Source organism: Molossus molossus, unplaced genomic scaffold (assembly GCF_014108415.1).
Source record: "Molossus molossus isolate mMolMol1 unplaced genomic scaffold, mMolMol1.p scaffold_m16_p_20, whole genome shotgun sequence".
Lineage (NCBI taxonomy): Eukaryota > Metazoa > Chordata > Mammalia > Chiroptera > Molossidae > Molossus > Molossus molossus.
In genome coordinates, this window is record NW_023425356.1 from 37,289,346 (window position 1) to 37,433,524 (window position 144,179).

Here is a 144,179-nt window from a genome sequence, read left to right on the forward strand (position 1 = left end):
CTGGGTGCCCAGAGATAACAGAAGAGAAAGATCAAGTTCAAAGGGGATATCAGGGATGGGGCAACTGAGTTGTCTTAGAGAACAAATAGAAATGGAAGGCGGAGAAGGTGGAAAAAGATATCCTAATAGAATTCGGCATGGACAAAGACTTTGAAAGAAGAATTCACATGGGGAATTACAAATATTGAGGTATGACAGAGAGTTTTGAGAAATGAATTTGAAGATACTAGGCAGGACCCAATTTGAATGTCAAACCAAGGGTTCAGTGGCAAGCATTCTTGGGATGAAATATTTTAAGTAGGGAAATAATAGTGTTAGAGTCCAACCCATCAATGGTCAGTAGTGATGGATCTAGGGTGAGAAGATAGAATAGCTGTATGGAAAATGACTACAACACCTCACCCGAATGCCCACCAGTTCTCCCAACACCCTGACTCCCCCAACATTTCTCTTTCCCCTTGTACAATTCAGTGCACACACCAGAATGTTGGGAAGGGCAACCTGATTCTACCTCCACTAAGAAACTCGAGCAGGCCTAGTTTAGAGCTCAAAAGCCTTAACATGAATTTCTAGAATTCATTCCAGGGTGGCCTAAAAAGTATCCAGGAGACTGAAAAGTGACTTGTTAAGAAGATGCCTTCCAAAGTCTTATAAAGATCTCTTTCCTGTCATCCCAGGAAAAGAGAATCAGCATATTTGTGACTTTTTTTATATTAGCCCAGAACAATCTGAGAGTAGGTAGGGTGGGTGGCTAGACAGGTAGGTAGGTAGGTAGACAGACAGACAGACAGATAGATAAATAGGCAGGCCAATACTAGATTTGGTCTCACAATCATAATCTGCTACCACTGTTGCTCTTTTCTACAGCTACCCTCTCTGTTGTGAGAACTTGAAGCTATTTATATCTGTTTATTTTCCCTCTAAAGTAGTTAAAATGCCCATTTGATTTCTAAGATGCAGTGGGTATTGGGGGCACAGACTAGCCTTTTAAATGGGGTTGTCTCTTTCAAAACAGGAAGCAGCACCGGCCAACTGCATTAAAAATCAGAATCAGAGAACACATACTTACTGAGTGCTTAATTATGTAATCAGATTTTGGCTTGGGGGCTGGGAATAAACGTAGAAAGAAAGAGAGACAAAGAGACTGGCTGTACCTGGGTGAATTAAAAAAGAGCATGAGCAGGGAATCAAGACAGCTCTGTCCCTCTCCATGTATGCTGGCCTCTGTTAGTTCTCTGTCCTTGAGTCTGGTGGCCAAGGTAACCAGACGAGATGTCTTACTTCCCCAAATCCAGTGATTAGTGACCTTTTCCCCTGAGGAGTGAGGGTCAATCCCCTTCCAGTCATAATTGTCATTGGTGCATCATGCCTAATGACAACAGTCTAACTTTAGAATACAAATTTGAGGCAGAAAGGCACCTCTGTATTTTGCAAATCCAAATGGGTTAGTACCCAAACTCACACTGAAGTTAGTTCTAAGGCCTGAATCATGCCTTTACTGACTCCCACCATGCTGCCTCCCTTTCTCCTTGCCAATTCACCATCACTTTGGAGGCACAAAAATGCAAAACAAACTTGAACCTTGTGTTGAGAGTTAAGGCCATGAGTCATGGTTGAACAACAGCTTCTTTCTTTCCATGTTAGCTGTGTTTTTCCTCCACTGTGGCCCAAACAGAAATCAACCAAGTGACATTAATCCATTCAGTGGTTATGGAGTGCCTGCTATGGAGCAGGCACTGTATTTGGATTCTCCAATGAACCAGGTAGGCAAGTGTCTTCTCCTGATAAGGAGATTTACAAGTGCAGAAGGCAGGCGAGGAGGGCACCTGTCCTCATTCACTCTCAGGTGGTCAGCCAAGACTAATGCAGAGTGAAGGATTTCCAAACACCTTAAATACCTGGCTGTGGGGAAGGCTCTGGGGCAAGAAGAAGGAAGCTCTGAGAATCAACTGTCTGAGCTTGACAAGAGAATTGATTGGGATACAACCTTGGGCCGCTTTCTAAAATTGGATGAGGCAGGAAATAGCTTTCAGAAGGATTATGGGGAGAAAGAGCTTTGCCTTGAGTTTTAGGACTATCCTACAAGGTGGGTGTCCACTTTTCTCCCTGACCTTTGCTCTGTCCTTAGCTACCACCTCTGCCCTTCTCACTCCACACTTCAGCTCTGTTCTACCCTTTCACACTTATCTCAAACTTCTGCTTAAAGCCTCAGCTCTTCCTTGGCATTCTTTGTTCTTTATAGAGGATACTTGGATATCTCAAGTATCCCCCCTAATTTTTCCAAATGATTCCACTTGTTGACTAAACATTTTTTGAGCAATTATGTACTGTGGGGAGTTCACAAATTATAAAACATTCATCCTAAGCTGACCAGGGATTCATAAACATGATTACTTTAAACAATAGAAGATAGTGTATGATTAAATGCTCAAAACACGAACGATGCTCAGAAATTTAGAGGAGAGAGAGATCATAGTGGGGCTGGAGTCCACATTGAGGACCTCATGGAAAAGTGGGCCTTCAGTCTAGATGGCAAGAGAGTAGAGCTGGGGAGACTCTAAGTAAGGTGAGTTTAGGAAACAAATACCTGTGGAGGAGTTTCACAGTAGAGAAGAACAAAAATAACATTTAACAACTAAAGGGCCCCTTATCATTTGCCACTTCTTTCACACACACTAGTGAATGTAAGATGGTGAGCTGAGCCAGATAACAGAGACTTATGAATACTAGCTGAGATCTAGGAGATTCATCAAGCATGTGGTGGGCAATTTTGCATATCTTATCTCATTTAATTCAAGAAGCAATCTTGTAAGGTAGATGCTGTTATCACAATTTTACAAATGAGTAAATACTGGTTAAGGAATTTCTCAAGGTCACTTAGTTAATAATAATGACACCAATAGCAATGCTATTACACATGGTAACTACTATGTACTAGGCACTATGTAAGTATTATCATCATAACCCTAAGAGTAAGAACTATTGTTATCCCCACTTTTAGATGGGAAAAACTAAATAATGGAGGTGGTAAACAACTTGCCCCATGTACACAACTACTAAGAGTCAGAGACTAGACCTGAATTCAGGCTATCTGATTTCAGAGCTCAGCCTCTGAAGCCTCTACCCTAGAGCAGAGCTGCTTATTAGAACATAATGATACAGTGTTGTTTATCAATTACAGCTCAATAAAACTGAAAAGAAAGAAATGTAGGCCACGTATGTAAGTTTAAGTGTTTAGTAGCCACATTAAAAAGAAAAAAAGAAAGGTAAAATTAATTTTAATATGTTTATTTAACCAAATAGCTCCAAAATATTATCAACTCAACATGTAATCAATATAAAGATTATTAATTATATATTTCACATGTATATGGAAAATCTTTTAAATCTAGTGTGTATTTTTAAACTTAGAGTAGTTTTCGATTCAAATGCTAAGTTGCATCAGAAATATTTGATCTGTATTTAGATATCATACTATTTGGGTTGAAAAAGTAGATTCACATGTCCAAGTTATTCCAAACATACTTAAAAGTTTTCCAATAACTGAGTCAAGTTTCAAAAAATTATTTAAAAAATATTTGCATCCAGCCCTGGCCAGTTAGGCTCAGAGGTTGGAGTGTCGGCCTGTGGACCAGAGAGTCCCAGATTCGGTTCCTGCTAGGGGCACGTACCAAAAAAATAAAATAAAATAATAAATAAAAATAAAAATATTTGCATCCATATTGTCAAACATGTTTCCTTTATTTTAAAAGAAATGATCTGACTTTGAAGCAAAGTCTATTAGTTTCCAAATTATCTGTTTAAGTTAAGTATTCATTAACTCTTGTGTTAAACTCAATATTAATACTTAATTAATACTTAATACTTAATTCAAATATTAATACTTAATACTTAAATGTTACATACATTTAAAAGTAATTACAATTTCATCAATATTGATAAATGATATTCATATTTTTCTTTTAGTTTTGCAACTAATTTACATAATGCTGTTGCTTACAATGAACAGCATCGGTATATTAACTCATGTTAAAAATGTGTTAAATTGTCATTGCTGATTATTATTATGAAGACTTTCCATTTCAACAGAAATTCTTAGATCTTCTAGCTAGATCACAAATATATTTTTCCTTCCTTGGAACTTGAGATTTAGCTCATTCTTATGCAGTGTGATATCAGTGAGAAAACATAAATCACACTGCTGTCTTTTTGTCTTTGTTGAATATTTGGCAGGTATTCCCTTCATTTCGAGAAAATTTTGAATTAGAATTAACAGCACCAGAAGCCTTTGTAAAGGTCCTCCACTGCTCAATCAACAAGCATTGGAAAAGAACAAGCTTTAGCACACTGGTTTTCTTGTATTTCTTTCTACAGTGCCACAGGCTGATGGTCCATGGCATCTGCACATATATGAAATAATTTTAACAGTTATATCCATGACACTTCAGAAAACTAAACACAAATGTCTCCAATATGTATCTTATAAGAGGAATGAAGAAATAGAAGGAGGATCAGTTTCTTGCTTTAAAATTTCAATAAATCCAGACTTTTGACTTAACCTAGTTGGAGAACCCTTCATTGGGATCAAAACTATGTTTTCATATCTAGCTGCAGTTTTTCTTTGACAGATGTAAAACCTCAACAATGTCTGTATGATTGACTTCAGTTTTTAGGCTGTGAAATAAGACTTTCTTTCAGACATTTGAAAGTCTTTTGAGACAAAACACACCCAAAGTATTAATTGGGAATTATTTCCTCTAAAGCTGAATTATTTCCTCTAAAGCTAAAGTATTAATTGGGAATTATTTCCCCTTGCAATTTTCCAAAAGTTGTATCAATTGAACTTTGATACAGTCAGAAAGATTTTGTATTCAACGGGCAATTATTTATTGGATTAATTGAAGAGCTTTTGTTTTTTGTAAAATATCTTTTTTAGTTTTTATACTTCACTTTTTAAACAAAATTATATAACTGGAATAATTATTTTATCATCTCTCCAACTACAAATAGTTTTCTTTTTTGTACAAGAATCTAAGTCATCTGGTAGCTACCAAAGTTATTATTTCAGATGCTGCTAAAAATTGTTTTTAAAATGTTTGTTGGGCATTTAGATCTAATTTTAGGGCAAGTTTAGACCTACTGTATAGCCACATCCTTCTGAATGCCACAAGGTTTCAACAAGTTCTCTCCATTCTACCTGGTAGAACTTGAATGTTTCCCAGCCCAGCTCAGGAACCTGTATAACTTATAGCAACCTAGGAATTCTTTTTTCTGAGACTCATGGAGTTGCATCCTATGCAGCTTTGTATTCAACCTAAGACTCAAAGAACTCAAGATTTCTGGAGCTCTTTCTATGCATACCTACCTCTACTCTGGTACTATGTCTCAAAGATTACAGTCACCTCAGCCTCCCCAAACTCTGATGTTTTGGTCTTCATTCCAGCAAGTTTGTCACATCTACTTGTGTCCTCTTTCCTTGTGGTCTGGAAAGTGGCTCCAAGCTGAAAGCCAGAAATATTGGAGGGAGCACTTCATTTGTTTCTGTTTCCCAGTGATCACAATTCTGCACTTGTGTTGTACAATGAAAACAAATATTTCATACATTTTGCCCAATTTTCTTATTTACTGGTAAAAGGGCAAGTCCAGTTTCAGTTAATTTTCATGTCTGGGAGAAGTTTCTTCGCAATTGCTTCTTGCACTGCTAAAATTGTTCTTACTAAAGTCAATAAAAATACTTTTCTGGATGAATCAAACTGTCTTCTCTAACATTCTTCCCTGCTGTCACTGACAGGCTATTACTTCCTTTCTCCCCAGGAATCTAAAGGACTGCATTTCTCTAGTTTTTGTTTTAGCAACCCATCTGTTCTTTGAGCTTTTCTCTGCTAGTGTTACTTCATTGTAGCTTTTCCTGTGCATGGGCCTCCTCGAGGGTGCTCCTTGAGGCTCTTTCTCCTCCATTATCCAGCTCCTTTTTGGGGATCCCTACTCTACTGAATGTGGGTTGGCAGTATGTCTGCTGGCTGGATGAGAAGGATTCTCTCCATATCTGGGTTTCCCCTTTTGTAAGAGCCTAAGTATCAGCTCATTCTCACCATTTGTATAACACAGAGACCCTACATTTTCCACTCCAAAATTTAAAAACACAGGTGCATTAAATATATTATGTAGTACATACAAACTGTGTAGAGAATAATATTACAATCGCCCACCAATCTAACATCCAACTAGAGTACATATACATAAAGCAATACAGATATAGTTAGAGCCCTCAGTGTATCCCTCTCAATTGTGTTCCCCTTTCTACCATCCTTCTAGAAAGTAAGGTGTGTGTATGTATATATAACTACATATATACTCTCTCTATATATCCCTAAGCAATAAATAGCATTTTATGTGTTTTTAAGCTCCATTAATTAAATAATTAATTAATTCATCCATTTCTTCACAGTTACAGCTTTTCTGAGCTGCTGTGTCTAGACACAGCAGACAAAACAAAGAGACGCTCAGTAGAACTCTACTTACCAGGGGCTAAGAATTCTCCCAGTAGAGTGATCATCTTAAGGGACAAAAGAGCCAGTACAACTGCTTGACCTGAAATACAGTCTTGGACATCTTGGGAGAAGAGCAATTCTGGTTGAAGCAAGGGTTTGCCATTTGTTTTTCATTTGTTTGTTTGTTTTTGTATGTGTGTGTGTGTGTGTGTTTTATATTTAGAGAGAGAGATGAAGGGAGAGGGAGAGAGAGATAGAAACATCAATGAGGGAGACACATGGATCGGCTGCCTCCTGCATGCCCCCACTGGGGATCGAGCCCACAACCTGGGCATGTGCCCTGACCGGGAATCAAATTGGCGACCTCTTAGTCCATGAGTCAGTGCTCAACACCAGCTGTGCTGCCATTTGGTTTTGTTTCCTGACTTCATGGCAGAATTCTGGGGAGAAAAGAAAAAGGTCACAAGGAATAACTGACTACAGCTACTACTAATGCCACCACCACAACTACCATTATCATATGTGTCCCACATGCCCATTATGAGTCAGGCACTATGACAAGTGTTTTTCAAAGCATTATCGTTTATTCCCAATACAATCCTCAAAGTAAGCATACTTGTCCCCATTTTATAGATGGAGAAACCAAGGCTACAAAGACCTTAGCCACACCTTTCTCCTGAACACAGACTCTCATTGAATGAGCATCCATTTGGAGAGTCCACAGATGTGTTAAACACAACAGTCCAAAATTTATCTCTGCTTATAGCCTCTCTCCCCTTTATTTCTTTAATGATTGTGTGTGGGGGGTCAAACATCTCACATCTAGGTCTGATCAATCACTGCCCTGCTCTACAGTCTTCAATAGCTTCTCAGTGCCTAAAGCGTTAAGTACAAACTCCTCACCCCAGCATTCAGAATTTCCTGTAGTAGGCCCCCAATCTGTGTTCCACATTTATCTCCTACACCCCAGCCTAACTAAACTATTTTCTGTTCTCCAAATATGCCATACATATTTCCATTTAAGCAACCTTGCTCATTCTGTTTCCCTACCAGAATGTTCTCCACTTTTCTTCTTCATACCTACCCTTTGAAATTCTATGCATTCCTCAAGGTTAATTGTGAATGTCCAGCTTGTTTCTGTCACCTGTTCTTCATTTCCCCATCAGAATAGTATTTTTCCTCTTTAATTCTAATTGCATCTTGTTTGTACATCTCTTATTTATTCTGTGATTCTCTGTGTGCTTGACTTTTCTTCTTCATGAAACCATAATCTAAACAAGCAAATGCTATGCCCCCCTTGCCTTTATTTTCTTAGCACCTCCTAGCACATAAAAGGAAACACCTTGTAAATCATTGAACTAATGTAGTATTTTTTCTCTTACAAAGAATACTCAAGTAATTCATTTTGAAATATGGAGTCCAACATGTACAAGGACTGGAATTGCATCTTACACAAGGTTAGGGTCATTCTCCAGTCCTGTCTCACACCCTGGACCCTAATTAGTCTGGGAAATACAATCACTATAATTCAGTGTGAGGGAGTGGGACTTAGCTACTGAGGGTAAGAAAAGGCCTCAGCTGATCAAGAAGCTGGGAAAGTTGGAAGCTTTACATAGGCCTTGCCTAAAACTAGGAGATTCTCAATTGGTAGATAGATATCTACTTTCTCATCATGAAAAGAGTGTATCATAGTTTTGTGTGAAAGATGGTTGGGATTAAGGACACAGATGAATGAATGTGTGTGTGTACATATAGTGTGTCCAGAGAGGTCACTAAGCCCTATTTGTGAATAGTGAGGCCTGCTTTGTTCCTGATCCTTGGCCCAGTGCCACAGCACATGCAAGAGGCCTTCCTGGGCCCTGGCTCTCTCCTGTGTGGTCTTACTGACCACTTGGCACTGGAGACCACTTAGGCATATAACAGGGTACATACCTTTGGCTCATTCGTTTCCGTCTTGAATTTCTTTCCTTAAAGAGGAAACGATGCTGTGTTACTTGTAATTCCTTTCTTTGCTCTGGCCTACTCCAGACTGTCAGCCCAGTCTAGTCTTCATCTCTCCCCATATTAATGTACAACATGTCATCAACTCTTTTTAAAAATAAAAATCCAGATCTCCAGCCTCAATGACCTTTAAAAAAAAAAAAATTAACACAACACGTCTAAACTCAGATTCATCTTCGCTTCCCCTTTTCCTTCCTTCCTCTGACGCTCTTTCCCACTGCCACACCAAAAATTGGCTCAGTTCTAGACTTTGTGGCAACGGCCGCAGTTCATTTGGTCACCCAATGAAAACCCTTACCATTATTTGTAATTCTTCCCTCTGACTTGCCACCTTCCTTTAATCAAATCTCTCTAGTGTTTCTTTTGCAATATTTCTCACATCTATTTCCAAGGCCATTTTTAGTTTTAGCCAATGATCATCAAGGATGGGGGATAGGGTGGGAGTGGGGGGGTTACATTGTCACTTGGGAATTTTTCAAAATTTGGTATAGCTTTACAAAGCTCCAGAGGTGGCCCTGGCTGGTGTTGCTCAGTGGTTAGAGCTTTGGCTCGTGGACCAAAAGATCACAAGTTTGATTCCTGGTCAAGGGCATGTACTTGGGTGATGGGTTCAATCAGCGGCCTGCCGCATGCAGGAGCCAACCAATCGATGTGTCTTTCTCACATCTCTGTTTCTCCTTCTCTGTTCCCCCCCAACACACATACACCCTCCCTCCCTTCCCCTCTCTCTAAAAATCAATGGGAAAAAAATATCCTCAAGTGAGGATTAAAAACAAAAACAAAAAAAAGCTCCAGAGGTGATGCTGACACACTGCTTAGCACCATTCGGTAATGTCTTTATCACCTGGACACCTGCTCTCACCCCTGATCAATCTCTCTGGCTTCCACTTCCTTCAGCCAGTGTTCTTAAAGCTTTCAAAATGACATCTTGCATTCTAATATTCTTCATTCTCCCCACCTACCTCAGGATAAAGTTCAACTTGTTGACATACCATAATCTCATACCGTCTTCTTTCTCTGTAGCTTTCTCAAACCTGGGTGTACCCAAGGGTTTTTCTTACCTTATTTCCTTCTCATTCTACACACTCTGCCCAGGAGAACAAGGGAGTCTTAGAATTCCATCTACTATCTGTACACTGATGACTTTCAAATTTCTATTTTCAGCCCAGATCTCTTTCCTTCCAGACTGCACAATCCAACTGTTTACTGCATGTCTCCAAAATTCAAGTGAGACACTTCGAGTTTAGGAAACATGCAGTAAGCAGTTGGATAGTGTTCTCCCTTATTTCTTGTTTTCATTTTTATTGAATTTATTAGGGTGACACTGGTTAACAAAATTATACAGGTTTCAGGTACACAGTTCTACAACACATCATCTGTACTCTGTATTGTGTGTTCACCACCTCAACTTGTTTTCTTTACTTATGTTATTATGCCCGATCCTCCAGGTCCAGCTGAAATCTCATGTCCTCCACCTCAGCACAAACATCACCTGTAGGATCCTCAGAATTTATTGTCTTGGATCTCATCAAATATTGTCCTGAATGAGAAGATACCTTTTCCTGAACACATACCTCATTGATTCCCCTAGAGTTCATGGCTTCCTTAGGGTTGAGACCATAACATTTAGATATTGTTGCTTGTTTTGTTCATAGGGTGTCCAACTGTCCAGGTTTGTCCAGGATGTAGGACATCCTAGGACAGGGGACTATCAGTGTTAGAATCAGGATGAGTTGGTCACCCTATTGGTTACATAAACATCTGTGGACATCTGTGTGCGCAATAGTGTTTCCTCTGGTACATATTCCCTGCTTTATTTCCACACTTGAACTTTACTTGTGAGCTTTACCCACTGATGGTGAGCTCCATGCAGGTAGACTTGGTTTCATTCATGGCTGTTTTCCAAACACCTGGAATGGACCAGCACATTATAGGAGGTTAATGAATATTTTCTGAATGAATGAATAAGAAATATTGAGCATCATTATATCTCATGATAATCACATTTTCCTTCTGGGTAACAGGACTTCATAGTTCCACATACACAATATTTGTGAAGTGCTAGGCAAGCTTATGGTAGTTGACAGTCCAATCCATTCTATTTCATTTGTGTGTGTGTGTGTGTGTGCGCGCGCGTGCGTGAATGCCTTTGTATAGAATGAATAAAGCTTGAGTATCCACTAATTTTTAAAAGAGAAGAATATTAGATCCCCGAGATGCTACAATATAAAAAATTGCTCCTGAACATGACAAGAGTCACTGGAACCAAACTTCCAGGGGAACAGAAAGGCGTGTCACACAGATGAGAGAAACAGTAAGAGAGGATCTTGTTTGATCTCTTTCTGCCAGATTCCTTTTAAAAGATATAATTTAATATTTTTATTTATTGATTTTTGAGAGAGAGAGAGAGAATTTATCTGTTGTTCCACTTAAATATGTATTCACTGGCTGATTCTTTTATGTGCCCTGACTGGGGATTGAACCTGCAACCTTGGCATATCTGGATAATGCTCTAACAAAGTGAGCTACCTGGCCAGGGATCTGCCAGATCCTTTATATGAATAATGCGTAGTACATAGTAGGTGTTAAATTTATGATGGTGGTTATATTTATACACACCCCCACACACATATTTTTTAAAAGCCATATCCTTTAGAATAGAAGCCAAAGACTAGGATTTGAAAACATTGGAGAAATTTCCAGTTCAGGAATTCCTGAAAATCCTATAATACTGATACTGCTTTTTTAAGCCATAGGCACTAACCGACATTGAAAATATAAGGTTGATTTATTGGATTTTCAAATTGATTATTTTCTGCAAGTTTGAGCTAAAATAGCAAGTCAATAAGAGAGAACAACTTGGCAGCATGCAGCAGCTAGGTGTTTTAATACAGAGACTACCTCAAAACCTACTAGATGCTTCCTCCAGAAGAATGAAAAAGACCACTTTTAGATTTATATAAAATTTGCATATGAGTGGCACATTAAGGAAGCATATAGTATTTTTGCAATCACTGCTCCTCAGAATATACCCAGAGGGCATCCATGTGTTTAATTTAATGTTGCTTTTTCTTTGCCCATTCACTTGCAGGTCAAATTCTGACATAAGGTGTAACATAATATAATTCCTCTGTTGCCATGGGATTTTTTTTTTTTTTGGTAACTTATTGTGTGAAATAAGTAAATTCATTGACTGAGATATGAAAATCTTTTCAGTGATGAAACAATATGGGTAAGCCCTGGCCAGTTTGGCTCAACGGTTAGAGCACTGATCCTTGGACCAAAGGGTCTCCGATTCTATTCTGGTCAAGGGCACATACCTGGGTTGCAGGTTTGATCCCCGGCCCTGGTCGGGGTCATGTGGGAGGCAGCCAATTGACCTCTCTCTCTCTCTCTCTCTCTTTCATTGATGTTTCTCTCCCTCTCTCCCTCCCTCTAAAAATATCAATGAAAAAATATCCTTGGGTAAGGATTAACAAAAAGAAAGAGAAATAACGCTTATAAAAAAAAAAAAAGAAATATGGGTAAGCTAATTTCTTGAATGGGAAGTGTGGTGTTTTTATTTTTGTTTTGTTCTTAATCCATATGAAAACTTAATTTTGTTTCAAGACTCACTTTAAGCATTACTTTTTCTGTTAAATTTTCTCTGATTCTTTCATCCAAACCGAATTTGATCATCTTTCTGCACACAACACCATGAGAAACACTTACGTTATAGTCTTTGATCATTTCTTTATGTTGCCCCTCCTCACGAAATTGTAAGGTCCATGCTTTATTTATCTTTTCATTCCTAGTGTCTGGCATATTGCCTGGCATAGAAGGCACTGGAGAAAATGCTCGCAAGGTTGAATTAAAGTGTGGAGAATTTGCCAATATCAGGCTTTTTAGTCCCACTCTGCAAGGACAAGAAGATATAGCATGAGCTGAGCCCCTTCAAACTATATCTTAGTTTCTCATCTCTACAGGTAAAGGATTGGGTGCACCAGGGGCTATCGGACATTTACAATTATAGCTCAGTTAGATGGGGCAAAAGACCTCACAGCTAAAGAAAAATGACTCAGTGATAATCATAAAGTATAAGTATACCACCATGTCTTGGGAAAAGTAATAATACCTTTGCTGTGCCAACAGCCCACATTTAATCCTTCTGAAAGTCCTAGGTACTCCTCTAAAATCAGTCTCTAACCTAAACATCTCTACTGCCACTGGCCTAGTCTAGGATTCCTGGCTGATCAACACAATAGCCTGTACAGTAGCCCACAACAAATTGATTTCATAATAATAAGCTTAACTAAAAGCAATTTATAATTAAAAAGCAAAAATGGTAACAATCGAAAACCATGAGTATTGATCCTACCCTGTTAACAAAGGGCCCTTCCTGGGAATTTCAGGAATTTTAATCATCTTGATGTGCACTTGTGCTTGCACGGTGGCCAGAAAGACAGCATAGAATTAAAGTCCTTGAAAAAAATCAAGAACAGTGCTGAGTTTAGTTTATGAAAACTAAATTTCAATAAGCTTTTATGACTCACATAACAAGTTATTAGTAAGAAGATCTCATTGCATGTAGAAACAAAAGTCTCCTGTAATATAGTTAAAAAGTAAGTAAATAAATAAATGATTTTCCAAATTGAATCATTTTGAGGCCCGAGAGAAGGACATACTGGAGTCAGGTATCAACTTGACTAAACCTGTACTGATCAGCCTTTAAAGTTCTTTCAACTTTCATATTTTGTTGATGTATAGCATGCATATATACATATCTATTACATGAGTGAATTAATAAATGAAATAATGAATGAGTGAATGAAAATGAATAAACTGGAAGAACTCTGGGAACTCTTACTCTACCTAGCCAGTTTGCTAAGTGGTTAGAGCATCAGCCCGCAGACCAAAGAGTCTCGGGTTCGATTCCAGTCAAGGGCATGTACCTTGATTGCGTTTTGGTCTCGGTCACATCAATGTTTCTCTCGCTCTCTCTCCCTCCCACTCTATCTGAAGATAAATGGGAAAATATCCTTGGGTGAGGATTTAAACAAAACAAAACAAAAAATGGAACTCTGGAAGATTCTTGAAGTCTAGAGGAGTGGTTTCCAAACTTGTTCAGGTGATGAAATATGTATAAATCATGTACCTTCTGGGTTGTTTTTTTTTAAATCCTCATCTGAGGACATTTTTCCATTTTTTGTTCAGATAGAGTGGGAGGGAGAGAGAGAGAGAAATATCAATGTGAAAGGGACACATCGAGTGGCTGCCTCCTACACAACCCAACCAGGGCCGGGGACAAACTGCAACCAATGTACGTGCCCTTAGCGGGAACCGAACCCGGGTCTCTCTGGACCACAGGTCAACGCTCTAACCGCTGAGCCAAACTGGCTAGGGCCTGGGGAGCTTCTTAAAATGTGAATTTATTAAATCTTAAGGAAGTAAATATGTATCTCTGGAAGCACATACAAGAATCTGCTGCCAATTGTTATCTTCAAGCAGGGGAACTAGATGTTGGGAGATGGAAGTGGGAGTGGGACTTCTCCTGTTACCCTCTTACTCCTTTTGAATTTTAAATAATTTGAATGTATTTAAATGAAAAGGAGTGCAATATTAAAAATTATCATTTTTAGGATAAATCAGATACTATTTTGATTTAGATTCTGGTACGGTAAAGTGGTAGCAAGAATCAGGGGAAATTTTAGTTTTGTAAATTTGGGAAATACTACTACTGCAGATGAAGCATGTTTGTCTGGTATTCTATTGGAGCACAGTTTGGGAATCATGCTTGAATGTGTTTTAGAGAATTTCACAGTGATGGGAAAAGAACACTGTCTCTGTTGTACTTTTTTTTTTTTTTTTTTATCCTCACCCGAGGATATTTTTCCATTTTTTGTACAGATAGAGTGGGAGGGAGAGAGAGGAAGGGAGAGAGAGAGAGAAACATCGACGTGAAGGGACACATCGAGTGGCTGCCACCCGCACGACCAACCAGGGCCTGGGACAAACTGCAACCGAAGTACGTGCCCTTAGCGGGAACCGAACCCGGGTCTCTCCAGACCGCAGGCCGACGCTCTAACCGCTGAGCCAAACTGGCCAGGGCCCTGTTGTACTTTTTAAAACCATTAAAAGGTCCAGCCAATGTGGCTCAGTGGTAGAGCATCAACCCATGCACCAAGAGGTCACAGGTTCAATTCCCGGTCAGGACACATGCCCAGGTTGTGGGTCAGATCCCCAGTGTGGGGCATGCAGGAGGCAGCCAGTTGATGTTCTCTCTCAGCAATGTTTCCATCTCTCACTTCCTCTCTCTATAAAAATCAATGAAGGAAACAAATAAATAAAACCATTAAAGGACCATGATTTTGCTGTCATGCAAACTAGGCGTTATTAATAAAATAATTAGATCAATAAGTGTTGTTATGTTTATAGATCAAGGAAATCAAGTCATGTGAGGACAAACCAATTCAAAGGATTCACCAGTGATGAAGCCTTGGCTTTGGCCTCTAAATCACTGTTTACTGAGGGTCTTCACAGATGGGAAGAGGCAGTAGTTCAGGAGTACATACAGGTTAGTACTGAGATCCAGTTCCTGTTAGATGATTCTTAGATACTAAATCTCTGTTTAGGACTCAGATACCTTATTTACTCAAGACAGTGCATGGGAAATAAATATTTGATAAATACATATGTGTATAAAATGATCATGTGTATAATTTTTACTTTCCCAAGTGGTTTCTTTCATGTGTCACATTTAAAACTCATGCCAACCTTATAAGGAAGGCTGTTTTTTTTTCTTTTTTATCCTCACCCGAGGACATTTTTGCATTTATTTTGAGAAAGAGCAGCAGGGAGAGGGGGAGGAAGAGGAAGAGAGAAAGAAACATCGATGTGATAGAGATACACCAAGTGGCTGCCACCCACACGACCCCAACCGGGGCCAGAGACAAACTGCAACCGAGGTACCTGCCCCTAGCAGGAACCCAACCTGGGCCTCTCTGGTCCGTGGGCTGATGCTCCAACCACTGAGCCAAACTGGCCAGGGCAAGAAGGCTGTTTGCTTAGTGTTTTCTCATATACAAATGTGGAAACTAAGGCTCTGGAGAGGGTGAGTGACTTGATAGGATCATAATTTGATAAGCAATCAAGTCAGGCCTTTTGATTCGTGGGCTATCATTCTTTCCATCTCCCCAAAAATGTTTGGCGATTTGAATCTGGAATGACATTCATTTCTCTTTTCAGGTCTTGACTCACTCTTCTTAAAACACTGTGTTTAAGCCCTGGCCAGTTTGGCTCAGCGGTTAGAGCGTTGGTCTGTGGTCCAGAGACACCTGGGTTTGGTTCCCGCTCAGGGCACCTACCTCGGTTGCTGTTTGTCCCCGGCCCCAGTAGGGGTTGTGTGGGTGGCAACCAGTCGATGGGTCTCTCTCACATCGCTGTTTCTCTTTCTCCCTCCCACTCTATCTGAACAAAAAATGGAAAAGTGTCCTCGGGTGAGGATTAACAAAAAGAAACAAAAACACTGTGCTTAAAATTCTTCCTCAAGAGGCCATTTCAGTAAGCCCAGATAATTTTGATGGTTCTAAGCCTACCAGCAACTTGTTTGTAGTATCTATTTTCTATCTATTCTATTATCTATTTTCCAATACCTATTATTTATCATATTTCAGTATGAATTTTAGTTTTAGTCCATTATTTTGCATTGTGCTATTTATTTTGCCTTCTTATCCTATATAAATTCTCTTTATTATAAAAAGTATTATCCCTGACTTACAGATGTCTATAATCTATATTGAATAATATCCAGATGACTAGAGAATGGTACTTATAAACTTTTATGTGCATAAAAATGATGTAGGACGCTTATTAAAAATAGATCTCTCAGGCTTGGCCAGTTTTGCCCAGTGGTTAGAGCGTTGACCTGCAGTCCAGAGAGTCTTGGGTTTGGTTCCCGCTAAGGGCATGTACCTCAGTTGCAGTTTGTCCCCGGCCCTGTTTAGGTCATGCAGGTGCCAACCATGCCATGTCAATGTTTTCTCTCTCTCCCTCCCCCTCTATCTGAACAAAAATGGGAAAAATGTCCTCAGGTGAGGATTAAAAATAAATAAATAAATAAAAATAGATCTCTCAGTACTTTTCACATAGGTTCTGATTCTGTTTGTCTGAGGTCAAGTCCAAGAATTTGCACTTTAAATACACCTCGGAGGATTCTGATGTAGACAATCCAATGACACTTTCAGAAACCCTGCCCTTGAGAACAAAAAATTAGATTATGTACTGCACATCTATCCTGTGCTCAGTAGGAGATACAAAGGTGTAAAATAACTGAGTTCTTTCTCCCTTGGTGTTTACAATTTTCAGGGGAAAAAGAGCATAGTGCCATCTCCAATAGTATGTAATGACAGGCCCAGTGAGTGATGTAGATAATAAATGCCATAGGAATCTAAAAAAGGGAGGCATCACTTCTGGCTAGATTATCATGAATGGCTTCATCAAAGACGGGTTGAGCTGGGGTTTGACGAAAAGATAAGTTTCAAAAAGATAGGAAAAAAGTAGATTATTTCAAGAAGTTGAACGCTAAAGACTGAGGGTCAAAGAAATGCAACAACTACTTTTAGGGGATCAGTATATGGAATGATGTTGGAACTGAAAAAAGAATTTGTGTAGGAGAACCTGGTAGGACTTATGCCTGGAAAGACAGCTGGTAGTTAGATTGAGGAGTCTCAAATTTGGACTCTATTTTTTAAGTGCTAGGTGGTTCTTCAAACGTACCAATAAGATAAACGTGGTGGTTTTTAAATTTAATTGAGGTAAGACTGGGTTACAACATTATAAAAGTTTCAGATGTGCAACATTATAATTCAACATCTGCATCCACTACATTGTACTCACCACCAACTGACTCCCTTTATCCACTTCACCCTCACTTTAAGCCCCCCTCCCCTCTGGAAACCATTAATCTGTTGTCTGCCTCTGAGTTTGTTTTTTTATTTTTGTTTTGTTTTTACATTCCACATATGAGCGAAATAATCTGTATTTGTCTTTTTCCGTCTGATTTATTTCACTTAGCATAATACTCTCAAGGTCCATCCACGTTGTTGCAAATGGGAAGATTTCACCTTTTTTAAGGCTGTGTAGTATTCCATCGCATATAATACCACATCTTTATCCATTCATCCCTCAATGGACACTTAGATTGTCTCCATACCTTGGCTATTGTAAATAATACTGCAATGAACATAAGTTTGCATGTTATCTTTTCAAATTATTGTTTTCATATTCTTCAGATGAATAACCAGAAATATAATACCTGGATCATATGGTAGTTCTATTCTTAATTTGTTTAGGAATTCCCATAATATTTTCCATTATGGCTGTAATAATTCACATTCCTATCAACAATGAAGATTTGGGTTTACCAGTTTAAACTGCCAAGTCCAAGAGAGACACACTACTCAGCTCACTTATTCATTTTTATTTTCTAGGCTTAAATTTGGGCTTAATAGTTTTTAAATACTCCTACTCCATAGGTGTTTAACCATTTTTTATGTAAATGACAAATAAATTTCTGAATTTTGTTTAGTACTTTCTGTACTTTGGGTAGTGAGGGTCTTATAATAGAGAGAGAACATTTGGTTCTCTTTGTGATACTTCTTATATAACACTCACTTATTTCTATTAAGCATCATTATATGGAAAACATGTATTAAAAACGTCACGACCCATCTTTGTCCTTAATAAATTTAATATTTAGACGAAATCAACAAGGAAGAGAGCCTAGTAAGAGTAAATGGCAAGACCCAAATCCACAAACCACTGATCAGCAAATTTGTACTCGTTCTGCTGGAGTAGTTGAAGGCCCTTTTGGCTGAAGGCGTGAAAATTAGTGGGATATTAAGTTGATATGAGAAATCTCTTCTTTAAGGGTGTAGATGTGAAGAAACCTTTGAAGTAGTAGACGCCTAAGCCTGGGAGAAAACAATTCTCGAGAACCGCGGTGCCAAAGCCACTACAGACCTACAAATTTACTCTGCAACTACCAATTACGCGGTTTAGGGCCAGCGAGGCTCCAAGGCCCGCCCAGGAGTCCAGTAACTCGCTCTGATTGGACGAGCCCACTTCCTGGCTTTCCCCGGGCTCTTTCGCTCGTCAATTATACTATGGGTTCCCCACCCTACTTTTGCCCCCGCCCCCTTCAGTGACGTAACACCGGACGCTGTTTCCCGCCCCTGTCTTCAAGCTCCCACCAGTCGCTTCAGTTCCTCATTGGCCAGCAGACAGGAGAGGGAAGGAAAGGGGTCTTCTATTTTGCTCTTTAAACTACCCCCTCTAGTTTCCTGCTTTTCTAATAAGCTGTCAGGAGAGCAGTTATCCCGTAAAGCTGTCGCGAAGCTGTACAAAGATGTTTACTGGTGGAGGGGCACTTCCCCTCCCAAGAAAATTCATTGCGCTGTTGTTGCGCAGGCGGTGTTCCGCTCGCCGTAGTCACTTACGATTGGCTGGGATAAAAGTCCCTCACACAGCCACGCCCCACTCCTCTCCCTAACCTCTCAGTTTGAGACACCTTCTAGGAGGCCACGCCTTACCGCGTTACTGCCGCTTAGCCCTGCGATTGGCTGAGAGAGCTGGCATGCTTTCCCACCCACTACTCCCTCCGGAGTATTCCGAGAGGCTGGCGGGACCCCGCGGAAGTTGTCAATCTCCTCCCTCCCCACCCCTCGCGAGGCCCCTCCCCCGGGCCTCACGCCCCGGCGCGCGCGCGCGCACACACTCCCCCCTCGCGCGTCCCCACCACCTTCTCAAGTTGTAGCGGACGCTCGCTGGGGGTTCTGCGTGGGCGGCGGAAGGGCGCGTGGGGGAGGGGGCTCGGAGAGCTCCGCACCGTGAGGAGCGCGAGTGTGCGCGCCCAGAGCCCGGGCGGCGGGTTACCGCCACGGGAGATGAGGGGACCGCGCTGACAGGAAAGAGCGGGCACCGCGGCGGAGGCTCGGAAGGGACCCGCGATGGCAGCGCCTTGAGAGGAGGCTCCAGGGACGGCGGGCTGCACTGGCAGCGGCCACTGAGGTGCGGGCCGGCCGGCCGGCGACCTGGACTGAAGGGGCGAGAGGCGCGCTCTGCGCCCGCACCCCTGCGCCCTCGCCTCAGTTGTCTAAACTTCGGGCTCCCTCCCACCCGCCCTCCGCACCCGGAGTCAACAACTTCTTCGCCCCCCTCCGCCCCCGCCCTCGCCCCCGCCAGCCCCCGGAGCCCGCCGCGCGCCGGGGACCGGGAACCTCCGGCCCTGAGATGCGGCCGTGAGGCGTTGGCGGGCAGCGAGGAGAAGCTCGGCGGCGCCCGGGAGCGGGGGGACGGTGTGGCCGGGGGGACGGGGCGGAGGGGCGCGACCGCTCCGCGCCTCACCCCCGCCTCCTCCTGCTGCCGCTGCCCGTGCCGAGCTAGCAGCCGCCGGAGCTGGCGAGCGCCAGGGCCGCGGAGATGTCGTCGCCGCCGCCGGCGGGGGCTGCCAGCGCCGCCATCTCGGCCTCGGAGAAAGTGGACGGCTTCACCCGGAAATCGGTGCGCAAGGCGCTGAGGCAGAAGCGCTCCCAGGGCTCGTCGCAGTTCCGCAGCCAGGGCAGCCAGGCGGAGCTGCACCCCTTGCCCCAGCTCAAAGGTAACCTCGCGGGGGGCGCCCGCGGAGCCCTTGCCTGCTGGGGCTCCTTCTGCCCGGCGGAGGCTGGGGTGCGGGTCGCGTTCCCCGCGGCGCCCCCGCCCCCCGCGTCCAACAGGTTTGCTGGGCAGAGTCGTGCTTTCCTCTCCCCGACTCCCTGAACTCCCGCCGAGCGGAGGCCGGCAGCCCCCGCCTGCGCGCTCGCTCACCTGCCGGCTACTGCAGGTCGAGTGTGCCCCGCGCGGGCGCCGCCGCCTCCCCGGGCCGCCTCGCCGGCTCGCCCGCTCGCCCGCAGCCTGCCCCACCTCCGACCTTCCTTTCCGAGACCCGGCTCTGCTGACGGCGCGGCGAGCCCCCTGCCTTCCCACGGAAAGCGTCCGTCCGCGCCCACCTGCCCTAGCTCCCTCCCACGATTGTTCCCGGAGCCCTGCAGCCCCGGAACCCCACTGCCGGCGACCTGGCCTTTGGGTACCTTGAAAAAGAAAAAAGCCTTTAAAAAAACCTGGCCGGTCTAGTGTCTTAGTAACGGGGTCGTTAGGGTTCAGGGTTCTCCTTTGGCCCAGAGACTGGAAGGACCTAAAATACTTCGAGAAGGTGTTCACGGTCGATTTGGAGGCGCTCGAAGCAGTGAGGGGAGTGTTGCCTCGCGGCGGCCTGGGACCTGGGTTCGCGGGGCAGTGACCCCGGCGCTTCGTCGGGTCCTGCAGCAGTTCCAGGTGGTATCCGAGCCTAATGCCTTGCAGGAGGACTTGGCTCGCTTACCGCTCCCGCTAAGTTTAGAGGGTTTTTAATAAATTGTTTCCTGGTGTACAGTTTAATCTTTGAGAACGACTGTATTTTAACGTTTCCGTTTTTTATGAGATCGAAATCATCGTGGAACAAGATGAATAATGCTCCTAGTTAAGATAATTTTCGACGAACGAAACCTAATGGAAATCTGGATCATCTGTTTTGCAAGGCCAGGAAATTAAAGGTTTATACTAAAATAGATACATGTTCAGCAGATTTTTCAGTCCATTTATGTTCTTCAAGGCCAATCTGGTTCTGATTTGTCTTTGGGCCTATGAATCCAGTCTTAGTTTGGCTAGGAGTCTAAAGAAAACCCCAGATCAAATCTCAGTTGACCTACATACAATAGCTCTGGAACCCCATTCAGACCCTACGTGGCCCTGCCTCTTGGGGTGCTTCTAAGTCAAGAGCATTCCAGAGCCAGAATCAGATTGGCTTTTTTTTTTTTTTATCCTCACCGGTGGATATTTTTTCCATGGATTTTTGGAGAGAGTGGAAGAGAGGAAGGGAGGGAGATTGAGATTGATTGGTTGTCTCCCGCTTTCGCCTTAAACAGGGCGGGGGACCTGCAATCCAGGTACGTGCCCTAGACCGGGAATCGAACCCGATACCCTTCCATCTTGGGCCCTCGGTGGACACTCTAACCATGGAGCAACACCAGCCAGGGCTTAAACTATCTTTTTAAATGTTTTATTTAAGATATGTATAGCCTGTTATTGCATTTATCACTTGCTTTTTAGCATACAAAATATTGTTAAAATTTATATATTATAGTCATTCGTAAACCACAAAGTAGGCATTACCAAGACTTTAATTTTTGAGTAATGTCATAGCTATAAAAGAATATCATTTTACCTTGACGTGCTATTCGTGGATTTAAAATCTTAAACTTAATTACAACATCATAGTTACTTTATTGATTTTTAATATGTTTTTATTGATTTTTTTTTTTTTTGTAAGAGTGAGAGGAAGGGAGAGAGAACCATGATTGGCTGCCTCCTGCACGCCCCCCACTGGGGATCAAGCCTCCAACCAGGGCTTGTGTCCTGACTGGGAATGGACCCGGGACCTCTCAGGACGTGGAAGGACACTCAATCCACTGAGCCACACTGGCCAGGCTATTACTGATTTTTTTCATTAAATTGTTGAATTGTTTTTACGGTTTGAAGGTTTAGTACTAGTGTTTTCCTTTCACATTCAGTAGTCATCTAAGTTATATGGTATATGGTTCAACAAGTTGAAGGTGCCATTGAATGTTTATTTATAGTATTTAGGTCATTAGTAAAGAAAAGAAAAGTGAATTGAGATTATTGCTATATATTTTGCACTAAAATAGAATTTAAAGCAAATTTGATTGAGGAAATTGAGACCCTTATTTGGATTACCCCAGTAGGAAAAATTACTTTTACTCCAGATGTCAAAATGCTTGAAAAGTGATTTTTTAAAAAAATTCAGTTGCTTCACTTCGTACTTTGGCAGTGTACTTGATACCACAGCGTTGTGTGCTTTTTCTGTCAGTAGTAGTTTTTTCCATTTGTGGCCTTAACAAAAACCAGTGGAAAGTCCTTTAGTATGTGTATGAAAGAGAATTTTTCTTCCTGCTCTGAAATATAATCTTACTGTGCAGCCATTCAGATATCTGTGGGCATCCAAGATCTTTCAAGTGTTTCCACCACCCTGCTTATGTTACACTTTGTCCACATGGATCTAAAGTGGAAAAGTGCCTGCTATTTTCCTCAAAGCATGCTATGGGTAGGAAGTAACAAAATAATACAACTTTTTCATCTATAAGAAGTTTATTTGTGCAGAGTCATTTAGTAAGTGGGTTGCAGGTTTTTAATGGTGAAAATGTTCAGAGTAAATTCTGTTTTGCTATAGAAAGTATTTAATAAGCCTTGTTAAAAGAATTTTTTTAAAATGAGAAACTGTTATTATGTGGGTCTTAAAAATTAAACTTTTATATTGTAGAGCTTAAATTTTTTTTTCCAAAACACTTAAGTTTCTTGTTAATGTAAATCTTGTAAGCACCTCTGAGAACAAGGTACTAGAAAACAAAAATGGGTGCATCTTATCAATCATTTATTTCTGTATTTAAATTTATGGTAGTATAGCACTTAATTTTTCTACCTTAAACTTCTGTTAACCAACAGTTAGGAAACTTCTAACTTATATCTGTTATTCACAATAGGAAATTTTTCAATCTGTTTAACCTATTTTAAGTCTGAAGGGTTGGTTTGATAAAGTAGTAGATGCCTTACATTTATAGACTATGTAGCATTTACAAATTATTTTACACTTTGACTTATTTTTATTTTTTATTATAACTCATCACAGGTTAAACAATCCAAAGGTGTGTAACTCCTCATTCCTGGTATTCCTTGCTTTTTCACACCTACTATTGTGTGACAGACAATCCACAGCTCATTGTATTTTTATAAACATTACATTTCATTGGGTTATCCCAGTAAATCTGTGCAAGACCAGTATTATTCCCATTTTATCTATGAGAGAAAATTGAGGCTTAAACAGCTTAGTTTCAGGCCTGTATTTATCTGGATGGTACCCAGGTCAAATGATTTCAATTTTTTTTTTTAATCCTCACTTGAGGATGGATATATATATATATATATATATATATATGTATATATATTTTTTTTTCCCATTTATCTTCAGATCGAGGGGGAGGGAGGGGAAGAGAGAGAGAGAGAGAGAGAGAGAAAGAAAGAAAGAAAGAAAGAAAGAAAGAAAGAAAGAAAGAAAGAAAGAAAGAAAACAAAACAAAACAGACATCAAGACATCGATGTGAGAGACACACATGGATTGGTTGCCTCCTGCATGACCTCCACTAGGCCTGGGATGAACCACAACCAAGATACGTGCCCTTGACCAGAATGAAACTCGCTACTCTAGTCCCCGGTTTGATGCTCTAACTGCTGAGCCAAACGAGCCAAGGCAGATTTCAGTATTTTTGCTGTTAGCCTATTTTATGAAAATTTGAAGCAGTATGATAGAAAGAGTTGGGTCATTGGGGTCAGTCCTGAGTCACAGGGAAATTTTTAATCTTTCTGAGTTGTTTTCCTTATCTGTAAAATGGGGATAATACATTCTATCTCACCAGGATTGTGGGGATGAAGTGAAATAATGTAATTAAAGTGCCTAAAAATAGGCAGTCAAAGAATGTTAGCTTTCATTCTCTATAATATTTGAAAATTCAGATTAAAAATATTTTTAAAAATGAAATGTTCATATAAATTCTATTCTTTCCTAATGTACTTACAGTATGATTTTATTTATAATCAGTTTTCATATATGATTTATGTGAAGTGAAGCTATAACATTTTTCAGCATAAGTGTGGAAGTGGAATTAAGGTAGAGTCAGCCTCTTTAAAATATTGAAAGCTATAGTTAGAAGTTTTTACCAAGCAAAGAAATTGAGTTAGTATATAGATGAAGAAGTATATAGACGTATGTTTCTCATAGGAGACAGCCAGTAAAGAACTGAATGAAGCTGGTTTTGAGATTGAAGTCTTCTTCAGATGAGGTGAAGAACTTCCAAGTATCACTCAGATTCTTCGTTGGTATATTCTTAGAAAGTGAGTCCCACTGGAATTCTGGAGGCCAGTAACAGTGGTACCGATTTGAAGTGCCTTGCTTACCTTTAGGAGGGAAAAATTTTTCCCCACCTTGAATTATGTGGTCTTTTGGGGTAACAGAAACAAGAACACTGACATGATCTGAAGTTTCATAACTATTTACCTTTTGTTGGGGGAAAATACTGCTAACTTAACATTTAAGGTTTGTAGATGTTCTCAAAGTTAATACCACTCCTTCTAAGCCCCAAATCCTACTTTGTAATCAACATGGCACTAAATGAGAGTTGAAATTCATCAGAATATGTTAAGAAAAAGGCTTGATTATAAAGGGATATAACATTTTAAGACTATTTTCTGGAAGTAATGTTATAGTTGTTCTGGAAGACTTATTTTATAATTTCTTAAAATTTTTTCTGGATATACAGTACTTCTTAGAGAAATTGAAATAGTGTCCATTGCTGGTTTTCACACGAAGGAAAGATTTGTTTGTCTAATTTAGTATCTTAAGAATTATTTTTAGGGTCAAACTTCTTTCCCCCAGTTTTATTACATTCTCCTATTCTTTTAAAAAGTTTATTTATAATCCTCAACGAGGATATTTTTCCATTTATCTTCAGATGGTGGTGGTGGGGGGGGGCATACACACCCATCAATGTGAGAGAGAGACATCAACTGGTTGCCTCCCATATGACCCTGACCAGGGCCAGGAACGAACCGTAACCAACGTGCCATTGACCAGAATTGAACCCAAGATTCTTTGGTCCTTGGGCTGATGCTCTAACTGTTGAGCCAAACTGGTCAGGGCCATTCTCTTATTCTTAATTGAATTTTGGATTGTTGGAAGTGTCTAATTGAATAAAGTGATAATACAGTAAAATGTATTTACTAAAATAGTGTGGTCATTGAGATAGAGCACCACCAGTCAATAAATAGTGGATTTGAGTTGTCTTCCTGAATTATTGATGACTCAGTTGCTTTGGGCTAGGTGTTTAATCCCTTTGAACTTTAGTTTAAATGTTTTTACTGGTAAGAATAACATTTTCCCTTGATAAAATTACTAAGATGAATTAGTCCTTAATGAGTTACTGTTCCTCTTTGGATGACAAAGCTTTATCAACAAAAATAATACATTTGGGAAATAGATTTTTGTTATTTATATTTTAAATATAATTTTTTAAATTTGTAAAAAGCTAGGGATAGAGACCAGCTTACTTTTATTTTTATGTGTTTAGCACTCTGATTCTCAACCCTGGCTGAGAGATTTAAAAAATAGTTCTCCACCCTGGAGAGAGACTAAATTAATTGGTCTAAGGTGAGATCCAGGCATTTGTATTTTTTATTTTTTTTCATCCTCACCCGAGGACATTTTCCCATTTTTTGTTCAGATAGAGTGGGAGGGAGGGAGAGGGAGAGAGAGAGAGAGAGAGAGAGAGAGAGAGAGAGAGAGAGAGAGAACATCCGACGTGAAAGGGACACATCAAGTGGCTGCCACCTGCACTGGGACAAACTGCAACCAAGGTACATGCCCTTAGTGGGAACCGAACCCGAGTCTCTCTGGACTGCAGGCCGATGCTCTAACTGCTGAGCCACACCGGCCAGGGCTAGGCATTTTTAAAAGCTCCTAGGTGATTCTACTGTGCAGCCAGGGTTGAGAATCACTAGTTTAGCATTATCTGTCTATTGATTTAATTCATTAATTAAGACTTGGACCTTTTCTCTCCGATATTCATGGCTCATTACCCGCCTTATTAACATTTCCTGCCCTTACTTCACCTCCTATTTACTTTTCACTCTCTTAACTTTGCTGCCCCCTGTGGCTGACCAGCTGCTTTCCTGAAGGGGTTAGTGCTGTCCAAGATTCTGGAGTTTTAGGTATGATGATATGATTCTACTGGATTTTGCTAGTTATCATAAAACTCGACTGTTATCATTTGATACTAGATGATCAGTTTTTCTTTCCTTTGTGATTTTTGGAGCTGTGCCTGAGCTGCCAAGTAAAAGTGAGAACATATGATAGAAGCTCTCCTCATTTTAATCCCATCATTTGGAGTAATATGATTCCAACCATTTTGGAGTGTAAAACTGATGATTGTTCTGTTTCTTGAAGATTTAGAATATTACTATTGTATGTGTTGAATATCAGGTATTAAGTGAACTATTCTTGAGTTTAACTGTGTTTTGGGGCATGCCTTGTATTTATTTAGCATTAAGAAATGTTTTTCTCACCCTGGCCGGTGTGTCATCCTGTGCATGGAGAGGTGTCCAGTTCCATTCGCGGTTAGAGCACTCCATTCCCCATGAGGGCACATGCATAGGTTTCGGGCTTAATCCCCAATAGGTGGCATGCAGGAGGTAGCTGGTCGATGTTTTTCTCTCTCCCTCTCTCTCTCTCAAATCAGTAAAAACATGTTTAAAAAAAATTTTTTTTAAAGAAATGTTTTTCTCCAGAGTATTTTCACTACTATCATCTTAATCTTGACCACAGCTTTTTATCAAAGGTTAGGGCAGCAAGGACCTGGAGCCACTTATATTCCATCCATATCTCTATTTTGTTTTTGGCCTTTCTGCTAACCAGTTTGAATACCTGTAATTTGTCCATTTGTTGTTTTGAGTCAGTGTTCTGTTGTTTTGAATCATTGTTTTGATGAAGGAATTACCTGTTGGTTGTCTTCTGGCCCTCCTCCCTTTACCACCACCTTCCCCTACCCAGTTATTGATTGTGCTTCTTTCAGTGATGTTTGATGCTATCTTCTAGCAGATTGGTTCTCTTCTGTTTTGTTTATTTTAATATATTTGTGCCTAAATCTGGTTCAAAGTTTTAAAGTAAATAAATTCTGGGTTTTTAATACTATGATAGAAAATAGTGATGTAGGTCTAAAACAAAGAATTGTTTGCTTTTGTGCTTTGCAAATAACATGTAACATTATTGATAGATTTCTTGCTAGGAAGAGTATTGTGTAACATTTGTGTGGAAAAGAAATAGCTGAATTGACTCCCAGATGTGGACATGTGTATATAAACATTGAATAAACTATCATAATTAGTTTGCAGTCATTTCTAAATTTGAGGTGCAATCTTTATTATTTATAAGGATGTCCTTGAAGAAAATAGAAGGAACAGATTTTAAATATATCATTTTAATGCATTATTATGTAACAAGGTACCTAAATGATTTGCTGAAAGAATTTTACATGACAGGCTTGGTTTATGCTAAATAAACTCTACTTGTCTGAGCAGGATATTGACCAATAAGCAGCTTCAAACCTACTTCTTATGTACATCTTTTTTAACTCTTCTGTAAAGGAATTTGTTTATGTAGGCTTTTGGAGTGAGTAATGATGAATTTTAGAAATCCTGCAATTTTGATCAGTCTTCCAAAAGAAACCTATTATGATGGAGGTGGGGGGTGTGGCTAGTTTGCTAATATGATAGGCTCATAGGATAAAAGTCAGAGAGCATATTTCTAACTTTAGTCCTGAAGGTAAGGGATTTCTTGGGAACACACTCCTCCTACTGGAGTGGTGATATTAATTGCACCTACTATAACCTTACTGTGATGTATCTAGTTGGTTCTTGGAACCACAGAAGTCATTCTAATTTAACCTCTATAGGGAATCAATATCACTCTTGTTCTAAATTAATAGCTATCTTGTCATTTCATTAGTGGAGATTTCTTTAAGGTAGAGAGGAAAGTATGGAGTTTTTAAGCTCTTAGATACTCTCTCAGATTTTGCTTAATGAACAAACTGTGTAGACAATAGCTACAAAGATACTAAATGTCTGAAACAAGAACATTTTAATAACTAGACTTAGAACTTGTAGTTCAGGAATACCAAATCTTTATTATTATTATTTTTTTTGGAAATTTTTTTTTTCTTTATTGATTTTAGAGAGAGAGGAAAGGGGAGGGGGACATCGATTGGCCACCTTCTGCATGCCCCCCACGGGGGAATCTGGCCCACAATCTAGACGTGTGCCCTGACCGGGAATCGAACCGGTGACCTCCTGGTGCATGGGTCGATGCTCAACCACTGAGCCACACTGACTGGGTAGGAATACCAAATCTTAAATATAGCTTCAAAGTTATACATTTCTCTGTTTAATTGGTTTTGCCTTTGGTTTCATGCTCATTGGTAAAGGTTATTCTAGAATAATAACTGTTATCAGAAGTTGATGATTATTTGAACTCATTGTTAATCTCATGCCTCTAAATTGATAAAGTGAAGAGATGAGACAGTTTGTGTTATAAACTCTGAAGTTTGATTTAGCAAAACTGCATGTATTTTTTAGCATAACTTTATCTCTAGAAATAGAGATAAACATCTATTGAAGTCATAAAATAAAATAATTTCTGTAAGATTATGTATCTTCTTTTTTAAAAAACATACATTGCCATTTCTTCTTTTAATTGGCCACAGGAAAAATATTTTGTTTGCCTGCTGTGCAACTAGATACATATTTGCTTTCAAAATCTAGTACAGAAATATTTTCTTCTCTTTGGTGTCCATAGTGCATAAAATTTAGATGAGCCATTGTAGAGATTCAAATTTAGTAAAAGGAGTAAAATGATGAACATATTTTCTTTTGAAATTAAATATTTTTAGTAGATTCTAGTTTGGTGGGGAGGGAATACAGACATGGGAGCAGGCAGTTTAAATTAATGTGGTAAGTGTTGTGATAAGAGTAAGCAATAAGAGCCTAGAGGAGCATGTGTGGGACCTAACCCACTTTTGATATGTGAGGAGAGAGATCAGGGAAAGTTTGCTGGAAAAAGTGAAAGGTAAACTAAACCTAAAAGATAGATTTTGTCTAAGAGGTCCACCTAAAGAACAGTATGTGCCACCTCAGAGGTAAGTGAGCATAGCATATTTTGGAAACTGCCAGCAGTCTCTGTGGCTGTGATAAAGGCTATTATAATAGGAAACTGTCTAGGGAAGAGATTGGATCAGCAATTAGGAGCTAGGTCATAGTCTTGATGCCACATACTGTGTTTATTCCTGACAGTAGTATGAAGAGTGCATTGAGAAATGGGAGTGTGGAACATTAGTTATGATGCTGGCACAGTAATCCAGACGAGAGTTGAAGCTGGCCTTGCCTAAGTGGGGATGGAGTGGTATCACAGGCAGGCCTTGGTGAGAGGGAAGAATCAATGATGACACATTTCCAACTTCTGCAGCTAGAGGTATAATAGCAATTTTATCTTATTTTATTTTATTTTTTTATCCTCACCCAAGGGCATTTTTCCATTTTTTATTCAGATAGAGTGGGAGGGGGAGAGAGAGAGAGAGAAACATCGACTTGAAAGGGACACATCGAGTGGCTGACACCCGCACAACCCAACCAGTGCTGGGGACAAACTACTGTCCTTAGTGGGAACCGAACCCGGGTCTCTCTGGACCGCAGGCCATTGCTCTAACCGCTGAGCCAAACAGGCCAGGGCTAATAGCAATTTTACTGAAAAAGAGAGGAAGATCAGACTTGGAAGAAAATAATGGTTCCTGGTTGGACAGATTGAAGTGCTTATGGGAAACAAGTGAAGCTGTCCAGTAGGAAGTTAAGATATTTGGGTCTGGAGCAAAGTAGAAAGACCTGTGCTAGAGATAATTTGGGAGTCTTTAGATTAAAGGTGGCATTTGAAGTAATGCAATTAGAAGCAACTGCCCACTGAAATTATATAGAATGAGAAGAGGCCAAGACATACCATCATTTAGATGACAGTCAAAGGAAAAGGAGTAGTCACCAGGTTAGAGAGACAGCTTGAGTGGAGGCAAAGGAGGACAGGAGAGAGTAGAGACAAGGCAGTCAAGGGGAGATAATCTTTTAAAAAATGGGTCCCGGGGCTAGTAACAGTTAAAAAAGCTGTTGACAAGTCAAATAAATAAGAACTGTAAAGTTTCCATGGGTTTGGTAATATGTAGGCAACATCGGTGACTTCTGAGGCATTTTAGGGAATTTATAGGCTTGAAATTTCCGTTAAGGTGATTGAAAATTGTGAAAGCCAAGTCAGTAAGTATAGACAACTCTCTCAGGAAACCTGAGTTTTAAAAAAAATCTATATCATCTCTATCTATCTCTGTTTCTATCTGTCTATATATCTATCACATTAGCTGCCACGTGGAGAATGGGTTGTAACAGAGCAAGATTTTTAGAAGGAGGACCAGTTAGGAGGTTATTTTAATAGGCTAGGTGAGACACGAGAGGCTTGGGCTAGGGTCATAGGAATAGAGATGGAAAGAGATGTATTTGAGATACATCTTGGATAGGACTTGTTAATCAATATTTTTGCGGGGTATGGGGCGTGGGGTGGGAGGAGATGGAGAAGGAAAGGTGGGAACCAAGGATAATTCCCAGGTGTTTTAGATAGGTCCACCAACAACCATTGAGAAGGAAAAAGTTAGAGAAGGAACCAGTTATAGAGGGGAAATCCAGAGTTGCATTTTGGAAATTTTACATTTGAGATGTCTTTTTGGAAACCTGGGAATAAATATCAAATAGACTTTTGGATGTGTGAATCACTGAGTGCCCATTTGGTATTTTTTGTGCTTCTTAATAATAATTATAGATTTTCAAGTATGTTTATTAGAAAATGTCCATAGTTTGGGATGCTGGCTACTTGGTCTTCTGGCCAAATTTGGATTATATATTCCCTTTTAGTGGAATGTCTGTGTACCCAAGATGGTATACGTGTGAGGGGGATCACAAAATATGTCGAGACAAGTCCAAATGTTTAGAGTTACTTAATTGTCTGTTTTCTGCCTTGAGACTATAAGTGCTCTAAGACCTGAGATCCCTATTTTCCTCCATAGCATTTAAGTCAGTGCTTGGTTTTAATGTTTATTAAATAAAGTAATAAAGTAAAAGCGATTAAGTTGATTTAAAGAAAAACACCATTTTTTTGTCTTGGCAATAATTCACAATTTTATAATGACTTATAACTGAGTAGTGTTTACTCAAACTTAGCATTTTGTTGATGAAGGAACCAAAACAGATTATATTTTTGTGCGTCATTTATAGTTAAGTATCTTCTCAATTGGTTGTTGATTCTTCCTCTATAATATTAAATTGCAGATGTGCATTGCCTGCACTATAGCAAAATTAGTACTGTGTTTTCTTTTGTTGTTTTTTTCTTTTTAATCCTCACCCGAGGACATTTTTTCACTTTTTGTTCAGATAGAGTGGGAGGGAGAGAGAGGTAGAGAGAGAGAGAAACATCAACGTGAAAGGGACACATTGAATGGCTGCCACCCACACGACCAACCAGGGCCGGGGACAAACTGCAACCGAGGTATGTGCCCTTAGCGGGAACCGAACCCTGGTCTCTCTGGACCGCAGGTCGATGCTCTAACCGCCGAGCCAAACCGGCCAGGGCTGTACCGTGTTTTCTAACAGTGCAAAGGAGAAGTATTTGTAATTGAAAACTTTACCAAGATACTGATTTCTTTTCAGTCCTGGGCAAGTATTGAACATAAGATTTTCTAAGAACCTTTAAAGCATGGAATCTTTATTTATTAAATTCTTCTGATATAAAAATGCTTCATTGAGCTCTGGCTGGTTTTCTCAGTGGTTAGAGCATTGGCCCACAGACCAGTGAGTCACAGGTTCTATTCCAGTCAAGGGCACATGTACCTCAGTTGAGGTTTATCACTGGCCCTGGTTGGGGTCATATGGGAGGCAACCAGTCAATGTCCCTCTCATGTTGATGTATCTCTCTCCCTCTCCCACTCTATCAGAAGATAAATAGAAAACTGTCCTCCGGTGAGTATTGGGGAAAAAAAATGCTTCATTGATTTTCTTTGGAGTCTCTTAGCACTGTGCCTCTTTAAGTAATGTAAATTTTATTGGAGATCATTTGTTTTATGAATGAGTACTAATAAGATGAAGTTAACTTAAAAATTTTTTATTTTTCTTTATTGATATTTAGAGAGAGGGGGGAGAGGGGGATGGGCACATAGATGAGAGAGAACATCGATTGGCCACCTCCTGCATGCCTCCCACTGGGGATTGGGCCCACAACCTGGGCATGTACCCTGACCAGGAATCTAGCCTGCAACCCCTTGGTGCCTGGGTCGATGCTCACTCCATCACTGAGCCACACCGGCCCGGCAGATGAAGTGAATTTTTAATTACTGAGAACATTGTGTCAGAGCTAGATTTATGATTTGGAGAGGCTACTCAGTTTAAATTATAATCTGTAGTTAGTGATTTTGAGGAATTATAGAATATGAAGAATTGACTAGACTACTTATTTTTGCCTCTCTGTTGGAAATGATGGGTATATTTCAGTCCTGTTTTATACATGCTATGTATAAACTTTTTTTTTTTTTAATTCTCACCTGAGGACATTTTTTTGTTCAGATAGAGTGGGGGGGAGGGAGAGAGAGAGAGAGAGAGAAACATCGACGTGAAAGGGACACATCGAGTGGTTGCCACCCATACGACCCAACCGGGTTGGGAACAAACTGCAACCGAGGTAGGTACCCTTAGTGGGAACCGAACCCAGTCTCTCTGGACCGCAGGCCGATGCTCTAACTGCTAGGCCAAACCGGCCAGGGCTGTATAAACTTTTTAAAACATATGTCTTTCTGATCATTATTTCCCAGTTTGAGGGAGGAGAATAAATTTAGGCAAGATGACCGAGACAAATATAAAAGTCAATTGGGCTAATTCATTTGTCACTGCTAAAACCTCCAGAAAAACTGAAATTAGACAACTTGTTATGTCCTTAAGTAGTTTTTAGTTTTCTATATACATTTGTGTTTCCAGTGAATGAACCAGAGTAAATTTGAATCCAAAGTGGAAACAAAGTAGCAAATGTAACAATGAAGTGCTTTTAAGCTAAGGTGCATTTGATTTTCAGTTATATTGTCTTCATAGGAAAGTTCAGTCATTCATGTAGGAAAGGTAAAAATAACTCAACTTTTACCTAGCTACCAAATACCCAGGCACTGGTTTTGGTATTTCATATATTTTGATATTCTCTTTTTAATTTGGATCACCTGGGTTGCCTTGCATACACATAACATATTTTGAGAACTACTATTTTTTTTTTTTATCCTCACCCAAGGACATTTTTGCATTTATCTGTAGATTGAGTAGGAGGGAGAGAGGGAGGGAGAGAGAGAGAAACATCGAGGTGAGAAGAGACAACATCGAGTGGTCGCCACCCACATGACCCCAACTGGGGCCTGGGACAAACCGCAACCGAGGTATGTGCCCTTAGCGGAACTGAACCTGGGACTCTCTGTCTGCAGGCTGACACTCTAACCACTGAGCAAAACCAGCCAGGGCCTTTTTTTTTTTTTTTTTTTAAGATTTAGAAAAATAACGTCTGTGGAATAGGAATTGCTATTTTAGGATACAATACTTGCTCTGAGTCATGAGTGAATCTCACTTTTCATGGTTTTCTAAAATAAACTCATTTAAAGACTATGCAATGAGAAATGTCATATTCTTAACTATTCTGTTTTTTATAATGGCTTTATTATTCTTGTAAAAACTTATAGATTCACTGTTAAAAACAAGTCAAAAAAGAATCCTACAAAGATAGAAAATAAAAAATCTCTAGCCAGAAGGAACTTCTCTTAAAATTTTGAGCATCTTCCTATGTATTTCCATCAGTGGGATCATATGATGTATGCTGTTTTATAAACTTAGCTTTTTTACTTTAATAGAATATTATAAATAGCAAATTTCTGAAAGAAAAAATTAAAATCAATATAGAATTATTTCTGAATAAAGTTTTTATTTCTGGAAATACTGAATCAAATTATTTTAAACCTTGATTATAAATATTTCTTATATTAAAAAGAGAGGAAACAATTTCTAGGAGTACTGGTATTTTATTTTAGGGAGGTTATACATGGATCTCTTAGAAAATTTGTTTAAAGGAATGCATCATCTCAGAAAATACCAATATTTTTTATATAATTTCAGAGTTTTTGGATTCCCCACCACTGTGCAACCACCACCTTGAATCCCATCTATGGTCTGTTGGTGGAGGGAAGTGTGTGGGGTGTTTGTAGACCTTTGGCCCTGTGTTAGGAAACCTTGAAAAACCTTGTTAAAGTATGTAATCCTTTTCCTTAACATGGTAGCAGGTGTTTCTTAGGAGTTATAAGTAGGAGTAGCTATAACATGGAACCTTACCCCAGCCATCAAAACTGAAAACAGCTGTAACCCTACATTCCATCGATCTCTTTAATACTTCTTGTTCACCAAACGTCCCAAATGAGAAAGATGGTTCTAAAAACCTGTTTTATTTAGTGAACAGGTTTTATATTCAAATTGAATTAAGCAGATGACACAAATGTTTCATTTATTTTACTAGGACACTTTGTTTTTTCATATTCTGCTTCCTAATGTAACATGCCCCATTTAGCTAATCTTCATTCTCTGTTTTACTTTTCTACCTTATTTGAAGTGGGTTTTTTTGTTTTTGTTTTTTATCCTCACCTGAGGACATTTTTTTGTTCAGATAGAGTGGGAGGGAGGGAGGGAGGGAGGAAAAGAGAGAGAGAGAGAGAGAGAACCATCGATGTGAAAGGGACACATCGAGTGGTTGCCACCCACACGGCTCAACCAGGGCCAGGGACAAACTGCAACTGAGGTACGTGCCTTTAGCGGGAACCTAACCTGGGTCTCTCTGGACCACAAGCCAATGCTCTAACCGCCGAGCCAAACCAGCCAGGGCTCAGAAGTGGTTTTTAAATACAAAAGATCCATCAGTAGACAAATGGATAAAAAAGCTGTGGTAGATATACACAATGGAGTACTATGCAGCTGTAAGAAAGAAAGAGCTCTTATCCTTTGAGACGACATGGAGGGACCTGGAAAGTATTATCCTAAGTGAAATAAGTCAAGCAGAAAAAGACAAATACCACATGATCTCACTTATATACGGAATATAATGAACATAACAGTCTGAGGAATATGGTAGACCCAGAAACATGGAAGTAGGGCACAGACTGACATCCCTCCGAAGGGGGGTTGTGGGGGGGGGGAAGAGATAAACCACAGAACTTATATGCGTGTATGCATAACCAATAACCAATGGACATGGACAACAAAACCGGGGACGGGGTGGGGAGGGGGGGATGGGGAGGAGGGTGTCAATGGGGTAAAAAAGGAGAAACATCTGTAACAAAAAATAAATAAATACAAAAGATAACACAGTTAATTCTTTTGAAATAAAAATTGAACATTGTGTTTTAATCCTATAACGCAATAGTTTTGGATGTATACACATGTGAATAGTAAAGCATGGAAGTATTTACACTCTTGTAAGTTTCAGATAGTATTCTGGGGTTTTCTTAAAACAATATGCATTCATATATTAGACATGTAGGGTGTATGTATTCAAATTTCCTAAAATGTGGTATCTATAATTTTCACTTGTAATGAAATCATGAATCCTTAACTAAGTCATATTTAGTTACAGTGCTGTGAGTCATTTGTTAATAAATGTTTCCACTGTTACTTTATAATAGCTTGATCCTTTAAAGTTTCAAATAAAAGCTGATTTTAGACTCTTAGTTATTAATCTTCTAGGGGTATTGCCAAAAAAAGCTACATGTCCTATATTCTGTGCCAGTTTCTTAAATTAGAATCTTGGATTGCATCCTCAGCGTGTCACTGTAATGGTATTGCTGGGTTGCTATGATACAGTGCTTGTTCTATAATTTGTAGCGTGAATCTTATATGAGATCCTACTTCAACTTTCAAACATGTGAGCAGCAGTAATTGGGAATATGGTGTCCTTTTCCTTTAAGCAAATTATACCCATAAAACTTAATTCTGTTATAAATTATGATACCTGGTACTTCAGACTGTTTATTCTTAGGTGTAAAAAGAGTATTAACAATGAACAACTTGAAATAATTTGATTACCTCTAAGTGTAGTTTATTACATTGACTTTTATGAAAGTAGACAAGAAGAGAAAGGCTTTATGATGACTGTATTAAATTTCAGGTACTTCTTTTTGGTATTTGAAGTCTTGAGATAAATGAACATAGACTAGATTTTCTGGTAAGATGCACTTGAGACAGTACCAGCAACACTACATTACAATGGAAAATTCCAAATTATCTTTACTGAATTTTTTTTAATTCAGTGTACTCTTAAAACTAACCCTACATAGCTGTATTGATAAAATATTATTACCTCTTCCTCATTTTGTGTGATGGTTTTGGGTTTTCATTTATATGTTTCATGAAAATTTCTATCAAAGTTAGTGCTATAAATTAGTATAGGCAGCATAAAGACCAAATAAGGGTATTCTTGGCATGTGTTGTGTACACATTTGTGGTGGAATGAAGTTTATATTATTTGTTAGTGGCATTTGATCTTTAAACCTCAATTGCTCTTTAAACTTTTACTGTTTTTCAGTATTGCCTTAGTATTTAGTATGAAACTATTTTAGAGACCAGGATGGGACTAAATTTTTTTGAGCTTTATTGAGCTACACTTCACATAACCTTACACAGTTCACCCATTTAAAGTATACAATTCAGTGGCTTTTAGTATATTCACAGATAATGTGCAACCATCACAACAATGTTTTTTTTAATCCTCACCCGAGGATATGTTTTTATTGGTTTTTAGAGAGAGGGGAAGGGGGGGGGGAGAAGAAAGAAAAGAAAAGAAAGTTGGATAGATGGATGGATGGATGGGTGGATGGATGGATGGGTGGGTGAATGGATGGGTGGGAGAAAGATCCATTGCCTCTCGCACACGCCCTGACTGGGAATTGAACCTGCAAACTTTTTTGGTGTATGGGAGGATGCTCCAGCAAATGGAACCACCCAGTCTGGGCTCACTATAGTCAATTTTAGAGCATTTTGATCACCTTAAAAAGAACCCCCATATTCCTTAACTCTTAATCCCCATTGACTGCCCTAAGCAACCACTAATCTACTTTCTGTCTCCAGAAAGTATCCTGTTCTGGAAATTTTTTATAGTCTTTGTAACTGACTTCTTTTTATTTAACGTAATGTTTTCAAGGTTCATTCATGTTGTAGCATGTGCCAGTACTTCATTCCTTTTATGGGTGTATAATATTCCATTGTATGGCTTTAGCAGCATATTTCATTTTGTCCATTTATTAGTTGATAGACATTTGTGTTTCTGCCTTTTGATTATTATGAATACTGTTGCTATAAACATATGTTAATAAGTTTTTGTGTGCGTATATGTTTTCATTTCTCTCAGGTATATACCTAGGAGTGGAATTACTAGGTCATATAATAATTCTGTTTAATAGCTTGAGGAACTGCCACACGTTTCTACTGTGGCCACATCATTTTACATTTCCGCCACCAGGTTTATGAGGGTTCTGAACTCTTCACATCCTCACCAATACTTGTTGTTCTGACTTTTTTTGTTGTTAATTCTCACCCAAGGATTTTTTTCCATTGATTTTTAAATAGAGTGGAAGGGAGGGAGGGAGAAAGAGAAACATCAATATCAGAGAGATACATCCCTTGGTTGCGTCCTGCATGACCCTGACTGGGGCCAGCAATTGAACCTGCAACCCAGGTATGTGCCCTTTGATTAGGAATTGAACCCAAGACCCTTTGGTCCACGGGCCAATGTTTCAACCACTGAGCCAAATTAGCCAGGGCTATTCTGACTTTTTGATTATAGCCATTGTAATGGATATGAAATGGTATCTTTTTATGGTTATATTTTGCATTTCCCTAATGAATAATGATGTCAAGTGTCTTTTAATGTGCTTTTTGGCCATTTGATATATCTTCCTTGGAGAAATGGCTCTTTAGATCCTTTGCCCATTTTTAATTGAGTTATTTTATCATTGAGTTGTAAAAATTCTTTTTATAGTTTTGATATAAGTCCCTTTGTCTTTTCACTTTCTTAATGGTGTCACTTGAGGCTAGAATATTTTTAATTTTGATAAAAAGTCCAAATTATCCCTTTTCCCTGTATCTCATGCTTTTGGTGTGATATCTAAGAATCCTTTCCCGAATCCATGGTCATGAAGATTTGCCTTTATGTTTTCTGCTAAGAATTTTAGTCTAACCCTCACATGTAAGTCTTAGACCCATTTTGAGTTAATATTGGTATGGGGTGGGATATAAGTGAGCAGATTCATTGTTTTGCATGTGGCTGTTCAGTTGTCCCAGCTCCATTTGTTGAAGAGACTATGCTATCCCCATTAAATGGTCTTGGTAGGCTGGTTTGAAAATCACTTGGCACATAATTATATTTCTGGACCCTCAATTCCATTTTATTAATTGTATATATTTATTCTTTTATCTGAATCACACTGTCTTCATTACTGATGCTTTGTAGTAAATGGAGAAGTATGAGTCTTTGTACTTTATTTCTTTTTCCAGATTGTTTTGGCTCTTCTGAGTCACATGCAATTGTAAGGGTTAGGTTATTGATTTGAGATCTTTATTCTTTCTTATATGGGCATTTACAGCTATACAGTTCCCTCTATATCTCATATGTTTTAGTATATTATGTCTTTTTATTTGTCTCAAAGTATTTTCTGATTTTTAAAAATTTCCTTGATCCATTAATTATTTAGGAGTATGTTTAATTTCCACATATTTGTGAGTTTCCCACATTTTTTGTTACTGATATATAATTTGATTCCCTTGTGGTCAGAGAACATATTTTGTATATTTCTGTGTTTTAGTTTTTTTTGAGGTGTCTTTTATGACCTGGTATATGGTCTGACCTAGAGAATTTACCATGTGCATTTGAGAATATATGTATATTGTGGCAACTCTGGGTATTAGTCCAACCCCTCAGAGCTTGTTATTTATTTGTTTGTTTCACCCAACACAGTGTTAATAAGCCTTTAATGTTCTCAGAGAAGAGCAGCTTTGGGTATGCTAGTAGTCACCCTGAGATGACTGTGATTTTGACAGGGCTTTCTTTGTCTTTTCTTAGCACCCTCCCCACCCCCCAACTTCAATCCCAGTGACTTTCAGCTAATTGCTTGATTATTTTCAACAATGCACTGGGCCATAAATTGTTCTACAGTACCAAATGCAGGCTCCTTTGAAAGACTGGTTCTTTTTCTTTTCTTTTCTGCTCCTTGACCAGGAATCAAACCAGTAGCCTTCGGTGCATGGGATGATGCTCCAACCAACTGAGCCACACTGGCCAGGGTGCCTGTTATCTTTTAATTATTAAAAAAAAAAATCCTTACCAGAGGAGCCCTGGCCAGTGTGGCTCAGCGGTTAGAGCATTGGTTCTCAGACCAAAGGGTCTCAGGTTCGATTTCAGTCAAAGGCATATACCTGGGTTGCAAGTTTATTTCTTAATTTTTTTTTTTTAATCTTCACCCAAGGTTATTTTTACATTTATCTTCAGACAGAGTGGGAGGGAGGGAGGGGGAGAGAGAGAGAGAAACATCTATGTGAGAGAGACACATCAATTGGTTGCCACCTGTACAACCCCAACCTGGGCTGGGTACAAACTGCAACTGAGGTACGTGCCCTTAGTTGGAATCAAACCCGGGACTCTTTGGTCCACAGGCCAGTGTCCTAACCGCTGAGCCAAACCAGCCAGGGCTTGGGTTGCAAGTTTAATCCCTAGACCCAGTCAGGGTCATGCAGGATGCAACCAATTGATGTATCTCTCACATCTTCATATCGATATTTCTCTCTCACTCTCTCTCCCTCCCTTCCTTCCACTCTCTCTAAAAATCAGTGGAAAAATATCCTCAGGTGAGTAATAACAACAACATCAAAAGAAAAATAGAAGAAAATAAACACTGTTATTCCTCACCAGAGGATATTTTTTTAAATTTATGTTTTTGAGAGAGAGAGGAACGGGGGTGGGGTGTGAGAGAAACATCAATCGGTTGCCTCCCATAAGTGCCCTGAATCAAACCCACAACCTTTTAGTGTACAGGATAATGTTCCAATCAACTGAGCCACCTGGTCAGGGCATTAGCCTATCTTTCTGGCTTGCCTTTTGCAGTGTGGAACCATACTGCCTTACAAGCCAAGATTAAGGTAATCACACCTCACTATTCTCATCCATGCTGCACCAAAGGTAGAGCCTCTGTTCCACCAGTAAAGGTTAGGCTGAAAGAAGGGGACCCCTCTTCTCAACTGCACTGGCTTGGAACTTAACCTCCAAAACAGGTAGCTTTGGGCAGGATGAGAAATGCCAACATCCTTCTCCTCACCTGAAGATATCTGTCTGACTGGGAGCTGGAGATAGAGGGGTCCTATGTTCTTAGATGCACCTCTCCGGAGTGGAGGTTCTGCCTAATTGAGCTGGGAGGAGGAAGGGGAGGTAGCTTCTTGGTTTAAATACCATAAACTCTTGCTTTTCTTACCAAATTTTCAGATACTCTTAGATGTTTTGCTGTCTTAGGATGATTTCCAGAGGCTTTTAAAAGATTGTTTCAGACATAAAACTGTTTTCATTTGTTTTGTCGGGAGAGCAGGTCTTTGGGACTCCTTACCTTTTCTTGCTAGAAATAGATCTCCCCATGGACTAAAATTTTAGCTTGTTTTGTAGTAATAATTAGTATTTTAATCTTATCTAGGAATGCATAACTTTTAGGTATAAAACCATGCCAAAAAATTGAAAACTTATAGGGGTCGAGAAAATCCTTGAAATAAACAAACAGCTTCTGAAAGTGATACAGGAAGATGATCAAATATCTGAGAAAATCTTATATCTATATAATTGAATCCTAATTCAAAACCCTGGCAAGGACATTGCAAGAAAATGAGAGACTAATATTCCTTATGAACATAGGTGTAAAAATCTTTTACAAAATATTAAATTGAATTTAGAAATTTATAAATAACATGATACATCATGATCATCTGGGATTTATGCTAGGAATCTAAGGCTGATTTTACATTTAAAAAAATGATTTGCCATGTAAATAGAATAAGAGAAAAGTTATACCATCACTTCATTATAAATAGAAAAACAGAAAATTCCTTCCTTCTCTGTACAGTATACCCTTCTCTCTAATACTTTCCCATGCAAATTTCAGCCACCTCAGTAGCCTTGATCTCTAGTTTTTAATAGTTTACAGTAGGAGGGCTAGTCTGCTAGAAGCAGAAGTCTTATCCACATTTTTTGTCATTTTTATCCAGTTGGTATGAAATGATGTATGGCATTTTATACATAAGTTTATATACATAGTTTGCACATACTTAAATTTTTCTGCTTTTCTTTTTCATATGTTTATTCATTTATGTTTTATGTGCATTTTTTTTATATAGATTTTTAAAAACCTATTTCTTACTGATTTGTAGGTGTTCTTCTAGCTAACAATTCAGAATTGGTTATAAAACTCTAATGTCTTATAGTTTTCCTATTCACACTTAGTTTTTCAGTAATTAACTTTTGTAAATAGTGTGAGGTAGTGATCTAAATTTTTAAATATGACTAGCCAGTTGTCCTAACATCATTTATCGAATTTTTAAAATTTCTTACTGACTTAAAAAACAAACACCAACTTATTTATTATATATTAACCATTTATATATGTATACTGGCATGTTTCTAGGGGCCTTATTGTTTTTTCCCGTGGTCTTTTTGTCTATGCCTGCACAATGTCATGTAGTTTTAATTACTCTGTATGGTAAGATGACCGTTTCCTTATCTTCTTAAAAATCATCTTGACTGTTCTTGACTTATTTTTCCAAATGAATTTCAAGAGCAACTCTTCAGTTTCCAATAAAACATCCTATTGATTAATTGCAACACCACATTGCAATCCAAGTTACATTCCCTGTATAGATTTATTGTGGAAGAAGACATTGAGTCTTTCTCATCCATGAATATGATATATGTCTCTTGTTATCTGTATCTTTCATATATTTCATAAAAGTCTTGCTTGTCTTTTGTTAGACTTCTTAAACTACTTGCCCCTAGGACCCAGTCACCATATCAGGAGGAAGTTTAGGCCTGGAGAGATTATTTGTAGGTGTTAATAACCCCAGCTAGTTCTTTAGCCAGAAGCCAGAATCAACTGTCAGACATACAAAGGATAGCCTTCACAGGATTTCAGCCCCTAGCTTTCTAGTTTTCTAGCTGAGGCCTTAGACATGGAGCAGAGATAAGTTGTCCCTGCTGTGTCCGGTCTGAATCTCTGACCCAAAGAAACTATGATAGATAATAATTATTGTTGTTTTAAGCCACTAAGTTTGGGATAATTTGTTACTAAGCAATCGAAAATTAATACACTATTACTGTGATTATGATTTGGCTCTTCCTATAGGTCTGCTTTCAGAACACATTGGCATTTATAACAACTGTGTTATGAGCTTGGTTAATTTGTATTTGTATTGTGTATGATAAAAAGAAACCATGTATTTGCGTGTATAAGACAGAAGACTAGATTCAGACTTTGAAAATTTATCATTAACATCATGCTTCTTGGCAAACTTAAAGATTTTTTTTTTCCAAATCCTCACCTCAGGACATTTTTGCATTCATCTTCAGAGAGAGCGGGAGGGAGAGAGGAAGAAAGAGAGAGAGAGAGAGAAACGTCAATGTGAGAGAGACACATCGTGTGGTTGCCACCCACATGACCCCAACCGGGGCCAGGGACAAACTGCAACTGAGGTACGTGCCCTTAGTGGGAACTGAACCCGGGAGTCTCTGGTCCGTGGGCCAATGCTCTAACTGCTGAGCCAAACCAGCCAGGGCTGTGGACAAGTTTTAAAACTACTATACTTGATAAGCATGGGTTGAGAACAAGGGAAGTCTTGTAAAAGTGTAATAGTTTTAGCCTAAAATATCCTGCCTTATTCTCTATCTCATAACAGGGGATATATTTGTGTTTCATGGTCCTGGTAGACTTGAATTCCTTTGGCTAAAAAATTTATTTTCTTATTGGTTAATGTTTGATGGGCACTGTCTTTATTTACTTCTAAAGAGAATGAAGAATAATGATGGGAGAGTGCATTCCAACCAGCACATGTGCAAACAGACCACACAGGGAACTTTAAGTATCAGTTATTATAGGATATAAAAGGGGGGATTAATTGGAAAGGTAGTGCCCCTTAGTTTATCCTCCTCTCCTTTCACCCTCAACTTTAGTCATCTTTGTTACATTTTTTAGATTGGTAACATTTTCTATAGCCATAATGAAGTTTTCTGTAAATTGTAAGTTAATTCTTAATTTGAAAGTCAGTGAACAAGATTCATGTTGTGTGATTATATAGCCATGTATTGTTACATTTCCTTCATTATATAGATTTTTAAGGATATCCTGGTCCTGGCTGATATTGCTCAGTGGTTAGAGCGTCAGCCCGCAGACTGAAGGGTCATGGGTTTAATTCCCAGTCAAGGACACATAGCTGGCTTGGGGGTTCAATCCCTAGCCCTGGTTGGGGTCATGAGGGAGGCAACCAATTGATGTGTCTCTCACATCGAAGTTTCTCTCTTCTTCCCTCCCTTCTCTAACAAATCATTAGAAAAATATCATTGAGTGAGGATTAACCAAAAAATAAAGGTGGGGGGTATCCTGGAGTTTCTGATTGGGTCCCTTTTTTTTAACATACTCTCAATTTTTTCCCCTCCAGATCTCTGTATAAGATAAGAGATACCCTAGCCCAGCCAGTGTGGCTCAATGGTTGAGCATCGACCCATGCACCAAGAGGTTACCGGTTCGATTCCTGGTCAGGGCACGTGCCCAGGTGTGGGCCAAATCCCCAGTGGGGGGCTTGCAGGAGGCAGCCAGTCGGTGTTCTCTCTCATCGATGTTCTCTTTCATCGATGTGTCTGTTTTTCGCTCCCTCTCCCTTCCTCTCTCTTTAGAAATCAATAAAGGAAAAAATATATATATATAAAAAAAGATAAGGTACCCTATTCATCCTCCTGTAGAGACCACTCTCATGCAGCCTTTTTCCTTCTGCTCTAAATGGCCCAGTTGCTCTCTAGGCCTTTATTGCTTTCCTGGGTGGCTTCTTTTGTTCCTGGATACCATTCCTTTTTCGTTTTCCATTATTGCTACATCATATCCTCAGGTAATTTCTTAAGCAAGGTTGTAAGGATGCTAAATTTTCTAAGTACTGTTTTTGCAAGTCTGAAAATGCCCTTATTGAACACTTAAGTGCTTTATTGATAGTTACAGGGTAGTTACAGAGTTCTTGATTGGCATTAGAATTCTAATGGCATAGCCACATTGTCTTTTGCATCACTCTTGCTGATAAGAAATCTGATCGATATCTGCCTCTGGTTCTTTTATAATTTTTTTTTTTTTTAATCTGAAAGCAATTAGTTTTTTCTCTTGGGCATCTGAAATTTCAGTGTTATGTTAATTATCCCTTCAATTGGGGTCATTTTTTCTGGTTTATTTAGTTTTCTTTCCTGTTACTGGCTTTCCTTGAATATCTGGTAATCTTTTATTTTCTGTTAATATCTATGAGTGAACAAAAAAATCACGTTAGAAGTTGGATGGGGTATATTGACTGCTTTTCTTAGAGTAATTGGGCAGGGAAGTAGGTGAAAGCTAGAATATATGATGACTTGCTGGCACTACACATTTTTTTAAAGAACCTTCCCTTTTTCCTTCTTTTATTTGTCTGGAGCTTGACTGTCTTTTGGAGTGGGGTAGTAGACTGTTTAGCACATAGATTTATATAATTCCTCTATTTTTGGGTTATAAAATTCCCCTATTTTCAGTTTATGTTTTAATTCCATCCTCTGTTTCACCAGGGTTTTCTAATCTGGAGTTCTAAAGGAACCTTGTCTGCAATTCCCTTTCTGTTTATTCCAGGGTGTGACTTCCTCTGTTTTGGTTTTGTCACTTACCACTTCTTCATGTATTTAGAGTTTTCCAGAAATTTGTTGAAGTCTGTTGTCTAAAGGTCTATTCTCTTCATTACTGTAGGTTTATATCTTTTTGTTTACTCATATTTTAGAGTGAAGGGGAGGAGGTAAACAAATTTGACATTTTTAACTAATATGCATTGTGAATCTCTGGGTAAGGATTTAGAATATAGCTACTAAAGGAACAACTGATATTTCAAAGACAGTAGTCTTATACTTTTTCTTGCATTCTAGGTGATTTGAGTGTCCAGTTCACTGCAGATTTGCTTTGTGATTTTGGGAATGCTGTGTAGCGTGGGATCTTTACAGCAGTGACTTTTTTTTTTTTTACTGCAAACTATAGTAAGGAACACATTTTATTTTACAACTCAGTACTTATATGCAGTTTTATGAAATCATACTCTTACACATAACATACTGATATTTTAAAAATTTCTGGTTGTAACCTAGTAAAATGATCTTACTACCCACCAGTGGGTTGCAGCCCACACTTTGAAAAACAGTTCTTTAGAACAGTGTTTCTTGAATTGTAACCCAGACACATCTTCAAGTTTGGTATTAAAAAAAACCACTTAATTTAAAGATAAGTAGGAATGAACTAGCAGGGCTTTTGTGAGTTTTAAAAGTTGTGTTAATAATTCTCCAAAGACGAAATGCCTTACTTCCCTAGAGTTGTTTTGATTTTCCCTCTGCCTAAGACCACACAGGGATTTCTACAGTGGTGAGAGTTTTTTAGTGGGATCAAATTTCAGTCATAATAAAGTGGAATATAATTAAAATTCATTAAAAGAAACTCATCTTCCAGGCAGGTTTAAACTATGTATTTTGTAAAGCTAGGCTAATTTTTTAAAGATAATTCCTTTATTTTGCAGTTTTCTTGCATCTTTCATAATTTTCATGCTGAACTTTTTATATTGGGTAGTTAGTAATATTTTTAGAAGAGCACTTTTAGTAAGTCTTTAGCTCCAATGTTATTGAAAAGATTAATGTAAATTGGTATTTCAAGTCATTATATAGTATTCTTAAGTTATAATCAAGTTTCCTTTAATAACATATAGACTTTAAAATTGTTGAATATGATACACTATGATAATAGTGGTCTGAATTGTTCCCAGGTAAATACTGAGGGGGGGGGGGTGTTGAACTATACTAACAGGTTTATGTGTAGAACTGGTTTTTTCTCTTCATTTATATGGCAGTCACTAGGATTTAAAATATGTATTATTTATTTGCTCCTAATACATTTATACATCTTGGAAGGAATTAATCCATATGAAATAGATACATGTCATCATTTTGGGAAGGCCTGGCTTAAATTGCTCCAACAAAAATTTTGGGTCTCTTGGCAATTAATTTCTAGGTGACAGAGCAAACAAATACTGTGTTGTACTTGGGGCATGATGCAAAACAATTACACTGTCAGCATCCACCTTTCCAGTTGCTATGTGATGTGTAATACTGTAAGGTGTTCTGAATTTTTGCTTTGAACTTGTGTGTTTCCAGAGGTATTTTTATTTTTAAACCTCTAAGTGAAATTCCTATCACCGTAGGAATTAGAATGGACATTATCCACCTTGAAAATGGAAAATGAATAATTAACATTAGCTCAGTAAAAATAGCCAAGTAAAAACAATATGTGACATTACTGCCTAAATTTAAGACATTGCCAGACTGAAACATTGTGGAGTATGACAGAGTTCATTTCCAATCATGCTTGTAATGGTGAAGCTGAAGTATAAAGTGGCCAGTGTAGATACTGTCAGTGCTTTTTACATTTAATGAACAGAATTATTATGCATTCTTTTTCTCACAAATTGTTATTTATATTTATTAAATATAACCAGAATATAGGCTGAAAAAAGATCTGACTATATTCTGGTTATATTTAATAAATATAACCAGAATATAGTCAGATCTTTTTTCAGCCTATTGAAATACATGTTTTTCTTTTTCTTTTTTTCTAATGAGAAAATTCTGTGTAACTGATGTTTTAGAAAGGTGCCTAAGAGTTGGGACATATTAAAACATTTATTTTAATAATGAAAATCATCATTATCACATTTTATTACTAGGATAACCATTATAAAAATGTTTTGACAGTGATATAAAATTGTTGTATGTCTTGAAGTAAGCCATCTAATGGTAGATAACAGTAGCTTCTTTTCTTTCATTTAACCTTTTACAATATGGTCTACTCTTCCATACTTATTTCACCTTAGCTGCCAAGAAACTCGGCACGAAGAAAGTGCTTAAAATATAGCAGTTAAATACCTTGTAATATCTATAACTTTCCTGCTTTTGATTATGATTTTATTTTTAATAGTTCTGTTTACATTTAATTTATAAGCACTCTCAAATTTTTTAAAATTTCAGATTATGTAGAGAATTGGCCCTATCTATTTGGTAAATGGCAATACCTTTTACCAGTACCTTTTACATTTGTTTATTGCTGATAGCATTATTTTTTTATGTTGGTTTGGGGGGGGGGGTTAATACTCATCTGAAGATATTTTTCCATTGATTTTTAGATAGAGTGGGGGAGAGAGAGAACCATCAATGAGAGAGAGACACATTGATTGGTTGCCTCCCACATGACCCTGACGGGGGCAGGGATGGAACCTGCATTCCCCAGGTATGTGCCCTTGACCGGAATCAAACCTGTGACTCATTGGTCCATGGGCCGACCCTCTAACCACTGAGCAAAACCAGCCAGGGCTCAAGTAAATCTTTAGACTAAGAAATGGATTACTGAATAGAGAAGCTATGAAAAACATTAATTTCTTTCTGGAACAGACTCAAGAATTAAATGTCCAGAAAAAGAAACTAACTTTTTTATGTGTAACATGTTTCTGAATCTACTATTTGCCCATCCTATCTGAAAATCATTTTGTGTGTTCTAATATGTTAGCCATAGGCTTCTAGCATGTGGTGTAAGAGAAAATGCCTTCCAGCTCTGGCCAGCCCTGGCCGTCGGTTAGAGCATCGGCCTGCGGACCAGAGAATCTGGGGTTCGGTTCCTTCTAAGGGCACGTACCTCAGTTGCAGTTTGTCCCTGTCCCTGGTTGGGGTTGTGTGGGTGGCAGCCACTCAATGTCCTTCTCTCACATCGATGTTTCTTCCTCTCTCCCCCCCCCACATAGATGCAAAAATGTACTCGGATGAGGGGAAAAAAAAATGCCTTTCTTGATAATTATCTCCTGTAATTCATTTAAATCTATGAAGTTAGGTTATTGATAAAAATGGTCATTGTTATAAGTTCTTTTTTAAAAATATGTTTTAATTGATTTTTAGAGAGAGAGAAACACATTGGTTGGCTACCTCCTGCATGTTTTCTTCTGGGGATCAAGCCTGCATTCCGGGTATGAGCCCTGACCTGGAATTGAAAAACAATCTTTTGTGCCAATGGGGTAAAAAGGTAAAATATCTGTAACAAAAAGATAAATAAAAAATTCATAAAAAAAAAAAAAAGAAAAACAATCTTTTGGTGCATGGGACAACACTCAACCAACTGAGCCTTACCGGCCAGGGTGTTATACATTCTTAAACATAGACATGATGTAATAATCCACTATTTATGCCATTTTGATGTCTAGCACCAATTTTGAACTTTTCATTGTTCTGTAGACTGTTTTTCAGTGCATAATTTTTATTCTTCAAATCTGGAGTTTAAGCATCAAATATGTTCTGTCAGTTCCTTATATATCCTATGCTAGATGTAAAAGAAATGAAAAGGAAACCCTGCTCAGTGAATGATCCTTGCCTTTGAGGAACCTGCAATCTTTTGGGGGTGGGGGAGGAAGATAAAATAAATATTTGTTAAATACAAGCCTAAAGATACTAATGTGTACTCAACTCTATGATTGAGATTGTGAGTGCTGTAGATGTTCGGAGAAAGGAGGAGGGAATCACTGTATTCTGATCTACCTAAGAGAAGTTTTGTGGAGAATATGAGATTTCAGTTTATTCTTTTTCTTTTTTTTTTATCCTCACCTAAGGATATTTTTACATTTATCTTTAGATAGAATTGGAGGGAGAGAGTGAGGAAGAGAGAGAGAGAAACATCGATGTGAGAGAGACACATTGAGTGGTTGCCACCCACACGTCCCCAACCGGGGCCAGGAACAAACCGCAACCGAGGTACGTGCCCTTAGTGGGAACCAAACCCAGGCCTCTCTGTCCGCAGGCTGACGCTCTAACCGCTGAGCCAAACTGGCCAGGGCTTAAGTTTATTCTTTTTTTATTTTATTTTATTTTATCCTCACCCGAGGACATTTTCCCATTTTTTTTTGTTCAGGTAGAGTGGGAGGGAGAGAGGGGAACAGAGAGAGAGAGAAACATCGATGTGAAAGGAACACATCGAGTGGCTGCCACCCGCACGACCGACCAGGGCTGGGGACAAACTGCAACCGAGGTACATGCCCTTAGCGGGAACCGAACCCGGGTCTCTCAGGACCGCAGGCCGACGCTCTAACCGCTGAGCCAAACCGGCCAGGGCCTTAAGTTTATTCTTAAAGGGTGAATAGGATTTGGAAACATAGGGGAGGAAAGGTAAGGATTTCAGGTGGGAAAAGAGTTTGAACAAAGGCAAATTGGCCTTTGGAGAACAGCAAGAGGAGTTATTTCACATTGAGGAGGCAGCAGGAGGAGGAAAGAGAATAGGACTAGCTGTGGAAGGTGACCACATATTGAAATGAGATATTGTATGCGTTTGTATTGCTTTTAACATAAGGAAAAAATAGCTAAAAAAATATATTTAAAACTGTTAGAATGTTGGAAACAAAAGGATTTATTACATTTATTACAATCAAATCATTATAATGTGCCCATATTTTTGTAATAAGTAGAAGGTAAAACAGTTAACATTTATTGAATGCCTGTTTTTTGTGCCAGATACTGTGCTGGATGCAAGATAGAGGGAGATTGGGGAGGGAAGGGGAGAGGGGGTGGGAGGAGAGAGAGAGAGAGAGAGAGAGAGAGAGAGAGAGAGAGAGAACCCTTGTTTCCTGTCTTTAGTGGCTTTGTATTTTCTAAGAGTGTTACACATGTAAAATAGAATTGCCTTATAACACAATAAATACTAAATTGGAGATATGCACCTATGATGCATTTGGGTAAAAGTGGATTAAGCAACCAATTTAGCTTCAGTGCCATAGAGAAGGCTTCTGAGAAGGGAATATGCTTATACTGAAACATAATAAATGGAGAGGGTTTCCAGGGTGGGAATGTGGGAAAAGGGTATTCAAGACAGAGGAAAGTGTAAAATTTTCAGGAAATTGCTGGGAGTATGGTTTAACCAAAGAGGTTGCATGCTGGAGAGTTTCAGGAGAGAACTTGACAGTAGGCACCTGCATTTCGTATTCAGTCCTGAGAAGTTTGAGCTTCATTCTGTAATTTTTGGAGGTATTTGAAAAGTACTGATTATGATCAGATTGATTCTCATTTTAGCAAGCTTTTAGCTTTTGAGATAGTTGGGAGGACAAATCAGGAGTTGTAATGGTTATGGCATCAGGCAAGAGTAGTAGTTAGGATATCATTTCTGTAACCTAGATGAGAGATGATGAGAGTTATTAAAATGGCAGTGCAAATGACAAGAAAAGGATAGATTCCAGATATGTAAAAGATACAGAATCAATAGCATTTAATGACTGATTGTGGATAGTGAGCAAGGATGAGTCTAGTATAAACCCTAATTTCTAGCATGAATGATGGGATTAGATGGGTAAATTTCTCACTAGCTTTCTGAGAGAAGTATGTATGCGAATAGCTTCCACAAAATTAATAAGCATATAAAGGTAACTTCTGAGTAGGTTATTTCTAAAATTTTCTTTATTTTTACTTATAGATGCCACTTCAAATGAACAACAAGAGCTCTTCTGTCAGAAGTTGCAACAGTGTTGTATACTGTTTGATTTCATGGACTCTGTTTCAGACTTGAAGAGCAAAGAAATTAAAAGAGCAACACTGAATGAACTGGTTGAGTATGTTTCAACTAATCGTGGTGTAATTGTTGAATCAGCGTATTCTGATATAGTGAAAATGGTAAGCCTCTGGACTTTTATTCCTCAGATTTATATAAATTCAAGTAAGATCTGAGGTATAATTATGAATTAAATGTACAATAATTAATGTAGTCAAAAGAATGTTTGATTTTTTTTTTTTTTTAATAATCCATTTGAAAGAGTATCCATTCATTCCAATGATGCTGATGTTGCTTATAATAGTTGGGGAATTCAATAGCCATAGTGACCGGTGGTTACCATATTGGGTAGTGCAGATCTAGAGCTTAGGAGAAAGATGTAGGCTCAAGATTATCCAGATTGATAAATAATGTCATGAGGCTGAATAGTCACCGAGAGAGAAAATCTAAAGGGGGGAGAGACCAATGGAAAATTAAGAGGGCTCTCCACTTTTCAGTGGTGAGTACGGGAGTCAGGTCTAAAAAGTTCTTTCTGAGGACATTTTTTTTTTTTTTTTTATCCTCACCTGAGGATATTTTTCCATTTTTTGTACAGATAGAGTGGGAGGGGGAGAGAGGAAGGAGAGAGAGAGAGAAACATTGACGTGAAGGGACACATCGAGTGGCTGTCCCCCCACCCCCACGACCAACCAGGGCCGGGGACAAACTGCAACCGAAGTATGTGCCCTTAGCGGGAACTGAACCCGGGTCTCTCCGGACCACAGGCCGACGCTCTAACCGCTGAGCCAAACTGGCCAGGGCTGAGGACATTTTTAATATCATATTTGTAGATTCTATAACACCTGAATTTTAATAAAAACTCAGGACTTTTAAGAAATTAAATAATATAAATGTTTGAAATATTTGATGTGAAAAAATTACTGCCAACTTTATTGAAGTAAGATTAAGAATACTGTTTATTAATAATTCAACCTTATTCTTTATTAGACAGTAGACACTTGTTTAGAATTGTGATTTTTGTATGGATACTAACAAAATACAGAAAAATCAGTTGGAATAATTAGAGAGTTATTGAGTACATAATTTAAGGTTAATGTTTCCAGGGTATATAGAAGGTTATAGCAAGTATGACCTATAGTTGACTTCATTTCCTTCCCCTTTCCTAATATTATGTTCTGGAGGAAGAGCAAAATGTGTAGGAAAGTTAAATTTCACCCTAATATACTAGTTGGTTTTCTTTATCACATTGTACTAGAAGACCTGTTAAAGGACTTAGGAAAATTTTTTTTTTTTTAAATGAAAATAAAAGCATTAAAAATGTTTTAAGACTAGTGATAGTGGGAACATTAATCAAAATGGAATTGGCTTTCTAAACTCCCAAAGACATTTAAGAAGTGATAGTTTGAGCATATAAATAGTAAATATTGATAGGCTTCCTACTTTGTTTTTTATTTTGTTTTCATGTCATTAAAAAAAATGTTTAGCCCTGGCCGGTTTGGCTCAGCGGTTAGAGCGTCGGCCTGCGGTACAGAGAAAAAAAATGTTTAGGGAGAAAAGCAACATTCCAACCAGTATTTTCACAGATTTCAAATGGTTTGTATTCAGGAAGTTTGAAAGTCCTGGGAAAGATACTTTTTATTTATCTCTATGAAGTTGTTGACTTACTTAGATATTGGAAGTACTCAAATATTTGAGTCAAATTATTCTGTAATCACTATATACTAATACATTTTGGGATTTCTTTTCCCAAGTAAAAAGGTGTGTGTGTATACTTAATTTAATTTCTAGATAGGAGTGAAGTAAATTCATCCACTTAGTCCTTTAAAGCTCTTTGGTGTATTTGTTATATACAGTTAATTTTCTAGCAGATCAAATTCTACCTATTATTTTCTGAGTTGATGGTTAATAGTAATTGACTGTTAGCATTTATTTGGTCTACCATAGATGCCACTTCATAAGAATAGTTATGTTTGCTTGTACCACCAAATACCCCTTGTTTCATCCTCTATTCCCAAAATAGTTTTATCTCAAATGGCCAATCCCTCAATAGTATGGTCTTAAATGTTGACTAAACCCTTTGGTCTGTCTGTTCATCCTTCTCCAAAAAATTGTGAATTAGGACCACAGTCTATCCTTTGCTGGAGAAAAAGGATATATAGTTTACCTTGGTACTGAGACAGTGTGAAAGATGAAATTATAAATATTGTATTTCATTGATCTAAAATGAAAACTTTCAAAGCATATCCTGATTTCAGAGATTAATTTTTTAAAAAGCTCAGAGTAGATGAAATACAGTAAATTAAATCATCCTCAGGTATTATAAACTACGTCTGTTAGTAATGAAGATATTCTACCACCTCCTTCCTCTTCCTTAGTGTGTGTGTGTGTGTGTGTGTGTGTGTGTGTGTGTGTGTGTGTATGTTTTACTGAACTCTTTGGGTTATAAGATAAGTAAATGGCTGGGTTAAAATATGGGGGGCGGGTTGTGGAAAAGTGAAGAATCAAGTTAGGGATAGGTAGAGTTAAGAACTTTATGCTTTCCTCCCAAACTTCCCTCCCCTCCCCACCTTATTTTTAAAAGCAAAACCTGGAAAAAAACAATTTGTAATTTGAGGAAGAGAAATTCAGAGGTACTCTGTAATCTTGGTGTCTGAAGAAGTCAGAGTTATGAGATAGAGAAAAGAGAAAAACAAATGCCTGCCTTCATATCTTAAAGAGGTTTGTAGCTTATAGCCACAACTTAACTGTTTTGTTAAATAAAGTTATCTTAAAAATATTTTATTTTGCATTGTTGAATTCAATGACACAACAAAGAACATAAATCTAAATTTATTTTTCTTTACAGATCAGTGCTAATATCTTCCGCACTCTTCCTCCAAGTGATAATCCAGATTTTGATCCAGAGGAGGATGAACCCACGCTTGAGGCTTCTTGGCCTCACATACAAGTATGACATATAATTATGTATTGATAGTTTTTATATTTATGATGTTCTGTTGAAATTATAGCACATTCTCTCAGATCAGAGTGTCTTAAGTTTAACATTATTTTCTTTTCCCAAAATGTTGCTTTTCACTTTTTTTTTTTAATCCTCACACAAGGATATTTTTCCATTTATCTTCAGATAGAGTGGGAGGGAGGGGGAGAGAGTAAAAGAGAGGGAGAGAGAGAGAAACATTGATGTGAGAGGGACACATCGACTGGTTGCCTCCCACACAACCCTGACCAGGGCCGGGGACTGAACTGCAACTGAGGCATGTGCCCTTGACCAGAATCAAATCCATGACTCATTGGTCTGCAGGCTGATGCTCTAACTGCTGAGCCAAACAGGCCAGGATGATTTTAACTTTTTTTATTGTGATAAAATACACTTAATATTTACCATTTAAACTATTTTAAAGTTTAAAAGCTTAATGTGCTGTTCAGTGGCATTAAGTACATTTGCAATGCTGTACAACCCTCTCCATTATCTAGTTCCAGAACTTTTTCATCACCCCAAATGGAACCTCCCTTGTCATTAGCAGTCACATTCTATTCCACCATCCTCAGTGCCCCTGATAACTACTAATCTACTTTTTCTATAGATTTGCCTGTTTTGGGTACTTAATATAGATGGAATCATAGAATATGTGTAACCTTTTGGGTCTGGGTTCTTTCATTTAGCATAATATTTTCAAGGTTTATCAGTGTAGTAGCATGTTTCAACACAGTCCTTTTAATGGTTAAATAATATTCCACTGTATGGATATACCACCTTTTGTTTATTCATTAATCAATTGATGGACATTAGGGTGGTTTCTACCTTTTGGCTATTGTGATTAGAGCTGTTAAGAACATTCATGTACAAGTTTTTGTTTCAACATCTATTGCCCATAGTTTTGATATGTTGTGTTTTTGTTCTCATTCATCTCAAAATATTTTCTAATGTCCCTTGGGATTTCTTTTTTGACTCAATTAATTATTTTGGGATGTGTTTAATTTCTACAGATTTGTGACTCTCACATTTCTGTTACTGATTTCTAATTTAATGCATTGTGGCTGGATAATAAATACACTTTGTTTTCCATCCTTTTGAATGTACTGAGGCTTGTTTTATGGCAGAGCATATAGTCTATCCTGGAGAATGTTTTATATGTGCTTCAGAAGAATGTATATTCTGTTATTGTTGGGTAGAGTGTTCTGTAGTTAGGTCTAGTTTATAATGTTATTCAAGTCTTCTGTTTCCCTGTTGATTTTCTGTTTAATTCTATCCATTATTGAGAGTGAGATACTGAAGTCTGACTATTATCATTAATTCATCTATTTCTCTTTTATTCTGTCAGTTTTTGCTTCATGTATTTCTGGGACCCTATTGTTGTTAACGATATATGTTTATAATTGTTATGTCTTCCTTATGGATGGTTTTTACCATTATAACTATAGTACGAGTTTCTGTGTGTTTATTTTGTCTTAATTTAGTATGGCCACTCAGTTCTCCTTTGGGTACTGTTTGCATGATAAATCTTTTTCATTCTTTTACTTTTAATATGTTTGTTTCTTTGAATCTAAATTGTGTTTCTTGTAAACAGTATGTGGTTGGATCATGGTTTTTTAAAAATCAGTTTTGACAAGATCTGTCTTTTGACTGGCATGTGTAATCCATTTATTTGTAAAGTAATTACTGATAAGGTAGAATTTACATCTTCCATTTTGTTGTTTTCTATATGTCTTATATCTTTTTTGTTCTTTTACTCCTCCATCACTGCCTTTTATGTAAATAGGTATTTTCTAGGGTTCCATGTTCTTTTAATTCCCGTGTTTCTTTAACTATAGTTTTTGACTTATTTTCCTAGTAGTTACCCTGGGGATTGCAATTAGCATCTTAAAACAGTCTAGTTTGATTGAATACTAACTTAAAATCAGTAATATTCAAAACTTTGGTCCAATATACCTCCATTCCCTCCCCACTACTTTGTGGTATTATTGTCATACAAATTAGTTCTTTATATATTATATGCCCACCAAAAGGATTTTTAAATTATTGCTTTATGTGGTTCCCTTGTAAAACATAGAGTTATAAATAAACATTTATATTGTTTTTTATATTTACCTATGTAGTTACCTTTACCCATGCTCTTTATTTCTTCCTCTGGATTCAAGTTACATATAGTGTCCATTCATTTCAGTATGAAGGATTTCCTTGAGTATTTCTTGTAGGGTAAGTCTGTTAAAGATGAATTCTTTCAGTGTTTGTTTTCTGGAAATGTCTTAAATTCTCCTTTATTTTTTGAAGGAAAGTTTAGCTGGATACAAAATTCTTGGCTAAAAGCTCTTTTTCTTCAACACTTTGAAGATGTCATCCCACTAGTGTTCTGGAGATCATGGTTTTCTGGTGACAAGGCAGTTGTTAATCTTATTTAGGATCGCTTGTATGTGATGTTACTTTCTCTTGCTACCTTGAACATTTTCTCTTTGTCTTTGACTTCTCACTTGATTATGATGTGTCTAGATGTGGATGGATCTCTTTGTCTTTATTCATTGAGCTCCAACTAAGAATTCATTGTGTAGCCCGACAGGTGTGGCTCAGTGGTTGAGTGTTAACTCATGCACCAAGAATTCGCCAGTTCAATTCCCAGTAGAGCACATGCCCAGGTTGTGGGCCCAATCCCTAGTAGGGGCATGCAGAAGGCAGCCTATTAGATGTTCTCGGTCATTGATGTTTCTATCTCTCCCTCTCCCTGTCTCTAAAATCAATAAAGAAAAAACATTTTTAAAAAAGAATGCATCATGAATGTTGCCTTGGGATCTGGCCAGATGAAGGTTTTTCTGGTGTTTGGAGGCCTGCACCTCCTTTTTTCGCTGATTTGGACTTGCTCTGGAGAACAACCAGTGTATGTACGATGCAGCCCCTCTCTGTTCCTGGTCAGAGTCAAGTCAACTGCATTTGATAATAATCTACCATGGCACCTGAAGAAGTGTTTCTAGGAGATCAGTGTCTCCTGTAACCTTGGCGTATCAAGGATTTTATGAGTTTCGATACCGTCCCACTGATTGTAACATTAGGGTTGAGACATCCAGCTCCTGTAAGAATAAGCATAGAAAATGATGCAAATAAACAAGGTGGCACCCAAAAAAAACTAAAAATAGCAAATTTATACATTGGAGAGACAATTAACCAGAAAGTTAAGAGCAATGATCAGTTTTGCTACTTTAAGAAATCACTTGGCTCATCTTTCTCCACCTGAGAATTCAGAAGTTGATATAATCCCTATAGCTATAATTGTAGGAGGATTGCATGCCAGAAGCTGGAATGCTGTCTGAGGATCCTGTTTGTTATCTTAAATTTTTAAATATTTTAGATGATTTGATTTTCAGTGGAATGGACCTTTGTTGTTTTACAAACCTTTATTTAGAAGAGTCTGCCTCTATTTTAACTTCATAAGGAATTATAATAAAATGCATTTTTTTTTTTTCCATTTTTTTTTTTTTGTTCAGGTAGAGTGGGAGGGAGAGAGAGGAACAGAGAGAGAGAGAAACATCGATGTGAAAGGGACACATCGAGTGGCTGCTACCCGCACGACTGACCAGAGCCGGGGACAAACTGCAACCCAGGTACATGCCCTTAGCGGGAACCGAACCCGGGTCTCTCAGGACCACAGGCCGACGCTCTAACCGCTGAGCCAAACCGGCCAGGGCATAAAATGCATTTTTAATGGGCAAAAAAAAAAAAAAAAAAAAGAATTCATTGTGTGAATTAATAATTTTCATCAAAGTTGAGTTTTTTGTAGCCATTATTTCATCAGATATTTTTTCTGCCTCTTTCTCCTGTCTTTCTGAGGCTCCCAGTATCTCTGTGTTGGTATCATTGATGGTGTCTTACAGGTCTCTGAAGCTCTTTATTTATTTTTTTAATTCTCACCAGAGGATATTTTTCCATTTATTTTCAGACAGAGTGGGTGGCGGGGTGGAGAAACATCAATGTGAGATCACATCAGTTGGTTACCTCCTGCATACCCCTGACCAGGCTAGGGACTGAACTACAACTGAGGTAGCACCCTGGACCAGAATCGAAGCTGTGACTCTTTGGTCTGTGGGCCAGTGCTATAACTGCTGAACCAAACTGGCCTGGGCTAAAGCTCTTCATTTTTATTCATTCTTTTTTCTCCTTCACCTCAAAATGTAAAATTTCTATTCACCTTTTTTTTTTTTTTTTTTATCCTCACCCGAGGACATTTTTGCATTTTTTTGTTCAGACAGAGCGGGAGGGAGAGAGAGGAAGAGAGAGAGAGAGAGAAACATCGATGTGAAGGGACACATCGAGTGGTTGCCACCCGCACGACCAACCAGGGCCGGGGACAAACTGCAACCGAGGTACGTGCCCGTAGCGGGAACCGAACCCGGGTCTCTCTGTACCGCAGGCCGACGCTCTAACCGCTGAGCCAAACTGGCCAGGGCTTTTTTTTTTTTTTTTAATATGTTTCTTTTTATTGATTTTTTAGAGAGGACGGGAAAGAGAGAAATTTTATTCGGCTGCCTCCTGCACACCCCCTACTGGGGATGGAGTGCACAACCCGGGCATGTGCCCTGACTGGGAATCAAACTAGGACCTCTCAGTCCATGGGACGAAGCTTAGTCCACTGAGCCACAATGGCCAGGCTCTATTGACCTGTCTTCACATTCACTTATTCTTTTTTCTGCTAGTCCAAATTGCTTCTTGGGGGTAGCAAGTTCACCAAGGTCCTCACCCTCCCATTTCAGAAGTCCCATCTCTGGAGCACATCTTTTTAGTTGAGACTAAGGAGGAATAGTCTTCTTGCTCTAAATGCCATTGAGTGACAACTCCTCAGAATCATTGGAAACTTGGTAATAAAAATGTATTATATAGGCAGGACCAGTTCTTCCATTAAGCCTTCCCTAACTAATTTTATCTAGCCGTAACTGCATTCAAACATCCCCCAGATTGGCTCAGTGGTTAGAGTGTTGGCCCGAAGGGTCCCAGGTTTGATTCTCAGTCAAGGGCATGTCCCTGGGTTCCAGGTTTGATCCCCAGCCCTGGATGGTTCGTATGGGAGGCAGCTAATCCATGTGTCTCTCTAACATAGATGTTTCTCCCTCCCTATCCCTCTTTCCCTCCCACTGTGTCTTTTTTTTTTATCCTCATCCGAAGACATCTTTGCATTTATCTTCAGATAGAGTGGGAGACAGAGAGGAAGTAAGAGAGAGAGAAACATCGATGTGAGAGAGACACATTGACTGGTCGCCACTCACACGACTCCAACCAGGGCCGGGGACAAACTGCAACCGAGGTACGTGTGCCCTTAGCGGGAACCGAACCCAGGAGACTCTGGTCGGTGAGCCGACACTCTTAACCGCTGAGCCAAACCGGCCAGTGCTCCTTCCCACTGTATCTAAAAAATCAATGGAAAAATATCCTCACCTGAGAATTAATAACAACAAAAAGGTAAATATGTGGTTTTAATATTAACATCATCTACACTTTGCTCAATAGAATCAGATTGGCACTGTCTCACTTGATACTTGAATATTAGAACTCTTTAGATTGAATTCAGGTAGAAAATTTATATCACTTATGTTCCTCTATGAAACTGTTGTAAAGATTCAATTATAGCTGTAAAATATACTCATATGTTTAGTGTTTCTTTTGTATAAGTTTTTATACATCTAGTCTTGATAATCATTGTTTTGTTTTTGTTTTTTTTTACTATATACATGGGTTTTATTTTTGTTTCCTCAAACATCTAGTTAAAATGCTCTGAGAAGCCCTGGCCAGTTTGGCTCAGCGGTTAGAGCGTCGGCCTGCGGTCCTGAGAGACCTGGGTTCGGTTCCCGCTAAGGGCACGTATTTCGGTTGCAGTTTGTCCCCGGCCCTGGTTGGTCGTGCGGGTAGCAGCCACTCGATGTGTCTCTTCACATCGATGTTTCTCTCTCTCTCTCCCTCCCACTCTATCTGTACAAAAAATGGAAAAATATCCTCGGGTGAGGATAAAAAAAAAAAAAAATGCTCTGAGAATACTCAAAATGACACTTTCTGTTTAGATATTTCTTATTATTAAAATAAGCAAGGTTTGCCTGGTTGGTGTGGCTCAGTGGTTGAGCATTGACCAATGTACCAAGAGGTCGCCAGGTCAGTTTTCAGTCAGGGCACATGCCCAGGTTGTGGGCCAGATCCCCACTGTGGGGCATGCAGGAGGCGGCCAATCGATGTTCTCATCGATGTTTCTTATCTCTCTCTCCCTCTCCATTCCTCTCTCTCTAAAACCAATAAAGAAAAAAAAATGGTTAAAAAAATAAATTAAAATAAGCAGGGTTTTGAGGGGAAAAGTTAAAGTCACCATGTATGTAAGTTGTGATTTTTCTAGGTAAATTTTCCCAGATGAATATAGTGTTTTTTACTATAAAAGTCCATTTTTATTTCTGAAAAAGCAAAAGTCAAAGGACTCTTGCCTACTGCTACAAATATGACTTTTATATTTTTAAGATATTAATGACCTAAAATCTGCAGGCAAGCACAAAGAAGTGTTTTTCTAGAGAATTTAATGTATTTGCCATATATGCCCAGTGGCATTTATCTATAAGACTACTGATTATGTTTAATGAATTACATTAATGGTAATAACAATACCTACCATTTATTAAGCATTTATGTTCTAGAGATCGTAGCAACCGCTTTATTCATCATCTCAATCCTTATAGTAGTAACACTATAAAGTAGGTATTGTTTACATTTTATAGATAAGTTTAGATTAAGCTAAAAGAGATTAAAAATTCTTCCCAACAAATTTTAAGTGGCAGAATCAGGTTTACAACTCGATATTGCACCAAAAGTCCTCCTCTTAATTATTAAAACTTTTACTGCCTCTCCTAGATATAGTCTATGGCCCTAAAGTAGATATATACAAATTCTCATGGGATTTAATTCATACCTTTTGAGCTTCATTTTAACAACAGGAAATTAGATCTTCTAAATAATTCAACTAGTCATCTCTTTTTATTTTAGATCTAATAAATGAGTTTCTAAAGGTATAATTATATATGTACATATGTGCCTTAGTTAAATGTAACAAAAGTTTATATGTAAAAATTCTAACACACAAGAGAATTATCATTGTAAATCATGGTGAAATGGAAATGAATCTGGTGACAGACCTACAAAATCCCAGCTTTGATACTTTTCTACATGTATGCTCCTGCTGCTTAATTTCTCTGCATCTTCCTTTATAAAACTGGGGTAAAATAGATTTGTGTAAAGATTGAATGGGATAATGTATGCACAGAACTCAGCACAGTTTTTAAAACTACATTATTTTTATTCTCCCTTTTTTTCTTAAATGATACCATTTTTGGTATTTTGGAAGAAGTAGATATTTGTTCTTATGGTTTATACTGATACCTTTATATGATACCCTTAGCTGTCTCTTGTAGTTAGTTTATTGGTTCCCTAGAATGAATAATACTGAAATTAGCAAGTAGTCTCTTCCTTACTTCCTTCTTCCCTATATTCTGAAATAAAAGTAATATCCTTTTACTCTCACAGTAAATACTTATATGGCTTCTACTTTCCATATACTCTTTCCCATCCCGTCCCCCAATTCCCTGTTTTTGAGAGAGTTGTATGATACCTACACAATTAGAACATATAACTAATTGCATACTATTCTGTCTCCTTTATGCCCATCACTTGTTATTAGTTCTACAGGTAACATTTAATATTTACCATAATTTGTTATGTCACAGTTTCTCTAGCCATTTCTTGGTAATTTGGAGCTCATTTTTTTTTTTTTCCCCATTTTTTTTTGTATAGATAGAGTGGGAGGGAAAGAGAGAGGGAGAAACATCGATGTGAAAGGGACACATCGAGTGGCTGCCACCCTCACGACCCAACCAGGGCCAGGGACAAACTGCAACCGAGGTACATGCCCTTAGCGGGAACCGAACCCGGGTCTCTCTGGACCGCAGGCCGACGCTCTAACCGCTGAGCCAAACTGGCCAGGGCTGGAGCTCATTTTTTAGTAGAAGGGCTCATGGGAACATTACTTGATGAGTTCTTGCATACTTAATACCAGTTTGTCTTTATAGCTTTTATTTTTAAAGATTAACTTGATTTGATATAAAATCCTAGGGTCATCTTTCTCTCTGAGTACCTTAAATATGTTATTCTGTTGTTGTCTGATTTCAGTCTGATTTTCTTTCCCTTTTATAAAGATTTGGTCATTTTGCCTGGATGCCCAAAGGATGTTTTTCCTTTAATAGCCAATAGCTTTCCCAGGCTATATTGGGTGGGACAAAAGTAGGTTTACAGTTCATGTGAAAAATAATACAATCACTAATGATACAATAAACTTTCGTGTACTCACAACTGTAAACCTACTGTTGCCCCACCCTGTACTTAAGTGGTGATTTTTCTAGGTAAATTTTTCCAGTTGAATAGTGTTCTTTACTATAAAAGTCCATTTTTATTTCTAAAAAGTTTGCTTCAGTAATAGTGTTTAATATTTCTTTTGTTCTGCTTTGTTTTTCTTCTTTGGAGATGCCTGCTATTCATTTGTTGCCTTTTCTTTGCCTCTGTATCTCGTACTGTCTCTTGAAATCATTTTTTAAAATCTTTCTTCATTCTGTTGGATTGTTTTTTGTGTTGTTTGTCTTTTGAGAAGGAGAGAGAGAGAAAAATATTGATGTGAGAGAAACATCTATCGGTTGCCTCCTGTACATGCCCAGACTGGGGATAGAACCTGCAACTCTTTGGTCCGTGGGCTGATCCTCTAACCGCTGAGCCAAACCAGCCAGGGCTCCATTCTCTACATTTTCCAGTTACCTTTTATCTTTTAGGGTTTTTTGTTCTTTTTTTTTTTTGGTTTACAGAAGTAGGAAGACCAGCCCATACATTGAACATATGTGAAGTTTGCTATTTTATTAGAGAAACGAATCCATTGCTTGCAGTATCTATTCTTTGTAGCACTGTTTCTTAGATTCTTGGAGCATATTATTTCTTCATACAGAAGAACATCAAGAAACTTCAATGACTACAGAAGTAGTCTCTCAACAACTATGATTTTCATTAATTCAGTAAATATTTATTGAGCATCTAATGTGTTCCAGGCATTTTTCTAAGTATTAGGGGTAAAATATTGAATAAACAAAATCTCTGAATAAATAATAAATAAATAATACTATGTCAGGGTGTGATAAATACAAGAACAAAAGTAATGCAGGATAAAGGGTATAGAGAGTGACAATGGAGTCAAGGTGGTTTTAGAAGTATAGTCTTAATTGTGCCGTATTGAAGATTTTTAGCTCTGTAGATCATTAGTGTTTCTTCTGTTTGCTTGGGATTACTCTACATGTATTTAGATAAACTTTTGCCATCATTTCTTCCTTGGTGCTAAATTGGCTGCATAATTGCTGCTAATCTTGACTGGTCACTTAATGGCTCATTGTCAGGTAAACGATGCAGATGAAAACTATGTAATAAATAATGTATTGATGCTGGAGGGAAGAGGGAGCCAGATGTCTCTGACACTCGTGGGCAGGAAGTTCTTAAGACATCTTTAGAAAATGAATTTTCTAAGACTTGCATGGGAGAATGGATGGTTTTTATTGGCATGGAATTATACTACTGGGGTTATAAAGTCCCATGTCCCTCAGTCTAGTCCTGGAAGAGGGTTTAGCAAAGCCAGAAGTAAAGCCAAAGTCCAGAGTGTCCGTTCCATGATGTAGCTAGGTTCAGATTAGGGTTAGTATAGTCAGTACATTAGTCCATTATATGGAGTTCCACATGGCCGTGAGCCACACGGAGGGTGTAGGGCATTGTAGAAAGAGTGGGAGGGCAGAAGGGCAGCTTTCCTTTGTATAGGAGATTAAATATTCATAGGTTTCGAGTCTGCAGTAGCTACACCTATTCTAGCCACTGACTTGTTTCCAGGTGTGATGGACAAGTAGGCACCTCCTAAGGCATGTAGGTGCCTCTCATGTCATTTATACCCTATTGGGCATGCCTCTAAATTGCTTTTGTCCAGACCCTTTCCCCATGTGGGGAATAGACCTGGAGTATTAACTGCAGCTTCCTGGCAAAGCTGAACAAATAACATGCCTACATTGTCTGGTCTTTTCTTTATTCCTTTCCTATTAAATAAAAACCAGGTTATTGCGCCTGTAACAGTATCTGATAGGCACAGGTTTCAACAGTGTATGTGATTTAGAGACTTCATTTTGATCTGGAGCTTGATGCCATGTACGTTTCCAAAGGACATACTGTTACTCTTAAAACTATTACGGTTTAAATCCTATATTTCAGAAGCAGATCTTAAGAGGTAGAAGAGTATATAGGCTAATGCATGCCATATATTTGTCTCATGTTTAACCTGGTCTCACCTTACTACAAATCTTAACTTCTGCTGAACTGGGGATCTGCATAAAGATTCCGAGTCTCTGGTTCCATACCTACCAACCCATACCCTATACCACCTTCTTCTCAAAACATGTTCTACCTTTCTATAAAAGCCCTCCTCTTTCTTGGCTTATCCAGTCTTATTGAATGCAGGACTCTAGTTACATGTCCTTCTTCAAACTTTTCCTACTGATCTTATACAGCGTTACAGCCCTCTTCTAAATGGTTCCTGCACTCATAGTCTGTGCTATATAATTTTTGTGTATATACCATTTTATATGTTTTTAGTTTTGTCTTACCTTTCTAACAAGTGAATGAATTTTTTTTGGAGCTGTACCATGCCTGATATTAGTTCACACTATACGTTTAAGGGAACATTTGTTGCTCTACCCACAGCACTCCTGACACCAGCTGTGTGGATTTTCTACACCACTTCTCTGTGAACACTTATTCATAACTACCCAGAATTAGCACAGACTCCACAGGTTAAGTACAGGCTCAGCCCCACAAGACTGCCCCCCACTTCAGATGGCAGTCATGAGTCTGGACCTCCCATACTTTTGACCAACTAGCCATGAATCGGGGTGGGGGGGCGGTTCCCAGGATCCATACCTTGGGTTCAGTAATGTGCTATAATGACTCACATCTCAAGAAACACTTTACTTGCTGTTACCAGTTTATTACAAAACATACAACTCAGGAACAGCCAAATGGAAGAGATGCATAAGGTAAAAGTATGGAGAAAGGGCTTGGAGATTCCATGTTAACACCACTCCCAGCACCTCAAAGTGTTCACCAACCCAGAATTTCTCCAAACTCCTTTGTTTAGGACTTTTACAATGGTTCCCTTAGGTAAGCATAATTAATTAAATCATTAGCCATTGGTGATTGATCTCAGTCTCCAGCTCCTCTACCCTCCCTGGAGGATGGGGGTTGAGGTTGAAAGTCCCAACACTAATTAGGTTGGTTCTTTTTTTAAAAAATCTTTATTGTTGGATGTAAAATGTATTACAGATGTTCCACATTTTTCCCCCATCGACCCCCTCCTCCCCACTCTCGCCCCCCTCCCACCTTTTCCCACACTATTGTCTGTGTCCATTGGTTATGTATATAAGTTCTTTGGTTTATTTCTTCCCACCCCCCCAACCCCTTTCCCTTTGAGGTTTGTCAGTCTAGCAATGAATTTGTGCTTCTTAATCCCTTCATCTTTTCCACCCATTCCCCCAACCCACCTCCCAACTGGCAACCAACAAAATGTTCTCTGTGTCTATGAGAATGTTTCTGTTCATTTTGTTTGTAGATTCCATTGTTGATAGATCTGTATTCATTGCCATTTTGTTTGTTCATACATTTTATCATTTTCTTTAAAAAGACCCTTCATCATTTCATATAATAACGGTTTGGTAGTGATGAACTCCTTTAACTTTTTCTTGTCTGGGAAAGTTTTTATATATCCATCGATTCTAAATGACAGCTTTGCAGGATAGAGTAATTTTGGGTATAGGTTCTTGCTTTTCATCACTCTGAATATTTCTTGCCACTCCCTTCTGGCCTGCAAAGTTTCTTTTGAGAAATCAGCTGACAGCCTTATGGGAACTCCCTTGTAGGTAACTAGCTGCCTTTCTCTTGCTACTTTTAAGATTCTCTCTTTGTCTTGAACCTTTTGCATTTTGATGATGATGTGTCTTGGTGTGGGCCTCTTGGGGTTCATCTTGTTTGGGACTGTCTGTGCTTCCTGGACTTGTATGTCTGTTTCCTTCACCAAGTCAGGAAAGTTTTCTGCCATTATGGTTTCAAACAGGTTTTCGATTTCTTGTTCTCGCTCTTCTCCTTCTGGCACCCCCAAGATGCGAATGTTGGCACGCTTGAAGTTGTCCCAGAGGCTCCTTACACTATCCTCATTTTTTTGGATTATTTTTTCTTTTTGCTGTTCTGATTGGGCATTTTTTGCTTCCTGATATTCCAAATCGATGGTTTGCTCCTTGGATTTACGTACTCTATTATTGAAGCTGTGTAAATTATTCTTTATTTCAGTTAATGCCTCCTTCAATTCTGTGTATCCATGATTTTTAACTGGTCCTTTTTTATGCTCTTGAGGCCCTCCCTAAGTTCACTGAGATTCTCACTAAGTTCATTGAGCATCCTTATAAGCAGTATTTTGAACTCAGTATTTGTTAGGTTGCTTATCTCCATTTCGCTTAGTTCTTTTATTGGGGTTTTGTTCTGTTCTTTCATTTGGGACCTGTTTCTTTGTCTCCTCATTTTGACTGCCTCCCTGTGTTTGTTTCAGTGTATTACTTAATGAGAGGTATGGGGCTAGCTGAGACCAGATGCTGCTTGTTTGAAAGAATTTAGGAAACACCTGAAGCAGGATCCAAGACAGGCCAATCCTATGGTTAAGCAAGTGGCAACAGCTTGGGTGGGCTTTAAAGTTGGGTGGGCTTTAAAGTTGGGTGGGGCAGGGCGGGGCGGGGCCTCAGGGAGTCAACAGGGCGGGGCTACCAGTGTGAGCCAGGTTGCTGGAGTCCCAGATATGGCGGCTGTCTGCCGCCCCAGGGAAGGGCTCACCAAAGGAACAAAGGCCTCTGACAGCACGTTTGTCCCGGAGAAAGCCCCCTCTCCAGCCCTCGCTCCAGTGCCAAACAGCTCAGTTCTTCCCTGTATGTCTCTGGCGCCCCTCGAGCTGCCTCCCCTCCAAGCTTAGAGGGAGAGAGTCCGATAAGTCCGTGCGCGGGCCCTTTAAGGAGCTGCCTGGGGCTCCAGCCGCTTCAGCCTCCCTGAGCCTCAGTTACCGCTGGTTTTTCCAGCCAGAAGTTATGGGGACTTCTCTTCCTGGCACTGGAACCCTGAGCGGGGCACCTGGTGTGGGACGGGGACCCCTCAGTCCTCAGGAAGGACCGTACCAGCCGTGGGAGCCTCCTGATTTTTATCCGCCACACGTGGGTGTAGGACCAGCCTGTAGCGCCACCGCCGCCCCTTGCGCCTCTGCCCCTCCTACCAGTCTGGATGTGACTGCTGCTTTAATTTCGTAGTTGTCGGACTTCCATTCAGCTTGATTTCAGGCGGTTTTGAATGATGGTTGTTCTGTAGTTTAGTTGTAACTTTGATGTGTTTGTGGGAGGACGCAATACCGCGTTTACCTACCCGCCATCTTGACCGGAAGTCTAATCAGGTTGGTTCTTGTGATAACTAGTCTTCATCCTTCTAAAGTCACCTCATTAACATAAGCTCAGGTATGGAAAGGGGCTTATGAAGAACAAAAGATACTTGTCTCACCCCTTATCACTCAGGAAATGCCAGGGGTTTTAGAACTTTTGTGCCTAAAACCAGGGATGAAAATCAAATATGTATTATTATTATACCATAGTATCATGGTATTGGACCTGAAAATAGGCACTAAGCAAGTTGTGCCAGTGAAACTACTTAGTAGTCATGAGACTGTACCTAACTCTTCAGAGGACTCTGTGATTATTTTTGTGTATCTTTTTTTACATATGTGTACCCCAAAGCAAATTTTCTATATAGTTGGTTAATTAGAAACTTATAAATAAAAATCAAATAGATATCAACTTCTATGTTATATCCTTAATTCATACTTAACATTAAAAATTAGATAATAATTAGACCAGATAGGCATCACTCTTTGCCAGATAGGCAAAGATGCATCAAACAAAAACAGTATTTAGTGAGATCTCTAAATTGTTGTTAGCTTTGGTATATTACTGAATTTGTAGTAGTAAAAATGTGTTTTTCTGTGGGTGAATGATAGGGCCCAAATCTGGTAATGCTTTTTTATGTTGTGAGGTCTGTAAATTTAGTGTAGCAGTTGTTTTTTTTCCCCTTCTCCCTTCTATATGTGGCCTAAATGTTTATTGAATGACTATTTTTACTTTGGGATCTAATCCTTTTTACTTTTAGGGTGTCAAATTCATATGCAGTGTAATTGCTAGTAAATTAAGGCACATTTTGGGCTATACTACTGCCTTCCTGCCTTTTATAGCTTTTAGGTTACAATAAAAAACTTGAGTGTATTTGCCTTTTTTTTTTTCTGAAAGACAGAGTAGGTGTAATGGAGGCAAATTGAACTGAATGAATAGTACTTTTCTGATTTGTGGTAGCAAGTGAACTTTTGCTATTTTAAGGTCCTGGCACTTTTTAAGTAAAAGTCCTGCTATGACTTCTAGTTTATTCAGTGTACAGACATTCCTTCCTGACCCCTGTATTTACGTAATTTGGCTCATTATTTCCCAAGTGTGGATAAGGTATGCTGGTTTCAATTTAATTTTCCCTCCACTATAGTTTTAAATTAAGACTTGAAGTTTTTCTTTTTTTATTGTTATTGATTCACTGCCCTTTACAATCCAGTTTACTGTTAGCTGGATGGAGGTTTCTGATTCTGTATTTAACAAACTCTGGAGACTAAATGGAGGTAGTTTAGTCGTCCACTAGAGAAAAAAAACATTTTCCCAGTGAATATGGACTGCAAAATAGTCTCCTTAATTAAATATTTAATAGGCACCATCTTCATTTTCTAGCTCCTGTAATTGAACATTTCAATGAGTGATGTAAAGCAACAAATAATTTTCTAAATAAGACCTGGCCGGTGTGGCTCAGCGGTTAGAGCTTCAGCCTGTGGACCAGAGAGTCCTGGGTTTGGTTCCTGCTAGGGGCACGTACCAAAAAAAAAACCAAAACACACAAAAAAATAGATAAAAGCCCTGTATAAGAATAGCAAGAATAAATAAAGGGTTTTAAAATAAATAAATAAACAAACAAAAATAATAATTCTCAAAATATACCAGCTTGGGAGGCCAAAATGTATATGTTTAGTTTTTTGGTTTTTTTTAATTCTCACCCGAGGACATTTTTCCATATTTTGTTCAGATAGAGTGGGAGGGGGAGAGAGGGAGAAACATCGATGTGAAAGGGACACATCGAGTGGTTGCCACCCGCACGACCCAACCAGGGCCGGGGACAAACTGCAGCTGAGGTACATGCCCTTAGGGGGAACCGAACCCGGGTCTCTCTGGACCGCAGGCCTACACTCTAACTGCTGAGCCACACCGGCCAGGGCTATATTTAGTTTTTATAAAAATTGTTACAACTTGTTACTTTCTATTGATATCTGAAATCTCCCTACTTGTTGGTAAGGGAGATGTGTTTTTGGTGTGACAAAATTTAGGGTAATATTTTATAGGCTTCATCTTAACTTTTATTTTACTTTCTCTCATAGTTGGTATATGAATTCTTCTTAAGATTTTTGGAGAGCCCTGATTTCCAGCCTAGCATTGCAAAGCGATACATTGATCAGAAGTTTGTACAACAGGTAAGGAATTCTTATGTCTTAAAATTCTTAATGTTCATTTCAGCAATGGTTTATTAACTTGTGATTAAAATAATCTTTCAAAACTATAATGGTTAATTTAAATTTAACAGCACTTAATATTCTTGCCAGACAATTAGGATAAAAATGAAATAGCTTTGAGAATACAAGAGTATTTTTTTTTTTTTTTTTTTTAATCCTCACCCGAGGACATTTTTCGATATTTTGTTCAGATAGAGTGAGAGGGAGAGAGAGAGAGAGAAACATCGACGTGAAAGCGACACATCGAGTGGTTGCCACCCACACGACCCAACCAGGGCTGGGGACAAACTGCAACCAAGGTATCTGCCCTTAGCGGGAACCGAACCCGGGTCTCTCCGGACCGCAGGCCGACGCTCTAACCGCTGAGCCAAACCGGCCAGGGCAATACAAGAGTATTTTAAAGAAAAGATGAGCTTCTAATGAAGTCAATCAAATTATCCTATCCAATCCTAGATTCCCAGCTATTTGTTAAAGACCAGAAAAGCAAGCCTTTCTGCAATCTCTGAGAAAATTTAGTTATGACCATTGTAACCCTTATTATTTTTTTCATTAATCCTCACCCAAGGATATTTTTCTATTGGTTTTTAGATAGAGTGGAAGGGAGATAGGGAGAGAGAAAGAAACACTGATGTGAGAGAGACATCGATTGGTTGCCTCCTTCACAACCCTGACCAGGGCTGGGGATTGAACCTGCAACCCAGGTACATGGCCCTTGACCTGGAGTCACACCTGAGACCCTTTGGTTCTCGGACTGACACTCTAACCACTGAGCCAAACAGGCCAGGGCATAACCCTTATTTTTTTAATTTTAAGCCTTTATACTTGAACTTGACATGTTTTAAGCATGACAATGAAATGACAAAGGAGAAAATTGAAATAAATAGGAGTTGGGGCATTAGGCTCCTTTCCTGTCAGCAAGCATCAGTTACCTTTCCCTTTCCACCTTAGGCATTCTAGCCACCCAGTTCCTAAACCACAGATAAAATGAGATCTTTAAGAAGAAAAGGAGATAGAGTTAAACATATGTGATACCTTCTTTCTTTTTATAAATTGGTTATTAGTTATTTTTGGAACCTACATACTCAAAATTAATATCTCAGAATGTGTTCATTTTTATTATTTTCAAAATCTTATTCATGTGGAATTGGCTGCCCCTAAACAAAATTGAGAGGTAGACCAAATTCTTCTCTTTTGAAATACTTGTCTGTATGTAAGGTCTCATTGAGAATTTGATGCTCTCTTCTTCTAGAGTTATTTGCATGTTAAAGAAGGGTAGAAGATGGGTTAAAGGGAATCAATGAACCCAGTGATGAGGCCAGGATTAAAATTACTACAAGGACCCTTCCTACTTTCTACCACCATTGTGTATTTCCTATGATAAAGATTCTACAAACATGAGTTGACATATTTGGAGTTCTTTTTTGGTCGTTTATAACTATCCCTAACCTCATACAAACTATTCTGACTAGTTGCTATGAATGTATCGCTAAGTGAAGAACTTTATCAAGAATATGTCCTTTAGCCATTCAAGTAGCTCTTCATGAATAGTGAAGAAATATTAGGTGTGTGTTAACAAGTAAAATGTCTGTTTCATTCACAAGTAAAAATCATTAAATGGAACTGTTACTTTGGTAATTGCAATTGAATGCATATTCATTCTGTAGCTCTTCTGTGCTGCAAAAGGAATATAGTATATTAAGGAACTCTAGTAATGCCATATTAAATTATATTGAAGATAATAGCAGCTCAAGGGGAACAATTGCCTTAGTGTTGTTTCCTCAGTCTGGAGCTTGAGGTATTTCAGTTGCTGGATTATTCAGTGGGTTTGAGGGGGAACAAGAATAAAAACTAGGCCCTGGCCGGTTTTGCTCAGTGGTTAGAGCGTCAGCCTGTGGACCAGAGAGTCCCGGGTTTGGTTCCCACTAAGGGCACGTACTTCGGTTGCAGTTTGTCCCAGGCCCTGGGTGGGGTTGTGTGGGTGGCAGCCAGTCGATGTGTCTCTCTCACATCAATGTTTCCCTCTCTCTCTCTTCTTCCCTCTCTCCCTCCTGCTCTGTCTGTAGATGGAAAAAAAAAGAATCAGGCTCATGGGTTTTAAATTACCCTTAAAAGCACAGTTAGATAAAAGTATCAGAGCCAGAATAAGAAAGTTTCCTGAGTACTAGTTTTGTGTGTGTTTCATTGTGTTAATATATCTAAATAGATTATTTTATTTAGAAAATATTTCAAATAGGTTTCTTTAAATAGATTTGACACTTAGCTCACAACTATTATCTAGTTTAATATTTTTCCCAAGGATCAACTTGCTTTAAATTGTATTTGTTCTTGAGTTAGACATGACCACTTTAATTAAGGGCCCCTTTTATTAATTCCAAGTAACCCAACATCAGAAACTTGGATGTGAGTGTCTTAAGTGAGTAGTTCAGTCATTTTTAATTAGAATAATTTGAACTGAATTTATTAGGTATATTAACACAAATTCTCATGTTTCATGGATGGTTTTGCTGGAGCCTCATCTAGTACTTGTGTAACCTCATTAACAAAGAATGCAAACTAAGCAAGACACCTGTTTAGGGGGATATAAACATGACAAAAGGCATCACTATCTTAAAAAAATATCCACTCTGATAGAAGAGATACACATGGAAACAATTACATATAACTCAAGACAGAATGGAAAAAGAACTTCTGATGAAGTTCAGAGCTTGCTGTCTTAACTGTAATTATCAATACCAAAGTATAGAACATACAATTCTGTGATGACTTCATTCTTTAAGAGAGATTATTTAATATTTTTTGTTAAGAAACTCCAATATTTCACTTAAAATATGGTAATACTTTTTTCAGCAGAAGAAATTAGTTTCTTTACCATTTTAAAATAGAAATTTGAGCTTTTGACCAAAATTTTCAGACCTCTTTATCCTGCCTTTGCTGAAGAGCTGTGTAAAGGTATAGGAAAATGATTTGGCCAACTTGAACTAGTTTAAAATTTCCCAGCCATTTTCTAAGCTGATGTTTGTTTGTTTATTTAAATCCTCATCTGAGGATATGTTTTTATGAGAGAGAGAAAGGGAGAGAAACAGTGATTGGTTTCCTCCTGTATGCACCCCCATTGGGGACTGAACCTAGGTATGTTTCCCAACCTCCAACCAAACCCAAAACCTTTTTTTGGTGTATGGCATGACACTCCAACTAACTGTGCCACCTGGTCAAGGCTGCTAAGCTGACTTTAAATGAAAATCTGTGGTCTTATCTTTTATTTCTGTGTTTTTTCATGACCTTTACTCTGTTAGCATGTATCTGACATGCTATCCTGTTAACTAAATACTGATTTTTGAGCTGCTGGCATGGTGACTCTTGGATTTTTTTAGTGTAAAATCACACAAAAAAAGCAGCTTTGGTTTATATAAATCTTTCTAGTAAATTGGAAATATGCATGTGTACATGTATTTAATTTTGTTTATTTAATGACTTGCAATCTACAAGCTTTAAGATGGTTGTATATAATTTTGACTTACTATCGAAAAGTATTAAAAATCTCTTAAATTTCGCCCTGGCTGGTTTGGCTCACCAGTTAGAGTGTCAGCCCGCAGACCAGAGTCTCCTGGGTTCGGTTCCTGGTTGCAGTTTGTCCCTGGCCCCGGATGGGATTGTGTGGGTGGCAGTCGATGTGTTTTTCTCACATCAGTGTTTCTCTCTCTCTGTCTTCTCCCCTCTCTCCCTCCCGCTCTGTCTGAAGATAAATGCAAAAGAAAAAAAAAAACCTCTTAAATTTCAACACTGTAAAGTTATGGGCTATGTTTAGTAGTCAAGAGTAGGATAGAATTTTAAAATGAGTGGCAAGGCAAAAAAAAAAAAAAAAATCCCCTTTTGGAAGTGTTTCTTATTTATTGTGTCATTTTTTGAAATGAGATAAATGAAAAGAAATTATTTCCTAAGCTTTTCTTTAGCTTCACTAGTAAAATCAACCTGATAAAGCAGAATCTTTAAATTTTTTAAAGGAGGTTTATATAGGTTTTCTTAAAAATCAATATTAGAATAAAGTGGAGTTTTAGCTCGATTATTTTTAAAAAGTAATTTCTCAGCTTTTTTTTAAAGCTCCTGGAGCTTTTTGATAGTGAAGATCCCAGAGAACGTGACTTCCTGAAGACTGTTCTGCATCGAATTTATGGGAAATTTCTTGGATTAAGAGCATTCATCAGAAAACAGATTAACAACATTTTCCTCAGGTAAATTGGTCATCTGTTCATATATAGTGCTTTTTTACCCCTACTTTCATATTTTCTTTTTATTCCAGTCCTTTAGGTTAACTTTTAATATCTGAAATCTAGAAATTTAACTGCTCTAGTATCTGAGTCATTTTTAGCCCATTTTGTGGACATCATTTGACTGCATCTAACTTTGTAGAAATTTACAACCTACTTTTCATCTAAGTGATCCTCGGACAGAGTGCATGCAGCAGGTGGCCCTTTGATGTTTCTCTCTCACATGTATCTCTCTCTCTCCCTGTCTTCCCCCCACCCTCTCTCTAAAAGTTTTTATAGGTAATACTAATGTTACTCATGCGTAAGATTTATTGTGAGGAGAATTTGTCTAATTATTTATTTCTTCGAGTTTTTTGTTTGGAAAATTTGTAAGTACTATTTAAATTAGTAGCTCTTGGAAGTACTTTGATTTTCTAACAAAGCTAACTAAATTTATATGGCGCCTATCTTTTAGCTACTTTATAAGTGATAGTCTATTTAGTTGCTTCAGAATAGGAGATTTCACTTTAATAGCCACATTTCAGGTTTGGTGTGTTTGTTTAAATCAAAGATTTGAAAAAATTAGACTGGCATTTTGACACTGTAACAACTAGAGACAGAGCATCTTTCTCCAGTTTTGTGTCATCCTCTCCCTGTCCTGTGTTCATTTGAGTTTGAGTCCCTGCTTTAAAGGTGATCTTAATTTTGGAAAGCTAGGCAGCCTGTATAGTTTAGGTTTAGAGAAATTCTGAATAAAGGTGGCTTTATTACATATGGGTCCTTTTCTCTTAGATTTTCCTGTGGGTAGAAGATTCATATTTTAAAAAGTAGTTCCTTGAGAAAACCCATCTTTCTCACAAATTTTTAAGTAAAATAAAATATTCCTGGTGAAATTATATTCTGTTATCTTAACATATAGCAAGTTTTAGCAAAAGTATATGCTTAAATAGGAAATATTAAAAAGTATCTGGTTTAGCCCTGGCCAGGTGGCTTAGTTGGTTGGAATATCATCCATATACTAAAAGGTTGTGGGTTCAATCCTCGGTCGGGGTGTATCCGGCAGGTGGCCCTTTGATGTTTCTCTCTCGCATGTATCTCTCTCTCTCTCCCTGTCCTCCCCCCACCCCTCTCTCTAAAAGTCAATAAACATATCCTTGGGTGGTTTAGTAGGAAATAGACTTTCTTTTATAAGACTGCTAAGGAACTGATTTGGGGCAAAATAGTTTGCAAGGAATTTTTACAGCATGCTTGTACAATTCTTATAGTTGCCTCTTGGGGTTGATTTCTTTACCTCCTGTCTCTTTCTCTTAGTATTCTGATGTTTGATTTTTCACTACATCTATCTTTATTTTAAATTCAGGTTTATATATGAAACAGAACATTTTAATGGTGTTGCTGAACTCTTGGAAATATTAGGAAGGTAGGTCAGTTTTATTGTTGTTGCTCTTTTTAAGAATTAAGTGACTTTGAATGTTTTATGTGTTAAAATCTTAGCCAGGGCTGGAGAAATTATTTCATATTTTAGAATTTAAATATAGAATGCAAGACATCATTTCTCAACTGAATTCTTATTATAGTTTTTTGGACGGTCAGCATATTAAATACTGCCATGCAAGACATCTGTTTCAGAATAGGCCTTCCTGCTTTTGAAGCTGTGGCATGTTTTATGCCTGATCTTGCCAGACTGCCTCAGAAATTTATAGGATCTGATTGGGAAGAGATGAAATAAGCTATAGTGAATCTTTGATGAAGTTACAAGAACTCTTGTTCATATGTTGATAGACCATTCCTCATCCATCTGTTCTTTTTAGAAGAAACTACAGCTTTTGATTTTAGTTTACATGAACATTTTGCCTGACTTTTTCACCACATAGCATTATTAACTTGAGAGATGTTTAATTGTACTAGAGAATGAATATGGAGAGATTTATTTCTTAGTTTAAGATCCTTCAATAAAGTATGAGAAACTACCCATTTACTTCAGAAAATATTGAAAATCCTTAACACTGTGATATTGACTCTCCTGTGTCTTTAGGGAGGAAAAATAAAGTGATAGGCTTTTATAGAAAATGATGATAGAAATTACTTTCTGGGACATAATTGGCAGTCCCTAGTTTTCTTTTGGGATCATTGAGTGACTTAAAGACTTCATAGTAATAGTCTGTCTGAAGATGAGCAAGTAATTCAACACCAAGATTGAAGCAGAGTGCTGTTCCTTATACACTCATGGATAATAACTTTTAGAAATAAAGTAGTAACTACTTAACCCTTCCCCCTGCCTTTTTTTCCCCTCCAGTATTATCAATGGCTTTGCATTGCCACTGAAAGCAGAACATAAACAATTTCTAATGAAGGTTCTTATTCCTATGCATACTGCAAAAGGATTAGCTTTGTTTCATGCTCAGGTAAGTTTCAGAAAAATTTCAAAGAAAATGAATATTGTTTTAGACTGATATAATGGCAGAGAATTGAGAAATACTGAGGTGGCAATTTTAAGTATAATTAAGCAATTTGCTTTGTAAGTTGGCCAAAGCAAATTTTTATTATAATTTAAAAGTATTACGTTTAGTAATATTAAATAAGTTCAATGCACATTGTGTATAGATGTAGGAAAGAAAATATCGAGCTCTTTTCTAGTGCAGGCCCTGACCATTAATTAACTTACATGGCGTTGAAGAAGTCCCACATAACTGCTGAGTATTCTGTAGCTGTGAAAACCTAGTCAGTCTCCTCTATTAATACTTAGAGAATAATATCATATTAGCATAGGCATACACGTAGAAAAAGTAAAATGTTAGCTCTAGTCTTATTTCAATTAACTTTATATTCAGAAATTACTACTGAAAAATGAACATCTTTTTTGAAACTAAAAGTTACTTTCAAGGTTAAATATTTACACAATTGTGAGTATATTAATTTTTATATGAGATTAAGCTAGAGTTTAAATGAGGTAGGCATTTTTGTTAGCTAAATATAAAAACCCTGCATCACTGAATGTTACTTCACTCAGTAACATTTATAAACTGTCTCTTCCATTTTAGCTAGCCTACTGTGTTGTACAGTTCCTGGAGAAAGATACAACATTAACAGAACCTGTAAGTGGTCTATTTTTGTTCGTTTACATTGTAGCGTTTCATTGTACCTTTCTTTAGACTGTTGTATACTGTAATAAAGTTATCAAACAGTAGTAGTAATAATGTACTTCAAAGTAAAATCATTTATAAGGAATGTGAGATTAATCTACAATTTAAAGAATAGGGTTGGGAAGGGGAGTTCTCATGAGTTATGTGTCTTGAATAACTTGAATGTAGATTAATATTAACATATAGTAGTTGAGATGTGTGATGACAGGATCAAATGACTACAGTGAAATTTTATATACATGTTATCTTCACTGATAATCTTTTTAATCTTCATTCATCTTTTAAAATTAAAACATACTGTGGAAGTCCAAAAATTATTCCCTTGAGTTTTTTGTCTTTAGAAATAGGATCTTCCCTCTTACTAATGATAAACCGCATGATAGGGATTGAAAATACCTCCTTGCCTTTGGAGCTTATCTTGGAATAAAGGTTGTTTACTTTATGAGTCAGCATAGCAATTCAGTATTTGAATTCTGTTTACTACTTGACTATAATATGAAGATTCAGGAGAAAATAAAAATGTTATCAAGAAAATTAACTGAAGATTCAAGAAAAAAGATATGGCAGGGAGAAATAGAAAAGTAGAAAAGAATAAAAAAAACCTTTAACCTTGGTGAACTGAAAATTTTGAGAGTGCTTTCTAGGTATCTTAAATCTAAATATTTAAACTAAGCCTGGCTGGTGTGGCTCAGTTGGTTGAGTGTCAACCCATGTACCAACAGGTCTCTGATTCTATTCCTGGTCAGAGCACATGCCCAAGTTGTAGGCCTGATACCCAGTGGGGTACATGCAGGAGGTGGCCAGTTTGATGTTCTTCCTCATCGATGTTTCTATCTCTCTCCCTCTCACTTCCTCTAACTCAATAAAAGAAAAAAAAAATTTAAATATCCAAACTAAGAGTTCTTGAAGCACTGCAAAAGGTTTGAAGGATTTAAACTGTAAAGGAACAAAAGATATTTTCCCCACTCTCTGATAGTTTGAGTTTTTAGACTTTTAGATTTGTTAAGTCTTTCTGAAAACAGCTAAAACCAGTTTTTAAAGACCTACCAGGAGAATTCGAAGCCTGCCCAGTCTTTCCATGAAACCACCTAAGCTTCTGGAGGATTAAAACTTAATACAAACCCATTAACTCTCATTAGAATTGAGATGAAGAAAATCTGTAACATTAACTGATGGCTTGTGTTTGGTGAATAGTAAAGAGATAAAAGTTAAATATATTAAATTAATATGGGGTAGATAGGGAAAATGGATGATTTTTTTTTTTTATCCTCACCCGAGGACATTTTTCATTTTTTGTTTAGATAGAGTGGGAGGGAGAGAGAGGAAGAGAGAGAGAAGAGAGAGAGAGAGAAAGAAACATCGATGTGAAAGGGACACATCGAGTGGTTGCCACCCACACGACCCAATCAGGGCTGGGGACAAACTGCAACCGAGATACGTGCCCTTAGCGGGAACTGAACCCGAGCCTCTCTGGACCACAGACCAACGCTCTAACCGCTGAGCCAAACTGGCCAGGGCTAAAGAGGGATGATGGCTGGCCAGAAATCTGGCTTAGATGAGTTGGGTTAATGGAAATAGAAGCAGGATGAGGAGATTAGATCGTAAAGTAAATATGCTGACAAAGAAAAATGTTTTTCAATTCAAAAAGATCTGTAGATATAAGAGATTTTGCAGTTTCTACCATAGGCTATTCCAGCACCAAAATTATGGCCATGTTACTTGGTTCTGAGCCTTACTACTAATTTTCTGGAAATCTGGCATTCATATCAAAGCTTCCTAAAAATTATAAGTCAGAGCTTTGGTAGTTTGTATTACATTTATATGTACCTAAATTTTGTATTGAAATGATTTTCTGCAATGGAAATTATTTTATTTGTTTATAAAAGTAACGTGTGTTCATTTGGTTCACACAATACAAAATTATAAAGCACAATGTGGAAGAAGTTCCTTGAAATCTTGTCCCCTAGAGGTAACTATATAAGTGTGAATATATTTCTAGAAATGTTTTTCTATATTTATGTGTGGGTTAAACAAATGGTGGGACAGTGTCTGACCAGGTTTTTTTTACCTCTCAATATAATGTGGATATCTTTCCATATGAATCTGCTTCATTTTTTCACTGGTAGCATCAGATTCCATTACGAATTACCCTAACACATTTAGTCAATTTTCCATTAATGGGCACTTATATTATTGGAGTTTTCATTGTTACAAACATGTTACTGGTTGAAGGGATGTTTTAGGGTGTCGGATTTGTTCTGTGTCCTGTGGCATTGGTTACAAAAAAATCTTTGTGTGTATAAAACCCTTCAGAACTGTACACCAAAATAAGAAAAATTTTACTGCATGTAAATTTTTTAAGCCAAATTATTAAAAATAAAAACGTTGGCTGGGCCAAAGAGTACATGGAAATTTTAATATATTCCAATTTGCCTTCCACAAAGTTTGAGCAGTTTAACATTCCAATCCAGAGAATAAAGATGCCTGTTTTCCTTCACCCTAGCAGAACATTGTATAAAATTTTTTCTTATCAAATAGGTAGGAAATATATATATATATTTTTTCATTATTACAGGGATTGAGCCATCCTTTTATATGGTTACTGGTCATATTTCTGTGTCCTTTGCATACTTTCGATCCTTTTCCTATATTTTGCAAATATTTTTTGTCCATTTGGAGTTTTTCTTTTAACTTTGAATATACAGTCTTTAATCTTTGCCCTAAAGAACTAAAAAAATGTTATGTAGTGGAATGTATTCATTATGGCTTCTGGCCTTGCTGTCATGCCAAGAAAAATCCTTTTACTCTTTGAGGTTATAAAAATATTCTGTAGTATCACATTCTAGTTATTTTATGGATTTAGTTTTTATCTGTAGAGACTTTATTCCATCTATAATTGTTTCCTAAGGCTGCCATGACAAATTACCACAAACTTGGTGGCTTAAAATAACAGAAATTTATTCTCTCACAGTTCTGAAGGCCACAAGTCCAAAATCAAGGTGTCGGCAGGGCTGCATTTTCTCCAGATGCCCTAGGGGAGATTCCGTTCCTTGCCTCTTCCAGTTTCTGGTGTCTCCAGATGTTCCTTGGCTTGTGACTGCATTGCTCCAATCTCACATCACTGCCTCTTCTGTCTCTGTGTGTCTCTTACAAGGACACTTGTTGGATTTAGGGCCCACCCAAATAACTCAGGATGATTTCGTCTTGAGATCTTTAACTTAATTATACCTGTCAAGGTCCACTTTCCAAATAAATTAATAGATTCTAGAGATTGTGTGTGTGTGAGATACATACACACACTATTTGAAATAGAAATTTGTGTGTGACAAGGGTAAGGAACTGTATTAGTTTTCCATTGCTGAATAACAAATTACAAAATTTAGTGTCTTAAAAATTATCATCTCATAGTTTCTGTAAATCAGGATCCAGGCATGACTTAGCTGGGTCCTGTGCTGCAGGTTTCTTACAAGGCTGCAATCAAGGTGTTGTCCAGGGCTAAAGTCTCATATAAAGGTTCAGATGAAGGAGGATATGCTTCTAAGTTCACATTTTGGACTGAAGACCGCAGTTCCTAGCTGGCTGTTGGCCACCCTCAATTCCTTGTCACATGGGCATCTCCAAACATAGCAGCTTGCTTTATCAAAGTTGCAAGACAGCTTTAGAATCTGCTAGTGAGATGGAAGTCACTAGGCCAGCTCACACATGAGGTTTACACAGGAGTGTGACTTCAAGATCATGGAAGATTTTAGGAGTTTTCCTATTTAAGGAGCTACATTTTTTTCTTTCTAAATGTTGAGCCACCAGTTCAAATACCACCACTTAATTATTCATCTGTTTCCTGTGGAACTGAAATGCCACCTTTGTCATATTAAACCCCATATATACAAGAGTCTGTCCAGTTACTCCTGTGTTTCATGTCAGTTTCCATGCTAATACCATCTTGTTTCAGTTGCTGATATCACTAGTGCAGGTTCCATTCCATTAATTTTCCCTCTTCTCCCCCCCATTCGTGGTTGTTTGCTTAGATTTATGGGTTTTAGAATAAATGTGTCTAGTTTCAGAAAATAATTCAATTGGCACTTGATTGAAATTATATTAAATTTATAGACTAAGTATAGGAATATCTGTACAATATTGAATCATCTATTTGTAGTCTTTAATGATACTCAATAGTTTTATAGTTTTTAACATATAATCCTTGTACTTAGAAGTTTTATTCTTTACGTATATTAGGTCTTGTTATGAAAAGCATTTTTCTTAATTTCATCTGATTATCATTGATTTTTTAATCTTGCTTTCTCTTTATAATTAAGCTACCTTGTTTTATAAAGGTATATTGATTTTTATCTTTTATCTTACCATATATTGAATTTTTCTACTCATTTAGTAATACTCATTTTAAATGTTTTTAATGTAATATATGCTATTTCTAAATTATAAAAATAAGTGTAATTCTGGTACTCCTTTCCAAAGGTATCCAGAATAGTGTTCTCCCCAATTTTAATTTGAATAACCTTATTACTAGACCAGACCAATAACTATAAAATAATCTAACAGGCTGTCAAAGATCTATTTCTACAAAAGCACCAGGCCCAGGTGGTTTTACAGCCTATTTCTAAGAAACCATTATAAGATGATTGCTGATGGTTTCTGATAGACTCTTAGTGTTCTGGCTTACTAAATTTTTATGAAAATAATCAAAATATCAAATATCTGTTCAAAGTTTTTTGAGATCTAGCTTATAACTATAATGAGTTGAACCATTCTGGAATTTCTGGAATAAATTATTGGTCAGGTGGTATTGTTCTGTTAATATGCTGTTATATTCACTTTAATACAAATTTTTGCAGCTATGTTCACTTAAATTCATGATCCCTTGTTTTGTTATCAAGACTGTGCTAGCTATGAAGTAAATTGGGAGGCTTTCTAGCTTTTTTGGTGCTTCATAATAGTTTTAAATAACAGGAATTATCTGTCCCTTAGTTTCTCCCTAAAATAACCTATGCCCCTCAACCCAGCAGTTATTTTCTTAGTAATTATTGAAAATATTTTATTTGTTTAATTGGTAACTTATGTTGGTCTCCCTGCTTCATGAAAATCTGGGACTTCATCTATCTTGTTCATCAGCCTCTAGAACAGTAGCTGGTACAAAGGCCCTCAATAAATATTTATTAAATTAATAAAAGTCTAAAGCTGAGCAAGAGGCCCTGGCTGGTTTGGCTCAGCGGTTAGAGTGTTGGCCTGTGGTCTGGAGAGTCCCGGATTCGGTTCCTGCTAAGGGCATGTACCTCGATTGCATTTTGGGCCGCGGTTGGGTCGTGTGGGTGGCAACCACTCGATGTGTCCCTTTCATGCCGATGTTTCTCTCTCCCTCTTCCCCTCCCACTCTATCTGAACAAAATATTGAAAAATGTCCTTGGGTGAGGATAAAAAAATAAAAGCTGAGCAAGAGATTTGGGGATACACTTAAATATTAAATAATATTGACCTGAATACTCAAGAATGAATATTGATATAATCACAATTACTTAAAATATCCTGGGGTTAACCATCTTCATGCTAAACTTTCCCCTTTTTGCAGGTGATCAGAGGATTGCTGAAATTTTGGCCAAAAACATGCAGTCAGAAAGAGGTGAGTTTTGTTCAACAAAAATAGTACATTTTATTAAAACACTGACTCTCAGGACTATAAATCATGTTTCTGTTGTCGCTGCTACTGCGTGGGAGATGTTCTATGGGGATTAGACTTGGTAGAATAGCTGCCAAGTCCTCTTCTGTCCAGTGTATAATTTATAGATTAGCCTTCTCATGTTTTCTATATTAACATCATATAGTTTGTCATGTTTCTTAAAAGAAAAATTTTTTTAACCTAGGTGATGTTTTTAGGAGAAATTGAAGAAATCTTAGATGTCATTGAACCAACACAGTTCAAAAAAATTGAAGAGCCCCTTTTTAAGCAAATATCTAAGTGTGTGTCCAGTTCTCATTTTCAGGTATGATGTATTCAGTAAAGCCATTTTTATTTTATACTTTTCTTTTTCTTTTCTTTTTGACATTTATAAATGTTTCTTTTAGGTTGCAGAAAGGGCATTGTACTTCTGGAATAATGAATATATTCTTAGTTTGATTGAGGAGAATATTGATAAAATTCTGCCAATTATGTTTGGTAGTTTGTACAAAATCTCCAAAGAACACTGGAATCAGTAAGTGGCTTTTATGTTCATTGTGTTGTTCTTGTGCTTTTGTTGTTTTTTAACATTTTTGTCATTTGTTCTCATTCATGAAACCTATATAGATTTGGAACTTACTCCAGTGTTAACATCACATAGTTTTATTTTGTTCTGCACTTTATATACCTGTAGCTTTAATAACGTGTAAATATATGTTTGTATGTTCTTAATTTCAATTTAAAATTACAAATCTCCCTGGAGGCAGGACTATCTGGTGTGACATTCTGCACCAGTGTGTGTGATCAAATCCTATTGGGGAGACCAACCTGACATTTGCAGAGAATGCATAAATGACTGTGTGAATGCCAAAAACAGTCTCATCTCTGCAGATAGCATTATGTCAGAGAGAAGCTGAGTGCTTAAGGTCATATCAGTGATGTTTAGATAGCATACATGCTAATTTCTGACATCCTTTTTACTTTTCTTCTTATAATTATGATAGTTGAATCTTTTTCATGTTTTGTTTTTAATCCTCATCTGGGAACATTTTTAGCATTTATCTTCAGAGACAGCAGGAGCAGGAGAGAGAGAAACATTGAGTGGCTGCCACCCACACAACCCCTACTGGGGCTGGGGACAAACTGCAACCGAGGTACGTGCCCTTAGCGGGAACCGAACCCAGGACTCGCTGGTCTGCTCTAACCGCTGAGTCAAACCGACCAGAGCTTTATGTTCTTTTAATGATGCTGTTACTCAGGGTTTGAGACTCCAGAGCAGACATAAAGATAACCATAGCATTTTTAGTGAAAGTTTAATCTGAGCATGAAACATTGGGAAGGACGTGTTTTGGAATCAGACAATCTCTACCACCACTGGCTGCATGACCTGGAGCAAATTACTAAACCTCTTATATTTCAGTTTATCGTCTCTAAAATGGATTAAGTGAATCAGCCAACATTTAACCCATTTCAGAGATGACAGTATTACATTTCCTGTTAGTGGCATCAGTAACCCAGGCCTGGCTTATTTCTGTTTTAGGACCATTGTAGCACTGGTCTACAATGTGCTGAAAACCTTAATGGAAATGAATGGCAAGCTTTTCGATGATCTTACTAGCTCATACAAAGCTGAAAGACAAAGGTATTTGATATTTTTAATTACATTTTAGGTTAGTTGAATGTGATTTAGTACATTTTAGGTTAGTTGAATGTGATTTAGTATAATATGATATCTTGTATAAGAACTATAATATTTAAGAAATCAATTACACTAAGCATTACAATTTGAAAGCCTTTAAATACTTTTAAGTAATTTCTAGGTAAAGTTCTCCTAATGCTTAGATTATGATTTTAATGTGAACCATAATCTTCTGTTGGTCTCATTCTAAGCCTTAGATTTTGTAAGTCTGATAGCATCTGCATTGCAAAATACAATTTATGCTAAATTTAAACTACTTTTTTTATTTTTAATCCTCACCCAAGGATATTTTTACATTTATCTTCAGAGTGGGGGAGAGAGACACATACACTTGTTGCCACCCACACAAACACAATTGGGGCCAGGGATGAACTGCAACCGAGGTATGTGCCCTTATCTGGAATCGAACCCAAATCTCTCTGGTCCACAGGTCGACGCTCTAGCCACTGAGCCAAACCAGCCAAGGCTAAAATATTTTATACAATTTGATTTTTCATATTTATGAAAATCATTTTTGTCCTCATGGGCTTCCATGGTGAGCTTTACTCTTCATGTACTTCTTGCACAATAGTTTTTAAAATGTTACTGATTTTTTTTTTAGCGAGAAAGGGAGAGAGAAACATCAATTAGCTACTTCCTACTGAGGATCGAACCCGCAACCTGGGCATATGCCCTGATTGGGAATCAAACCAGTGACCTCTGAGTCCATGGGATGATGCTCAATCCACTGAGCTACACCCATTTTAACAAGGTGGTATTTTAGAGTCAGCAGCATAGCTCTTTCCAAAAGAGAGAACTCACATAATGATATGACTATGTTAATGTTTTGTTCCTTGCAATATATACTTTTAGAGCACACAGCATTTAGGAACTTGGCTTAGTGATTACCTCTTTTCTGAGAAGTTTATATATTTATTTCAAACTTCAGGTGGGCAGTAACCACACTGTACTTGAGTCTATCTCTCATTTGAGGATGAGAGCTACCATTTACTTCCAATAAGTATATTACTCACTCTTTTTGGAAAAGCTGATCTATTTCAATTAACATGGTTTTCTTGTGGCAAGTAGAGAAAGTTATTGGTGGCATTATTTCTTTTAAATAGCACCTGCATTAGCTATTTCAATTTTTGAAACTCAGGGTAATATAGGATTATTGTATTTGTTACTCTTCGCCCTAAGGGTCGAAGTTCGAAAAACAGCCCACTGTTCTGTATTCTGGAAGGAGCTAGGGAATGGATATCTGCTGGTTCAAATGAGTGCAGCTCAGAACCTAACACTTCTGGTACTTCTAAAAGAGCTCCTTACATTGATTCACCTTTTAGGCTTTCAGGACAACTAAAAGACCACGTTTTAGAACAAAGTAGTCACTGGTATTAAAAAAAAAACACCAACTAGAACGTATAAAGTGTACGTTTCAAAAGGTGATTGCTATACAGTATACCGCACCAAAAAAATTACTAAAATATATAATGTGTAGCAGATATGTACAGTTTCATTTAAATTCATTATGTGTAAATAAAGTATACTGACGTTTATTTAGATTGTTTCACTTTCATACGCAGTTATGAAAAAATAGCCGGTGACATGAGATAACTTATGTGTAAAATAGGAATATAAATTAGGTATATAGTTTGAGCCCCAGGAGCAAACGGAAAGAAAACATGAGGATCATATAAAACCTACATTTCAAAAGTGTGTATTTCATATGACTAAGAAAAATCATATCTTAATCTGCATAAATCAGCACATATATAACTTCATTTAGTCCAAGTTATTCATAAATGTTCTCTTTAAATTAAGTAGTTGGAACATTGGTTGTTTTCTTACAGAACGATTATTCAAACTTGAAAGCTTTCATTTGATGTATAAGAAACAAGAGGTAGTTAAGTTACAAAGTGGTTAGTGCCTAGAGACACAATAACCAAAGGATGTATATTCCAGCTGCAAATGGCCCCAGACAGATCTTGTGGCTGGTTTTTCTGTCTGTTAAAGAGTGATCTTGACTACTCCAGTAGCTGCAAGGGGTTCATGTGAATATAAAAGTACTTTGGTCAAGGTAAACACTGTGCTCACCTCCTCCCACATCAAAATTACCAATAAAGAATAGAACAACCATCATTGAGAACCACCTGGAGACTAGCTGAATAGAAGTCTTAAAACTAAGGATATCAAGAAGCCACAACAAGGAGACTGATGGGAGGAATCTCTTGGCTGCAGCGATTTCCCTCCCAAGGAGTGGGGGGTTCCAGTCCCACGACTTACTTGCTGTGGGCTTCAGCACAGGGGCACCAGCGTAAAAAGCACCATGGACACACAGGGAAGGATTAAGTTGACTAGCTACAGGGCCAGATTTGGAGAAGCAGGGAAGCTTTCCGAAATGGAAGCACTGGTAGGTGCCAAATCTGAGCTCTTCATATGCCCCTGCCTTGGCTTGCACTGTGGGCTTTGTGGACCTTTAAGAGATTTTAGGAAACTGCCATCAAGCAGCGCTAGCCTCAGAGTGTCCTGTACCTCTTCCTAACAGCCCCAAGCTCAGAACATGTAGTGACTGGTCTCAACGTGCATTGTAACTCCCATGAAGTGGCTCCAAGCCAGGAATAAGCTGTGGTTTGGAACATAGCTTCAAATAAGCAGCCACAAACCTGGCCAAGTGATGACTATCCTCAGCTCACATTGTGGTGCCCAGCATTGGCCTGCACTGAAGCCCTTCTCAAGAGGCTCCAGAACCAAGACATCTGAAGGGCAGACTCAGCTCATACCAGAGCTCCCTAAAGCCATTCCTGCTACATGGAGTCAGCCCCCACACAGCAGCTTGTCTGCTGTAGTCACTGCCAGCCCAAGGGAAAACCCACTCACTGACATGCCAGTAGCAATCAAGGCTCAACTGAAACAGGAGGGCACATAACCCACAGAAGGGACACCCCGGCAGCACCCATCTCAAGTGACCAGGGTGACTGCACCACAGTATACCTACTACATAAGGCTATTCTACCAAACCTGTGAGATATAGTAGATCAACTTAATAAAATGAAACATGCAGTCAGCCAAAATGAGACAAAGAAACACATACCAAATGAAAGAATTGGACAAAACTCCAGTTAAGACATGCAGTCTACCAGAAGCAGAGTTCAAAACACTGGTAAAAGGTTGCTCAATGAACTTAAGGAGAGAATAGATGAACTCATTGAGGTGGTCAGAAAAGAAATAGGAAACATAAAAGTGGAGATAGACACAAAAAAAGACACAATAAATGAATACATTGGAATCAACGCAAGATTGGATAAAGCAGAGGAATGAATCAGAGATCTGGAAGACAGCAGAAAATACCCATTGGAACACAAAAAATTTCTTTTTTATCCTCATCCGAGGACATTTTTCCATTTTTTGTTTAGAGAGAATGGGAGGGGGAGAGAAACATCAACGTGAAAGGGACACATCAAGTAGCTACCACCTGCATGACCAACCGGGGCCAGGAACAAAATGCAACCAAGGCACGTGCTCCTAGTGGGAACTGAACCCGGGTCTCTCTGGACTGCAGGCTGACACTCTAACTGCTGAGCCAATCCAGCCAGGGCCACAAAAATAATTTTTAAAATGACAGGGATACCAGAAGTGTAAGAGATTAAAAACCTATTTGAAAAAATGACTGAAAATATCCCTAACCTGGTAAAAGAAATATACATCATAGCCTTGGCTGGGTGGCTGGAGTGTCATCCTGTACACCAAAAGGTTGCAGGTTTGATCCCCAGTCAGGGCCCATATGGGAGGCAATGGATCAATGTTTCTCTCTCTCTCTCAAAAAAAAACAACAACAACAAACAAAAAACCCATTATAATTAAAATGCTAAAGGTTAAAGAGAATCTTAAAAACAATGAGTTGGGTACAGGGGAGCTTGCATAAGACTGTCAGCTGATGTCTTAACAGAAACTTTGCAGGCCAGAAGGGATTGGCATGAAACATTTCAAGTGTTGAAAAGCAAGGATCTACCCAGCAAGGTTATCACTTAAAGAGCTTTCCAGACAAGAAAAAGCTGAAAGAGTTCATCATCACCAAACAAGTATTACAAAAAATGTTAAAGGGACTTCTTTAAGAAATAGTGTGTGTTTAGAAAATGTGAATAATGGCAAGAACCACTTATCTATCGATAATTCCTGTAAATGGATTAAATGGTCCAATCAAAAGACATACGGTAGCTAAAGAGAAGAAAACAAGACTCATACATATGCTGCCTATGAGAAACCCACTTCTGACCAAATGAGACACACCGACTGAAAGTAAAGGAATGGAAAAAGACATTTCATACAAATAATGACAGCAGACAAAATAGACTTTAAAACCAAGGCTGCAACAAGGACATTTCATAATGGGATCAATACAGAATGAGAATATAACCCTTGTAAACATTTTCACATCCAGTGTAGGAGCACCTAAATATATAAAGTAAATATTGATGGACATAAAGGAAGAGACAGTAAGAGTCATAATAGGGGACTTTAACACCCTATTGACATCAGTGGATAGATCATCCAAAACAAGGAGACAGTGCTTAAATGACACGTTAGACCGAATGGATTTAATTGATCTTTTTAGAGCATTTCACCTCAAAGCAGCAGAATACACATTATTTTCAAGTACACCTGGAACATTTTCCATGATAGGCCATAAAACATGTCTCAGTAAATTTAAGAAGACTGAAATAATATGAAGCATCTTCTCAGATCATAATGGTATGACATTAGAAATCAAGAATGAAACTGGAAAACAAACACATAGAGTCTAAATAAAATGCTACTAAAAAATGAATGGATTAACAAGATCAAGGGGGAAAAAAGGATTCCCTGAGACCCCAAACCTAGGGAATACAGTAGTTCTAAGGGAAATTCATAGCAATACAAGTCAACCTTATAAAACAAGAAAAATCTCAAATAAGCAATCTAACCTTACACCTAAAGGAACTAGAGAAAGAACAAACAAAATACAAAGTGAGTAGAAAGAAGGAAATAGTAAAAGATCTGAGCAGAAATAGTTTTTTAAAAAACAGAAAGGTTAATGGAACCAAGAGGTGGCTCTTTGAAAAGGAAAAGAAAATTGATAGACCTTTAACTGAATCAAGGAAAAAAGAGAGGGCCCAAATAAAGTCAGAAATGAATGAGAAGTGACATCTGACACCACAGAAATATAAAGGATTATAAGAAAATACTATGGCCCTGGCCAGTGTGGCTCAGTTGGTTGGTTGGGCATTGTCCCATGCAGTGAAAGGTGGCTGGTTGGAATCTGGTAGGGCACATGCCTGGGTTGTGGGTTTGATCCCCCTCCCCCACCCCCAGTAGGGGCATGCAGGAAGCAACCAATCAATATTTCTCTCTCTCCCCCTTCCCCTCTCTCTAAAAATCAGTTTTAAAAATCTTTAAAAAAGAAAATACTGTAAACAATTATATGCCAGCAAGTAGACAACCTGGAAGAAATGGGTAAATTCCCAGAAACATACAATCTTCCAAGACTGAATCACAAAGAAACAAAACCTGAACAGACGGATTACAACCAATGAAATCAAAGCAGCAATAAAAATTTTAAAAACTCTCAACAAACAAGTCCTGGATCAGATGGCTTCACAGGTGAATTTTACCAAACATTCAAAGAAGAATTACTACCCATCCTTCTCAAACTGTTACAAGAAATTAAAAGATTAGTGAAGCCACCCAAGCTCATTTTATGAGGCCAGCATTAATTAATTACCCTGATTCCAAAAGCAGACAAAGACATTACAACAAAAGTATAGGCCAGTATCCCTGATGAACATAGATGCAAAAATCCTTAACAAAATACTAGAAAACTGAATTCCCTGATACATTATAAAGATCATAGACCATGATCAAGTGGGATTCATCCTAGGGAAGCTGGGATGGTTCTACATCCATAAATCAATTAAAGTGATACACCACATAAAGTTAAGGATAAAAATCAAGATCATATCAATAGATTCAGAAAAAGCATTTGAGAAAAATCTAACATCCATTTAAGATAAAAACTCAGCAAAGTGATGATAGAGGGAACATACCTTAACATAAGAAAGGGCATATATGACAAACAGGCAGCTAACACTCAGTGTTGAAAAGCTAAATGCTTTGTCTTTAAAGAACAAGACACAGATGTAGGAGGCAGTAATAAGGAGTAATTAGGTGCTCTGGGTAATTGTTCTCAAACACCTTAATAGAGGGATTTAAGTGAAATGTGGATGAATAATGTATTTTCTAGCAAACTGCCAAACAGTGTGTTCTTTAGGTTCTGAAATAAAATTCTGCTTTATCTACAGAGAGAAAAAGAAGGAATTGGAACGTGAAGAATTATGGAAAAAATTAGAGGAGCTAAAACTAAAGAAAGCTCTAGAAAAGCAAAACAGTGCTTACAACATGCACAGTATTCTCAGCAATACAAGTGATGAATAAAAAAAAAAAAAAAAAAGCCTGCCCACAGCTATTGGATAGGCAGTTTTGTACACTTTTTTGAAATATGTAAAAATTATGAAACCTCATCAGTATAATTAAAAGGCCAATTTTTTCCTGGCAACTGTAAATGAAAAACTATATGGACTAAACATAGCCCTGTGCTGTATCATGGCCACAGTATATTGTAACATTTGTCTAATCGATTGTGTCACATCTGAAGTTTCACAGAAATGAATGAACTTTATCATCTATAATATGAGTGAGATAATTATGGGAGTGGTAAGAATTATGACTTGAATTCTATTTTGATTGTGTTGCACATAGATATAGTAGTCTGCTCTGTATATTTTTCCCTTTTATAATGTGCTTTTCACATTGCTGCATACCTTAGTTACATCCTAGGAAAACGTATTTCCTAAAATAAAACTAAGGTATAATCCTTACCCTTCCCTTTGTCCCTCTCAGAAATATGATGGGGGGAATTACCTGCCCCAACCCTTCCTTCATTAGAAATATTACTGTACTCTGGAATTTGAGCAAAAACTTAAATCTCCAGGCTTTTTAAAGCACAAAATATAAATAAAAGCTGGGAAAGTAAACCAGATTCTTCAGATTGTTCCTCCGAATATCCCCCTTCATCTGCACCCCCCCCCCCCCAAGATGAGCACAGACTAGTGGAGGCAGCGCAGGTGAACACTCAGCCTGCCTCTCAGTTCATTCCTCCTCCCAAAGGCTGAAGGCTGGGCCCTTCCAGTCCTCACAACCTGCTCTTCCTCCAGTCCCTCCTGACCTGGGATGGAGACTTTGAGTCCACAATGTGGTGGTGCGGAGTGCTCTTTGTCACTGCCTGGCTTTATTTAAAGGAAATGCAGTAGCCTCCTCTGTAGAGTTCTGAGAAGGTTGACTATAGAGAAGTCTTGTATGTTTTTACTTGGTCAAGTATTTCTCACAAATTTTGTTATCAGAGTACCATTCCAATCTCTTAACTTGCAGTTGTGTGGAAAAAACTGTTTTGTAATGAAAGATCTTCATGGGGGATTGAGCAGCATTTAATAAAGTCTATGTTTGTATTTTGCCTTATCTTGTCATTGCTTTTTTCAGCTCTAAGTTTAGGCATTCAGAAGGAGTTGCCCTCTTTATACATATATTTACATATATACATACGTGTACATATAGAAAACTTTAAGGCAAGTTGTGGCATGTAATCTAAAAAATAGGAAGATTGTGTCAAATTGAGTGTTTAGGCCATTTACTAAAGTATATGTTTTACAGAACGTTTGCATAAAACTCTAAGTTCTAGCATATATCTTCATTTCCCTTTATGTTTAGAGGATGGATTTAACTTACCTTAAATGTTAGTTTAAATTAAACTAGACCCAGGAGGATAAATCTCAAAATGCATGATAGATAACAGCACTGTTTGTGAGGGACGGGACTGCAGCAGGAACCAGGCCTTCTCAGTTCTCAACGGATGTCTGATGCCACCGTTTCACGCCCCTGAAAAGCTCCACCATGGGTTCTGCACGCCGTTCCTAGGACACTGTAAAAGCAACTCCTTCCACGCTCTGTGGCTCCAGGAGAACCTCTTCCTTCTCAGTACATGGCTCATATTTCAGTGTTCTCAAGTAGCCACCTTACCTGAGCCATCCAGATCCAGGTGCTCTTGCCAGATCCTCCACACTAACCCAAGGCCAGCAGGTTGGGGGCGGTGCAGGTAGAAGGGTGATCCTACTGCAGAACACACAAAAGGCAGCTCCCACCTTTCCAGAAAGTGAAGGTTAGGGCTAAACACACCTACCCTGTGGAAGGTGTAGGCACGTCTTTTACTAAAGAGCAGCCAGAGTGGACTTGGCAGGCTGCAGCTAGTAGTTGTTTCTTTTCTTTGATGAGCTAAAAACGCTCTTTCCAATTATCTACTTACTCTAAAGCACAATTGAGAGATCTCAACTTTCTACACTAGAGAAAATGCAGTTTTTCTAAAATGCTGTTCACAGATTTTATTAGACATTTAATAAATATTAAGTAATATTAAAGTGGTGTGTTATTTTTAGAGATACTTTACAAATACACACCTGTTCTTCAATACTGTTAATATATGTTTTTATGCCTGGCTTTGCATTTGCCTTACAGTAAGATTTTCCAGAGATGAGACCCAGGCCGAAGTCTGAATATGCATGCTCTTATGCCATAGAGAAGCAGCAGGGAATATTTCTTTACACAAGTTCACTTAATAATTCAACCACAAACACAGTTTCTTGCTGCTAAGTTAAACGTGAGATACATTTGAGTTTTTCTCATACATTTGAGTTTTTCTCTTTGAGTTACCTAAAGGCAGGTTATGACATTTAGGAAATTCTACCAAGTCCTCTTTGGATGCAGAGCATGTAAATAATTTAAAACTCTGGAAACAGTTTCATAACCTTAACTATGGCTACCATGTGAAAAATGCTCAGATGGGCGGTTTTGTAGAGTTAACAGCTTATTCATGGGGCTTAACCTATCACTCTTCCTGACCACCCATCAACTGTTCTGCCCACCCTACCCTTCCTTGGATACAGTCAAGACGTACCTCAGGAATCCAGATCCATCCTCAGAGTCTGGGCTCACACCACCACCGCCTTTTATTTGGAGGTCACAGAATCCAAGTGTACTGGTGCCTATTGATCTAGCAGATATTCATACTGGCACACTGATTCCTTTTGTATTAACCTAACTTTTATTTACTTGTTAATGAAGTCATCAAAATACATTGAATAGGAGCACCTACTCTGTACATTCATACTAGTGCTTTTGCGTTTTAACCACTCTCAACTCTTACACTTGCATCAACAAAAATTCTAACCAGATAGGTGGCTAGTCAGTCCACAGGAAATCTAATTACTCTATTAGCTTTAAAAGTCTCATTTAACAAATAAGAGAGCTTGTCAGAGACTGGACGATGTAAACGGCAGATGATACCAGAGACATAAGGGTGTTTCTTTGCGTAAAGTGCACAGGTTTCAAAGCATGAACTACACATCTGGATAGTCACACCCTCTTCCATCCACTTTAAAAACCTCGGGGAAAACCCAAGGTAAATAGCAGAGCCTTAATATCCTGTTACATGTACAGCTGAACTATACACCAAACCAAAGAAGACAGGCAGCTTTGACAAACCTACAGAAACCAGATATATATCTAATTCCATCTTCTGCAAACCCTATTCATATGTCATGGTCAAGAACTGTTCATTAATAATTTAAGTACTTAAATAACATTTAGGTTGTCCTGGATCTGTTCCGTCAGGCTGTTCCTCCCAGTAGGGCCCGTTTCTTCAGGTGAGCACGGGGCTGCTGGTAGCTCAGTTTATCAAAGTGGGAAGTGATGAGAACTTCCATTAACGTGGGCAGTTCTATGAACAAGGCGATTTCAGCTTATATGGTTCGTTGCCTGACCTCTTTTTTTAAGGTATCTTTTCCTAATTTTGATCATCCATTTCACACTCAGTTTGGCAAACTCTGCTGCTTTAAATAATGCCAAGAAGGCCCCACAGAGAAGGGCAATTGTGTTCCAAGGATTGGCTGTGATGATCTGTAAAACAGAACCAACTCAAGTTTATTAGTTTGCTTCCGTTGTGATTCTTAGGTCATACTACTATCACTGTTGTGACAAAAAAAACACCTGGGTTCTAAAATGGTCAAAACTCTACACTCCATTCATACTTTAATGCCCATAGTTCAGTTTAAGAAGAAAAATACTAAGCCCTCCCTACAATAAAGTGATTCTAAAAGAAAACAGTTTTTTAAAATAGCCCTACACAAATAAGATATTTAGTACTGAGCTTTAGTTTTTTGGCCCACAATAAATGACCCAGCTTTGATAGAAATTTCTCCAAAACTATACCCATTCTATAAGAGGGGCAGCTCCTCTTGTTTTCCTCCCATCTGACAGTCACTCAAACTTCTCCTCCCACCTTGAGCAGAGATATTTATCCCACTGTCTCCTTTGGTGGTTATTTACTATCTGGAATTAGTCACATGATGGCTCCCTTGGGAAATATTAAACTCTCCAAGGCCGACATACCTTGGAATTCTGACTTCCCCATCATGGTAAACAGAGCACTTTTAAGTTCCAGTCTAGCAGGGTGACCTCAGACAACCTGAACCTTGGTGTTCACCGATGCAAAGTGGTGGGTCACTTCCCAACCACTGCGGGACTGTTTAGGACTGTTGTGAAGCTGAGTGACAGCGCCAGGCAGGCCTTGAGCCCTGGCCCGTACTAGGTATCTCTCACTGAATATAGGTTAAAAAATATCTGATCACATGATTTCTGTGTAGCGCTGAAGGGGTTTATTCTTCTACCGAGTCCCGGTTCAGTGAGTCTCTGCACGAGCCTTGCCAGCCCACTATCAGCTGTGGTGGGGGACAGTGAAGCAGTCTGATCACAAAGACCCTCCCTGAGCAGGGCTCTCTCAGAAACGCCTTCCCCAAGCCATGAGCAGTGAGGACATTCGGTGGAGAACTAAACCCAGTGTTATCCGGGACTGGCCCTGGTGCATGGCGCCTCATGAATGCTCCTTTGGCAAAGTTGTCTTATTAGTCTCCCCTTCCGTCTGAGAATTGGCATTAATTGATACTCTTAATTTTTTATTTGTACCTTTCTGCTCTCACTTATCACAAATAAGAAGTTCTTATCCTACAGGTGACCATTTAAAGAGAATGGCTTCTAAAGAGCAGTGACCTGGGTGTTAATGCTTTCTACTCAGCTCATTCCGTTAACATTACTAGTAGGCAGCTCCTCTGTTACGCACTGTGCTAGACACTAAATAAATGATGGACAAAAGACAGAGCCCCCACCTTCACAGGGTCCCCACCCAGTGAAGACAACAAGATCAACACAAATGGCACAAAACGTGAATGTCAGATACTTGTGCTGGGGAAGAGGAGGAAGAGGGAGACAGCCAGCAAGGGTGAGCCCGGAGGCCTCAGGGCTGGGAGTCTGCTCTCGACCGTCAGTAATACTCACATCTTGGACTTTCTGGATGAACGGATCTTTCCATTCAAAGACCACAAAAAACAGCTGAGCACTTTTTTCAGCAGCTGGCCTTTGGTCAATGTAGTTCACCACACTGGTCTAGGAACAGAGAGAGCAGTGTCACCTGGCCGGGGCCACGGGAAAGCAAAGCATGGCTAAGCAACCTCAGACCTGGGCTCTCCTCACACCATCCTGGGAGGAGGAGCCGAATGTCACATGTACAACACCCTGAAACTGGCACCAGGGCCCAGGCATTACCTTGGTTTCCACAGTTCTTTGGGGAAACGAACAGGATCTGGGATGTACAACAGGTATTTTGGATTGTCATCAATCGAACCATATTCAAAGTACTGTGTAAGACTCACCATTAAAAGCCACAAAAATCCTAAATTTCAAAATACTTTAAGAGCTGAGTATTGTGACCTTCAAGTCTACAGAGACAGTATGCCGTGGATCCACGCCGAGCACTCCCTGTGAACGTGGGGTGTGCCTGGGAGGACGGCTGTAATTCCTAAGGGCTCTGCACCGTGTCCTGGAGAGCAGACAGGAGCCAGAGGCAGCAGCTCAGCCCCAGCCCAGAGGGTTGCATTCATCATCTGAACTGGGCCTCTGCTCTGCCACCCATAAAACGGGGACAAAACGCCTACCTCACTGAGGCCTGTGAGGATCAAAGGGAGCAACAATATGAAAGTATCTTAAAATGTTAACACACAATATAAAAACTTTAAAATTTTGTTCGCATTTGTGTGTCCTGCCAAAAGACTTCCAATGGGGACTATAATAAAAGGCACAGAAAACATTCTAAAACACAGAGGCTGGCTGGGGTTTGGCCTCCGGTGGTTTCAGATCATAGTCGGGGCCACCAGGAGAACCTGGGTGGACCGAGGTTGCACCTCACTGGGAGGTGAACATGCGGAAGCTTCTTCCCCAGCTGCTGAGGGAGCCAGACAAGAAAGGGCTTGGCACTCCCAGAGAAAACTGGAATAAAAATTCAGGAGATGTCCGGCTGGTGTGGCTCAGTGGTTGAGCATCGACCCATGCACTAAGAGGGTGCCAGTTTGATTCCCTGCCAGGACACATGCGCAGGTTGTGGGCCTGATGCCCAGTGGGGGCATGCGGGAAGTGGCCAATCGATGTTCTCTCTCACCGATGTTTCTCTCTCTCTCTCTCTCTCTCTCACTTCCTCTCTCTCTCAAATCAGTAAAGCAAATAAAAAGTAAAAAAAAAAAAAAAAAAAAAAAATCAGGAGATGACAGTTACCTTACAAAGGAGGAATATTTTAAGGACCCATTGCCAGAGGAGCCGTTACATCCAAAGGCAGGAAAAAAGCCTGACCCTAGAAAAACCTGGCTCTACGCCCTTCCCCAAACTCCACCTGGCGCGGTCCTGGGAGCCAGGCACAGGAAGGGCCAGACCTGACAAGCACGTGGCTTCTGGCCAATGACGGCCCCATCGACTGGAGTGGGTCCTTCTACTCCAGCCCAGCCCGCTCCTAATGCGCCCCTTGGAGCCTGGCTCACATGGAACACCTCCGAGGAGGAGCAGAGGGCAGGAGCAGAGGGCAGAAGCACAGGCCCGCCGCCGCCCCTGTGGGGGGTCTGGCTCTGAGTGTGGATCCGGGCAGAGGGCCACGCGGCGGTGGATGCCCCGAAGGCGGGTGCGGCCTTGCTTTTGGTGGTCACTGACAAACGGCCGTGTCCCATCCCTCGATACTGCCCCGCTGCCACACCATTTTCCAAAGTCCTCTCATCTCTCACGGGGATCGCAGCTGGAGACCCCGTATGTCCTGGCTCCAGGCCTGTGGGCTGAAAGCATTAGGATCCCAATTCCCATTAGGAAAAATTTCTGAGCATGCGCCCAACATATCAATAGCATCAGAAGTGCTGTAACATTACCATCACTGTCCTAATGTTACATGCGTTATAAAACAAGGAGTAACAGAAACATGAGATTTGAAATTACAGAAAGAGGGAGCATTTGAGATCTTGCTCCTGGACATGTTTGTTTAACTCAAACTCTTAAAAATTAATAAATAAATAAAAAATAAAAGCCCTGGTTGGTAGCTCAGCTAGTTAGAGCATCGTCCCTATGTGCCAAGACTGCACGTTCGATCCCCAGTCAGGGCACATGCAAACATCAACCCATGGCCCAGCCAGTGCGGCTCCATGGATTGAACATCGATCGTCTCATGCATTGAGAAATTCCAGTTCGATTCCAGGTCAAGGCACATGCCCCGGTTTAAGGCTCAATTCCCAGTAGGGGGCCTGCAGGAGGCAGCCAATCGACGTTTCGCTCACATCAATGTTTCTCTCTCTCCCTCTCTCTAAACAATCAATAAAAATATTTTTTAAAAAATCAATCCCTGAATGCATAACTAAGTGGAACAGCAAATCAATTCTCTCTCTCTCTCTAAAATCAATAAAAAAAATTAGCCCTGGCCTGTGTGTCTCTGGTTAGAGCATCAGCCTGCACACCAAAAGGTCTGAGTTTGATCTCAGCCAAGGACATATGCCTGGGGTGCACGAGAGAGGCAACCAATCGATGTCTCTCACACTGATGTTTCAATATTTCTCTTTCTCCCTCTCTCCTCCACCCCCACCCCCTTCCACTGTCTAAGAAATTAATGGAAAAAACATACTTGGATGAGAATTAACAACGAGAGAGAGAGAGAGAGAGAGAGAGAGAGACAGAGAATTCTGAAAAACAACTAGCTCTGGCCTATGTGGCAGTTGTGGGAAGCAGCACCGTGAGCTGAGAGGCTGTGGTTCAACCCTGGTCAGGGCACATGCCCAGGTTACGGGTCAGTCCCCAGGTCGGGTGCGCACAAGAGGCAGCCGACCAGTGTCTCTCACACTGATATTTCTCTTCCTCTCCCTTCTTCTCTCTCTAAAACCAATAAAAACATTTTTAAAAAAGACTAACTTGCATAAAAACAATGTATTTTATAAAATAAATAAAATTTAAAAATAGAAAGCTAGTGTTTGACTCCTGCGTCCCAATGGGTCACCATGCCCGCGACGCTTCAGAGGCTGCCAGTGTCCTTCTTCCCGGCAAAGGCTTGAAGTTCTAGGTGGGCGCCCAGGGCCGGGCAGGAAGGGCCGGGGTCAGCACAGTCTGTGCAGCGCAGGTCCCTGCTCCCCGTGCGGTGCGAGGACTGGCTGCAGCAGAGGCACAGGGCCTGGCACAGGCGTCGGCACAGTCTGTGCAGCGCAGGTCCCTGCTCCCCGCGCGGTGCGAGGACTGGCTGCAGCAGAGGCACAGGGCCTGGCACAGGCACCGGCGTCGGCACAGTCTGTGCAGCGCAGGTCCCTGCTCCCCGTGCGGTGTGAGGACTGGCTGCAGCAGAGGCGGAGGGCCTGGCGCGGGCGCCGGCGTCGGCACAGTCTGTGCAGCACAGGCCTCTGCTCCCCGTTCGGTGCGAGGACTGGCTGCAGCAGAGGCACAGGGCCTGGCGCGGGCGCTCCCTACAGCGAGCTGCCACATGGGTCCATTCTCAGCCTTCAGACCCTATGCAGAGCCCTCTCCCTGGCGGAGTCGTCCCCCCGCCCCCAGTGCGGACCCAGTGCCACCGACCTCCTGCCGGAACTCCACCGCTTCCCGCCCATCCTCCTCCTTGGTCTCCACCAGCGACATCTTGACCCAGGTTCGGAAGCCCCCCGAGAACTTCCAGCTGGAGTAGGCGCTCTCACAGGCCTGCATGAAGCCCACCGGGTCTGGGCTGGAGGACAGAGAAGAAAGGTCCTAGTTCATCAGGCCTGACGGCAGGACTCACGCTCAGCCACACTCACGCTCCAGCCCCTACTTCAACTGGCTTCTTTGCTGGCACTGCCAGGATGCTACCCACCCCGCCTCCTCCAAGCTCCGCCTCCTGGTTTCCCAGGGGAGAGGGATGGTCCCCCACCTCAAGGCAGGAGCCCAAAGGGAGACCGCCTCCGCTCTGGGCTCTGAGGACGGGACTTCGGCCGTGCTGAGGCAGCCCGCCCGCCCGCCCCCACCTAGGGATGTGCAAGGCCGCTAAGACAGACTGGACACAGCCCTCCGGGGCTCTGACAGGCCACCTGTGCAGGAACTCCTGGAAAGAAGAGAAGAGGAGATAATCGATGGCACTGAAGTCCTCGCTACTCTCGTTCAGGCGGAACTGGAGGAAGACCAGCTCCCGCTTCTTCACCTCCCGCGGCCCCCGCACAATCAGGGCAGATTTCTGCAGAGACACGAAGGCAGACATCTCAGCGTGGGGGAGCGGCGTGCTGCCCCCAACCCTCAGGCCCACAGACCCCAGCCGGCCTGGAGAGCCTGCAGGGCCCAGAGGTGACCGCCTGCCACACCCTCTGCTCAGGGAGCCCAGGTCGTGCCTCTGTCGGCTCTTCTCCCTGGTTGGCTGCGCTCTGGAAACTCTTTGCTGAGAAAGGATATTAACGTCCATCTGTTACATGTACAAAGATTTTCTTCCCTTCGGTCACTCTCCTGTTAACTTTGCTTATGTCATAAGCAGCTGCAAATTTGATGTGAAATCTGTAAATCTTTCTTTTTTATGGCTTCCGGGTTTTGCTTGCTAAGGAAAACCAAAATTATATCAATATTCTCCTGTTTCTTTATAGCACCTTTTTAAAACCATATTATGTTTAGACAGTTTTGTATATGGTGTGAAATAGGGATCTGACTCTACTCCCCACACAATGGAGACACAGGTTTGATTGCTGTGGGTTCACCCCCCCCCTCCCGTGACCTTGGACAGTGCAGGGCCCCTGCATGTCCCTGCTCCCACCCCAAACAAGGCGGGGCTATTTTTGTAGAAATGGTCTTTTCCTGTACTTTAAAAGTAGCTTAAATTCCATGAAAAAATCCACTGGGACTTTTAACTGATGATATTGGACCGATAGATTAATTTGGGAAAAAATACCTTCACACCATCAACTTTCAGTGCTCTGAGATGTCTGGGGAGTGAGCGCTCCTCCGGGCTGCATGTCGCACACTCGCTCCCACGCACCGCGCCGCTCCACCGGCATCCCCACTTCCCGTCTGCCCGACTTGGGAATTTCTGACAGGTGTTTGTTACACATGCTCTAAAGTGATGGTACATTTTACTTCTAGCAGGTTTTGCCTAAAATATACAACTGGTGTGCCGCGTTGCACATGATGATAGATTTATGACCATTAAGTCTTCTCTGCAGAGAAGTCTCCTCGCAGAGAGCGCTGGAGCTGAACCTCTTATCCACATTAAACCCTCTGAACCCTTTGCACCTGAAATTCCTTTTTGACAGAGGTTCATGCTGTCACTCCACTTCTGATTACTGCTGCATTATCCCAAGAGATCTCTCTCGGTCCATCAGTCTATTCTCAGCCTTTCCGTGACATGCTAAGGGGCAGCAGAGACTGGTCACCGTCCGTTTCCATGACCCACTTCCTCCTGCAGAACTAGAGCTGCTTCCTCAATCCCAGATTTTAGCAGAACAGTCGCCCTGCTGGCCCCTCATTTCTGGCCTCAGATGGGCATGTGAGGCAGTTCCTGGAATGTGCAGTGACTCATGCTACTTCTCACCTCCTGGGAGCAGGGTGTGCTGGCCAGGAGGACCAGGACAACACCCAGGGGATGGAAGAGTGGCCAACTCCTGCACACTCGGACTGTCCCAAGAGAAAGAAACAGACTTTTCTCGGACGCTGGAAATATGGTGGGCGCGGAGGAAACACAGGTCCTGCCGACTGGAGGCCACGACCCTAACTGTGCCAGAGCCAACACCTGGTCAACATCGACTAGATTGAACTGAGGGCATGAGAGCCCAGAAAACAAACGAGAACCTGAAGACTGACAAAGCAGGACCAGATGAGATGCTCGGCTGGGTCACGTCCACGTAAACTTGGCCGGATGCAAACAGCCCGAAGCCTACACATGTCTGAAGACATCTCACTGCAGAAAGTGGGTGCCCAGAGCTGTGGGACCAGGGAGGGCAGGCTTCTGACACCCACCCCAGATACAGCCAGGGAGGACCACCACCAGGGCAGACCCTCGCAGACGCCAAGGCCAGGGGCCAGGGAGGACACTGGACATCTCCCAGGTCCCACCCCAGGGCCTCATCACTGCCTCCAGCAGCTGCTGTGCTTCCTATTCCTCCCTTCTCGGGGCGGGGGGGGCGGGGGGTTCCCCTGTGCTTCCCGGAGACCTCGCCGGGGCCACAGGATGGGTTGGGGTGGGGGCCTGGTGCTCAGGGAGGGGATAGCTCTTAGCAAGAAGCCGCATCTGGAATTGAAGACAAACCATCACCCAGAGCTGGAGACTATCCTGCTCAACGCAGACTCCTAGCAAGCTCACTGCCCAGGGGAGCCGACAGGAAGGATGCCGTGGACAGTGCACGCTCACAGCATGCGGTTCACAGCATGCGGTTCACAGCGAGCAGAGAGCGGGGAATCCAGACAGGCAGCGTTTCTACCGCATGTCTAGCTCTTCCTTAAAATTTTAAAAAAGCATTTTCCTTTTCACTGAAATTAGCTTCCGTTTCCCTATCCTAGAGTCCATTCTGTTTGTTCCTCTCAGTCCTTTCCTTTTATGTTGTTGGTTTCACGTCAATGTCTAGTGACACTTCTCCAGGCTTATTTCTGGAGGAAGGGTCAGGTGGACTAGAACGGGCCTAGCGGGCTGGCTGCAGGAGCAGCAGGCGGGGAACTGTGTCTGTCCTGGGAGGGGTTCCTTCCCGGTAGTCCCCCCGTCCACTGAGGAAGTGGGCTCAAGTTCTGCTCCATTCCTCTGCTGCCCCAATGCCCAAGTGGGGAACCAACCTTCCCGTAGCTTAGAGAATGGTCCAGGCCTTTTACCCAGAAGCAAACCATCCCCAGCTTGCTCTGTCCACTCTATGCATCGACCTGGTATCGTAGTACTTCCAGGAACAGTGCACAGACAACAGAGACCCACTCAAAGCTCCCCGTCACCCAAAAAGGGCATGTCCCGTTCCACAGCCGGCTTCTCATCCAGCCATTGCTTCTGTCCACAGCATCACCTCCACCAGCCTTTAGGGGGCATCTGAGCCTCCGAGACCCAGCTACTGGAGCCTCCCAGAGGCACAAACAGAACACTGGCCCTCCCTGCGGTCAGGGTGCAGAGCTCCTCTGCCTACAGCCTTTCCTTCCCCGTCTGGAGAACCCGACTCACCCCGCCCGTCCTTCCTGGAACTAGGACGTGGGACGTGCGAGGGAAGGTGTGGACAACACCGACGTCCTCCCCGCCTTCGCCGCCCTGCGCAGGCGCTGCCCCGCCGTCCACTCCCCAGCTGAGCCGCGAGGCTGCTGACAGCCGGGCTGGGCCGTGGCCCTGCTCCCCGACCAGTGCTTCTGCTGTCCCCTGGCTCATCATTTCAGAATATGGGTCCCCAGGCCGTCCCCTGGAGTGATGAGTTAGTTGGCCCCACATAGAACCGAGGAATCTACATTCTAGAAAGTACCGTGGCAGCTTCTTCGAGCAGTCAGGCGTGGGACCCACCCCACCAGGACACGGCGGCCCTGCCCTGCAGCCTGTCCTCCTCCGCCAGGGAGGAGGGGATCCCCGAGGGTCACTCTGGCTGAGTGCGGTGAGCTAGCCACAGCACGACCCACTCAGGACAGCCTCGTGTTCGCTGGGGCCAAAGGCCTGCTGCCCAGAGAGTTACCAGGGTCTGGTTGGAGAAGGGGTCCGTGTAGTTGATCCTCTGGGTGGTGCAGTTCATGTCTCCGGGCTGGCCTGGGCTCCTCAGAGGGGGAATGACCTCGTAATGGTGCTTACAGCTGAGCAACTGGGCCTGCCTGGGGTACAGGGCAATACCTGGGGACACAGACGGAAAAGGGAATGTCAAAAGGCACCACCTTTGACCACACCCCTAAACTCATGTCGCATACTTTCACACCCACCAAGCAGCTAAGTTCAGGACGCCCTGAGTGACTGCAGAGGAGGCAGGAGAAAAGGGTTGCAGAGCGTGGGAACCAGGTCCTCTGCCCTCGGGAGCCCTACTCTAACGAAGGGCACAAGCCCCCCTAAGAAAGCCCCTCCTGGCCTGTGATGCAGCCTTCCCTGCACCTGCGCCGGAACCCTCCCCTCCGAGGGGACTTCCATGACCGAGCCGACCCCCGCGGACCAGCACCCACCTGCAGAGCCACTGAGAGGCCTGGCTGTGGGGTCCCCAGACCTCACAATGTCTCTCCCGTCCGCCAGTCGCCTCCCGCAGCCCCTCCCTCTCCCAGCCACGCTCCTCGTTCCGCCTCTGCTCGTAGCTATGCCAACCCAAGGGCAGCAACCCTGGGGGCAGCACGCAGCACCAGACCCAGGCGGAGCTGGGAGAGACCAGGAAACCAGACACAGAGTAGCCCGTAGATAATGAGGCCACAGCAGACATGCAGGGAAGAGGGACAAACAAGACAGGCAGACGGGCCCAGGAGCTGTGACCTGTACCCTTGTCACGAAGCCCCAGCCAGAAGGGACCTGAGACTGGCTCCACGTTGGGAGCAGGCCATCAGAGAGCCACTCAGGGGCATCCTGGTGGCAGATGCTGAGCACACAGGGGTCCCACCTTCCCATCCATGCCCAGGCTCCCCGAGCCCAGGGCCAGCCCTTTGCCCTGGAGCAGAGATGACGCCTCCCTCGGGGACTGGATTCCCTGCCTGCTGGGTCAGGAGGTATGGACGGTCGGCCGGGGCCCCTCTCCAGGCAGAGCCCACCCACCTCTGGAGAGCTTCGCCTCCCTTCCACCCGTACCTCCCGTTTCTCCTCACCGGCCTCTGGTTCCAGCCAGGCTAGACTCAGCCACTCCAGAGAGACCCCCAGCCTCCCCACACTCACCTTGCTCCTGCTGATCCTCCTCCCAGAAAAACTCTCTTCCCATCTGTCAAAGCCCAGCTCAAATCCTGCCCCTGTGCAAACGGCTCCTGGCCACCCCAATTCTGCAGTGGCCACTCCAGACTCTGTCCACCCATCTCCTTTGCACAGGACACACTACTGGGTGCCCTGCACAGACTGCTGACCCCTCCCCCCTTGCCACTGTGCCCAGCATGGGGCTAGGAGAGCAGAGGCACCTCAGGGAGTATTTGCAAACAGATGCCCCAGAGCTGGGCCCTGACACCTGTCCTAGCAGGCCCTACCTGGGGCGTCATAGAGATCCACTTCCTTATAGGACACAGACATGACGGGGTGCTTGAGTTTCTCACGAAAGTCTGTGATGGTCTGGTAAACCAGGAAGACGGCCACGGCCATGAGCATCAGGTAGATGAAGATGAGCAGGACGGAGAAGACGTTCTTCAGGCAGGCCTTGCTGAAGCGGATGCTGCTGGAAGCAGACTCGCTGTCAAGGGCTGAAGGACAACAACACACTCGTGACCCAGAGTGCAGAGGCAGGTGCAACCGGGGGAATCCAGCAACTTCCAGGCCCCGTACCTGCTTTAGCAAGGAGGCCAGGTGGCTGCACACCGAACCTCCCACCTCAGCCTCCACCCACAAATCATAACGGATGGCACCTGTCAACATTCGCTATGCACCCACTCTGTCAGACAGGACCTGGAGCTGCAGGAGGCTCGGTTATTGTCATTAAGGAGTCTCCTCTCTAGAGGGACAGTTACCTTCCAACAAGGGAGCTGGCCCCCACCCACCTCTCTGGCCTTAGCCCTCACCACGCCCCTCCCACACCCCCAGCTCCAGCTCCACTACACCTCCTTCTGTGCGGCCAGAGTGCCCTGAGCCCTGAGCCCGGCCCGAGCACTCTTCTCCCTCGCTGGCTCCTAACACACCCTTCAGGTCTCCGTTTAGAGAGGCACCCCACTCCTTCAAGGAAGCCTGCCCTGACCCCTAACTTGATCTGGGCACCGCTTCCCCAGTGCTCCCAGGGCACCCATTTATTTGTCCCTTATCATCACTCTGCAATGTCGCTGTCTGTCGACATGCCTTTGGTCCCCCCAGGCTTTGAGCTCCACAAGGATGGGGACGAGGGCTAGTTGTGTCCTCGCTGAAGCCCCAGCCCACCAATGCTGTGCCTGGAGCAGAGCAGGCGCCCTGCACTGACCGACCAAACGCTGACTGACGATGTCACCCCTACCACAGCGCTGCCTCTCCTGCCTGCTCTCAAACCGCCCCACTCGATTATTGTTACAGCCTGAGCTGTGTTCCTGTTCCCTAAAGTTCACGTGTTGAAGCCCTAACCCCACTGTGAATGTATTTGGAACCAGAGTATTTAAGGACATAATTAAGGTTCAATGAAGTTGTACGGGTGGAGCCCTGATCCAGCAGCACTAATGTCCTTACGAGAAAGGAAAGAGACACCAGGATGCAAGACACGGAGAAAAGGCCATGTGAGGGGACACATGGGGAAGGCTGCCACCTGCAAGCTGGAGAGAGGAGCCTCAGGAGAAACCAAACCTGCCCACACCTTCATCTTGCACGTCCAGCCTCCAGAACGGAGAAAGCGATTTCTGTTGTTTAAAATACCCAGCCTGTGTAGTTGGTTACAGGAGCTCGAGCAAACCGAGAACTCCCACTGAGCTCCTTGTGCCTCCTCTACTGGCTGCAACTGGCTCCCCGAGGAAAAGCCCTGTGCCCTCCAGAGTCCCCGAAAACAAGGCTTAGGATGAGGGGAGTTTGCATGTAAGTCCGAAAAGATTATGTGGTTGGTTTCTGGCTTCCACTAGTGACAGGGCACTTGGTCACACCACACTTCTACAGATAACAATGATAAAATTTGGGCAAAATGTTTGAATGTTATTTGAAGGCACTGGAGAATGCTCAAAAGTAAGCAGTAACTGGAAGACAATCTACTCTTGAAAGAAGAAGAAGGAGAGGGAGGTGGGGAGGTCACCTGATGAAATTTTGTACATTTGCAGCTTTCTGCCTGAGGGCACTCACAAATAGAGGACCGAGTTAGGGCTGGCAGAGCAGTCAGAAAGTTATGGGGGAAACCCCAAAAAGGAGAAATTTACATGGGGGTGAACCTGCAAATAAAATCTGTTCAAATTCTTGGCTGGAGATTCTAGGGGGCCCAGCAAAAAAAGCTGCAGCTGGTAAGTAAAAGAACTGAGTGGAGATTTCAGCTGTGGCAATGCAGAGGACACAGAAGTGTGGAACTTGAGCCACATTACCTACCTGCTAAGACAAAAATTCTTCAGAGAATAACAGAATTCAGAAGCTCTATGTATCATTTATAATATCTAGTGCTCAATCAAAAAACACTAGACAGGGAAAGGACAAGAAAATGCGACCCACTCAGCCGGTGTGGCTCAGTGGTTGAGTGTCATCCCATGCACCGAGAGGTCACCAGTTCGATTCCCGGTCAGGGCACATGCCCAGGTTGTGGGCCCAATCCCCAATGGGGGACATGCAGGAGGTGGCCAATCGATATTCTCTCTCATTAATGTTTCTATCTCTCTCCCTCTCACTTCCTCTCTCTATAATCAATAAAGAAAAAAACAAAAAAAAAAAAGAAAGAAAGAAAGAAAGAAAATGAAGGTGAAAAAAAGATACATTCAAAAACAAAAGCTGAGAAAATTCATCACCAACAGACCTGCACTATAAGGCCTTCCAAAGAAAATTCTGAAGGGTAAAGGGAAATGACACTAGATGGTAACTCTGAAATGTATAGGAAGAAATAAAGATCACTGGAAATATTAAATAAGTAGGTATATAAAAAACTATATATTTTTTAAAATTTTAGATTCTCTCAAGTAAAAGTATACAACAATATTGTCAAATTTATAACTTGTAGGAATTCAGAACAGAAAAACAAAACCCACATGCAACAAACAGAAAACAGCAAAATGGAAAAACCAAATACAACCACATCAATAACTACATTAAATGTAAATAAACCAAACACTCCAATTAAAAGGCAGAGACTGTCAGCCTGGATTAAAACAACATCCAACTATATGCCTTCTATAAAAAAATGGACTTCAGTGATGTCAGCATCATGGAATATTGAGAAGACGCCATTATTTCTCTCCGTAAATTTACAACAAATCGAACAATTATACCTCAAGAAAAGATGCCCTGCTAAACACACAAACACCTGAAAAGCCCACGCACCCAGATGCCTGCAGGTGGGCATCCGGAAACAAGCAGTGAAGGCAGGAGAGGAAAGAACAGGGATGATGCCACAGATGCAGGTCAGTGCCCACCACGGCTCTAGAAGTATGGTAGCAGGGGAGGAGAGGGCTGCAGCCCTAACACTACTGCCTGGAGTATAAGGGGACTGAAGCAGTTTCCCTCCTGAGAAAAGTATCTCCCTTCCCTCTCCATATTGTGGCAGAACCAGGTCGAGGTGGCTGGGAAAACTGAAACAAAACAGTGGAGTTAACAGCCATTACTGGCAGAGGGGGGCAGAGCTGTGAGATGGCAAACCCGCCTCCTCTCTCCACACACCCTGGCAGAGCACAGTACAGCCAAAAATAGAGAAGAAAGAAGGTAGCTCTGGTAGCTCACTGTTCTCCACCACCCCCAACATTCCCCCAACACCGTGGCAGTGTTCCGTAACCAAGGCGAGCTGGTCACAGAGAGGGCACCACCATATCATTGGATACACAGTCCTTTCTTTTTTTTTTTTTAATCCTCATCCGAGGACATTTTTCCATTTTTTGTACAGACAGTGTGGGAGGGAGAGAGAGGAAGAGAGAGAGAGGGAAACATCGATGTGAAAGGGACACATCAAGTGGCTGCCACCCGCACGATCAACCAGGGCCGGGGACAAACTGCAACCGAGGTACATGCCCTTAGCGGGAACCGAACCCGGGTCTCTCAGGACCGCAGGCCGACGCTCTAACCGCTGAGCCAAACCGGCCAGGGCCACAGTCCTTTCTTTAACCAAAACAACACTTCACTGTGATCTCAGAGTCACAAATCACGCAGGTAAAACAAACAAACAAACAAAAAAACCCCAAATCTTGCGTTGTAGCACCATCTACTGGAAAACAAAAGAAAGCTATAATCCTGCTGAATTGTTGAAAGCAAAACAGTATCTACACAAGAAAACAGATCACTACCTCAAATGTGCAGACAGAGAAACAATCCATCAAATACCATGAACAACCAAGGTAACTTGGGAGCACAGAAACAACTCAAAGTCATGAAAGACTATGATTTAAATGACAGAAAAAGAATTCAAGGTTGTAGTTGTGAAAAAAAAAAACTATATAAGGAAATATACAAAACTCAGAAAGGCAGTTCAATGAACACAAAAATAAAATCAATAAATAAAAGTATTTTATGAAAGAGCCTAAAACTATAAAAAAGAACCAGAAAGAAATTCTAGTGCTGAAGAACTCAGGAGTGCTTTAGGGAGCACTGGAAATACAGTGGTCTAGATGGAAGAGACAATGGCGAACTCAAAGAGAGAAACCTAAAAATGACCCAGGAGGAAGAAAAGAGAGAACTAAGAGTTTAAAAAAGAAAACTCTGCCAGCCAATGTGGCTTAGTGGGTTGAGCATGGTCCCATGAACTGAGAGGTCCCAGTTCCGTTCCTGGTCAGGGCACAAGGTTGCGGGCTGGATCTCCAGTAGGCGGTGTGCAGGAGGCAGCCGATCAATGTCTCTCCCTTACATCAATGTTTCCATTTCTCTCTAAAAAATCAATAAAAACATACTAAAGAAAAACTCTATCAGAATTATATAACTACATTAGAAAAAGGCACATAAGGATAACTGGTATACCAAAAGGAGAAGAAAGGGAGAAGGGAACAGAGCACGTACTCAAAGAAATAATTGATGAGACCTTCCCAAGCCCAAGAAAAGAAACTGGACTTTAGAGGAAGCTAAAAACACAACCTAATTATATCAATGCAAAAAAGACCTTCTCCAACATACATTTTTTGCAAACTGTCAAAATTAATGACAAAAAGAATTCTCATGGCAGCTAGGGTACAAAAAGACTAACCTACAAAAGAAACCCCATTAAATTATCATTAGATTTCTCAGTAGAAACAAGACAGGAAAAAGTGGATGGAAATGTTCAAATACTGACAGAAAAGAACCATTAGCCAAGGACACTATATCCAGCAAAGTTATCTTTAGATATGAAAAAAAAAACAAAAGCTTTCCCAGACCACCAAAAGCTGAGAGAATTTGCCACAAGATATGCATTACAAGGAGTATTTACATGGATGGACCTGGAGAACATTATGTTAAGTGAAATAAGCCAGTCAGAGAAAGACAGGTACCCTATGATTTCACTCATATGTGGAATTTAGTGAACAAACTGAACTACCAAGCAAAATATAGACAAACTCATAGATAGAGAGCAGGCAGACATCTGGGGGGGGGTGGGGGGTGTTCAGGGGGTAGGTGGAGGGATTGAACAAAAAAGAAAACAGAGCGAACTAATGGACACAAACAACAGTGTGGGGATTGTGGAGGGGAGGGGGGAAGATGGAAGAGAGCACAGAGGGGATAAATGGTGACAGAAAAATAAATGGAAACTCCCATCAGGTGGCCCCAAGCCTAGCCCAAGTGGCAGCTAGTCTTGACCTGGAAAGTAGCTTCAACTACGTAGCCATAAGCCCAGTACACGTGGCAGCTGGACTCAGATCGCATTGTGGTTCCCACAAAAGGGTCCCAAAGCTGACATCGGCCTCGGTTCTCAGCACAGTCTCTCCCAAGTGCCTCCAAATCCACTGTAAATGGCAATCAACTGCAGCTCACTTTGTAGCTCATACCAAGAGGACACAAGCCCAGCACAAGCAGTGGCTGACATTGCCTTACACCACAGCCCCTCTCAAGAGGCCTCAGAACCAACACATCAGTGTCAGTTTCAGAACACACTAGCTCTACAAATGACACACCCAAAGGTCAGACTCAGCTGGCACCAGAACTCTGCTAAAGTGATCCTGCTCTTTGGAGTCAGGCACTGCACAACAGCTCATCTCCTACAGTCAGGAACAGCTCTAACAGCCAGCCAGCCAGCCAGCCAGCCTGAGGGTTAATCCCAACCACTGACGTGCCAACAGCAATCAAGGCTCAACTGAAACAGAAGAACCCACACATGGAACGTCCCGGAGCACCTGGCTAAGGTGACCAGGGAGACTGTGCCACAGACCCCACAGGATACCTATATATAGGCCACTTTACCAAGACTGAAAGACATAGCAGATCTACCCAATACATAGAAACAAACACAGGGAGGCAGCCAAAATGAGGAGACAAACATGTCCCAAATGAAAGAACAGAACCAAACTCCAGGAAAAAACCTAAATGAAATGGACACAAGCAATCTACCAGATACAGAATTCAAAACACTGGTTATAAGGATGCTCAATGAATTTAGGAGAAAAATAGATGAACACAATAAAAATTTTTACAAAGAAAAAGAAAACATTAAAAAAAAAAAAAAGGCAGCCAGAAAGGAGCAGTTCAATATCTGAAATGAAGACTACGTCAGAGGGAATCAACAGTAGATTAGATGAAGCAGAGGATCAAACCAGTGATCTGGAAGACAAGGTAGTGAAAAACACTTGATCAGAACAGCAAAAAGAAAAAATAATTTTTAAAAATTAGAAGAGTTTAAAGGACCTCTAAGACCATGTCAAGCATGCCAACAGTCACATCATAGGAATACCAGAAGAAGAGCACTGAAAAACTATTTGAAGAGATGATGATGGAAAACTTCCCTAACCTGGTGAAGAAAACAGACATACAAGTCAAGGAAGCACAGAGAGTCCAAAACAAGATGAACCCAAAAGAGCCCACACCAAAACACATCATAATTAAAATAGCAAAGGTTAAAGACAAAGAGAAAATCTTAAAAGTTGCAAGAGAAAAGCAGTGAGTTACGTACAGGGGAGCTCCCATGAGACTGTCAGCAGAATTCTCAACAGAAACTTTGCAGGCCAGAAAGAAATGGCATGAAATGTTTAAAGATAAAAGACAAAAGACCTACAAGAAAGATTAGTCAACAAGGCTATCATTTAGAACTGAAGGAGAGATAATTTCCCAGACAAGAAAAAGCTAAAGAAGTTCATCACCATTAAACCAGTATTGCAAGAAACATTAAAGGGACTTCTTTAAGAAGAAAAGATCAAAAGTATGAATAAGAAAATATGAGAAAGAGCCCTGGCCGGTTTGGCTCAGAGGTTAGAGCGTTGGCCTGAGGTCCCGAGAGACCCGGGTTTGGTTCCCACTAAGGGCATGTACCTTGGTTGCAGTTTTTCCCTGGCCCTGGTTGGGTTGTGCGGGTGGCAGCCACTCGATGTGTCCCTTTCACGTCGATATTTTTCTCTCTCTCCCTCCCTCCCTCCCTCCCACTCTATCTGAACAAAAAATGGAAAAATGTCCTTGGGTGAGGATAAAAAAAAAAAAAAAGGAAGAAGAAGAAGAAAATATGAGAAAGAAAAATATTCTCATTGTCAAAGGCAAACACTTAGTAAAAGCAGTTACATCAACCAACTATAAAGCTAGTATACAAAGGTTAAGAGAAAATTAGGAAGATTATGTACAATTACAAAAATAAAATAAGGGATAAACAGAAATACACAAACATAATAGGTAAAAAATGAAAAAAGAAACATGTATGGGAGGTGAATAAAAATTGTAGTGATTTGAACTTAAGCAACCATCAACTTAAAACTGACTGCTAGAAACATAGGTTTATATATAAGAACCACAAACTAAAACTCTACAAGAGATACACAAGAAATAAAGAAAAAGGAATATAAACACAAAACTGTAGAAAGTCATCAACATACAAGAGAAGAGAGCAAGAGAATAAGGAACAGAAAACTACAAAACAAAACAGAAAACAAATTAATAAATTGGCAATAACTACATACCTATCAGTAATTACATACCTATCAATAATTTCTTTAAGGGTAAATGTACTAAATGTTCCCATCAAAAAGACATAGGGTGGCTAAATAGAAAAGAAAACAATACCTGTAGATATGCTACCTACAAGACATATGCTACATTTCAGATCAAAACACACACACACACACACACACACACACACAGACAGAGAGAGAGAGAGAGAGAGAGAGAGACTGAGAGTAAAGGGATGTAAAAAGATATTTCATGCAAATGAATTGGGAAAAAAAAGCTGGGGTAGCAATACTTATATCAGACAAAACAGACTTTAACACAGGGGCTGTAATAAGAGACAAAGAAGGGCATTTCATAATGATAAAGGGATCACTCCAACATAGGTATATAACCCTTATAAACATTTACACACCCAGTATTGGGGCACCTAAATATACAAAGCAAATATTAATGGACACAAAGGGAGAGACCAATAGTAAAACACTCAAAGTAGGGAACTTTAACACCCTTTTGTCATCGAGTAATAGATTGTCCGGACAGAAAGTCAACAAGGAAACAGCAGCCTTAAACAACGTATTAGAGCAGATGGATTTAATCGACATTTTTAGAGCATTTCATCCAAAAGCAGCAGAATATGCATTGTTTTCAAGTGTCCATGGGGCATTTATTTTCCAGGACAGACCACATTAGGCCACAAAATAAGTCTCAATAAATTTAATAAGACTGAGATCATATCAAGCATCTTAACATATCGCAACATGAAACTAGAAATCAATTATAAGAAGAAAACTGAAAAACACATTAATAACATGCTACTAAAGAATAAATTGGTTAACAATGAGATCAAGGAAGAAATCAAAAGATACCTTGACACTAATTAAAATGCAAACATAACAACCAAAATAATCTATGGGCCACAGCCAAAGCAATTCTAAGAGGGAAATTCATTGCAATACAGGCCCACCTCAAGAAAAACTCAACTAAACAATCTAATCTTAAACCTAAAGAAACTAGAAAATGAAGAACAAAGTCCAAAGTGAGTAGAAGGAAGAAAATAATAAAGATCACAGTGGAAATAAACTAAAGTCTTATAAAACAAGAGAAAAGATCAATGAAACCAAGAGCTGGTTCTTTGATTATTTTTTTTAAGGGAGAGATAGATAGAAACATCAATGTGAGAGAGAAACATCAATTGGCTGCCTCCTGCACACTTCTTACTGGGAATCAACCCTGCAACCTGGGCATGTGCCCTGACCAGGAATCGAACTAGGAACTCTCAGTCCATGGGACGATGCTCAATCCACTGAGTCCCACTGGTCAGGCAAGAGCTAATTCTTTGAGAAGATAAATAAAAGTGATAAACCTTTAGCCAGACTCACTAGAAAAAGAAAAAGAGGGTCCAAATAACTAAAATCAGAAATGAAAGAGGAGGACTGACAACCTACACCACAGAAATACACAGGATTATAAGGAAATTACTATAAACAATTATATGCCAACAAATTGGACAACCTTAAAGAAATGGATAAATTTCTAAAAACATACAGTCTTGCCCTGGCTGTTCTGACTCAGCAGTCAGAGCATCAGCCCGTGGACCAAAGAGTTGTGGGTTCAATTCTGGCAAAGGGCATGTACCTTGGTTGCAGTTCATCCTCCGCCCTGGTCGGGGTCATGAGGGAGGCAACCAATCAATGTCTCTCTCTCACATCAATGTTTCTCTTTCCCTCCCTCCCTCCCTCCCTCTCTGTGTCTCCCTTCCTCCCACTCTATCCGAAGATAAATGGAAAAATATCCTTGGGCGAGGATTAAAAAATAATAATAAAATAATAAAAATAAAATAAAAACATACAGTCTTTCAAGGATGAACAGGGAGAAACAAAAAACTGAACAAACCAGTAATTACTAACCAAATCAAATCAGTAATAATAATTTAAAAAACTCCCAACAAACAAAAGCCCAGGACCAGATGGCTTTTCAGGTGAATTTTACCAAACATTCAACAAAGGAATTAATACCTATCCTTCTCAAACTATTTCAAAAAGCTGAAGAGCTTTTTGCTAGACCAGCATTACCCTGATAACATCACCAAAGACACTACAAAAAAGAGAAAATTACAGGCAACACCCTGATGAACATAGATACAATAGTCTTCAACAATATATTAGCAGACTGAATTCATCAATAAATAAAAAAGATCATACACCACAATCAAGTAGGATTTATTCATGAGATGCAAGATTGGTTCAATATCCACTAATCAATTAATGTGATATACCACATAAACAAAATGAAGTATATTAGTCATATGAACATATTAGTAGATGTAGAAAAAGCATTGACAAAATTTACATCCATTTATGATAAACTCTCTCAGCAAAGTGGGGATAAAGGAAACATACTTCGACATAATAAGAGCCATATATGACAAACCCAGAGCTAGCATCATACTCAATGGTGAAACAATAAAAGCTTTTCCTTTAAGATCAGGAACAAGAAAAGGATGTTAGCTTTCACTATTTTATTTATTTATTGGTTGTCAAATGATCTTCAATTGAAATATTTTCCTTTACAGGTCTTAACTAGCTGGCCATTCCACTGTACCACTTATTGATGTCATCTATGATGTGGGTAGCCATCAACATTGCAGCCCACAGACTGGGCAGTCCCAGGATCTCTGTAATGTTGCCAGAGGTCTCTAGCTAAAGACTGATGCCACATCTGTCCAGCAATGTTGAAAATCTCTTCAAAAGTGATGTTTCCACTCTCCTTAATGTTTTTTGGGGTTTTTTTTTTTTGCTTCTTTCTGTCTCTTGGCAGTTCTTTGAGGGCTTTGGTGATGGGGAAGAGGCAGAAGGTACTACCTCAATCTGCGCCTGTCTGTTCTGAATGGTTAGCTTCACTATAATCCTCTTCTAAACATTGATTGCTTTGGCAATGTTACTACCAACGTTTTTTGGAGACAGACCCAGGGGCCCTATCTTGCGAGCCAGGGCAGATGTGGCACTGACTTCCCATGGATACACTGCAGGTATATAACTTTGAACTCTTTGGGGTTGAACTTCAGCAGCATGGTAGAGGCAGCAGGTGCTGGATGAACCCAGATTTGAGACGACCAAAGAAAGTCATACCTAGGCCTTCTCTAAGCCGAAAGTAACTTTCATCACTTTAATTCAACATAGTATTGGAAATCCTAGCCAGAGCAATCAAAAAAGAAAAAGAATGAAAGGCACCCAAATTAGAAAGGAAGAAGTAAAACTGTCATTATTTGCCGATGATACAATAGTACAGAGAGAGAACCCTCAAGATTCCATCAAAACACTATTAGAACTGACAAATAAATTCAGTAAAGTAGAATACAAAATTAATGTTCAGAAATCAGTCACTTTTGTTTTATCCTCACCCGAGGACATTTTTTGTTCAGGTAGAGTGGGAGGGGGGGGAGAGAGAGAGAGAGAGAGAGAGAGAGAGAGAGAGAGAGAGAGAGAAACATTGATGCGAAAGGGACACATCGAGTGGCTGCCACCTGCACGACCGACCAGGGCCGGGGACAAACTGCAACCAAGGTACATGCCCTTACCGGGAACCGAACCCGGGTCTCTCTGGACTGCAGGCCGATGCTCCAATCGCTGAGCCAAACCGGCCAGGGCTCAGTCACATTTTTTAATACCAATAACAAACAATCAGAAAGAGTAATTAAGGAAACAATCCCATTTACAATTGAATAAAAAAAAATACCTAGAAATAAATTTAAGTAGGTAAAAGACCTATACTCAGAAAATTGTAAGACAGATACAAATAAATGAAAGCATATACCATGGATAGGAAGAATTAACATCGTTAAAATGTTCATACTACCCAAAACAATTTAATGCAATCCCTATTAAAACACCAATGACACCCTGGCCAGTTTGGCTCAAGAGTTAGAGCATCAGCCTGCGGACCAAAGAGTCACAGGTTCAATTCTGGTCAAGGACACGCACTTCAGTTGCAGTTCGATCCCCAGACCGTGTTGGGGTCATGCAGGGGGCAACCAATCAGTATGTCTCTCTCTCTCTCCCCTGCCCCTTACACTCTGTCTAAAAAAAAATCAATGGGAAAATATCCTTGGGTGAGGATTAAAAAAAAAAAAAAAAAATGACATTTTTCGTAGAACTAGAATACATAATCCTAAAATTTATATGGAACCACAAAAGACCAAGAGCCAAAGTAATCTTGATAAAGAAGAACAAAATTGGAGGCATCATGCTACCTGATAACAAACTATACTACGAGGGTATAGTAATCAAAACAGCATGATACTAGCATCAAAACAAACAGCCCTGGCCGATTTGGCTCAGCGGTTAGAGCGTCGGCCTGCGGTCCAGGGCATCCCAGGTTTGGTTCCCACTAAGGGCACGTGCCTCAGTTGTGGTTTGTCCCCGGCCCTGGTTGGGTCATGTGGGTGGCAACCATTCGACGTGTCCCTTTCACGTCAATGTTTCTCTCTCTCTCTTCCTCCCACTCTATCTGAACAAAAAATGGAAATGTCTTCAGGTGAGGATAAAAAAACAAAACAGACAAACAAATCAATGGAACAGAACAGAGAGCTCAGAGAAGAGCCCATGTCTATATGCTCAATTAATCTATGACAAAGGAGGTAAGAACATGCAATAGGCAAAGACAGTCTCTTTAGTAAGTGGTATTAGCAAAACTGGGCAGGTATATGCAAACAAATAAATAAAACTAGACCATTTTCTTACACCATAAGCAAGAATAAACTCAAAATAGACTAAAGATTTAACTCTAAACCCGAAACCATAAAACTCCTGTAAGAAAACATAGGCAATAAACTCTGACATGGCTCTTAGTAATATTTTTTTGGATGTTTCCTCAGGCAAAGGAAACAAAGGAAAATATAAACAAATGGACAACATCAAATTAGAAGGTTTTGCACAGCAAAAAAAAAACCATCAAAAAATGAAAAGACAACCTACTAAATGAAAGAAGATATTCACCAATGATATACCCGATAGAGGGTTAATATCCAAACTATATAGGGAACTCACACAACTTATCACCAAAAAAACCAACAATCCAATTAAAAAACAGGTAGAGAACCTGAACGCTTTTCTCCAAAAAAGACATACAGATGGCCAACAAACATATGAAAAGATATTCAACATCACTAATCATCAGAGAAATACAAATTAAAGCCACACTGAGATATCACTTCACACCTGTCAGAATGCTATCATCAATAAATCAACAAACAGTAAGTGTAAGCAAAAATGTGGAGAAAAGGAAACCCTCCTGCACTGTTGGTGAGATTGCAAATTGCTGCAGCCAACATGGAAGTTCCTAAAAAAATTTAAAAATAGAACAGCCATATGACCCAGCAATTCCACTTCTGGGTATTTATCTGAAGAAATCCAAAACACTAATTTAAAAAGATATATGCATCCCCATGTTCACTGTAGAATTATTTACAATAGCCAAGATATGGAAGCAACCTCAGAGACCTTTGATAGACAGCTGAATAAAGAAGTGGTACACACATACAATGGAATATTATTTGGTCATAAAAAAGAACGAAATCTTACCATTTGTGACAACATGGATGAACCTAAAGGGTATTATGCTAAGTGAAATCTAAAAAACAAAATAAATGAAGAAACAAAATAGAAACAGACTCATAGATATAAAGAATAAATTGAGGGTTGCCAAATATGAGGGGGCCTGGGTGAATAAGGAAAGGGGATTAAGAAGTACAAATTGACAGTTATGAAACAGTCATAGGGACGTAAAGTACAGCAAAGGGAATATAGTCAATAATACTGTAATAACTATCTATGATGTTAGGAGGATACTACACTTATGGGGGATCACTTTGTAAATTATTTAAATGTTTAATCACTATGTTGTACACCTGAAACTAGTATAATATTAAATGTCAACTGTAATTGAAAAATTAAAAGAAAAAAGAAACCAATGATTGGGGGAAAACCTACTTATTCATAAAGATATATGTACCCCTATGTTCACTGCAGCATTATTTACAATAGACAAGACATGGAAACAGCCCTGGTATCCTTTGACAGATAATTAAATAAAGAATATACGACACATATATACAATGGAATACTACTCAGTCATAAAAAAAAAAAATTGCCATTTGCAACAACATGAATGGACCTTGGCCCTGGCCAGGTAGCTCAGTTGGTTAGTGTGTCACCCCAATATGCCAAGGTCGCAGGTTTGATCCCCAGTCAGGGCACATACAAGAATCAAATGATAAATGGAACACGAATGTTCCTTCCTCTTCCTTTCCCCCCACTCCTCCTTTCTCTCTAAAATCAGTAACATTAAAAAAAACATGGATGGCCCTGGCCAGTCTGAGCGTCAGCCCGAAGACTGAAGGGTCTTGGGTTCAATTCTTGGACAAGGGCATGTTCCTGGGTTGCAGGTTCAATCCCTGGCCCTGGTCAGCGTCATGCAGTAGGCAACCAACTTATGTGTCTTTCTCACATTGACGCTTCTCCCCAACCCTCCCTCCCTCCCTCTCTATCTGAAAATCAATGGAAAAATATCCTTGGGTGAGGATTAACAAATAAACAACAAAAAAAGAATGGATCTTGAGAGTATTATGCTAAGTAAAATAAGTCAGAAGGAAAAGGACACGAACTGTATGATTTCACTCATTATGTGAGATATAAACATACAAAGAAAAAAGCAAACTCATAGACACAGACAACAGAATGGTGGTTACCAGAGGAGAAGGAAGTTGGAGGGAGGACAAAGAAAGGGGGTGAAATACATGGTAACAGAAGGAGACCAGACTTCAGGAAGTGAACACACAATACCGTACACAGATATCATATTATGAAGTTGTACACCTGAAATTTATATACTGCTATTAACCAATGTTACCCCAATAAATTTAATTTGAAAATATAAACTTTAAATACAAAGATATTAGAGTATCTGTCATATTATTTAATGTTATTTTACTGAAAAGCAGGATCAGCACGGAACTATCAAAGTGTCCTAGATTGTTGGAGATAAGAAAATAGTTCATTCTACACACACGCACATCAGGCACCAACACTATATGCAAGACTTTGCTAGGTGCTTCAAGGAGATACCGAGAGACAAGGATTGATGGTCTGTGCTACAACTGCTACTGAATTCAGAAGGTGTGAGGATCTGAAATGTGAGGTTTCCTTTGCTCAGAAGAAAGGAGTGTGTGGAGAAAGGCAGAGAGCAAGCAGCAAAGACTTTGTGGAGGAGGTCACATAGCATTGTGCCTAAAGCACCAGGAGGACCTTGAGAAAGAAGTAATTCAGTGTTCATTATTCACTAAGGTTCTGAACCAAAAGACCAGATCGCTAGCCCAGTGAATGGTTAAAAGCACGAGATTTACAGTCAGAGCTATTTGGGATCCAGCTCTGCTACCAACTATTCTGTGACCCAGGACAAGTTACTTAATACTCCTAAACCTTACTTTCTTCATGTGAAAAGGAAATAACCATTTCAATGTTATAGGATGCCTAAGAGAAGAGTATGAGAGAATGTTGCACAATGCATACAGCACAGAGTGCCTGCTCAATGAATTACTGTTACTGAAGAAACAGTAATTCAGAAAGTACCTTCTATATCACACATTAAAAAGCCCTCAATGACAAAGCTAGCACAAATGAAGGCCATGGCACTACAATCTCTTAATAATGAATTGAAATATATATATATGTATGTGTGTGTATGTATATATATATATATATATATATATTTCAATGGAGGTGGGACAGAATACAGTCTTTCATATATCAGGCATGTAATGTTTCCATGTCTGTTAAATGAATGAAGAACCCAAATAACAGATTAACTAAGTCTAGAAATGCTAACTAGCTACCCTTAATTCGTCAAAGAATACCAGTGCACTATAGCATGTAAAACTATAAACAAATTGGTGTGCCTTGCTATTTTTGGAAAAATAATTTAGAAAGTTTTTACTTGATACAGGAGTGTCAAGCCCCAGACGTGTCTGTGAGGCTCCTTCAGGCCGTCAAGAACAGGTTACTATGGGCAATGTTGTTTCCTCTATAGCTATAAAGAAAAGTAAAGAACCAGGAAACCCCAAGAAAGCCCCTTGGGTAGCTGAGAGCTACGCCAAGGTACACAGCAGCTCTAGTTCTCCAACAGGAATTAAAGCAAGTCTCTTTTCAACTGCTTTGGTCTCTGATTCTATTTTTGCTGCTTCTTATTGTTATCAGGGACTGTGTCAATTTCTGCTCCCTCACGGCTTTGCTATCTGCCTTCTCTCCATGTGTCTCTCATGGCCCTGCTCCATTTTTACTAAGTCCCTCTCCGAGAGTGTTGCATTCAGATCTCCTCCTAGAGTGCCTGTACAGACTGCCCCGTCAGACTCGTCGCAAGACATGTCCTCCTTCCTGCCCAGTCCATAGATGGCTTCACTGATCTCAGGTGATCGGTTACATGTAGCTGGGCTACAGGGCCATAGGACCCAAAGTACAGTGGTCTGAGCATGAGGACCTACATAGCCATTTCCCTCAGAAGGCACTCCCAGCTCCCATGGTCCATGTGGGACCAAGGATTCACTTCAAAACACGGTACATTCACTGTCACGAGCTGCTCATAACTGTAGTGGCAACAGGTACCAAGTTGCTATATTTTAATGGAGTTTGAGAAGATCACAAAACAAAACTGAAAGAACTGTGAGGTGACTGATTTGGTACATAACATGTGAATAGAATTTTTAAGAGTTGGCAGGAAACTAAAAGGCCATCTGGTCCAACCCCATTCCTTGTGCAGCGACCCAGGTCCCACAGCCCGTAATTGGCACAATCAGACTGAGAGTCCAGGAGTCCTGACTCCTAGTCAATGCTTTCTGTACACGACAGAGTGAGCGTTAGTTCTTAAGATTCCAGTTACTGCCCTGACAGTTTGGCTCAGCAGTTAGAGCATCGGCCTGTGGAATGAAGTGTCACGGGTTCGATTCCTGGTCTGCACATTTGATCCTCAGCCCTGGTGGGGTTGTGCAGGAGGCAACCATCAATGTGTCTCTTTCACATTGATGTTTCTCTCTCTCTCCCCCACTCCCACCCTAACACTCTGTCTAAAAAACATCAATGGAAAAATATCCTCGGGTGAGGATTAACCAAAAAAAAAGATGGATTCCAGTTACTAATGACGATAGAAGACCTGACTGAAATATACGTAACTTCGTAACAAGAACTCTAGGACATTTTAAAGGCAAAATGCATATTACATCCAGCTGACCACGCAATAAAGATGAGCAATGATGGGCATTTTGGGCAAGGTCCACTCTACCGTAGCCAGAGAAACATGATTTGAAATGCTCTACCTTCTCGATGCCTTTAGGAAAAGAAATGGATCTCTCCCTACGTCTTCTTGAAAATTCTAAGACTCTAAGGCACAAAAAGGTCATATGACAATTGCATCATTTGGATTTGCTTGTTTGGCAAAGAGATTTGGACAAATCTTGTGGGAACACTGGCCAAGAGTCTCCTCCTTTGTTTCACTTACAGAAGCCAAGTTTAGCTTCTTTACAGGCCTTTTCTTGATCCACAAGTTCACATGTAATACAAATAAAAACTGTAAAATTCTTTTTCATCCATATGTGCTATAAGTGTCACTCCAATTCTGAAACTAGACACTATTGCATTTTACCATTTTAAGAAAAATGTGCTGGATATTTGACAAAATGTTCTTTGCACTCTGCTGTCAGAAAAGCAAACACTGGCTTTTTTGTGGCAAGCTAGACGAACGTATTTTAAAAGTATTATGTCCTTCTCGACAGTGAGATGGTGGTAGAGTGGGTGGAAGTTACACGCACCTCCTCCCAGGACAGTATCAGAGTCGTGACTAAAGTACTGAAAATTCAATCTCAATAACTACCTGAAGACTAGCTGAACCACATGTCTTATAACTAAGGATATAAAGAGGAACCTGCATCAGATTGGCAGGAAGGGCAGAGTCACAAAAGGGGCTAGGCCCGCACCCACGTGCTGTGGTTGAGAGTCCAGAGAAATACCTTGGCGGAGGAGGTCCCTGCAGAGGAGCCAGAGGCCTGAGCCCCATGCCAGGATCCCTAGCCAGAGCACTAACACCAGGAAAAAAGGCCACCCGACATCTGGCTGTGAAAATCAGCAGGATTCCCCGCCTGCCCTGGTGAGAAGAGTACTGCTCTCTTAAAGGGCCAGTACACAGACTCTCCATCATGACACTCACCCAGGGCTCTTGCAAAGGAGACAGCCGCTAGGAGTGAACCAGAGTCATACAGGGGAAGACTGAGTGGTGCGGCTGCAGGTATGGGTTTGAGTGACAGCAGCAAGTGTCCCTGTGTTAGGTCTCTCTCCCATGCCACCCAGGGAAGCCACCTTTCCCGAGTGGAGCATTCCCCTCCATACATCAGCCTGGGGAGTGGCAGACAGCCCCCTCCTGCCAATCCCAGTGGCCCTACCACACCAGGATTGTACCCAGTGGAGAGGCCTAGTGGGAACTCAGCCTGGGCCACAGTACAGGCCTTACCGAGCTCTTGAGGAAGTTCAGGCAGGCTTGAGGAGTGCCAGAATCGCAAGTGGAGAGGCTGAGCTTGGTGGCTGTGGGGATGGCCATCTTCACCCGAGTGCCGCCCCCACCACTTCCCTGTGGTATCAGCCTGGGGACTGACACTAACCCTCCTCCCTGCTGACTACTGGAAGTCCTGCCCTGCCAGGATTGCACCTGGTGGTGAGTCTGTCTCTGCCTCCAGCCTGGACCTGCAGTGTAGACTACGGAGCTCTCAAGGAAGCGCGGGCAAACTGGAGGAGGGCCAGAGTTACACAGGGAGGCGGAGCTGTTGGGCAGAGCCATTTTTCCTCACATGCCTGATCAGTGTCACTGTCCTCGAGTGGAGCCTTCCCTCTTCATGGCCAAGTCTTGGTTTGTTTTAGCCTGGTGAACTCTGCAGGCCCCACCCCACCTCAAAGGTCCACGAATCCAAGGTGGGTGGCAACTGGCCTTGGTGTTATCAACCTGGTGAACACTGCTTCCCCTACGCAGTGACTCGCTGCGAACCCATCTCACACAGCGTGCACACTGCCAGAGGTTCTTCCAAACAGGCAGCCAGCGGCAAAGCAGATCTCAGGGTGATCTGGACCTCCTGCTGACCTGTCCCTGGACTCAGTGCTGGTGGAACTTGGGCTTGGTACACAGCTTGGACCCAGCAGAGGCAGTCATAAACTAGATCACTTGGTAGATCCAGACAGGTAGCCCAGGGCCAGCTACAGGCAGCATCGACACTGACCTGTACCAGAGTCCTTCCCAGGAGGCCCCAGAACCAACACAGTAGTGGAAGGCCTTGGACCACATCAAAACACAACCCAATTAGCTCCACAAGCAGCACACCCAAAGGGAGATCTCTGCAGGCACCAGACCCCAGTGGGGAGAATTCTGCTTCGTGAGGTCAGCCCTCCCACAGCAGTTCATACACTGATTGCAGTCAACCCTAGACACGAACGATCCAACAGCAATAAAGACTCAACTACAACAGGAGGGATCACATAACCCACACAAGGGACATTCCTGAAGCACCTAAAGCAGGTGATCAGAGAGACTGTGCCATTAAAGCCCCAAAAGACATTTACTACATTAGGCCACCCTACCAAGACTGAAAGGCACAGCAAATCTCCCTAATACAGAGAGGCAGCCAAAATGGGGAGAAAAAGAAAGATGCCCCAAATGAAATGTTTTAAACCACTAAATTTGTGATAATTTGTTACAGAAACATAAAAACCAACATTCAAGGCTTTTAAACTGTTCTCTCCAGGTAGTGCCTAGAGTCAGGAGTGGGGGGCTTTAGTAAAAAGATGCTTTAACTATTTTTTAAAAACCACCGGTGCAGCAGAAAGAGTTTGAGGTCAGACAGAGCGTGATCCAGTCTGTTTACCAGCCACATGATCTTCCCACACTATTTAACCTCAGGGCAATGGCCATGACAGTACCTGGGCCAGAGGACGCAGTCAGTAAACATCAGCTGCGCTTCCAGCCTCCTTTCTTCTCCAAAGTCTTCTCTAAGGATTAGGAACAAGCACAGAATTTCCTACCCCATTCTCCTCCCCTACAAATACAGAAATGAAGAGGAGCAGAATCCCACCTCCCCCAGTCCACCTCCATTCACTCACTCATTTATTCAATAAGTCTTTACTGCATAGTCAGGGCTAAGTTAGTGAGCAAAACAGACTGGTCTCTATCCTCATGAAGCTTACATTCCAATAAAATAGACAACATTAATTAATCAGTCAGGCAAACAAATATACCATCCCATCAGCAACAGCTACAAGGGAGAGGTGCACAGGCGATACAAGTGACAGTGTTGGAGGGTGAGAAGTGATCTAGCTGGGAAGTTACAGAAGGCTTTGTAGAAAAACATGAGTGAGCTGAAGACTGATTAGGCATTAACTAGATGATCGAGGGAAGAGAACTCCAGGCAGATATTCCCTCCTACGGTGGGAAAGAGCACAAGATCGAAGAAGGCCAGCACAGCTGAGAGGCAGAGAAAATGATGAAAAAGGGAAGAAAGGAAAAAAAAAAAAATGACTCCCAGGTTCAGTTGGGTGAGTAATGGTGCTATTCCCAGAAAACAATGGGGAGATCACGAGGCCAATTTTGGATGTGTGGAGCTTAGGGGACCTTTAGAACAGCGAGGCAGAGCTATCGCCTGGGCATTTGGATATACAAGACATGTAAGTCTGGAGTTTATAGGTCACCTCTGAGCTACAGATGTAAACATGGCAGGTACATGTGAGTAAACAGTGACTGAAGCAGGGAAGGAGGAAGTGGTCAACAGTGTCAAAGTTACTGCATGGCTCCATAAGATGCCCCCTGACTGACAGGAGCCTGCTCACCTAGATGAGACCATACTGGAGAGGTCTGATATCTGAGAGGTAGTGCCTATTAGATATTCTTCCAGAAGGCTCTGGAAAGTGATCCAGATATTAAAGGCTCAACTGCTACCCTCTTCTTAGGGAAAAACTAACAGAAGAGCAGACATCCAAAGCCCTTGCTATTGTATCCAAAGACCTGGCCTCGGAACTGGCTCGAACGGGGATACGGAAAGAGCAGATACCAGCCTGGGCACTCTGTCCCAAGCCTGGTTAAATATGTATAGTTTTAAAACTAGGGCACTACCTGAGATCTGACACCAAGGCGCAAGGCAGGGGGACACCTTCCTTCCCACGGCACCCAGCTGGCGAGGTGCCTGGCCTGCGGCTCCCAGCTGCAGCAGCAGCAGAGTTTTCCCACCCTTCCACCCCCAGCACTGAACCCACTTACCTGGTAAGATTCCTGAACCCTGGACTTTGACTCTCTCCTTTTCCTGCTCGTCTGCCCGCTCTGAGTTCTCAACTACCTGATCCAACTCCTCACTCAGCTAAAGGAAGAAACAAAGAGGGCAAACAGGTCAGCTACATCAGCCTTGCTTTTCCAGACGAGAATAAGAAAGCAGAAGCTGCTTCTCACTTAATCGTCACCAAAAAAAACCCAAAAAATCACATGGTGTAGGGTATTATACCAATTCTACACAGAGGGACACAAGCTCAGAAAACTCAAGTCACTTCCTATATTTTTGTTTCCTAGAAGTTGCTGTAACAAACACCACAAACTGGGTGGCTTAAAACAAAAGGTATTCCCTCAGAGATCTGGCAGGGTTGTTCCTTCCGAGGACTGTGAGGGAGACTCTTTTCCATGCCTCTCCCCTAGCCTCTGATAATGGCCAGCAATCCTTGGTGTTCCTGGGCTTGTAGATCCCCTGAGCTCCAATCTCTGCCTCCATCTTCGCATGCAGTCTGTTTCTTCCATGGTCATCTTTTTATAAGGATACCATGCACACTGGATGTGGGCCCACCTTACTCCAATATGACCTCATCTTAGCTAATCACATCTACAATGACCCTATTTCCTAATAAGGTCACATTCTAAGGTACCGGAGGTTAAGACTTCAACATTTATATATGTATGTATGTATGTATGTGTGTGTATACTTATATATATATGTATATATACATGTATTTTTTAATTAATTTTTGTTACAGATGTTTCTCCTTTTTCCCCCACTGATATCCCTGCCCCCTCCCTCCCCACCCTGTCCCCAGCTTTGTTGTCCATGTCCATTGTTCATGCATAGATGCATATAAGTTCTATGGTTTATCTCTCCCCCCACCCCTCTCTCTCTATATATATTTTTTGGTGAGGGGTACAATTCAACACAACATTTTCCATGGCCATAGATGCAAAAGTCAAATCCAAGCTGGCCTAGTTCCAAAGCCCATGATCTTAACCACTTCCCAAAGGAGAAGGAAATGAGGCTTAGAGTCTGCTGAGCAAGAGGGAACAGTGAGGTTGGTGTCAGAGCTCTCCAGGACTCTGGCTGAAGTTCAGAACAAAGTGGGGAGGCCCAGCCAATGCATTTCAGGGACAGATACCAATTAGCAACCAGTAGGCAGACAACCTCAATCTCACTCCATGAGTGTTCTCGCCTGTTAAATGGGAAAATGATGCCACTGAGGAGGGGAGATGGGCAGAAAGGATACAACAATAACCAGTAAGTCTCCATAGCATTGAGGAGGAGGGCAGGAGAGGTCAAGACCAGAGATAGAGGAGCTATCACTGCACAGAGATGAAAGGAGGAGGAGAGGACTATCTCAAATATTTTCTTAGACCACATTGTAAATGCCTAAGGTCTCAAGACATTTTCATTAAAAATCATCTCTGCCCTGGCTAGTTGGGCTCAGCAGTTAGAGCACTGGCCCATGGACCAAAGAGTCACAGGTTCGATTCCGGTCAAGTGCACGTACCTCAGTTGTGGTTTGATCCCCAGCCCTAGTTGGGGTCGTTCAGGAGGCAACCAATTGATGTGTCTCTCTCACATAGATGCTTCTCTCTCTCTCTCTCCCCCTCTCCCTCCCTCTTACTCTATCTGAAAATCAATGGAAAAATATCCTCAGGTGATGATTACAAAAAATTAAAAAAAAAAAAAAAAATCGGCTCCAAGAGGCGAGTTAAATAAAACACTATGCATCTATTATTCTTGCAGGCCTCCACTCCTGCAGCTGTGATGAGCTCACCTCCTGCCCTGATCCAGCCAAATTCCCAGCACGCCCCATCCCCTAAAGCCAAAATCTCCACTCAGCAAAGAAACCAAACTCTAAGCTTGGTCCACTCTCGGAATGATCCAGGCTAGAAAGATGCAGGCCACTCTTTGGGCGGCCGCCTTCTTCTAAAGGTGAGAGACAGGGACTGCAGAACAGGCCACTAAAGAAAGGGGAGGGGGTCCTTCCAGTGCCTTGTACCATGGGAGTACCCCTAAGTACCAACTGACTCTACCTTTGGCCTTGTCCTGCAAGCAGGATAACCGCCTAAATTTTAATAAACATTTAGGAGCCCTGCTAGTTGAAGAGATACTGCAGGCTACATGTGGACGGTCAGGGACATGATCCTGTAAACCAGGGACACTAAAGTTCCTTAGAAGCAGGAGCTGCACATGCCCTGATAACAAGAGCTATTACTTCATTCATCTGCCAGGCACTGAGCTAAGCGCTTTCCACATACCAACTCACCTAACAGTCAAAACCCCTAGGAGATAGGGCCTTATTACCTTTATTTTGCAGATGAAGAAACTGAGGCTCAGAGAAGTTCAATGACTTGACAAAAGTCACACAAACAGCAAAAGGCAGAGACTGGATAGAAATGTGGGCTTTTTTACTTCTAAGTCCTAGTATTTGCCCATTATGGTCTCCTCCCTATAAACCTGAAAACTTTCAGAGTCAGAGAAAGACATAACTCATTCCCCAAGATTCCCCCACTGTCCAGGACATGAAATCTAGGGGCTGCAGAATTCAGAGCACTGGTTAAAACCCCATCGAGCTCCTTTTGGATAAGAGAGAGAGATGGGCTAAAGACTATGGTAGAAATATAAAAAGTTTTCCCCAAAGTCAAATTCCAGCCCAGGTCCTACACTAAAAAATGGCCAGCCAGTCTCAGGCAAATCTCATCTGACTCCAATTCAACTTCCCCTTCTACTGTGGGGCTAAGCCACTGGTTCTGTATACTCCGCAATGTCACTGACAAAAGGAGAAATGTATAAAATATTGATAAGTATTGACCAAGAGAGCAGCACGTTTACCTGAGAAGGGCAGGCAAAATACTAGACTAGTCTGGAAAGTCAGTCTCCATGGAGCATGTGGGATTTGAGAGTCTCCCCTTGAATAATGGGGGGATTAAAAAATGTTTTTTTCTTTATGGATTTTTAGAGAGAGAGAAACATCAATGAGAGAGAACAGCCACTGGCTGCCTCCTGCATGCCCCCCACTGGGGATCGGGCCCACAACCTGGGCATGTGCCCTGACCGGGAATCCAACCTAGGACCTCTTAGTGCACGGGCTGGCTAATGGGGGATTTTAACCAATGGAGCTTGAGAAGGGGTTACAGGAGAAGAAATGGTATGAGCACAGGCACTGAAGCCTGAAAACAGAAGCATATTTTTAAACAGTGAGCTTCCAAGTATGGCCAGAACCTAGGCGGGTGAGGAGATGGTGAAGGTAATGGGGGATACAGCTACTGAGCTGTGCAGAGCTGTAAAAGCTTGCTGAGAAGTTTGGACTGTTCTGAATAGACCAAGGGCAACCTCAGGTGTATTGGGGGTGGGGGTGGGGTGCTCTAGGATCAAGGCAGGGCCTCAAAGCGAATCTGCACAGCATCGGGAGAAACCAAAGGGAGAGGTGGTAACACCCTATCACACTCAGGTGGTTAGAGCAGAGGCAGGGACACAAGCCAGAGGGCTGGGAATGTGGTACAGCCTGAACTTGGCAAGTGAGGTGGGCACGGCGGGGGGGCACAGGGGAAAAAGACCAGAAATGACAAAGTTTGGGACATGAGAGGAGGAGAAAAAAGAGAGCAGCTCACCGGTTGAAGCAGGAGTCAGAAGGAAGAGCTGGTTTGAGGGAAAAGCTGGCACCACAGCCTGTAGCTCAGGACAGACGAGAAAGAGACAAAGAACTGGAAAGTGATAGTTAAAGTCGTGGGAGGAGGTGAGACCGGAGAGAAAGACGGAGTGGAGCGAGAAGCAGCTGTGGCAGTGAAAGCATATTTTCAAAGTCAGGTGGCCACCAAAACAAGATGTATTTATCCCCATCATTAACAGCTGCAGGGGCCACGAGGCCTTGGGCTGGGAGGAGGGCTGATGCCCACCGCGCATCCGCTCCAGCTGGGAGCGGGGCGCAGGCGTCTCCACTTGTTGCAAACAACACCAGGACCACCGAGGCCACGCGGGGTCCCGCCCGGCCCGCCGCGCTGCTGCCCCGGGTCGACGAGGCTTTAATCATTCACCTGCTCGTCACGAATCGCAGCTCCGGGGCCACAGCTCCGGCCAAGCGACGGCAGCATCCGGAGGAGGTTGGGCGCCCCGCTTCCTTCCTGCTGCCTCAGGACCCCTACCCCGACGCACTCACCCGCTCCTCCGGAACGCGTCCCGACGCCCCCCGCACCGCTCCCGCCCAGACTCCGGGGACCCCGCTCCTCCGCCTCACAGAAAACTTTGTTTCCCGCCCCCCACACGCACACCCCCCCAGCCTTGTACCTCCTGGTAGGATGTGGAGAGCTCCTGCCGGATCATGGCACTGTCGGGAGCTAAGGCACACCAGAGCCCGCTAGAACGGGGTGCTGCAGTGGAGCGAGCACCGCTGCCGCAGCGCCCGGACCTGCCGGCTCCGCCAAATGCTACGGGCAGGGAGGGGCGGTCCCAAGACCAGGCGGGGCGGCACTCGGCGCATGCGCCTTGCTCCCGTCGCGGCTGAAACCGCGAAAGGGTTGCTGGGAAATGTAGTTCTACGCGGAGGGCGCCCCCTCAGCGACTCAGGGGCGGCGAAGCCTGCGGTTACCCGGAACTAGACATAACCCTGGCGTTAGAAGCACGTGCTCTCTTTATCTCTTACTTCCTCTCTTTGTTGAAGGGAGACGGACAGGGGATTTTAGTGGAAAGTGGAACAAGGGGGCAAGGTCAGAGGGGTTAGGAGAGCCTCATAAATAATTGCAAAAGGAAGCTTGGCCCAGTGGTTTATAACCATAATAAATATCTGGGGAGCACTTTGTATGTTAAAAGCACTTTCACGCACATAATGCCCTTGATCCTGCAAAGACCCCTGTAAGGTGGGCAGTTTTCTCCCCATTTGATAGATGAGGAAACTGAGGTACTTTGTTTCACAAAGGATGTTGAAGAGGGCAGTGATCAAGTGAAGATTACTTAGTCCAGGAACGGACTATAGAATCTACGTTCTGTCCATTATTCCTGGGCAGACGCTTGGATTCACGACCTCTAGGTTCTTGTCCTGGCTCTGCCTCTCTCCTGCAGGTCTTACGATGATCTGAGCACTCTCTTCGCCTTGGAATGCAACTGCGAACCCTGACCTTCATGGGGCTTCTGAGAACCAAAATAGATCAGGCAGAAAAAACCCAAGGTGCTGTTCTCCACAGCAGAAGTCTCGCACCCTGAACTTGGTGGAGCATTGGATGTTTGCTCTGTGGCAGGGTGGACCTGAGGACCACATCTCCCCCTCCTCCCCACTGCCTGAAAAGCTGTTCTGTGTGGTTGCCCTGGGCTGCTTAGTGTTGAAGCAGATAAAGGTTGCTTATGCCTTGGTCAATGCTGCTCTGTGTCACCGACAGCTGCAGCCCTGCCACCCACTGCACTCAGACCACTCAGGGCCTCTTCCCTCCTCAGCAGCGACCACAGTAACACCAACCACATTAGAGCACCAAGGAACTCCCAGAGCGTTAGCAGTGAAAGGCCATCACCTCTCCTGACCACCCTCCCCCGCCCCAGGCTCTCTGCTGTTACATCTATTAAATGGGACAATATATATGGCACCTAACACATTGTAGGCATTCAACAAACATTTGTTAAATTTATGACTGGAACACTTATTCCAGCCATTACATTTAATACTTGCTTGCCAAAACAAATAACAACCATTAATTGCCTTACTGTTTTAATACAAGGTTGTTGCTAGAACAAGTCACACAATCGTAGAATTCTAGAGTTGGAAGGAACCAGGGAAATCTAGTCCAGCTCTATCATTCCCCTCTACTCTTTGCTGATATGGTCAAACTGGAAAATGATGGGCTCCCATATTGAAGGAGATACTAACTCGCACAGTGTTCAGCAGGGTTTAACAAATACAATGTGTTGGGCACTGAGATACCAGATGAATAGGGTACTCCAAGGTCCTTGCTTTTGTGGCTCTTCCATGCTAGAGTGGAGAGACGAATCATGAACACATAAATAGAATTTCTGTACCTGCTGTCCCCAGGTCCTTTCCCTCCTTCAAGCACACACCATCAGGCTTTCATGCTGTCCATTCCACTGAAATAGTGATTGTCATGTTCACAAATGATCTCTGAGTTGTCAGATCAGATGGCCATCTCCCATCCTCCTCTTTCTTGATCTAGAAGCTGCTTTGGACTCAACTGACTGTCCCCCACCTCTTTGTACACTTTCCTCCTGTCGCTCACAGGACCTCCTACACTGCCACATTGCCTCCCGCCTCACTCGCTGCTCCTTTTCAGTCTCCTTTGCTGGTTTGTCACTACAGGGTGGCAATCCCCAAGCTAGGCTTTGATCCGCCTTCTACTCACTTTCTAGGGGCTAGTGAAGTGGTCTTCTCTAGTCTCATGGTTTGAAGTGCCATCTACACCCTAAAGATTCCTGTTATGGATTGACCGGTGCCAATCCCAAAAAAAACATATTGAAGTCCTAACCCTGGTACCTCAGAATGTGACTTTATTTGGAAATAGGATTGTTGCAGATGTAATTAGTTCAGATGAGATCCTATCATACTAAGTAAGGTGATTGTGTCATCTCTTATGATTCCTGTCCTTACAAAAAGATGTAACATGAGGCGAAGATAGACACAGGGAAAAGTTCCTGGGATGATGAAAGCAGATTTCAGTGATGCAGCTGTAAGCCAAGGTGGCTTTAATCATTCACCTGCTGCCTTGGCTGGTTTGGCTCATCAGTTAGAGCATTGGCCAACAGACCAACGAGTTCAATTCCGGTCAAGGAAGGGCATGTATCTTGGTTGCGGTTTGTCCCTGGCCCAGGTCGGGGTTGTGCAGGAGGCAACCAGTTGATGTGTCTCTCTCACATCTCTCTCTCTCTCTCTCTCTCTCTCTCTCTCTCTCTCCCCCCCCCCTCACCCTCCCTTCCTCCTATTCAATCTGAAGATAAATGGAAAAATATCCTTGGGTGAAGATTTAAAAAAAAAATTATTCATCTGATGGTTATAGGTTGTGGCCTGGGAGACCAGGCTCCGTCCTTGGCCAAGCAACAAGCAGAATCCCAGGGCTTGCCAGCTACCACCAGAAACTAGGAAGAGGCAACAAAACATTCTATCCAGAATATTGGAGGGAGCATGACCCTACCAACACCTTGATCTCAAACTTCTAGTTTCCAGAACTGTGAGAGAATGAATTGCTGTTACTTTAAGCAGTCTAATTTATGGTATTTTGGTATGGCAGTCCTAGGAAATGAACATAATTCTCAACTGTATACAAATGAGTAACTCCTCCAGCTCTCCCCTGAGCCCAGGTTCACTCGTCCAACTGCCTAGGCATGTTCTCCACTGGATGCCCCCTGGCAGCAGCAGAGGGTAGCTACTGAAAGAATGGACCCGGCAACCAGAGAACCTGGTTCGAAGGCTCACCTCTGTCACTTACCAGCGCTGTGATCTTGGAAACTTCATTTAATCTCTCTGTGCCTCAGTTACCTCATATGTAAAATGGGAATACAGGGAGTCCTCGCTTACTATTGTGGATAGGTTCTGTGACTTTAAGTGAAATGATAGAAATTGAAGCCAATCTTACCGTAGCTATTAATGTAAACAAAAATGAAGTTCCTATGGCATTTCAACATCATAACAGAATTATGACGGTGAATGAAATGTTATTGGAGGACCTGCCGTATTACTATTACCTATTCATAGAGTTCAGAGAGGATTAATGGAGTCAGCGGCGGGGAAGTCCTTGGAACACCGTCTGGCACATTGTAAATAGTAGGTTAGTGTTACTGGTTCTTGAAAGGTTCAAAATGGAACTGTTGATCTTCCTATCCCAAATTCCCTCCCCTCCCAGTCTTTCTCACTGCCATAAACTCCATATTCCCCTCACTTTGACCAAACTCCGTAGTCATTTTCGGTTTCTCCCTTTCTCTGACACCCCACATCTAAATCAGCATATCCTGCTGGCTCTACTTTAAACATTTATTCAATCCGACCATATTCCACCACTGCCACCATCACCACCTTGGTGATGACATCCCACCAGCATTTCTCGTGGACTTTTCCGTCACCTCCTAGCTGGTCTCTCTCCTGCCACCCTTGCACCCTAAGGTCTATTCCCAACACAGCAGGCAAGGAGAACCTGCTAAACAAAGTCAGATGATATCACTCCTGGGCTCCAGCCCCACGAAAGCCAAAGTCCTTACAGTGGCCAACATGGCCCAACAGTATCTGTCCCGCAGCCCCCACCTTTCCTATTACTCTTCTCCTCACTCCCTCAGCCTCAATGTGCTGAGCCCAAGAGCCTTTGTACTGGCTGTTCCCTGTCCCTGGAATGCTCTTATCCTGGGCATCTATATGACTCACTTCCTTCAGTTCTTTCTTTAAATATCACCTTATCAGCGATGCCTCCTCTGAGCAGCCTGTAAATCAGCAGGCTCCATTGCTAGAACATCCCCTTACCCTGCTTTGTTTTCTCCTGAGTAGGTACCACCTTCTGACTTTCACTTATTTCCAATCTCCCTTCACTAGAATATAATTTCCGTGAAGGCAGGGTTCTTATGTGTTTTATTCATTGCTGTGTCCCAGTGCCTCTGACAGTGCCTGACATTTATTGGTCCTTAGTCATTTGAATAAATAAAATAGCTTCACATAGTGACAAAAGCTCTAAAGAAAATAAAAAGTGTATATAATAGAGAGCAATAGGGCAGCTATGGGGAGGTGCTGATCTATCTCACGGGAGTCAAGAGAGGCCTCGGGATGGTAGTGACTTGTGAGCTGAGACCTGAATGACAAGAAAGGGCCAGCACACAACGACTTGCACCCCAGGTAGAAGGCATTAGTAGAGTACAAAGGCCCAGGCTGGAACCCAAGTAGAAAGCAGGGATGGGGGGCTGGAGAAGACCAATGGAAGGCCACATAGGAGACAGAGTCAGAAGGGTAGGCAGAAGAGGCTGGGTTGTGCTGATCCTGGGCATGTTTGTTCTCAGATCCAGTCCTCGCCTCAGCTCTGGGTTGCAGGGATTAGCCCTGCAGGCTGGGTTCCCCTGGGTTCAGTCAAGAGGAAGCACTGTTGGAGGTTGGAGGGGGTCAGGCAAGGGAGAAGCCATTGTTTTCTTTCCTTTGCTGTCTGCCCCAGCAGCTTCGTTCCATGGCTCCAGCCCCTGCTGCAAAGTCTTTCTGTGGATCTAGCTTTAGCCAAGTGACCCAGGTCCCCAGACTCCAACATACTACCTCTTCCCTTCCACTAGCAGGATGTTGCTAATCTTCCCGCTATTGCTAATCTCAGGGATGCTTCTCAGCCTCTTCTACCACCTGTGTAACCAACTCCCTGCAATACAGCCACTCGGTTTTACTCAGAATAGTTTCCATTTTCCTTGCAGGTCACTGACTGATTTGTTTGGAAAAATGAACCTGGGTTCCGGTAGACAAGGACAATCAGGGGGATACCTGGAGGAATCCAAGGGCATATGAGCATGCTATTAAATTATAGACTTGTACTCAGCATCTCAGGGAGCAGGAAGTTAGATTTGATCAGTAGAATTATAGGGAGTATCTTTTGGCTTGAAGGAGTTCCTAACAAACAGAACTGTAGAGAGAAAAAGAGCTCAAGCAGAGAAGTAGCACAGGGTGTGCCAGGAATGTTATCACGGAACATGATGCATCAGGAAGGGGATGCTATTCCATTCAAAGCTTTACAAGGCCTCTTCTATCCTGGAGCTCCTGTGACACAGTGTGACATAGATACTGCACGCCGCAGCTCACACGGCCTTTTGCATCCCTACCCATTTTTAGATTCAACAAAATCCTATCAAGGAGGAGGCTGTTCTGGAAATTGTGATTCAGAGGGTGGACAGACCTGTGTAGGTCGCTCTGCAGCAGAAGTCCATTCTGTTGAATAAGAATACTTGGTGCAGTCACTGAAGGGGTTGTCGCCTGCTGATTGGAGGCATACTCTGGTCCACAGGGCCTGTGCTCAAGTCTTGGCAAGGTCACCTACTGTGTGACTTTAGGTAAGGTACTTAAGGTCTCTGCACTTCAGTTTCATCATCTGTAAAGTGGGAGATAATAATAGTACTTACTTCATAGAGTTAGAGTGAGGATAACATGAATTAATACATGTAAAAGTGCTGAACTAGTGTTTGGCACACAGTAAGCGCTGCACTGGTCTCCTGTGCCAGTTCTCCCAACCACAAAATGTTGGCAGGTCCCAAGAACTCAGTCCTTGGTCCCCTCCTTCTCTCTATCCACATGCACTTCCTTGACAATCTGATTTATTCTGTGGCTTTAAATATAGTCTATATGCTAATGATTCCAAAATGTATATTTCTAGCCTAGAACTCCACACTCATGTAGCCAACTATCAATTTGATACTTCCACTTAGATATCTAAGTTTCTCTAACAGAACAGGCCTGATCTTGATCTTCTCCCTCCAAACTAGCTCCTCCTACCACCACTCCTTATATAGTAAGTGGCCTCTGCATCCTTTCTGTTGCCCAGGCTAGAACCTTCAGGGTCATCCTCGACTCCTCTCTGTTTCTCAGACCCCACGTCTCATCTGTCAGCAAATCCTATTAACCACATCTTCAAAACAAATGACAATCCACCCACTTCTCCCCACCTTCCTTGCCACCACCCTGGTCCAAGCTACCATTATCCCTTGCCTGGGTTATTGTGGTAGCTCCTGCTTCAGTCTATCCTCAACACATAACCAGAGTCATTCTGTTAACATTTTAACTAATTCCTCTGTTCCATTCACTCTGTAAAAGCAAAGGTCTCTTAAAAATAAGCTGTGAGGCCCCATGAGATCTATTCCTCCTCTGTCCCGTTTAGTCACGCCCTGACCTCCTACCCCTCTTCTCTCCATCAAGCAGGGCACCCTCCTCCAGCATATATGCACAGAACTTTCCCTTCCCAGGACTCTCCTTCCCAGGGGTCCCTCTCCCCTCCAAACCCCTCCCTTAGTTATTATTATTATTTTTTTATCCTCACCCGAGGACATTTTTCCATTTTTTGTACAGATAGAGCGGGAGGGAGAGAGAGGGAGAGAGAGAGGGAAACATCGATGTGAAAGGGACACATCGAGTGGCTGCCACCCGCACGACCAACCAGGGCCTGGGACAAACTGCAACCGAGGTACATGCCCTTAGCGGGAACCGAACCCGGGTCTCTCCGGACCGCAGGCGGACACTCCAACCGCTGAGCCAAACCGGCCAGGGCTCCCTTAGTTTTTTATACTAATACTACCTTCTCAGTGGGGCCTTCCCTGGTCAATCAATTTTATTTAATTTTAATTTCTTTTCTTTATTGATTTTTACAGAGAGAAGAAGGAGAGAGAGAGAGAAACATCGATGAGAAAGAACGCCTCCTGCATGCCCCACATTGGGGATGGGGCCCACAACCTGGGCATGTGCTCTGATAAGGAATCCAACCAGCAACCTCTTGATACATGGGTTGACACTCAACCACTGAGCCACATGGGCTAGGCTAGTCAGTCAGTTTTATTTATTTTAATTTTTTTTTATATTCTGTTCAGATAGAGTGGGTAGGAGAGAGAGAGAGAGACATCGACGTGAAAGGGACACATCGAGTAGTTGCCACCCGCACGACCCTGCCCACACGACCCAACCAGGGCCAGAGACAAACTGCAACCGAGGCACGTGCCCTTAGCGGGAACCGAACCCGGGTCCCTCTGGACTGCAGGCCGAAGCTCTAACCACTGAGCCAAACAGGCCAGGGCTAGTCAGTCAGTTTTAAATTGCAACCACCAACGCTCCCCGTTTCTTTGCACTGCTTAATTTCTTTCCCTAGTATTTGTTGCCATCTAACATACTACTTATGTATCTTACTTCTTGTCATCTCGTCCACAGATTGTCATTTCACCCACAGACTGTAAGCTCCATGTAGGCGTGGATCAGTCCTGTTCAGGGATGTATCCCCAGGGAGTTCAGAAAGTATGTGCTAAATAAATTCATGAAGGAAGACTTGCACAAATGTTAGTTATTATTACTTCAGTGCATATCTGTACTGTGCCCTACCCTTTGCAAAAATCCCCATGGGGACCCGAAATTTAAACGCAACTGGAAAGAAGAAAAAGAATCAGCCCAAAGTACAAGTGGATTAATAAAGTTGAGGTCCTAGTTCGTAAATACAGGGGTGGGCAAAAGTACGTTGACAGTTGTGAGCACGAAAAACACACAGTTTGTTCTTGTGTTATTACTTATTGCATTATTTTCCAGACAAACAACTGTAAACCTACTTTCGCCCAGCCCTGTATACCTTCCCAGGGTCTGGCATGCTGGGCTGTGTCATCTATCAAGGAACTTCTGTAACCTACGTGGCTCTTTGGCTCAACTTCCAGTCCGCAGTTTGGAGTCTGGAGCGTCGGGTTAAAGCCCTGGTGCAAGTTCCCAGCAGCGCGGTGCAGGCCAACTCCAGTCCGGGACGCGGGCCAGAGGGCCGGGGTCTGGGCAGTGGGCGGGAGGGGGCGGGGTCTGGGCAGTGGGCGGGAGGGGGCGGGGTCTGGGCCGCAGACGGAGGGAGGGGGCGGGGTCTGGGCCGTAGGGGGCGGGGTCTGGGCCGTGGGCGGGAGGGGGCGGGGTCTGGGCCGTGGGCGGGAGAGTGGGCCGGCTGCCCTGGCTGCCCCTGGCCCAGCTCGGCGCGCTCAGCATGGCGGGCCCGGCGCCTGGGCGGCGGCTGCGACCGCTGGCCGCACTGGCCCTGGTCCTGGCGCTGGCCCCGGGGCTGCCCGCAGTCGGGGCCGGGCAGACGCCGCGCCCCGCCGAGCGGGGGCCCCCGGTGCGGCTCTTCACCGAGGAGGAGCTGGCCCACTACGGCGGGGAGGAGGTACGCGGGGAGTGCGGCCGAGGGCCCCGGGGCCGTCCGTTCTCGAGGTGAGGGAGTCCCGGGCCCCAAGGCCGCCGACGCCCTGGAGGAAGCCTGGGCCCGGCGGGCGCCCCCTCCCGGAGCCCGGGCTCTGAGCTGGGCGCCAGGCCTGCCGGGCCTCCTCTCTCCGAGCCCGGATGGCCTGGAGATATCCTCAGCTGTGGGGGCGCCCTGCTTCCCCCCTTCACCAAACCAGATAGTCCCACCCGGGGCTTCCCTCTCTTTTCCCACAAGCTGCCACCTTAAGACGCAATTTGGCTGGTGGTCTATAAGGAACCTCATAATTTTAGGGGGCAGACACTTCTACCTACTCTTCGAGGGGAGTGGCAGGCGAGAGAGGGAGGGACAAAGCCTGCTCCTGGGTGAGAATTGGGGCTCGCCCAGGGATGATCCAGGCTTTCCCCGCACTTCGGTTTTCCTGCCCCTGTGTCCCAGGTTTCCTCTGCAGCTGACTCCTCAAACCTGCTGTTCATGCCGGTGCCCCTGGGGCTGGGCAGGAGGCGGGTCGAGGGGGAGATCGGAGCTGAGGGAAAGATTCCCCCCAACATACCACATCAGGCAGGAGTCTGGAGGTGTCTAGGAAACACCTCACAATCACCTGTCTATTTGGGCTGAGGCTTGGAGGTGTGGAAACTAGATGCTGCACATGAGAAGGGTCATAGGGGGGCGAGGGGGCATTTTGGTGGGGAGATCATGTACCAGAGCATTTCAGAGTTGATCAACACCAACTCCCTGCTTTTACACAGGAGGAAACTCAGGCATGCCACCAGTTAGTGGTAGAATGAGAACGGGACCAGTGTTCTCGTGTTAAAACCCTCTGGCCAGGGCTCCCTCACCGCTGAGTTAAATAGTCTTAGACTAGGTTTGAAAGGGGACCTAGAAACCTGGCCCTTAGGCAGTGACGCTAGTTTGGGCACCATTATAAAGAGAGGTTGGGTTAGAAGAAGGTTGAGTCAGTGAGAACACAGAGGTAGGGAGACTGGGATATGACAAGATGTTCAGATGGTAGAGGGTCAGGGAATCTGCAAGAAAGTTAACTTAGCAGGCCGGCTCTCCTTGAAGGGCCTGCTAGCTAGCAAGAGTGGCTGTCGGCTGGTGTCTGGATTTCCAGGTGTTCCATACTTCCCCAGCGGACAAGGGTGGCTCAGGCTGGGCTCTTTGTACGAGAAGTGTGTCTGTATTGAACCCTGCCTGGCAGAGAGGGCCTGCATGGCCAGGGCGCAGTAAAAACCTTGGCTCAAGTCTCTAATGGGCTTCCCTGGGCAGAAACATGGCACACATGTTGCTGCATTTTGTTGCTGGAAGAGTGTGCTCTGTGTGACCCTCCCAGGAGGGAGAGGGCATAAGGAAGTCTGCACATAGGTTCCTCCAGACCAGCGAATTTCAACGGGTATGCTGCAGGAATTTTTAAAACGTGCAATACCTGACTATTGAGTCAGGAGCACTGACCTCTTTTCCCATAGATTGTCAAAAGTAAAAAATGACAACAGCCCTGGCCGATTTGGCTCAGTGGTTAGAGTGTCAGCCTGTGGTCCAGAGAGACCCGGGTTTGGTTCCCGCTAAGGGCACGTACCTCAGTTGCAGTTTGTCCCTGGCTCCGGTTGGGGTTGTGTAGATGGCGGCCACTCGATGTGTCCCTTTCACATCAATGTTTCTCTCTCTCCCTCCCTCCCACTCTATCTGAACAAAAAAATGGAAAAATGTCCTCGAGTGAGGATAAAAAAAAATGACAACAGTCAACACAACAATAGCCATCTGGTATTAATGAATCAAAATTATACCTATTTTTATTGTCCTATTGGCAAAAATATATATTTTTTGGCTAGCTGCAGAAGTTTAGTAATTAGTTTGTGAATGCAGTGAGATTAAAAAGGCTGAAAATCACTGCTCTGGACTACCTGTGCCCTTTTCCTTTACGAAAGGCTGCGTATCCTTACTACATCACTGTAATAAATCCTGAGTACAACCTTCTGCTGACTTCTGAGTCCTTGGTGTGAATCTCCAAACATGGGGGTAATCTTGGGGTCCCCCGGTGCAGAACCCAAGGAAAGAGAGTTCAATGTGGAGGGTACGAACAGCAGCAGTACCAGCGACTGCAGGATGGGGACTGAGGAAAGATCTATGGCTTTTTAAGATGATGTAATTGATTGATACTTAGCTGAGGGAAGGAGAGCGGGAAGCTTGAGATGAAAACAGGGTAAGGAAAGAGGATTTGGGTATGGAACCCACTGGCAGAGAGAGGAAGGGAGGAGGGGGACAGTTGAAATTGGTTTATGTAATCATGGGGGCTGGCTAGGCAAGTCTGAAATCTGTAGGGCAGGCTGTAGGAAGGGTGGTTCTGAAACCTTGAGCTGGAGCTGATGCCACAGCCCACTGGTGAATTTCTTCCTTAGGATAATCTCAACTCTGTTCTTAGGGCCTTTCAGCTGATGTGATCAGGCCAACTAGGATTATCCAGGATAATCTTCTTTACTCAAAATCAACTGATTGTTGATGTTGATCACATCTATAAAATACCTTCATAGCAACACCTCAGTAAGTGTTTGGTTGAATAACTGGACACGTGAAACCGACCATCATAATGGCTATAATAAGAGTTCCTACTCTATATAGGTTTTTGTGAGAATGAAATGAGATGGTGATGTGCAAAGTGCTTAGCATAGGCTTGGTGTAGTCTTAGCATAGTAAGCCTGAATAAATCTTAACTGCTATTACTTTTACTAACTTATTATTAAAGATGTAAGCAAGAGGCAGTATAGCAGGTCCACAGTGCTCATGCAATTCAGAAATTGAATAAGCTCCGAAAACCCGAAGGTTTTTCTAATAAGTCATTTGACAGCAAAACCAGGTTCCAGAACCTCCTCCCTCTCACTGGCTCTGTGACGCTGGGCAAATACATAACCCCACTTGATAAGTAACCAAAGTTGAGGAACAAATAATCACAGTGAAGGAAAGGCAGTAAATCATTCCCAAGAAAAATGCAGTCTGCCAGCTGGGTAAGTCATGCCATTAAAAACAAGATGAGGGCCCTGGCCAGTGAGGCTCAGTTGGTTGGGCATCATCCCATGTACCAAAAGGTCGCTGGTTCGATTCCCAGTCAGGGCACATGCCCAGGTTTCAGACTCAATCCCATCAGGGGAAGGGGGGTGGCTTGGGGGCAGCCGATCCATGTTTCACTCTCATGGCAATGTTTTTCTCTCTCTAAAAATCAATAAAAATATATTTTTAAAAAGAGCTTAAAAACAAAAAACAAACCCAAAATGAGGCAGAGCAAACATCCACAAAGTCAACAGAAGTTCTGGGGACTATTTGTAGGAGCTGATTAGGGAATAACAACCACTACCCATTTACTGGGCTTCTGTGCTACGCCAGCTGTGCTCATGGACACGCTTTCCTGCAGCATCTGCAAGGTCAGCAGGTGTTACCCTATTTAACAGTTAGGGAAACTGAGGCCTGAGACGCTATGTGACGTTATGTACCTATGCTTCTTTGGCCTAGTTGCTTAACTTCCCTGAGCCCCAGCTTCTCTATCTGTTAAATGTGGTCGTGAAAGCACTTGACCTTAAGCGTTATGAGGTCCACCCTAGAGAAGGCCAAGCAGCATGTTCTTGGAGATTCTGAAATTCTATACACCCAGCTGTGATTCCCACCCTCACTCCAGCCTGTGGGCCACCTGACTGGTGTCCCTGTACCTGGATGGGACTCAGACAAAGGAAAGACCAGGTCCTGGGTGTCCTAGAACTGCCAGTCACCCCAACCAGAGCCCGGCTTTATGAAAGTTAGAAAATCCATACCATTCGTTATTCTCTTTTGGGAGAAAGTTAAGGTAACATTGTATACACAGGAATACAGCAAAAAAAAAAAAAAATGAAGTATAGCCCTGGCCGGTTTGGCTCAGTGGTTAGAGTGTCAGCCTATGGTCCAGAGAGACCCGGGTTCGGTTCCCACTAAGGGCACGTACCTCGGTTGCAGTTTGTCTCCGGCCTTGGTTGGTTGTGCAGGTGGCAGCCACTCGATGTGTCCCTTTCATGTCGATGTTTCTCTATCTCTCTCTCTTCCTCTCTCTCCCTCCCACTCTACCTGGACAAAAAAATGGAAAAATGTCCTTGGGTAAGGATAAAAAAATAAAAAAGAAAGTATAACATTTCTCAGAATTGTGGAAAAACAGCATTACTTATATTTTCCTAGCATGATAAATGGTTTTTTGAAGGACAAACTGGTCAACTATACAACTGATTACATTGTTCATATACTTTGGCCCAGGAATTCCACATATTGAAATAGTCCTCAAAGAAATAACTCACCAAATTAGTAACTTGTAGAAAGATATTCATAATGCTGCTATTTATAGTTCTAAGAAATTAGGAACAACCCAAACAGAAGAATACCTAAACAAACAAGTACACAGTATCACTAATATAAAATATAGCTATTTAAGTGACAGCCATTTGGTTATTTCAATACATGGAAATGCTTATATGAAGTAATATTACCTATAAGAAGCAAAACATAAAATAGATCATTTACAATGACTACATCCATCTATGTACGTTGACGAAGATGAAGGAAAATTGGGAATGGTTTAAATAATTCATCATTTAATATTCTTTTTTTTTTTTTTTTTATCCTAACCCGAGGACATTTTTCCATCCTTTGTACAGATAGAGTGGGAGGGAGAGAGAGAGAGAGAGAAACATCGACGTGAAAGGGACACATCGAGTGGCTGCCACCCGCACAACCAACCAGGGCCGGGGACAAACTGCAACCGAGGTACATGCCCTTAGCGGGAACCGAACCCGGGTCTCTCCGGACCGCAGGCTGATGCTCTAACCGCTGAGCCAAACTGGCCAGGGCTATTTAATATTCTTTTGAAGTTTTACCTACATAGAGTTGCTTCAGTTCCTGACTTTTAAAAAAGAACAGCATATCCGTGGGTGTGTTGTGACATTTCTAACTGTTCCAAGTGTGCGCGAGTGGGCACAGCGCTGCAGGTAGGGCGAGCTCTCCGAGGGCCGGCCGGGGAAGGCGCTTTGTGAGCCGCCGCCCTGTGCACAGC

At 41.4% G+C, this 144,179-nt stretch overlaps 3 protein-coding genes across 5 annotated transcripts in view; 2 read left to right on the forward strand and 1 right to left on the reverse strand.

Moving 5' to 3' along the window:
• The first annotated feature begins 19,252 nt into the window (after positions 1 to 19,252).
• Positions 19,253 to 92,233, forward strand: PPP2R5A (protein phosphatase 2 regulatory subunit B'alpha). Of its 3 annotated transcripts, none has more exons than XM_036273605.1 (13): positions 19,253 to 20,127; positions 51,134 to 51,330; positions 54,054 to 54,155; positions 69,826 to 69,918; positions 74,056 to 74,186; positions 75,562 to 75,621; positions 76,498 to 76,606; positions 77,243 to 77,296; positions 82,926 to 82,976; positions 83,218 to 83,337; positions 83,420 to 83,547; positions 84,553 to 84,654; positions 91,026 to 92,233. In XM_036273605.1, the coding sequence occupies exons 1-13, from the start codon at positions 19,950 to 19,952 to the stop codon at positions 91,156 to 91,158; spliced, it is 1,458 nt and encodes a 485-aa protein (XP_036129498.1). In that variant the 5' UTR covers positions 19,253 to 19,949; the 3' UTR covers positions 91,159 to 92,233. The 3 variants fall into 3 exon arrangements, with proteins under 3 accessions (XP_036129498.1, XP_036129499.1, XP_036129500.1); XM_036273607.1 differs by lacking the exon at positions 19,253 to 20,127 and adding an exon at positions 45,610 to 45,633 and having other exon boundaries at positions 91,026 to 91,182; XM_036273606.1 differs by lacking the exon at positions 83,218 to 83,337 and having other exon boundaries at positions 19,935 to 20,127; positions 91,026 to 91,182.
• A 1,627-nt stretch (positions 92,234 to 93,860) lies between these two features.
• PACC1 (proton activated chloride channel 1) lies at positions 93,861 to 130,666 on the reverse strand. The gene is made up of 8 exons (XM_036273692.1): positions 130,545 to 130,666; positions 126,245 to 126,341; positions 105,268 to 105,477; positions 103,806 to 103,957; positions 100,230 to 100,372; positions 99,745 to 99,889; positions 96,163 to 96,270; positions 93,861 to 94,728 (listed from the first exon to the last, which is right to left on the reverse strand). The coding sequence occupies exons 1-8, from the start codon at positions 130,578 to 130,580 to the stop codon at positions 94,567 to 94,569; spliced, it is 1,053 nt and encodes a 350-aa protein (XP_036129585.1). The 5' UTR covers positions 130,581 to 130,666; the 3' UTR covers positions 93,861 to 94,566.
• An 8,186-nt stretch (positions 130,667 to 138,852) lies between these two features.
• NENF (neudesin neurotrophic factor) overlaps positions 138,853 to 144,179 on the forward strand; it is a 7,930-nt gene continuing 2,603 nt past the window's right edge. The window contains exon 1 of the mRNA XM_036273024.1: positions 138,853 to 139,084. Within this exon, the coding sequence (XP_036128917.1) occupies positions 138,908 to 139,084 (177 nt within the window). The 5' untranslated portion in view covers positions 138,853 to 138,907. The remainder of the gene's footprint in view (positions 139,085 to 144,179) is intronic.

What these genes read in the sequence shown, in the direction of transcription:
- PACC1 (XM_036273692.1), bottom strand. Translation starts at nt 130,580, where the DNA reads ATGATCCGGCAGGAGCTCTCCACATCCTACCAGGAG. An exon ending in CGGTGGAGTTCCGGCAGGAG is followed by an intron (nt 96,271 to 99,744) that starts GTCGGTGGCACT and finishes CTCTGTTCCTAG; the next exon opens with ACCAGTGTGGTGAACTACAT. An exon ending in TCATCCAGAAAGTCCAAGAT is followed by an intron (nt 94,729 to 96,162) that starts GTGAGTATTACT and finishes TCTGTTTTACAG; the next exon opens with ATCATCACAGCCAATCCTTG.
- PPP2R5A (XM_036273605.1), top strand. Translation starts at nt 19,950, where the DNA reads ATGTCGTCGCCGCCGCCGGCGGGGGCTGCCAGCGCCGCCATCTCGGCC. An exon ending in ATTCTGATATAGTGAAAATG is followed by an intron (nt 51,331 to 54,053) that starts GTAAGCCTCTGG and finishes TTTTCTTTACAG; the next exon opens with ATCAGTGCTAATATCTTCCG. An exon ending in TAGCTTTGTTTCATGCTCAG is followed by an intron (nt 76,607 to 77,242) that starts GTAAGTTTCAGA and finishes CTTCCATTTTAG; the next exon opens with CTAGCCTACTGTGTTGTACA.